The sequence below is a fragment of the Lepisma saccharinum genome, chromosome 4 (assembly GCF_977018435.1).
Source record: "Lepisma saccharinum chromosome 4, izLepSacc3.1, whole genome shotgun sequence".
Classification (NCBI taxonomy): domain Eukaryota; kingdom Metazoa; phylum Arthropoda; class Insecta; order Zygentoma; family Lepismatidae; genus Lepisma; species Lepisma saccharinum.
This window is the reverse complement of record NC_139232.1, coordinates 54,005,322-54,149,500: the sequence shown is the minus strand read 5'-3', so window position 1 is coordinate 54,149,500 and position 144,179 is coordinate 54,005,322.

Sequence of the window (144,179 nt, the reverse complement as noted above, 5' to 3'; positions counted from 1 at the left end):
ATATAAAGTAAACCATAAGAAACGAGAAAGATGTGCGTCTGAGAAACTGTTTCTTTCGAGGCTGGCGCAGTAGATAATGGGACGCAACGAATCTGGACTCGTCTGTTGGAAATTTATTGCATCCAGATAAGGAATTCAGACTAGGCTTCTTTTGCAGGATGCATGGGAAAGGCAAAGAAGTGGATTTGATGCGTTGCTGTGCGTTCACGCGCACGCACAAAAGTTCGATGTACTTTTGTCAGTTGCAGTGGCTTTTTGTTTCGCGGGCAGCTTTCCATAAGAAAGATATATCTGTAATTTTCAGAATAGAGTGTTGTAGGGTTAATTGGTTTCAAATTGCATTCAGGGTCTCACCTAATCTGTGCCCAGACAGACATAGTTCATCGAGAGATTCTTGAAAAGATCGAGACCTTAATGTCTACATCTTGGAAACTCTCATATGTTGAACTACAATTTCATCGCTTCACATATTGTTCTTCAAATTATTCATTTATGTTAACTGCATCTTTAAAATCAAGATAATCGTTGTGTTACGTATTTCTTAGGTATCTTAGATTAAAAAAAATCAAAATAATATGAAAGCTAAAGTTAACAAACTTACCTTGAAGGTGTTATCTGTGACATTCCACCATTCAGAACCAGGTTGTAGGTAACAGCCAAACCTATAAAAAGTGGAAATATAATTTACCTTCTATAACGCGAACAGAGTGATTATAACTAAGGCATTTTGAATGATATAGACATTGGTTTCAGATTATGCACAGATATGCTAAATCGGGACTGGACCTATAGTTTTGAGTGGGTTCCGAAACACTATGTGCCTCCAGCGATTATCTAACGATGATTGAAGATTGTGAATATAATGTGAATTTTCTCCAAAGAAGAACAAATTATTATTAGAAATAATTGAAAAGCTCTTTTTTAATTATTTTTAGTGAATTACATTCAAACGCTTTTAAAGCCTTCTTATCAATCTATGTCAAATTAAAAATCCACATGAGAAGAATGTATGTTTAAAGATGCAATAACAAAAAACATAAAATTTTGTGGACATCTCGTAAACCCATTATGGCGCCCTATGTCACGGATAAACACCTTAAAATAAATGTAAGCTTCAACTGTGATCTGTTCTACGTGGTTGCCAACATCCAGATTTAAAAAATGCCTCCCAAAAACTCGCAAAGACGAAATTGAACACCAAAGAGAGAGATTTATTATCAAGAAATATAGACGGAGTGGACAAGCGGTGAAACGTCATTGAATGGAATATATGAAATGAAGTGCAAGCTAGCTCACAGAGGCAAAAAGCGCGGAGAACGAGTGAGCGAACTTGCACTTGATTGTATGTATTTTTCTCAAAGACGTTTCGCCGTGTCTGCACCCCAGTATTAGTCTAGCTCCACTTTCGTGTGCACTGAAATGAACCCTCAGTTTGACTTCACAGGCTTTTAATAGGTGGTCCTAGTATGTATAAAAAATTGGTCATATTACTTGAGCAATTGATCGGGGTCATATTACATCGTATTTCCACTAAACTTAATGCATCGAAATAAAATAAGGGCCATATAAGAGGTAACGGCAAACCCGATATGAACCGCGAGCTGTAGTTTGGGCGGTCCTGGTATACAGTACATAACCTAATCCCAAATTCATTTTCATTTGTGCCTACTGGTACGAACTGAAAGCGTCCGATTCCGTCATAGTTACCACCGAAACGGCCGATGTCCGGAATCGCGTTACTTTCGAGGCACCCTGCACCATAAATGGGCTTCCTCCGGCGTAAAGTTTGACAAAAAGTATTTCCCACATCTAAGAAGCTAGATAACCTCGCTCAATATGTGACTTTCTGTCATAAACCATAATTAGGCTATATTATTGTAAATTTTGTACGTAATTTACATTTTTCAAATTTCTAGTATTATTGTTGATTTTAACGAAAACATGATAAGAACAAAAAATTAAGGTCTTATTTAGAGGATTTAAACGAAAAAAGAAAAATTGAAATCGGTTGGGAGATAGCCGAGAAACAAGCGATTTAACAATTCGAATTCCGCCATCTTGAATCCAATATGGCGGCTAAGCTGTCAAAAATCAAGTCATGTGATCAATTTTTTTCTCCATACTAGGAAAACCTATTAAAAGCCTGTGAAGTCAAACTGAGGGTACATTTCAGTGCACACGAAAGTGGAGCTAGCTCCTAGATGTGCCCAGTTTTAGATGCTCGAAATTTTTTCTGGGTATGGGAAGGCAATAAGTGAAAATTTGAGGCGAAGAGTGAGAGTTTCGCGCAAGGTGTGCATTAATTCCAATGTCACCGGAACGGGCAATGACACTGTAAAAAAAAGGGGAAGAAAATATTGTACAAAAGAGTATAAATTTCTTCCTACGTTGCAAGTGGAAGCGGTTTTTGAAGTTGATCATTAAGCTAGATACTATCTGTAAAAAAATATGATGAATAAGTATTTGCAGAATGCCATATATTTCTTCTGGAGAAGCAACTTCAAGTTACGGCTAATGAAATGAAAGTTTCTACTTCTCCCCTCCCCCTCCAAAAAATCTTCAACTGGTCCTCTTCCCTTTCATGTGTTTTTCTACATCGGAAGAGAAAAATAGGATTCCAAAATATTAAAAAATTATTTTCCAATTAGACCTTAATATATTATATTCCCAAGAGAACAAGTAAATTAATACTCCCATAAGCGTTTCTCCCCATTCTAAAACCATCCAACACCCAGACCTCTCTTTGTCCAGCTCGCCGTGAGGAAAGATCGGTGGGGGATGGGTGGTTTAAGGTCTTTCCAGAACCTCGCGCCCGGCTAGATACTGAAACTATTCCTTGTCGAAATGCTTCGCGAGAAAATGTCTTTGTCAGCGTTCATGAAAAATTATTTCATTGCAGAAGTTCTCTACGTAATCTTGTTTTTGCCCATATGTGTTTACATAGACCTCCTTTCATACAAGATAAACAGTGTTTCTAACCGAGAGACTTGTGTTGTATTTGCGCTGAACCTTTTGGTTCAATATGGTACAAAGGTAATGAAATAGACTTTTCTAACATCCTTCACCCAGTTGAACAGTCGCACTCGGTACCTCTAGAAAAATCTTTAAAAAATCTTGTAACATTTCTCTGGAACATTTTAAGAAGAAAAAGAGGTTGGAATTCTTCTTTGAAGCGGCGTCGTGAAATGCTTATGTTTTAGTCTGTGTTTATGTAATGTGTTCAGAGCATACGCGACATTCCCCTGTCACTTACAAAGACAAATGAGAGTCGTGGAAGAAAGTGTTGCTTTAACTGATGACTGCTCGGCGACACTGTGTGGGAGTGCTTCTTTCTTTGTGCGTGTGTCAATGTCTTAACCCTCAAACCACTAAGAGTTCAAGCAGGAAGCGCGTCCATCAATCTCCTCTACGGATTCTCCATAAGGAGTCACCACAAACATAAAGTGAATACGAACGTCGCATACCACATTCTTCAGTTTTTCTCTTTTTCTCATTGTCAGGTCGGTTGGAGACGAGTTTCTTGCTCCGAGGCATGGCATTTGGCGTCCTGAGTACATTATTCTTTAACCTCCTCACCCCTCACGTGATGTGGTCCATCCTCGTCCTCATAAGCCCTCTCATTATGACACAAACTCCAACATCACATCACGAAATCCACCCTCAAGTAACGAAGTCCATCCTTGTGTCACCAACTTTATACTCTAGTCACGAACTCACCTTCACGTTAGAAATTCTACCCTCGTGTCACGAACTCACCTTTAAGTTACGAATTCCACCCTCATGTTACGATATCACCTTTACGTTACGAATTCCACCCTCGTTTCACAATCTCACCTTCACGTTACGAATTCCACCCTCATGTCACGAACTCACCTTCACGTTACGAATTCCACATTCGTGTCACGAACTCACTTTAAAGTTACGAATTCCACCCTCGTGTCACGAACTCACCTTCAAATTTCACCCTCATGTCACGAAGTCCAGCCTCACGTCACGAATATGTTTCACAGTGAAGCTCAGAGCAAACAAACACAGTTGATCTTTGTAAAAACTTAACGGAGCGTACCTGCAAAGAAGCAACCACACTTTGCAATATTATATCAGATTTAATATTTGGCTGCTTATTTGATCAGTGACTTTGTAGAAGGGATATTTCGACAAACGTGAAATATATCAGACGGGTTTTTAAAATCTTCGATTTAGTACATTGATCACTTGTAAGTTTGTTTGAAGGGTATTTGTTTTAATAGGCTCTGTTTCCCTGTGAAATAAAAATTGAAAACCATTGAAAATTTTCAAAACCGCTTTGTAAATAGGATTTCTAAGAAAAATTTCGAGTACAACACACTTCCGCACAGAACCTCCCCCACCCTAACTTCCCCCGTTATTGAATATTACATCAGATTAGCACATTTTAACTTTCACTTTTCTGATTGATTGTTCTGTTATGCAATTTATGTAAACAAAGATTTATTCCTTCCATGTGGTCACGTGTGGGTGCAGAAGAATAGCAAACAAGGAATGGCGTTGAATATTTTCATAAGTAGTACAATGATCAATTTTACTACAAGTATTCACAACGTAATTCTGGTGTTGAAAAAAAATACTGGCCGAATCAAAGACGAACGTAGTCTCAATTGTGAAGACACCTATTAACTATCAACGCACAAGAGATTCTACATGTTATTTCCTAAAAGTAATGGGATGCGAAAAATAAGGCATAAATGTAATGTGTAAATCTAGTAATTGTAGCTTAAATTACTTGTACGTAGTGCATCTGATAGTGATTATCCAACCTAATAATTGTAGAATAATTTAATATTTAAAATATTTATCTAAAATAAATTATAATAAATTATAAATAAAAATACAAATATAAATAAATATTATTGTATTATAATTAAATTATAATAAAATAAAATAAATTTATTTGAGTTTTGCACAGATTTATTCTCTCCTTCAGTTGAAATAAGTACATCTCTGAAGAATCATATGCGCGTGTGTACTACAATAGATGTGTCAACGCCGAAAGATAATTTTAGCGAAGTGTCACATTTTCCTTTACATTTTAACATACTTCTAAAGGACTGTGCGACACTCCCATATAATAAAACTACCGAAGGAATAACGATTAATTGCATTTTGTTTTGATGCGGGATTAATAAAATAAGTGAACTTTTGAGTAACCCTCAAATCCGAAACGTTCCTATGCCACTGACTATAATTACAATATATATTTAGCCTTAAACTTTCTTTAATTAATACATTTAGTTTAACATTTTCAAACGCATAAACACCGTCAGTTTATTCCTTCTTTCTTGCAAATGATTGCGTGGTTATTTTTAATTATAAACTCACTTATTTCTGTTTTACGTCAACCAATACCCGTTCAGTACACTTAATGGATTAACCTTAATTTAGTTCCCAAGTAACTCCACGATAGTTAGCATCTGCTTGGAAAGCTTGTGATGAGGATGAAGGTGGATTTTCATGGTGGTATCGTTTGGATTCTGTGTGAATAGCGTGTTGAATTGTTTGTTTTTCTAGTTTGAGATCTAATTAATTGAAGTTTGATTTGAGAATAATAGTTCTAGAGTTACAAGATTAAATCTCTCTATACATTTTACATTTGATATGTGAAAGAGAAAAGCGAAATAAAAACGCTTGTGATTTCCCAACATGGCTCAGGATGTGAAGATTAATGAGGAAAATTTAATGCAAGCAATCCAGAGTGATATGAATGTGATTGTACCTGAACAATTAGCGGAAATGGAAGTTAGTGATAAGACTTCTTTCAAAAGAGGCCGATCTAGGGAAGAATGCACGGAACCTGAAGTGGAGAAAAACCCAAAAAATCCGAAAGTAAGTGCAAGTACAAAGGTTGGTGTTGCTAAATATAGAAATGAGGCATATGATATGTCTTTATATTATGAGGGACATCAAGGCCCATACATCGTGTTGGTGGACAGTACATTACCTGGATCACAGAGCTTGAATACGGTAAAATTAGGTTATAATTTGTGTAAGGAGAAGGTTGATGTTGAATTCGTTAAACACAGTGGTTTGAAGCAGGCAAAATTGACATTTCGCACAGCATATGATGCAAATAAATTTGCTAAAAATGAATTCATCAAGGAAAAATACCATTTAGAAGCCAGAATTCCTAAAGGTCTTTTAGTGAGAGAAGGATTAATATATGGTGTACCTACCGACATCCCAGTAGACGAGATAATCGAAGACATTAGAGCTGAAGTTCCAATAATAGATGTAATAAGGATGAAGAAAACTTTTTTCAATGAAGAGGGGGAAGTAAGGCAAGAACCTACTAAACTGATTAGTGTAACATTTCAATCTCAACAGTTACCAAAAGAAGTGAAGTTGTGGAGACAAATATTTGAAGTGAAGCCAAAAGTAAAATCTGTGATTTTATGCAAGAAATGTTTCCGTTTCTCACATACACAAACACAGTGTAAATCCTCTCCCGTGTGTTATAGATGCGGTCAAGCGGAACATGGAATCTGCAATGCCAGTCCTAAATGTATTAATTGCAAAGGAAACCACTTATCTACCGATAAGTCATGTGTAAGATGGGAGCAAGAGAGAGAAATACAAAGTCTGATTGCTTATAACAACATCTCCTATCAAGATGCAAGGAAACAAGTACTTTTTGGAATTGATCCACAAAATGAACAGCGAACATATGCGACCTCTGCTAAAGACTTTCCTAAATTGCTAGAGATAAGAAAGAAATCAATAAACAAGGAAAGTCCTTGCACATCAGAAAGTCCTACTACGATCAGATTAAATTCTGTTACAGATTGGGAAAATAGAAGAAATGACACATATCTGAGTAACCTCTGTTGGAAGAAAGTGCCACCAGAATCTGACCGGTCTTATGAAAGTTTTAAAAAACAACACGGGGAAAATTTTAGACTGCATTCTGCTTCACAATTGAGGAAAACAATTAAACCTGTTTTGATAAAGGACAAAAATAAACACAAGGATCCACAAATTGCGTCAACATCATCAGCAGTGGCTAATTCAAGTGAGCCTGTGAGCACGACGTGTTCCTCTAAGGAACAGGATAGAAAATCAGATTCGATTGGACGCCGGACAACAGCGGAGAGTCCTTCTCAGAAAGAATCGCTAGTAAATCTGCTACATCTAATAGCTGAACTTACCACAACAATTTCAGTGAGTGATGATTTATTATATATTAGGAAAATAATCTTAAAATGTAACGAAATTTCTGTACAAATTTTAAAACTAATTCAAGACTTACAAGATTTCGGGAACACCCCTTAATTTAAAACAACAATGTGTTACCAGCAAAGAAAATACTTGCCATTAATAATACAATGGAATTTAAGATCCTTCTCTGCAAGCAAACTTCAATTAATTAAATTAATAGATGAGTGTCACCCGTTAATTATTTGCGTTAGTGAGGTACGGGGTTTAAAATCAGAAAATATTCATATTGCTCACTATCATAGTATATTAAATGATTATAATGTGCGAAATAAGGGTGTGGGAATTTTTGTTCATGAAAGTGTACCATTTCAACAAATTCAGTTTAATTCAACACATGATTTATTTTCCAAATATAATGTAGAAGTGGTCGGTATAAAAATTCAGTTAAACAACTTACTTTATAATATTATTAGCTTGTATATTCCATCTCATTATACTTTGCAACAAATACAGAGCTCTCATCTAAATTCTCTTATATCTGGCTTTCAACATCCCTTTATCATAACAGGAGATTTTAATTGTCATAATACATTGTGGGGTGATCATAGAATTGATACTTTGGGAAAGACAGTTGAAGATTGGATGGATTATAATAACTTGACAGTTATAAATGATGGATCTCCAACACATGTTCCACCAAATGGAAATAATATGTCCTCTATTGATCTAACTTTAATATCTGATAATCAGTGTTTTGATTTTGTGTGGGAAATAGACTTTGATTTACGAACTAGTGATCATTTTCCATGTTTCATCACGCTAACATTATCTCAAAAATTTCCAAAATTAATAAAACAAAAAACAATTCGTAAGTGGAGCGTAAAGAGGGCAGATTGGATGAAATATAATTCAGTTTTAGACTTAAAATTTTCAGCTAAAGAATATCAAAGCCAATATACTGTACAATATGATAAATTTGTGGATATAATAACTCAAGTTATGGATTATGCATGTCCCCGACTAAAACCGCAATATGATCGAAATTTTCCTAAAATAGATTGGTGGAATGAAGAATGTTTTCAAGCAAAAAGGAAGCGAATACAAGCATTGAAACAATTTGTAAGTGCTCCTTCACCTGCAACTTTGATAAATTTGAAACGAACTACTGCAAAATCTAGAAAAGTATATATAAAGGCTAAGAGATTTTCATGGCAAAAATATTGCGAAGAAATAAACCCTAACACAAAATTAGACGTCATATGGCGCAAGTTCAGATCACTTAGAAAAGCACATGTAAGTCGGACTTTACCTTTGTCCACTGAATGGAAAACCGATTTTATTAATAAAGTCATTCCTACACCCTTTACATCAGCCTGTGAACCTCCTAATATATTCTACACGTTCTCATCTACATCAAAATACTCAAAGGGGTTCACATCCTCTATCACTGTAAATGAAATTCATGAAATTCTTCAAGGGTCTAAAGATTCTGCTCCTGGCATTGATGGAATTACGTATTCTATGGTACGAAATCTTCCACAGAATGCACTAAGCATGTTATGTAAAATTTTCAATCAAATATTCCTATCGGGTAAAATTCCCGTTGCATGGACCTCTCAAATTATTATACCAATTCTAAAACCAGGGAAAAACCCTTCGTTGGGTCAGTCATATCGCCCAATAGCTCTAAGTTCCGTACTGGCAAAAATTTTCAAGAAGCTTTTATTAAAAAGATTAGAGTGGTTTATGGAAGGTCAAAAGGTATTTTCTCACAGACAAATGGGATTTCGTAAATGTTATGGAACCCAGGATGCATTAGTAACATTATCTTCTCATATTTATAGCGTTATTAAAAGAAACCAATCAGTACTTTCAGCCTTTATTGATATTCAAAGTGCATATGACAACGTAGATATTACTGTTCTATTGAGACAACTACAATTACTAAAAGTGCCACATTGTATACTCATAATGACATGGAAATTGTTATCTAAAAGACAACTTTATTTTCATTTTGGTTCAGAAATGGTAGGTCCAATATATATTGGACAAGGACTACCACAGGGAAGTCCTCTTAGCCCATTATTATTTAATGTTTATTTATCAGATATTAAAACAATAATAGATTCCCCATTTCAGTTTCTACAATATGCTGATGATGTATGTATATATTTAGACTCAAACAATCACTTAAAAGACTTTTCAATGTTTGAATATAAATTAATAGAATTTAACGAATGGTTAAAGCAGAAAAAATTATCAATATCTTTAGAAAAGTCCAAAATAGTAGTATTTAAACATAAGGGTCTTCAAAATATTTTCAACATTATTCCTAGGAGATTTCAAATTCCAATTGTTTCACAAGTAAAATATCTAGGTGTATACTTTGATGCTTCATTATCATGGCAGTATCAAATGAATATGATTAAAAATAGATCCGATAAAATATTTCATTTATTTAAAGCTATGGCGAATACCAAATGGGGAGCACATCCTACCAGCATGCTTATGTTTTATAAGAATTATTATCGAGCAGTATTAGATTATGGATTAATGGTCTTGTGTAATCTTCCAGTAACAAAACTTTCTCCACTATAAGTCCAGCAACGAAAAATTCTAAAAAGATGTTTGGGATTAATGAACAGTACTCCTAATGTAGTGGTATATATGGAGTCAGTAGAATGTTCGGTTTCTGTGAGGATAAAGTTAATTGCTATAAAAATGTTATTTAAAATTCAACATTCACCATGGCATCCTTTCAATGATGTTTTATTAAATCTTTTAGAGCTGCATGATTCAGGAATAACCAATGATAAATCAGCTACGCTTTGGGTACAACTATTTAGTAAATATCATCATGAATTTAGTCAAGTACTCATAGCAAGAACATTGCCAGTATACTCGTTAGAATTTCCCACACAACCAATTCAAAATATATATTTCCCGAAATATAATCATTCAGCTGAGTTTAGAGAATCTTGGGAAGACTTTTATCATATATATACAGATGGGTCTAAAACTGAAAGTGGAGTAGGAGCAGCTCTTTATGATACTGAAAGAAATATATCAAAAATGTTTAGGTTACCAGTGGAGGCATCCATATTTACAGCAGAAATATATGCGGTATATCAAGCTTTGATTTATATTGGTACAGTTCCTGAACAGAAATTTCTAATACTAGTTGATTCGCAAAGTGTTTTACAAGCAATACAATCTAATTATAAACATTTATTTAAAATATCACCATATGTCATCAATTGTATTCGTGCAACTAATAGCTTAATTAGCAATGGAAAGGTAGTTCATTATGTGTGGGTAAAATCACACATTAATATTTACGGAAATGAACAAGCAGACAGATATGCAAAACAAGCTGCTCAGATGAATGAAACAATCCAGTTACCATTGCATTACACAGATCTTCTGCCGAGGGTTAAGAAGAAAATTTTTGAAGAATGGAACTTATGGTGTAATAATGCATTAGAAAGCGTTGGTGAAAGTTATCGTCCTTATGTTGATTACACTAGGAAAAAACCTTGGTTTTATAATTGTAAAGGTTCAAGAAATGCAATTGTTTTAATAAATAGACTAAGAAGTGGTCACGCGAGAACATATCATCATTTATTTAAAATACACATTTTAAAATCTCCGAATTGTGACTGTGGTGATTTAAGGGGTGATGCTCATCATATTATTTTGGAATGTCCAATTCACTCAGAGAGAAGAAAGACTTTACACAAAACATTGTCAAAAATTAATGTTCCTTTCCCTATTAATATGACTTCAATGTTGTATGCTCCAGATATTAGAATTGGATATGTTATACTTGCTTTTTTGAGAAAAGCTGATATAAAATTATAATATATTTTTGTTACTGAATGAGTTAATGTAGTTATATAAAATTGTATTTAAGAGCGTTTATGAACTTTGTGTGTAAAATTTATATTAAAAATGTATCTTATGTACTTATAATGTATGCTGGGCATAAACAGCCACATGTAAGCTGTAAGTCCAATAAATAGTAGTTGAGTTGAGTTGGAAAGCTTGCTCGCGAATGATATTCAACAACAGTTTGGAACATAGATATTAACGTTAGAACCTGAACTCGGCAACTTTGGCTAGAAACTGCAAACGCGGTGTGAGCCATAAAATAAAGATGAAGAAGAAGCTTGCTCGTTTCCGAAATAAAGTTTGAGTATTAGACGCAATAGTAACTAACTTCCTCTCATTTGCTGGTATTTTTCTTGATTTGGTCTCTCATTGTTTTACGAGAATTCCTCACATCCTTCCCGCTGTCACGTACATCCTCGTAAACGCAAATATGGTCAATTGAGGCGAAGCTGAATTCCTTATATGCTACCAAGGTCAAGAACGTTGCCTTGTGGATCCACATTTTACTGCCTTTTTCTATTTAAGCACAAAAAGAGTGACTGGCGGCATCTGTTTGAGGCAATATTTGTGAAATAGTAAGAACAGTTTTTACAGGCTATTATGCAATTTATTTATAATTGTTATTGCCTCACACGTGCTGTTATGGGAGGAAAAATGTCACTTTTGCTCCTTGAAAATCATACCTTCATCATATGTTTTAGTGTTGCTTACAAAAGAGGGTACATCATGTACACAAATAAGCAAAAGTACATGTATTGTAAGTAGCAATAAGGAAATGATTTTCTGTGCTCTCTTATTTCGAACGAGGATATCTTAATAAGTAGGCAAAGTTATGAATATTAATGTAAACTTTGACTTAGGACAAACATGTTAAGTACAATAATTCGGAAAGAGTTAACAGAATCTTGAATGGACAATCCGACATCGCTTTAAACCATTCCACGTGTAATCACCTCAGTAGCGAATAGCCTACCTGAGCATAAAATAGACTTGAAAACCATTTTTATTATTATTATTATTATTATTGCTATGCATTTGAACTTATACGTGGACGTAAATTCTACCAATCATATTCGTTTACAATCAAAGCGTTTGTATCTGATGGTTTCGGAGTGTAAAGGTAACCTTTATCAAGATAACCTCACTTCCACGTAGTACACCTTGGACTGCATTGATGCAGACTAACGAGGCTCTGGGATGGCGGCTGGCCTCACGGACAATATAATCTTCCGTACAGCCTGTGTTGTGTGCTGTCCATCGCAGTCACAAACTGAGATTTTCTGTTGGTCTAAGTTAGACTGAATCAATTAATGAAAAGTGGAATTTTATGTTGGGCATGTGTAAAGATCCTAAACAGCGATCATCAAACATATATATCATGTCTGTAATGTTTGCTCTTAAAATCATGATTTTTATTTAAAACATAATTTTGTTGAGTTTTTTTATTTAAAAAACATGCTTAAAATTGCTTGAACGGTTTTTAGCAACATACATATAGATATATGTTTTTTTTTATATAGAAAGGCTTTTTCTACTAAACGATCCTGTAAAATATTTGAACAGTTTGATTAAAGCAAATAAAAAATATACCTAAATATACATTATTCTGTTTCTGATACTGTACCTACTATGGAAATATTGTTGAATGTGTTATTGAAACTAATAATAATTTCAGTAACTTTCCTTCCAGTGAAAATAAAACATTCTGGATGCACTCTATAATTGTAACTTAAAATATTAACTTTAATATTTTTATAGTCTTTGTAGCTGAATTTTGGAGATTTTTTAATAATAGCTTGAAGAATATCAGATACCATGTTTATCTACAGTTTAATGGGAATGACACTATTTATGGTTGAACATGATTAGTATTTTGTATATTTATCTACACGAATTGTTTGCTACTTTTGCCTATAAAAATTATTGAATTTTAATTATAAAAATGTGTTTACATTTCCTTTCATATGAGTACAACATCAGTACATATATTTTGTTTCCTTTATTTTCCTTTCTTAGAGCCTAATAAACACCATTAAATGATTACGAGATGAATGTACTTTTACCAAAAGTGATTCTCATATCTTCAAAATCCTTATGTAAAGTTATTTAAAGGGCGATTTAAATCAACCTGATTTATATCAATTCACCTTGTATGCAGTAATTGTTTCACACACGTTGTGCGAGTCATGACTTACACAAGACAACTTTTTGTCCTGACTTTTGTCTTGGTAACCAAGTAGTCGCAAATTCTTATGAGTGCTTTGAGACTGTAAAACTCTGCAACAGTACGCTTGGTTAACTATCTCGAAAAAAAAAATGGAAAAAAGAAAAATTGTGGCCGATCTGGAGGGAAATACCTAGAAAGTCGACAAGGAATGCGAGGAGTTTACCTTTTGTTCCCTCGACCGCACGGTCCAGGATGAAGGAACGACCTTCACATCAAAAAAACATCGTTTTTTTTTTATCTCCGCTTCCCCTCTTGAGTTTTTCTGACGTGTTCTCCCTCTTCCCGTGACAGGGCTGCTTCTCCCCCCGGGGGGAAACCAATACACGGAACCTCAAGGTAACACAAGGTCGTCTGGACACGTGGAAATTCCAACCGCCAGACGGAGCCACCGTAATGGCTCCCACAAGGCAGCTGTGCCTTTTGGAAATATTTAATTCTCACCTGTCAGGCTGCCGATTCGTTCTCAGAAGTCAGACGGTCGGCCGGTGAAAGCAGGATTTGTAAACTCGCTTCCCCCGCCATCACGACAAGGGTTTGACTGGTAGCGAACCTATCTTTAGACACATGATCTTTCGGCATTGAAATTTTGGAAGTGGTAGTATTAGAAACGTGCGCTCTAGAATAACATGAAAACAGAAAGTTTTAAGTTGTTAATAAAACTATATTTGTAATTTTATGGCAGGATTGCTAATAGGTCCAGGAATTCGAAATAAAATCAATTCCGGTCCGGGAGAGAAAATCAGCTAGCGTAATGGGTTCTGGACCGTAAAGAACCTTTTTATCTGTGAAGTATTTCAATTCGGTACAGGAACAATTTTTTTTAGGATCAATTTAAATACGGTTTTGAAATTAAACATTAAGCAACTTGCACCGAATTTAAATTGTGCGAGAAAAGAGGTTCCGATCCTGTAACGGAATCCATTACAATGTATGGGTTCGTGGACCTCTTTAACAATCCTGTTAATGGTTACTCTTTCTGTCAACCTCACTTCCACGTAGTACACCCTTGACTGCTTATTTTGCTTCTTGCAGACTAACGAGTTTCTGGCGTCTGAATCTGCAGCCGGGATAATCTTCTTTGGGACTTCTGTTATGGCGTCCATCTGGGTTTGTGACTGTCCCTTCGCCCATCTTATCATATCACAATTCATCCTCATCGTCGCGATTAGCAAAGCATTTCAGAAAAGCGATGTAAAATAAACTAAATCATATATATTTTGAATTTTGATTGTGAATCAAAACTTGTTTTTTTTTTTCAGCTAAAACATAACCTCATAAGTATCCTGTTCTTACCCAGACATTGTATCACCCAACTTGGATGACGGGGAGCTGATAAAGAGGAAATATTGTCTGATGACAACAAATTAAACAATAACGAGTCCCAGGTTCGATACCCGGTGGACCACACAGGGGTTCAGATCTCACTTTATACTGTATAGGTCCAGTCTCGATTAGCCTATCTGTGCATAAAGTAGACTAAAAAAACTCAAACTCAACAACATTATGCCGCACAGTAACAATCATGTTACATGTCGAACATATTGGAAATATTTTACTTTGACGTAATTTATTGTATTTGTCTAATATGTGCAAATATAATTTAATTCCCCGTAACGTATTTATTTAGACTTTTATTTGAATCACAGCTATTTTTAAAGTTCAGTGGCAAATGGTCCATCCCCTGTTAGACGTACAAGTCCTATTTTTTAATATTATTATTCTTATTTTGTGATGCTTTTACGCTATTCTTACCACTAATCGCGACGATGAGGATGAATGAGGGTTATATGAAATTAATGCAGGGAAGCAAGCATCTTTGTACATATTTTTTTTGCATTTAAAAATGTGAAGATTTCATGTAAAATTACAAATTTTCTATCCTTTATCACATTTTACAAGACATTTAGTGTTTTGTAGTATTTTAGAAATACACTTTTCAAATGTACGGTACGTGTGGTGTAGATTCCCTCATCAGAGTTCCTCTCAACAGAGAAGTTTTTATTAACTCTCTCATGATATCTCTTTAACGCTGTTTATATTATATGGCCAATTGCATTAGAACAAATCTTACCTGTTACTACACACACATCTATTCCAATTTTTCTATATACACTCTTTGAACTTGCCGTAAATTTCGGAATAATGTACCGGTAAAATGTAACATTCTTACTGTTGGTTAACAAATTAATATTCATTATTAAATAAAATCCTTATTCTTCTTAAAATGAAGAAACAATCTTTTGTATACAGTGGACTAATCTCAGCAAAAGTAAAAATGTTAATACATAATATACAGCGCCATCTCTACTAGAAATACGAAATTGTGGGTCCATACTTATTTTCTGTAGTTATTTAACAACGGTTGTGCCACAGTATAATTTATTTTGATTATGCCTTTTTGAAAGTAGATTTTAAAAATTTTTCCTTTTGAATTCAACATGCCTATGACAACAATTTCGTATCAGTTTCACTGCAATTTCTTTATTTTAAAAAAAAAAAATTCCTATGGATATCTTTACATTGGAAAAAGGCATATTATTTTTATATTCTTGGACAAGTCGTGTACATTTAATGCTAAGAAAAAATAAAAAGAGGACCAAATGAATGCATTCATAGCTGGCATTTCCCACACTCAAAATTAACTCACCCCAATGAAAAAATAATGATGATAATTTCCAACGATTCGTAAACTCTGTTACATCAGGTCTTAGAATTTGGAACAACATGCAGTAAAACCTCGTTAATCCGGACTAATGGGGGGGGGGTAAGTTGACGGGTTTAACGAAAGTCCGGATTAACTGAAATGACCTAAAAGAACAGTAGAAAGTGCATTAAAACTCCGTTTATAGGAACAAAACATGTTTATTATGGTGTATTTAAAGTGCATAGTTCTAAATACAGTACAGTACAAAGTCTGCGGGAAACAGAAGTTCATCAGTGGTTGACTGCCTTTTCTTTGGGAAGTTTTCTTGTTGACTTCTAACCACATTTAAAACCTTGCATTCTGCTTTTTTTTTTGCCTGTCTGGATTAAGCGCAGTCCGGGTTATCGGGGTACGGATTAACGAGGTTTTACTGTACTTGAATTTTTTTTACTTACAACCACGGGAAATTTCTGTATTAGAAAGTAGAATACGTGCACTATTCTTTTTTGTATGACATTAATGATGATTTTGTTTTGTTAATTTTTACATTATTTCAGCATTATAATGGCCAAGAGACTCTTTTCGTTAGTGCGTTTCTCATTTTCTCTGTCTGTCTGTCTGCTTCTATTCTTTTCTCTATTTTTGCCTTGCTTTCTCCTCCCTCTCTCTGTCTGACATTTCTTATAGCCAATCAACAATTCTGTAACCTAACCACTTACAAGAAATGAAATCTTGTAATGAAATCAGACTTCGTACCTAAAAATATCCTAAGTAAAAAAAAAGTAAAGTGCTCCCCTGTGCTTTTTTGCACGACGCCATTAAGGCGTATAGGGGGTGTGGAGTTAGGACCCCACACTTTCTTGATCACGGCCGAAGGTGGAGGTGATGTGATCAGCACCACGCCCCTGGCCGACTTTAGCCACGGAGTTTCCTCCAGGTACCCACTTTATACGACACAGGGTGGGCGCCGGAGCCGCTTGAACAGGTGGAAAAAATCCCGGTTCTCCCCCGCCGGGATCGAACCCGGGTTCCTCGCATGGTAGTCAGACGCCCTAACGACTTTTTTTTTTATTAAAGCGGAATGGGGGATCACACTTCATTCACTGATATCGTTTTCACTCAAATTTCTATTTCAGGACTTTTCAGGACAGACAATCACAAACATCCATATCCGAGCCAGGAGCTCCGTCACAGGAGCCCACTTACGACTGAGCTAACGCGTAAGAATACATAACCACCTAATTAAGAATACATCAATTTCAAATTGGCAGTAATGATTATTATTTTTAACCCATGTACTGATATGTTACTAAGAATCTCTGTAATTCTAATATATTTTACTAATTTTCTATTTTTATTACTAAATAATATATTTGTTTTTACACTAAAACGTGTAATACACGTCGTATATACAAATATATTAATCTCCAGTACAACACATTGTAAGTCTATACTCTTGAAAATTAGGGTTTCGCTCTGAACCCCAGAATAAACTTGGTAGCATCAATATATAATTTACATTTATTTATTTCTTTATAAATCAAGTACAAAGTTGTAAAATGTAATTAATTAATAAATTGCTCAACACTCAAAAACGGGGAAACCGAAATTCTCCCTTTCTCTCTTTCTTTTATTAGTTATTTATTAATTTCCGTGTTGTTACATGGCGAAGTTAAGGCTGTGGAGTCAATATAAACATTTATTTTCTCTTCCTCTCTCTCTCTCATTCTCTCTCTCTCGCTCACCATGTCTCTGTCTCTCTCACTCCATATTTCTCTCCTTCTTTGCAATGAACTCTCTCTCTCTCTCTCTCTCTTTCCCCCCTTTTCTCTCTCCATCTATATCTGTCTCACTCTCTTCCTTGCGCTCTTTCCTTCAGCTACCTCCCTTTCTTTCCCTCTCTACACCTGTCGCTCGTTCTCTCTCTCTCTCTCTCCCTCTTTTCCTCTCCAGTTATTTATTAATTTCCGTCTTGTTACATGGCGAAGTTAAGGCTGTGCCAATATAAACATTTATTTTCTCTTCCTCTCTCTCTCTCTCATTCTCTCCCTCTCGCTCACCATGTCTCTGTCTCTCTCACTCCATATTTCTCTCCTTCTTTGCAATGAACTCTCTCTCTCTCTCTCTCTCTCTTTCCCCCCTTTTCTCTCTCCATCTATATCTGTCTCACTCTCTTCCTTGCCCTCTTTCCTTCAGCTACCTGTTTCCCTCTCTACATCTGTCGCTCACTCTCTCTATCTCTTTTCCTCTCCACTACATCTCAAGAGATGCTTGCCACATCCTCGTCAGCATCCATCAGCAAGAACAACAAATCAACGAACCCTTGCAACTCTCTGTTACCGAAGGACTACAGAGATACAGTTTCACCTTCTCCCTCATGCATTCCGAGGGCAAGTGCAGCTCTTTCTCCAAGAGACGAGGCAAAAACCTCACATGTTTGCAAAGCGTTTGTCGACAGCTCATAAGCCATACTCTCACTTCCTACTCCTTCAAACTTTTCTCCAATGGCAGTTACCGTTGAAGTACCATATTTAATAAGAGCCATAAAAAAAATGGCAGTAGGTGGGGATTATGGTGTGAAAACACTTAACTTATTGACATGGAGAAATTCGAGACAATTACGACTAAACGTAACTGTACGCTGACACGACGGGAAAAGATGGTTTTATTTTACCGAAGAAATACTCCCCCCCATTTTTATTATTACTGTTAACAAGGTGCGGGCGTGTCTGGATCAACTCGTGCGGAAAAACAAGCTGGAAGTAATGAATTACAGGAAATCGCTTACGTGTGTTATGATACATTTCGCAATATCCTTCAACACGCGTGGGGAGAGTCTTTTGTTTTGTTTCGCGGCAATAAGGAAGCGTAAGTGTATGCGTGTGTGTTAAGTATTTGAACTACATTTTGATTGGTGTGGTAATTTCGAAGATAGTGTAATATTTTGAAGAGCTTACAGGATTCTTGTCGGAAAACCCAGTGTGCGAAATACCCGGGTGGAGGATTTCCTCTCGCAAAAGAATATATCCCCGGCAAAATAAAATTTGTTTTATCCCTGCCAGGGAGGTTTTTATCCCCTTCAAAGAAAATTGGATTGAAAACATACAGGGTGATTCAGAATTCCTATTATACACTTCTATAGGGGTTGTAGAGGGGACATAGTAGATCAAGTTTTGATAAGCAGCCCATGTCCGGAAACGTACCGTTTTGGTACTACACAGATGACAAGATCACATAATTTCATATCTCCATCCTCATCTAGACAAGGATGGTATGTGATGGAGTGACACGATGCGGAAAACGCTCTGCATACAGACGTTGCGCAGCTCTCCAGTACGTCTAGCTTCGTCGTAAATTAACAACATGTCGGTGTTCTCGGCAAATGTGTATTCAACCATACTGTACTGTCTTCCGCAACAACTGAATAGCAACTGACGTGAAGGTCGAAGCACACCGGATTGATTTTGATCTATTTTTTTGTGCGAGCCATAGGCTGTACGCACTACATAGTTTTGATTTTTCTACGATATTTTCTTACATTTAGTTTTATTTTAAGCTGTCTCTTACTTTGTCCCCTATATACACATTCTTCCCCTCCCTCAACAGTTCTTCTTCCAGTCTTTCTTCCTTCTTCCTCGCCCCACTTCTCTTTTCCTGCACTCTCACCAAAAAACGCATACATTTTACTTTACACACACTTACTTCTCTACTTGCTGTCCCGCTTCCTTTATCTTTATTCTGTTGTCTACCACTTCTATTACCTCCCTCCCTGTTAAGTTTTTCATCCATTTGTCCCTTAGGTCACGTGTAGAAGGGCAGTTCAGTGGGATATGCTTGTCCGTCTCCTCCCCATCGCACAAAGGACATATCGTTTCCCCTGCTTCGTCTCTCTTTCTTAGTTGCTTCCATCCCCCTAATCTGAACCATGCCAGTGTCACGGTATCTAGTGACATGTGAAACGCAGTTCGATATAAATTATTTTTTGTTTATTGATTCATTTTATGCACAAACATGAAAGTGTGAGGTTTGATTTATTTTGTGAATAAACTTGTATCCGAGCCAGACGTCGGGAGTGGGGGACGAGTTTTTCTTGAGTGACAGCGGAACTGCCTTTTTCGGCTTAGAACATGACATATTTGCACCAACGCGGAGATAAGGGAAGATTATTTTCGCCGCTACCGGTCTCGAGTCGCAGCAGGCGTTCGAACCCATGTTCACGGATGACCAGGAACACCAGCTGGAGCCCAACTCTGCAAGGATCCAGGACGCGTCGCCGACCGCGCCTTTCAAGACAATGGACAGAGGTCATTTCCATCCCCTGAGAAAGCGAAGCCAAGCCACTAGAGCGTCCTGTTCAACGGAAGAATTCGAATCTCTTATATATAGGCAGTACTATGATTCCAGACACAGTTTTTACCCGGATTTCATAGAGAGAGCATCTCCGCGCTACACTCTCGCGTGATCATTGCTTTGTGTCCGTGAACTTTGTTTCCTTACGTACTGTGAGCAACTTGCAGATAGAGAGTTACCAGTGTGCGCCTTATTTTGGTGAAGATTACGCGGTGATTTGTTTTTGCCAAGCGTGGACTACATAAGGATGGAGGGCTAAAGAAGATAGAGAAGGGAGGCCGTCGCTTCCCTGACACCCGCAACGATGCATCGCCATCTTCCGACGAAGCCAGTCAGCCAACGCCAAAGACGACACCAAAGCCAACACTGCCCAAAGCCCGAAGGACGTTTTCAGAACGACGCCGATCGAAGCCAGAGGGAGAGATTGAAGGACGACTCCAGAACGACGCCGATCGAAGCCAGAGGGAGAGATTGAAGGACGACTCCAGAACGACGCTTCCAGAACGACGCCGAATCGAAGCCCGCCACCAGAGAGATTCCTGACCGGCGCGTGACCACGTACACCCGACGCTAGTGACGAGATGAACGCCCGAAGTTCTGAGGAGGTGCAAGTGCAACAGATCTTCGCAATTATTCTTCGTCGCGATCGACCTTGGAGGACAATTTCGCCACAAAGGAACCGTGTGCAAGTCCCGCGTCCAGGAGAGATGAATAACCACGCCATGTAGCAGAGTCTGGTACAGTATACTTCAGAGGGTCTCATGTACATGTAAACGTGCGTCGTTAGTATCAACACCGTACAGTTAACGCCGAAGTCTCACTTATTTGCAAAGTTACTCAGGAAAACCCAAACCTAACTTCCGCGTCTAAAAATTGCTTTGGTATTGTTATAAAAAAGGGTAATTTCATGTTCAGATGTTCTAATTTAATTGTCTGCATTCAGCGTTAGAAGCTCCATTTCATTTCTTTAATATTTAGTGTAAATTGTCAAAGTGTGCTCCATTTTTGTGTAACCGACCGCCCCGTCGCGCCATTTAATTTGTCAATACTTGACTGATGAGTCCTTTTTAATTGTGGAAAGCGTAGTTGTTTTTATTGCAAGGTCGTGCGCATGAAGTAGTATTATTTGTTGCATAGTGGTTTTTGATGTAAATTTTGCTCGCGCCGACGATTGATTAGTGTATTTCCGGCAGCTGGAGCCAATTAAGTTTTTGCATCACTATGTAATTGAGTAGTTGTTCTCGTTGGACGAGGGAGGCTTGTGTGTAATACCCCCGTCCGAGAAACTTGTAATGTCGTGCTTACGACTCGATGCACACGTTCATTCGAACGAAAGATTTAACCACGCCGACCCAATTGTCTTAGTTAACCGCTTTCCGAGGGCTGGCACTTAAGTTAATTTAAAAGAGCACGGGAGCTGGCAGACAAATGCCCTAAATTCGCATAAAGGCTTAGAAATTAAAAGGAATGATATGTTAATGAGATCCATGATTTGTATCCATACTTCACATGTAAAAATACCTCATGTGTGTGAAAGAGAGATAGAGTGAATGTTGTGAGAGTGAGGAGGCTTTGTAAACAGTTGTTGATTGCAATATTATTTTGTTGTTACAATATATATTCACTTTTTACCGTTCGTCAGTGTTGTTATTTGACGTTTTTTCAGGTACCAGATATTATGCTATTAGTGTTTTATGATTGTTCGAATCTACATATCAAAGGTAAACAAAACAGTGTAACTTTCCAAGGTATTAATCTCCGCCTCGCAATAGTATGACAATAAACGACCGTCTCAGTACCGAACTTGATAACTGGACCGTGAGTCACGACCGGTTTCCCGTACACATAACGACGTTTGGCCCCGTGCCGGGGTATGATTGACACGTCATTTCGGGGACCGTGAGTGCACTCGTTACATTTGGCGCCGCGAACATGGGACGGCAACTTTTGTCATGTCTTTCCAGGAAAGCCAGGTTGCGAGAGCGGTAGAAATTTCATTGTTGTATACGTCACGCATAAAATTCTTGTGTTAGGTTCCTGGTTATTTGTGTGTTTTTCATATTGTATTTCGAGGGTTATTTTGATGTATTTGTCGTAGGTTCACGTGTAAGGACACGTTATTGGGCGTAATTGGTAACAATAGGGCAGATATTTTTTCGGCGAAAGCAGCAAGGGCAGCTGCATAGGGCATTTTTTATGTACTTTTTGTGTACTTTTTTTGGTTGTTGGCATAATTTATGGCATCAGGCTGAGTTGCGGGATAAGGGATTCCCGACGGACCTCCTTTTTCTTTTTATGTATCGATTCGATTTGTAATTCACATTTTGTGTGAGCTCGCGTAAGTTTGCGTAACTGTTCCAAAGTGCGACAGAAACTCGAGCAGATATTTAGCGAAAGGCATTCATGAGATTAAGAAATCGTCGTATAGACTGTTTGAACAAGAGTGACGTCATGATGGTTTGCGAGGCTTGTGGAAAGGAATTTGCTGATTTCGAAATCGACAGCGAGGGGGCCAGACCTTTTTGTCTTCAGTGCAAGGGCCCGTTGGAAATGGAAAGGGAGATACCAAGTGCCCAAGGGGGTACATCGTCACGTGCGGACAGCGACCACAGCAAGGAAGAAGATGACGTAGGAAGTGGCAGTGGTGCCAACCAATTCCAGCTGGTTCTCCAGATGCTCCAGGGAATGCAGACCAACATGCAAGGAATGGAAACCAGGATGCAAGCCAACATCCAGGGATTGGAAACCAGATTGCAGACCGAGGTCCAGACGAACATCCAGGGGTTGCAGGCTGAAATGCAAGGGGTCCAGACCAACATCCAGGGATTGGAAACCAGAGTCCAAACCAACATCCAGGGAATGCAGGCTGAGGTGCAAGGGATGCAGACCGACGTACGAGGGATGGAAGAACGCCTCCAAGGGACGGTTCGCGCCTCCGGAGAAGAAGTGACGCAACAACTCCTTCAGACGATCCAAGAATCCGAGGCTCGAATCGAATCCAGGATCGCCAGGACCGATGCTCGCATCAATGAACAGGAAGCCAAGGTGGCAACACTGGCGCAGAGCGTGCGTGAACAGGAAGGAGCTTTGCAACACATCGGCCAGCAGTGTGCACAGCTGGAGACGGCCTGCAATCGGAGCAACGATGCCCTCGAGCGACAAGTGCGGCGAGCAGCGAGCATAGCGGAAGGGAATTCCGACAAGATAAAGGAAATCGAGGATAAACTGCAACAATTGAACGTAGCTGACGTCCCGGGATCATCGCGAGAGCCGGCAGCTATGACGTCACCACAGCCAGCTGCGGTCCCCTCGTCTTCAAGGCGCGCGAGTGACGCAAGACCGACTACGCTTGTCAATGGGGGAAGCGAAGCGGAACCTGGACTACATCTTCCATCGCCGCGACCGTTCGAAGCCCAAACTTCAAACAGGGAAGATATACGGTCTGAACCAGCACCGACGAGAAGGGCTCTGTTCCCGCCTGAATATAAGAAACATTTCAAGAAGTTCTCCGGGGCCGACAGGATATTGCCGTCTGCCTTCATCGAGGAATTTGAAGCAACAGCCCGGGAGTTAGGACTTGCGGATGGGGAGCGATTACTCGTGCTGAAAGGCCTAATGCAAGATCGGGCAAAGAACTGGCTGGATCGGAATGAAAGACACTTTCATTCATACTCGGAGTTTAGGGAAGCGTTCCTGACACACTTTCAGCGCCCTATGCAAGTGGAAAGAATGCTCATCCAGCTGAGGAACGAGAGGTACGACAGGAACGGGGGGCTTACTTTTTCACAATATTTCTGGCGTAAGTTCAATGAGTTCCAGGCTCTCCAGCCACAGATGACCACGTCGGAGATAATTGCGGCCTTAATTTACCATTACCCGCAAAAGATAAGACGGCATCTCAACGGGGCGTGCGTTTTCGATGCAGAAGCCATGTCGCTCACGCTCGAGAACCTAAACCAGTGCGAAGAAGAACGCGAGAGGACGCGGAGTGACAGATGGAACAAAAGGAGACGACCGGAGGATGAAGGAAGCCGAGGAAACAAGCACCCACGCGTCCATTTCGTCCAGAGGAGGTACGATGGGCAGCAACGCGCTCCAGGAGCCGAAGTTCGCCAGTTTCGAGATGATCCGCCTTCGCCACGACAGAGACGCCAGTATCGGGGACAGAGACGTCGAGGTGGTCAAACTCCTAGGTCACCGGGTCACCATGGCAACAGCAACGACAGCAACTTTTCCAACGGCCGAGTGAACAATGGTTATTATCAGCGTCACCCCGACAGTAGACCGGAGAGCCCGCGTTCTGACAACGGGCACACAAGGCGCAGCCCGCCGAGGGTTCAAAGGAGCCCGACGCGAAACGCGAACGGGCCGAATCCCAGCAACACATCTCCACAGCCGGGGCCGTCAGGTCGTCAACGCCGAAGGGAGGAATGGAATGGCGAAACCTGGTTAAGCGACATCGCGCCATTTTAGAAGTATAAAATAACATTGCGCCATACCCAGAGTGTATAAACTGTATATTTATCATGCAAATTGGAGGTATCATTTATATCATGTGTTTTGTGTTATCGAACTGGTTTACTTTTCTTGTACAGGGTGTTAAAAAATTTGTAGTCAAAATTTCATGCCCCTGAGTAGTGAAAAATTTTATTCGCCTACAGAATTTTTTGATCGGAAGGAGGGCGAGATGTCACGGTATCTAGTGACATGTGAAACGCAGTTCGATATAAATTATTTTTTGTTTATTGATTCATTTTATGCACAAACATGAAAGTGTGAGGTTTGATTTATTTTGTGAATAAACTTGTATCCGAGCCAGACGTCGGGAGTGGGGGACGAGTTTTTCTTGAGTGACAGCGGAACTGCCTTTTTCGGCTTAGAACATGACATATTTGCACCAACGCGGGGATAAGGGAAGATTATTTTCGCCGCTACCGGGCTCGAGTCGCAGCAGGCGTTCGAACCCATGTTCACGGATGACCAGGAACACCAGCTGGAGCCCAACTCTGCAAGGATCCAGGACGCGTCGCCGACCGCGCCTTTCAAGACAATGGACAGAGGTCATTTCCATCCCCTGAGAAAGCGAAGCCAAGCCACTAGAGCGTCCTGTTCAACGGAAGAATTCGAATCTCTTATATATAGGCAGTACTATGATTCCAGACACAGTTTTTACCCGGATTTCATAGAGAGAGCATCTCCGCGCTACACTCTCGCGTGATCATTGCTTTGTGTCCGTGAACTTTGTTTCCTTACGTACTGTGAGCAACTTGCAGATAGAGAGTTACCAGTGTGCGCCTTATTTTGGTGAAGATTACGCGGTGATTTGTTTTTGCCAAGCGTGGACTACATAAGGATGGAGGGCTAAAGAAGATAGAGAAGGGAGGCCGTCGCTTCCCTGACACCCGCAACGATGCATCGCCATCTTCCGACGAAGCCAGTCAGCCAACGCCAAAGACGACACCAAAGCCAACACTGCCCAAAGCCCGAAGGACGTTTTCAGAACGACGCCGATCGAAGCCAGAGGGAGAGATTGAAGGACGACTCCAGAACGACGCCGATCGAAGCCAGAGGGAGAGATTGAAGGACGACTCCAGAACCACGCTTCCAGAACGACGCCGAATCGAAGCCCGCCACCAGAGAGATTCCTGACCGGCGCGTGACCACGTACACCCGACGCTAGTGACGAGATGAACGCCCGAAGTTCTGAGGAGGTGCAAGTGCAACAGATCTTCGCAATTATTCTTCGTCGCGATCGACCTTGGAGGACAATTTCGCCACAAAGGAACCGTGTGCAAGTCCCGCGTCCAGGAGAGATGAATAACCACGCCATGTAGCAGAGTCTGGTACAGTATACTTCAGAGGGTCTCATGTACATGTAAACGTGCGTCGTTAGTATCAACACCGTACAGTTAACGCCGAAGTCTCACTTATTTGCAAAGTTACTCAGGAAAACCCAAACCTAACTTCCGCGTCTAAAAATTGCTTTGGTATTGTTATAAAAAAGGGTAATTTCATGTTCAGATGTTCTAATTTAATTGTCTGCATTCAGCGTTAGAAGCTCCATTTCATTTCTTTAATATTTAGTGTAAATTGTCAAAGTGTGCTCCATTTTTTGTGTAACCGACCGCCCCGTCGCGCCATTTAATTTGTCAATACTTGACTGATGAGTCCTTTTTAATTGTGGAAAGCGTAGTTGTTTTTATTGCAAGGTCGTGCGCATGAAGTAGTATTATTTGTTGCATAGTGGTTTTTGATGTAAATTTTGCTCGCGCCGACGATTGATTAGTGTATTTCCGGCAGCTGGAGCCAATTAAGTTTTTGCATCACTATGTAATTGAGTAGTTGTTCTCGTTGGACGAGGGAGGCTTGTGTGTAATACCCCCGTCCGAGAAACTTGTAATGTCGTGCTTACGACTCGATGCACACGTTCATTCGAACGAAAGATTTAACCACGCCGACCCAATTGTCTTAGTTAACCGCTTTCCGAGGGCTGGCACTTAAGTTAATTTAAAAGAGCACGGGAGCTGGCAGACAAATGCCCTAAATTCGCATAAAGGCTTAGAAATTAAAAGGAATGATATGTTAATGAGATCCATGATTTGTATCCATACTTCACATGTAAAAATACCTCATGTGTGTGAAAGAGAGATAGAGTGAATGTTGTGAGAGTGAGGAGGCTTTGTAAACAGTTGTTGATTGCAATATTATTTTGTTGTTACAATATATATTCACTTTTTACCGTTCGTCAGTGTTGTTATTTGACGTTTTTTCAGGTACCAGATATTATGCTATTAGTGTTTTATGATTGTTCGAATCTACATATCAAAGGTAAACAAAACAGTGTAACTTTCCAAGGTATTAATCTCCGCCTCGCAATAGTATGACAATAAACGACCGTCTCAGTACCGAACTTGATAACTGGACCGTGAGTCACGACCGGTTTCCCGTACACATAACGACGTTTGGCCCCGTGCCGGGGTATGATTGACACGTCATTTCGGGGACCGTGAGTGCACTCGTTACACCAGCGTGCCTCTTTCATTTTTTCTCACAACCTGGATATATTTCGCTTTCCCCCATTCTCTTACTCTTAGCTGTTCCCTGATTGAGGTCTTTGTTTGGCAGTCTGCTATTATTTCTTGTCTGTCTATGTCGAGTAACCTGTCTCTGATTTGATATTCTGTTGAGATGCCCCCCCTTCCTCCCTCTTCCCATACTCAACCCATTCCACTATTATATAAGATATTTTTCACTTCCAGACCCCAGCTGTAAACGTTTTCCTCCTTTTTCTGTATTTCCAAACATTGTCCCCTCAGCGTAGTTTTGCCCTTTTGTGATAATCGCATCCAATATTTAACAACCCTCATCCGTTCTTGTACCGCGTCTCTGTTCAGGTCCAATTCCTTGAGAATCCCACAGTTGGCCGTGCCTCTGCTTACGCCCATTACTCTCTTATAAAATTCTGTTTGTATGCCAATTATTGTGTTGTCCCCCCTTAACCCCCACAGTTCTACTCCATAGTTTAATGTACCTAATTCTATTCCGGATTGCAAGCAGAGGACGTTGGAAGCAGCACACATGACATCAGGTGAAGAAGTCGCCTTCCGTCAATGTGGATTCCCTACCGTTAAGTGGGAGATGTGAAATTATGTGACCTTGTCATCTGTGTAGTACCAAAACGGTACGTTTCCGGACATGGGTACCTTATTAAAATTTGATCTACTATGTCTCCTCTACAACCCCTAGAAGTGTGTTATAGGAATTCGGAATCACCCTGTATAGTAGTGTGTCTATACCAGCCTTGTGAATTGAACAGGGACACCATTCTGCAACTGACCAACCTCACCAAGACAACAGCAGGCTGTTTTACACTTAAGTTTTCATGGCATAGTACTGATATTTTACACGTATTGAAGTGTTCACATGAAACTTTATAGGTAGGTTAATTGGACGTTAAGTTTGAGGGGCAATAGAAATTTGGTGAAATTTTCGATGCTATTAATTCCATAGCTCTTTTAGTGTATGAGTTTTGGTCGTCTTAGAATGTAAATATAGTATGTGAATAGAATATACATAGTAGCCTTTGCGGTTGTACTGTAATTGTTATCAGAAAATTTAATGACCTAGACATTGGGAGCGATTAGGGGAGCCAGTTCTCCTCCCCCAACACACACACACACTTTTTGTCACTCTTGCCCCCACACTATGCTAAACCTTATCTACAAAGGGAAAGTAACATGTCCTCCCCCTTCCCCCTCAGTTTTGGAACCCAATCGCCGCCACTGGACCTAGGTTAGAACCAATGTTTGTAAGGTACTTGGATCCGCAAGGGAATTGTTTCGATTACTGATTGGTAACTACAAATTTGCATACCCACAAAACACTACCTCCAAAAATGAACTTTCAAATACGCCACTGAATGGGCATATCCCTCCCAGCAAAAACGTAATTCGTACAGTGGGGAAACCTGATGGTAAGTGACCTGCAGGAAGGCCATGATGAAAGTAGATTGATTGATTGATTTGCTTTATTTTTACTTCGCTTTTTGTGCCACTTTTGGCTACTTTTCGAAGATGGGGATGAGTGATGATATGATGAAATTGATGAATGGACACAGACACAAACATTCACGCCCAGGCCGGGATTCGAACCCGGGACCCCTGGTGTCGTAGCGCGATGTGCCAACCACTCCGTCACGGGGGCCGGCATGATGAAAGTAGAATTTGATGGGTTTTATCCAGGTTCCGTAAAGATTGAAAACTAACGTTACTGCGGCAGTAAACATTTGAAATAGCACAGTCAGTGTATTTTGAACCACTAACGTTTTCTGGAAGAAATGTGTTACGTACACACATGAAAGTACATAAATGCATCAGTTGAAACATAAAATTGCATAAAATCTGCAGCTCAAACCAAATCCTTACTTAAGAGCCCATATCAGCGTCACTCGAAAAAAGCACCGGACAGATGTCAAATTTTCTTCCTAGTCTTACCAATATTGATTCTATTTCCCCCTTCGAACGCAAATCCATTGCATGGTAGACCGTTTGAGACTTTACTGGTGGGAGGCTTGCTTTGTCGAAAGAAACAGAAGACAAGGTTCCCTGTCCGCTACTCACCACCCCCCCCCCCGCCTGGAAGGTCAGGCTCTGACCATAAAAGACCTTTCTTTTGAGCCCGCACGTTTATAACTCCGAGCCGAGAGGGTTTCTGTGACAGGACAACGCTTTTTCCGAGTGTCTGAAAGAAGAAAAACACACATTGACGAACTTCGCAATACAACTTACATGTAATAGAGCCAAGGAATATTTAGGGGAGGCGGGGTGTCCAGGGAGTCCGAATCTTCCGCGAGAGACTTACGAAGTACTAAAATTAAATTATGTAAATATGCTTGTTTTGTTTAGCATCTGTCGTATTATGGAGAGAGCTGTAATTCCGTCAAACTTATTGTAAGGGAAGGATTACATTGGGGTCATACAACTTTGGATGACTGTATGAAAGAAGATTTATACACACCACTACCTAAGTAATATGCTTAAATATTAAATTAAGAGCTTTACTTTTCGTCAAATGGATCTAACATCCTTTTTCGTTATTCAATAAATATTCAATTCCTTATCTGTTTCACAATCACCTTGCCAGGGCAGTTGTTTTTATACAAATTGAAGCGATCTTAACTATTCATGAGCTAGATAATGAATACGTGCTGTTATATTCCTATTCTTATACCATCTTTTCCCATTCATGTGATAACAATATTAATTAATATTTTAATATTATTAATTTAATATTACTGTTATTTTAACTTGTTTTTATTATTAGAAGAAGGTACCAACATCATAGGCGTGCGCAGACCCTCTGATAAGAGGGGGGGCAAAAACCTTGAAAATTAAGTCAGATCGGCAAAGAAAAACCTCATTTTATCTCCCTGTTTTAGTTTTTTCCATTGATGTGATATATATATGTGTGTGTGTTCGCGCGCGCGAGTGTGTATATTATATATATATATATATATTTACCTAGGTATTAACATATTATTTAAATACATTACGTAATCTATTCATCCGCCCCTTAACAAACCTACAGCAAAAATTATATAGATTGTCTCTGAAATGTGAGCGCTCGTTTTCCTCCAAATCAAACTGTTATAGCAGCAACTGTCTGAATTACTTATTCGTTCTTACTTTCTTTCTGGTAATTTACAATGTATTGGAGAAAAGAAACTGCGAGCGAAGCGAGCAAGAAAATTTTTCGATCCAAATTTTTGAAAGTTGAAAACAGTATTGATTTAATAGGGCGCAAAAAAAATCATGGGACGGCATGGCATTCTCTTTTACAATTTTTCTCAATCAGATTGTTCGGCGCCCAGGGCCAACTCCCGCTACTTCCTAGCTACGGCTCGGAAGTTGACAAGACTGCAAGAAAAGCAGGTACCCCGAGCGAAGCGAGAAAGAAAATTTTACGAAATGTATTTTTATTTGTATAAAATTTAAAGTCGAGGGGACAATTGTCCCTCTGTAACCCCCTGCAAGTGATCCTGACCGTCTGGAAGAAATAATTGAAGATGGACGTGAAAACTAATTCCGTCTTGAGTATCCTTTTGTCCTGCTACTAGTAGATTCTGCTAGTCTTGCTTTCTTTTACTTCAATGATTTCCGTCCAAGGTTGGAAAAAGGCATAAGGCAATGGCCCCCTGTCCCATTGTGGTTGCGCCATTTCCTTTTAGAGTATAATAGTGTTTAATAACAGCGACAATATTGCTCTCCACTAAATTTCTAGGTGAAAGTATAATAATATAGGGGCATGGAACGTCTGGAAGGGGGGCAAGGATGACCATACCTTGAAAACGAAGGTCAACCTAAAAGTATATATTTCACAAGTATAATTAGATTTCAGTCATAGTAATTTACATTAATTATTATGTAATGGGGACGCAGGAATGCGATAATTTCAAATTCAAGTGGTGTTTTTTGAGGGGACAGCACTAGTATCGGGGTAATATGACCCATGAAAAAAATACCTTTCTTGTCCCTTTGTGGAAAAATCTGCGAACGTCCGTGATTAGGTGGCAATCCCCCCCCCCCCCGCCCGTGCGCACGCCTCTGACCAACATATATGGAATAGTGTATAACATCGAGTAGCAGGATATCTCTCCTGTATGGTGCAGTAAACTAGGGAAATAATGACGATGTTTTGTAGTAGTGCATAGCTATTCAGCCTGTTGCGACACATGTGCAGAACAGGAGGAAGTCATTCTTGTGTATTTTCTGCAGTTGGTGGATTATCCTAAGTGAGATGATTTTGATGTTCTTTCTTTTCTTAACGTAATAAAAACGTGTCTTGCAACCTAAGGCGTCGTGCTTTGTGCTCCGCCTGAGGATGAATTGTATGATGAAACTGATGAACGGACACTCACAAAGAGCATCCATGCCTGGATTCGAACTCCCGGATGTGCTAACCACTTCATCACGGAGGCCAGTGCTAATGCACATGAATATCAATCCAAGTTAGCCATTTGGAATCATTGGGAAAGTCGTGTAGTTAGTAAAATGTGTACTTTTAGCATTTTTGATACAATTAAAACTATCTACAGCCAATGCATATTACTCGTATAGAACCGGAACGACGAATTTGTGAATTTACTACAGGACTTTTCAAACATCCGCAGATAAGGCTAATACAGTTTCTTGTTCATATCTATCATAGTTATCCTGAAATACACGTATGTCAGTTTTCACGCAGCTTACTATATTCCTTTCCCGGATTCTCTGGAGTAAGAGAACGCGAACGCGTTCTGTGCGCATGTTGAAGGGTGTGCGCCTCGTCCAATGAACGCGCGGAGGGGAGGGGCATCCACGGGAGGGGGCGACTCGACTGCTCATTCGCGGTCCAGTAGTTCTGTAGTAAACATGTCAGCTCGGAAGTCTAGGGGAACTCTGCATTTAGGAGAGTGCCTCATAGTGTTGAATGTGTTCGAGAACAACTTGTTTGAAAAGTTTAAAACACATGGCTTTGTTTTTTTTTCAAATGTTTAAAACAAAGTGTTTTAAACATGTTTTTCAGACTTGTTTAAAACACATTTTGATACATGATGTTTCATAGTTTGTGGTTATTTGCATGTTTTTTTGAAAATGTATGTTTAAATTTGTTTTAAATTTTTTTCTGTTCTTCGTAGTATCAAAAGACAAATAAACGTGCAATATTATTTGTTATTTGTGTAAAACAATACACTGGCCATTGTTAAGAATAAAAGAAGAAATTGGCAGCAGAAAGTGTTTTGCTTTACGGCCGTTACACCGCGCAGCACTTCGTTGCTTTCATCAGGCACCCTTCCCCACCTAGTCTGGCCCCGCCCACAAGCTTTCCCCTCTGCGCGTCGCTACTCCAGAGAATCCGGAAAAGCAGTATAGTTTCCAGATATGCTTGATTCTGTTAACTGTACACTCCTCTTATTCATAGTTGCGAACTATCTCTCCGGATCCGAGCATGCATGTGAAAAAGAACTGAATCACTCCGCCACGGGGGGCAGCTTTTCTGATTGTAGTTTGTCATTCGAGTATTTGCAATGAACATAATTGTCAGCGATGTTTTCTCAATCCTTTCATCGTTACATCGTTCTTGAAAACATCCGAGAGGCAAAAATACGACATTAAGGAATTAAAAGACTAAAGAAACTAACTAACTCTTAAATGTTAATAATTAGAAAGATTATAAGTGAACCTTCCCGCCTCGGTTAGCGGTAATAATGATGCTTTGTAATCGACGGGTCACGAGTTCGATCCACGGTTAGGGACATTTAATTAAGTGGCTCGGATTCCACTATAGGCTGTAGGTTTTGTCCCGATTAGCCTTTGTGCAACTAAACATTGCAATTTAGTGCAAAAATCAGCAAGCTTGGGCAGTTTTATTCCTTGTAAGCCTAGGTCTTCACGTTAATAAATTATTATTTATGACGTTGGAAAATAATTTATGCCGAGTGGCCAATTTCTATTCCATGGAGAAGAATCAGATGTGAAACATATATAAAACTATTGGTAGTTATTTTCACTACTAATCAAATCTGCCCAGTGCGAGAGCTGCAACTGTATCCATTGATTTATGTCAATGATATTGATAGTCAATGCTTTTGTCTCCTAGTGTAGGTGAATTTGCAGTGAAAATATGTTTGTTCTCTCAGTGTTACCTTCAGAATACAATTGGTAACATCCTCCAACTTATGAAAATTAATTTTTAACACTCGTTCCAAAAATAGTGACATGATTTACATAGGATAATAATTGTTATCATTTAACTTCGTAGGCATCGTATTATCATCGTTTGACCCTCCAACAACCAAACAGCAATCCCACAGCCTCTGAACACATCCACCTACCAGATAGGCAGCAGAGTATCTGTAAATTTTTTTGGCAAGTTTGGAGACTTGTGATTTAACAATTACTTAGTACGTATTAAATAATCAATGTCCGTTGTTGATCCATGCAGATCTGCAGCTGCCACCTCCAACCACGATTTTACTTACAACACGTTGCAATAATCTTGCGATCTTATAAAAGCAGGAAATGTACTTGAACATAGCAATGGTCTTGCCCTAAGGGAAGTTTTATAATGGAAAATATTACGTAAGATAGCTTCTACTTCTTTAATTTTCGATCGAAAGGCGTCTACCGTACTATAAAAATCTGGGGTCTACAGGGAGCTTAGATATGTTGTTGGGGTTTCATCCCTCCTGACCTCCTTGTAGCGCCGTCCCTGGCTGTATGTATTTCGCCCAATGAGTACAAGCTAGCAAAACTGTGAATTTCAACAAGTTTGTAGGTAATTCTGCAGCTGTTCATAAAAACAGACGTATATTATTAGCTTCATGCTGTGGTTCATTTTCCCATTTCAGCAAAAAAGTATTCACACTCTTTGCATACGGTGAGTAAATGGGGGGGAAGGGAGAAGTTGCCCCTTAATAGCCTCACTTAGAAATTTAGTGCAGAAGAATCTAATAACGGTTCTTAAACAACATTATGCTTTTATAGAAATAAAAGTAAATACAATTTTCAAACCTACGAAAGTTCCAAGTAACTACGTAAGGAAAGGGTAGTGTATTACTTCCTATGTAATTGAACTCTCCCACTAGCAAATTTCTTATTAACACCTCCACATATTTTATTCTTTAGTTGTATTATCTGTATGTGTCTGCAGAATAAATTGCCCATATATTGCACATGAATAAATTATGTGTAGTTCTTTTGAATTTGCGGTACTAAACCACGTTTATACGTACAATAGTCTTTGAACGGCAGAGATGGAAAATAAAGCGCCAGCAGAGAACAATGGTGCCACTGAAGTTGAAATTCATCTAATAAAGTGATTTTAGATGCGTCGGGACACACACGACCCTGTTTTGTTCCCATCAATGTAATAAAAACTGTGAGATGGAATGAAGGCTTTATTTCGTCAGCTGAACTCTTATCAAGGCCCTTGCTCCCCATAATCGGAGGATCTGAGCACGCCTAAAATTCCTTATACAGAAATAGTGTTATTTGTCGTATATCCAGAAAGTTGATTGATTTGCTTTATTTTACTTCGCTTTTTGTGCCACTTTTGGCCAATTTGCGAAGAAGGGAATAAGTGATGATATGATGAAATTGATGAATGGACACTCACAAACATCCGCGGCCAAGCCGGAATTCGAACCCGGGACCCCTGGCGTCGTAGCGCGATGTGCTAACCACTCCCCCACGGTGGCCGGCCCCAGAAAGTTGAAAGTGAATGAAATTTCTATGGTGTGTTTTGTATGGTCATTATCAATAGTAAGTCTGTCATATTATTCAACTAAATAATGTCTTTGGAAAAGAAAAAACAACATATAATTAATGTATTTTATTTTACATAAGACCTATGCCTAAAAGTATTTTTGTATATGATGACACAGAACTATCTTATGTTGTGACTTCTTTGGGTCTGACTGTAATATATATATATATATATATATATGTAAATATGTAATTGGTGATAAAATAACGCAGTAAAGTATTAAGTAAATATATTTTATCCCCCTACTTACAAATCATGGAAGGAGCCAAATTCGAAATTAAGTTGAACGGACGTTCAAAATGTTTAAAAATAGCACTATTTCCATCAAGTATTTTTTACCATTGACCCTCAGAAATATCTCAAACTGACAATGAACGTTCATTGAACTTATTTATGATCGACAGCTAAAAAGTCATTCATTTGCGTGGCTGGTTGATAATCCACCACCAGATAGAATTTACACAATATTTACCTAAAAACTTTGAGTAAAGTCACCTTCCCCCTAAAAAAATCCCTTGGTAATGGACTTTCGTGTTCTCACAAAAAAAAAAGTTATAATTTGGCACAATTTTTCTTTTGCAGGCAAACCTTTTGTAAAGGTGTACTTGAGTCTGTGCAACCAGCCCTTCTCATTTGTGAACAATATACTGGAGAAATCCCCCGTTCTTCACTGTTGTCATTGCACTACAACCCCATCGTGATTTAGTATTAGGATATAGCGTAGTGAAGAACTGTTTACAAGCATCGCCCAAACCATTGATTCTCCCCCAAAACCTTTCCCTGCATTCTTTTTTCTTTTCCTAGCTCTCAGCATGCGGTTTTCTTGGAAGACCGGTCGATTGTGAAAGAAAAAAGGCCCTGGAGGGAGGGGGGGGGGGGTCGGGGTTGAGCGCGAGCGGTACAGAGGGGGAAACGGCTAGCGCGACCAGCTTAGAAACGTCAAAGTTAAAATTTACATACTTTGCTCTGTACGTCGACAAACTACAGACATTCTAAAGAAAATTATGTAAGATCAGTTTCATTTCCTTGCTGTAGAAGAACAGTTGAAGCTTTCTTGCGCTTTAAAATGTTGATTTAAGTTATTACATACAATTGGCGAGCAAGTGAATTTTACGAAATTGAGATAAGGAAAACTACGTAATAAATAATATATTTAAAAAAAGGCTGCGCGACATAACTAACTTCATATTTGATCTTTAACTCAGTAAAATTTAAATGCCACACACTTGACTGTTCGAGCACAGAACGTCGACGCAAGAACCTATTTTTTAGGTATCGTCACCAGCGGTGATACGGGCTCTTAAGTGCATCATCGAGAAAGATGCATCAAAAAACGCATCAATTGCTGCATTAAAGTAAAAAATACTCACTTGCATCATATCATATACTTTGGCGTTACTTTTATAAACAGTGTAAAATAGGCATCCAGCTGGAAATCTGATTCTTGGCAAAGGCCAAAAATACACACTTTAGTTCATCAATCGATGCATTTATGGTGCTACAAAGAGATTTCATCCATTTACTTTAGGATTCTATGAGACTGAAGTGATAATTTAGTAGGCAGATTATACGTATATTTCTGTAACACCCTATCTGGTAATGGCTTAAAAACATCCTCCATGATGCAAGTAGCAAAGAAGTTTCACAATGCCTTGATTCCTGGTGCCGAAGAAGGCGATGTGACATTAAAAAATCACAAGCCGTAAAATGAAGGGTTGCTGCCCTTTCTGATGAGTGTAGGGGTTGGAGTTGGGGTCCCGAGTTGAAACATTTCCCAGTTGGGGCGAACTAAATGCCATTCCATCATCTAACAATGTAACAATATAATTCTTTTCGACATTCACAAGATTGCCAACTCACGTGTTTTCCGAACTGAGGGACTGAGTGTAACGTAATAGAGAGATTTTTCTTTTGTGATATGTATCCTTATTTCACGTCCAACGTTGTTAATTTGTATGAGGAGGGTTACAGGCCGGGATTCGAACCCGGGACCCAAGGCATCGCAGCGCGCTGTGATAACCATTCCGCCAGGAGGGCCGGTTCATAGTAGATCAAAAATTACTCAGAGACAGAGAGAGAGAGAGAGAGAAAGAGAGAGAGTGGGACAAAGAACAAATTGCAAAATACAGGGAAAAACGACAGAGAAAGAGGGATATAAAACATACGAATAAAGAATGAGACAGAAAAATGAAGAGAGGGAGATACCAAAACACAAAAGGAAAGAACAGGAGTGAGAAATAGAGCTACAGAAACGGTCTAAAAGAGACGGAAAGAGAGGAGGGAAATAAAGAAGAAGTAAAGCATACGAGAAAGAGACAAAAATGGAGATTGAAAAAAGGATTTAGAAAAAGCGAACTAGAGGTAGCCACGACCACCAAAGGAGACAACACCTGAAAACATTTCGTCAAACCCACCCTAACGAAATTGTTCCGCCACTGGCGTATCGGTGTCGAGAATCATCCCATACTTCAATTCAAACGATGCAAGTCTGCGGCGCCAGTCTAGCGACGATCGTAGTACCAGAAGGGCAAAAATGAAGCGTTAATGCTAATCAACCTGAGAAGATGATTGCAAAGCTCTCACACAGCATCCATCTTGATTTCGCTACCAGCGATAATGTTCCATTGGTGAATTCTCGGTAGCGACGGTCGACGTCGGACATTCCGGCAGGTTCCTTCTAGGAACCATCAGGATGTTGTCCCCTCTGGACGTGTCGCATCCACCTCTCGATGAGATCGGGAGCATGGGAAAACGCACGCTGCCGCACACACAAAAAAAAATTGTTCCATCTAAATATAGACTCGCCCAGACAGTTTCCATGTATGAGAATGGAATTCTCTCCCTCCCATCCCTTCCCGTAAGGGTTTATCCACCTTGCACACGCGCTCGTGTGTTACGTGATGAGGGAGTTTTATGTTGTAATTATTCTTTTTTATGCTGTATTCTTTTTTGGTTCCTTTTCCTCTTCCGTTATCTCATTCTTTCAGGTTTGGGAAAAATGGTTGTCCGTCCTCCGGTGGATGAAATGCGATAAAGCACTTACGGTCAATCTTTTGTGTTGTCTTGTGGTATAGCTACCACGTGGAGGATATTGTCTTGAAAGGAAGTTGCCAAAACTAGTCTAGTTGTATTTCTTATTATCGATCTCCATAATGTTCTCTAATGTTTCTATAAAAACATAGTTACGGTGCACGCATATTACGCATACAATTTCTTTATTCACATGTATCTCTGTCGTTCTCTCCCTTTTGCCCCCTCTCTCGCTTTCCTACTTTCTTTGTCTACTGTTTCTGCACTCTCTTTCTCTCATTTCTTTGCGCCTTTCATTTTCCTGTTTCTCTGTTTCCTTATCTTTCACTGTTTCTGTATTTTCCTTCTTCTGTTTCCATTCTTCCTTCCCTTCCTTTTTCTGTATTTATCTGCCTACCTCTTTTTGTTTTTCTTTTCTCTGTTTCTTCCCTTCTTTCATCCCGTGTTTTATTATATTTCTTTATTCGCATGCGCCTCCGTGTCTTTGTCTCTCTTTCTCCTTAATTCTTTCTCCACAGCTTTCCGCATTCAATCTCTTTCTTTTTCTAATCAAGGGAACCTGGGTGGTCACATAATGGTTCGAAAAAAAATATTTTTCCTTCCATCTTTCCCTATTTCCTCTTTATGCATGATATTTTTTTTAAAAAAAAAACCTGTTGCATCCCGTTTTTGTAAATTAACAGGCACACTGTATAGGTAGGCTGTATAAAGAGGCAGGATCAATTTCAGAGTCGCCACATATCAATAAATATTATTCCTTTCGTGTGAGAAACACAAGAAAGAAATAACAAAAATTATTGCGTGTTTAAACTTACAAATAATTCAGTATTATTTCGCAAATGGCAAAAAGAAACTTTATGAAAGAAAGAGAGTGCTTGTGCTCCAATTTAAAGAAAATCGATTTCCTACCATTTCATCGTTGGTGAGGCTACACAATAGGAAAGAAGAGAGGAGTTGAAAGTGGAATAAAGGAGACGAGAGGAGAAAGAGTAGGGAAAGGAAGAAAAGAGAGGGTAGAATAGAAGAGGAAAGAAAGGAGATGCGTGGCGGAGAAGAATAAAATGAAGAGAAAACGAGAAGAGAGGAGTGGAGAAAAGAGTAAAAGAGGAGACGAGAAAAGAGGAGTGGAGAAAGGAGAGGAAAATATAAAAGCGAAGAGGAGAGGAGAGAGCGCAGTGGAGTCAGGAGTAGAAAACAGAACAGGACAGAGAGATGATAAGAGAAATGGTGGAAGGCCAGGGCGGAGACAAGATATGAGAAAAGAGAGAAGATATGAGTGGATAGATCAGGAGGGGATATGATATGGAAGCAGAGAAGAAGAAGAGAGAAAGAACAGCGTGGAGAGGTCAAGAGAGGAGAACTGAAAAGTGGAGAGTAGACTAAACGAAGATCCAGAAACTATTGTTTGAGTGTCAAGAAATGAGGCATTAATCAAACAACATCAAACAATCAGTAATCCTTTCTGATGACGATCTAATGTAATCTCGAGGCAAAGTGACTTTTGGTTGAGTTCAGAACAAGATACGATTTTCTATTTTTACCTGTGATTGATCCACTAAAAACATAAATTTAATTTTCATATTTATAAGAAGTATCAAAACTTTTCCCAATTCTCAGTTCGTTGAAATGGAGGCATTTCATTCCTTAATATTTCATCGTTAATGACAAACAGAATCATTCCATTTCGCACAGTGTGGACGATGAATACAATGGGATGATATCACTAATCGATTTCCATATTGAAACAATATCGAACTTCGGTATCGACAAGTCGATATCGCACGGTCCTAACTGAGTTGAACTGGAAAGGACGTGCAAGACATATTGTGTACATGTTCAAAGCTTTCTTATCCATTTTTACGACTTTCCAACTGTGAACCCATCAAGGCCATGGAAGTTAATTTTCATCTTATGCAGAAACTTATCATTATAACGGTGACAAAAGATGAAATTTCCTCATGAAAAATCACCAGAACATCGTGGTTCAACCATAACCACTGGCTTCAAAACCCACAGAGTTCATCTCCACAGAAGATCTGTAGTGCACTGTTACTGCTAACACACAGACATTCGTGACGACAAAATAAGAATAATAATTTAATCCCCACTGCGAGAATGATGATGCCACAACTCGCAGCCTACAAAATATTTCCGCCTTCATCGCGGACCCCTGGCCCTCATCGCGCGGGTGATAAATGCCTGGGCGCTTGTAATGGCATCTGCGTGTAGCAGCCGAAAACAAAGCATCAATCTCTCGGTTACAATGAATAATGCGGCGTGTCCTGAAGGCTGGGTAAAGAGGTGAATTTTTTTTTTTTTTTTTTTTTTGTGGCGTTACTTAGTGCCACAGCACGTGGATGGTCCAGCTTCAGCCTGAGTGGGGTAAGTATGGTCAGATTTAGGGGCGCACGGATTAAGGGTGGCAAATGTGCCCCACCACAATGAAAGATAATCCAAATAAATTAAGACTTGAAAAATAAAAATTGGCCAAATTAAATAAATACAAAAAAGAGGTCGTGTGTGACGTTTCTCCGAGATCTACACTCTGTTTCCGGAAACTGTGGATAAAGAAGCTTTTTTTTAAAATATAAAAAAGGGTAAGCCTAGAAAGATGCCCAACCTTCACCCGCATACATTCAGGGGTGTCTTTAAATCACAACGAGGGCGTCCGTATACTCGGAACTGTGGTTCCCCGTTCTCATTGTGTTCTTTATATGTTGTATTTCATGTTGATTTACAGTAATTGATTATTTTACAATCTTTGGTGGTATGGATAATTTGTTTGTGTCTGAAGTTGCCCCGGTGTCCGGAACAGATTCAGATATTTGGTTTTACAATAGGCTATTATAGGTTTTACCACAGATAAAGGGGCCGCGGTGGCGCAGTCGGTAACGCGTCTGACTACCATGCTCAAGGTCCCGGGTTCGATCCCCGGCCGGTTCAAATCCGGGAACTGTTCTAACGATGGAAGCGGCCCCGGCGCCCACCCAGCGTCGAATAACGTGGGTACCTGGGGGAAACCCTGGGGGGTAAAGGCGGTCAGGGGCGTGATGCTGATCACCCCCACTCACGACCTGATCAAGAAAGTGTGGGGCGTTACCCCCACACCCCCTATACGCCTTCTTGGCGTGGTGCTATGCACAGGGGAGCACTTTACCTTTTTTTACCTTTACCTCGGCCTACGTATAGGGCCGGTGGCAACCCACCATCGTGAGGAAATTGGGGAGCTCCGAATGAGTGAGCGTAATCCGGTCGAGACGACTTACTATAACGGCTGGGGATACGTCGGGCTGACCCCCCGACTATTCCAATACTGGTTGAAGATCTCCACGCTTAGAGGTGACGAAGGAAAGTGTGGGAGGGAGACCGGCAGTCGGTAGGTATGCCTAGGCCCTTCATGGGCTGTTGCGCAAAGGATTATTATTTATTATTATTACATACAATTCATTTACAATATAAATGTACTTAGCATATGCATACAAATAATATATAATATTTAAAAGCATGCCATAACTGTGGATAAAGGTAGCTCATAACGATAAAGAAGGTGAGAGAGCGAGTGGGCGGAACAAAGCAGTGTGGACTACTGCTGGTAGCTGCAGCCACTTCCCTTCTCTTGCGTTCATTGGTCAAGACGGCTTCTACACACTGTCTCCTGAATCTGTGGATCAAGACCGCTCATAACGGTATATAAGGGGAGAAAGCAATGGGCGGAGTAAAGCAGTGCTAACTGCTGCAAACAGCTGGTAGCTGTAGCCACTTCCACTCAAGCCCTCTCGAGTCACTATTTAAGCAGAGACTTGTATTCGTTTGCTTGCTCCAGATAATCCCGAGACCCTTAGTGAAAGTTCCTGCCTTTAACCCAACTTCTTTAAAATTAAAGAAAAAGGAGAAAACATAGCAAAATATAGAAATGCTAAAAAACATAACTTTTTACTAAATATCTGGATACTCTATACTGAATGAAGAAATATTTCTTGACTTCGAGTTTCATCAGTTGAAGTACTATTGTGAAATTGTCAGTACACAGTCAGATCATTACTGCTGTTGATTGAAAATAATTATCAACCTCATAAAAGGGGAGCGGCGGTCGTTTCGTCACGCAAATATTAAATTCATGCTCACGAAGACGGCGATGTTGACAAACAGGTTTCGAAGGTTCTTATACAGTAATAATACTTATTATTATAACATTATGCATTTACCTCCCCATCTCATCTAAAAAAAAAGAGGTTTTTCTTGCAAAATAAGTAGATTGCGTTATGCTTTAGAACATTCTCTGGAATTCTGTAACGAAAGTAGACCCTTGTAATCATAGATATCGCACATACATCCAACACTAGAATAGATAAAAGATCAAGAAGGAAATATAACAAGGAGAATACTGTGGAGATGACTTGGTTTATTTTACTACGCTTTTCTGCCACTTTTGGCTAATCGCGAAGTTGAGGATGAGTGAAATTGAGAAGGGACACTCACAGAGAACACCCATGCCAAGGTCTGGATTCGAACCTGATACCTCTGGCGTCGTACCGCGCTCACGGATGTTTGCCCGAAAAAGTCTAATGTAAAAGGAAATTGCGACGGTAGAGTGTATTTTTTATGTAGCTTTGCAATAGCGTAGCCAGAGAATTCTGTTTCAGTGGTTCTGACGGGTGAGCTCTGCTTCAGGGGTTATGAATGCTAAGAGCATATTTCTTTCTCTATCCCCCCCCATCTTCTCTACCTCTCTATACTCTCTTTCTTTATTTTCCTGTGTATATCTGTTCTCTCTCTTTACGCGTATTTCCCAGTTTCTAAAATGTCATTCTCTCCCATTTCTCTCTCTCATCGTCTCTATCACCTACTCCCTAGCTTTCATTTTCATTCTTCCTACCTATTTATGTTTCTTTCAAAATTTCTTTATTCACATGTATCTCTGTCATTCTCTCTCTCTCTCTCTACCCCTTCTCTCACTATCCTACTAAATTTGTGAATTGTTTCTGCACACTCTCTCTCATTTCTTTGCGCCTTTCTTTTCTCAGTTTCTCTGTTTCCTCTTTCTTTCACTGTTCCTGTATTTTTCTTCTTCGTCTATTTACATCCTTCCTTTTCTTTCTTGTTCTGTATTTATCTACCTATCTCTTTTTGTTTTTCTTTTCTCTTTCTGTCTCCACTTCCTCCCTTCTTTCATCCCGTATTTTCTACATTTCTTTATTCACATGCGTCTCTGTGTCCTTCTCTGTCTCTCTTGTACCTTTCTTTCTCCACAGATTTCTGCACTCAATATCTTTCTCTTTCTAATCCTTTATTTTTCTTTCCATCTTTCTCCTTTCTTTCTTTCTTTCTTTCTTTGTTTCCCTACTTCCTCATTTGTTTTCTGTTTTCCCCTTCTTAACGCTCAGCAACTAGGGTTGGTATCGAGTCGATAAGACTCGGTCGTGTTCAAGGTCTGTCTCGGTCTCCGTCTCGAATATCGAAATATATAATATAAATAATATATACAGTGTGTCGCAGATGAAACGTTCACAGTGCATAGAGGTCATGAAGGTAAATATCTTTCTTGGTAATGTTGTTGTTTTGTTGGCTTTTTTTTTGTTATGTTTGACGCCTCGCTTAGACACAACGAATCCTCGAGAATCGGAATTTCATCCTGAATGTATGCAATCACGTTGCACAGGTTCACAGCTAACTTTAATGGATTAAGTTTTCATAAAAATCAAGCATGTTCTGGTAAATCCTGTTTGGTTTCCAAAAATCTGGAACGAGGACCGTCCCGTCTCGTTTTATAAGTCCCGAAAGATCTGGTCTCAATTTCGTCTTGACCCCATCCGTATCACTAACCATTAAAGAAACAAAGATTTTGACTTGCAAAACACTTGCATGTCCTTGTCTGTGTTTACATCGCCTTCAGAAGAGGTGGGGGAGGGAATATTATCACTTCGTTCCCTGACATTATATAATCTTAAATTTCCCGAAGGACGGACTTGATATTAATCCCAATTTAAAAGTCCAATAATAACGAAACTTGCAGATCTGCATCTTCCGGGATTGTTCCACACAACACATGCAGCGAAATTCTTGCATCGCCAATGAGCGACGTGAGCAAGCACGTGTGAGTGTGTGCAGCCAAGGTTGCTATTAATGAGGAGTCAAGGTTCTCTCGCAATCCAGAGATGCGATGCGGTTAGATTCCGTCCTCTGGTTGTTTTTTTACGCCATGTTCTCTACAAGGAGGCTTAGATACCACTTTCTGTTAGCAAAGCACTTAATGGCGCCACGATAAGTCAGCGTGATTTTTTTTTAATTCTTCGCTCGACTTCCTCATGCCTGACCGAACACACTGTTCTATTCATGTGGAGGTTAGGATGGAAACTACATGATGCGTAGAGATGACGGGATCACTTCTGGAACAAAATCCCTCAGAGAGGACAAAATTTCCCTCTTGTAATTAAACAAGTCAATTTACACAACATGACACGAACCTTGCATATGTTTATAACTAAAACCCAGTGACGAAGCAAATATCCACTTCCGTTCTGGTTTGCTGAACACAATTCTGAATATAAATCACCGCATGCCGTGATTTTCATGTGCAACGGCTTCACTCCTCCAAAATAGAATTTTCACCCACCCAAAACCTAACCGGAGATAATGGGAACCTTGAGCTGCAAATTGCAGAATTTTTATCAATTTTATCAAAGAAGAGCTGCTTAAATTAAATAGCGTCATTAATATTCATAGCCGACCTCCGTGACGAAGTGGTTAGCACAGCGCGTTACGACGCCAGGGGTATCGGGTTCTAATCACGACCCGGGTATGGGTGTTCTGTGTGAGTGTCCCTTCATCAACATCATCATACAGTCCGGCCAAGGGAAACAAAACTAGCTGGAAAGTACGATTGCAAACGCGAGAGGGGAAGCAGGTAGAACACTCATCAAGCCACCCTGTGGCATTTTGCTTATATGGGTTCGCTTGTTGTGTTTATTACTGGTTGCTGTGTTGTATCTGTGATGTCTCCTACCATTCGTAACAAACCGTTTCGAAGTGGAACAAAGAAAAAGTGTGGCGTTTTGGTCGCTGTTGCACATTCTACTGTATAAAACGCCCCCGATATAATACACAATGCCACAAACCATTCCATTACTATATTTGGGGGGGGGGGGGCTCCCCGATTGCGCAGTTGTAGCGTCGTCGCCTTGTAATCAAAGGGACCCGGTGGAGGCACATATAGTGGTTCGGATCCCACTTTAAACTGTAGGTCCAGTCCCTATTAGCCTTACTGTGCATAAAGTGGATTTAAAACACCAAATCAATCAATCAAGTTTCTACATTTTCTTTATTATATTTATAATACTATGTATAATAATACTATTATTAGTCAATACTATCAGGATTACTGCTGTGTACATTTGTGCTAATTATAATCTTTACTAAGGAGATCAATTTACATGTAATTGAATGACCCAAAATAAAGTTACTGGTTTACAAACAAGTTTATCTATTAATGTGACGTAATGAAAATACATTCCTGATATATTCTGTTTGCTGATATAGTATATGCATGGCTATTTTTTTTTCATTCTGTACCCTTACATAATTCGTACCCATCTCTGCGTATTTTTGGCGGCGATGTTACTACGTTTCAAACTTCATTGTTGTTTCCACAGCAGACGATTTTCACGGAACCCGCTTCCTGACCAACAACTGAACACGTCAAGTGGGCGCATGCGCACTTCCGTCCATGGTCTCAGCTAAGGCAGCCAGACAGTATCCTCATCTTCGTGATCAGCTAAAAGTGGCAGAAAAGCGAAGTAAACCAAATCAATCAATTAATCATTAAACGGTTTATAACAATAACTAACAGTTTTAACAGTTTATTTTCAATATAATCATTTCCCGCCAAGATTTTACTGATCCTAACAGCCATCCATCACTCGTTCATTGAGAAGGCCGCATTTCATTGGCTGTTCCGCTAGCGCTTGCAGTAGAGGAGTGGTTGTTTGGCGGGAAAAGGAACAATGGACGACAAATTAGATTTTTGAGCAAAAAAATGTGAATATCTGTAACTTCTGTGAGCTCTAAGACACAGAGGACGAGGCACACACTAAATAATACATCAACTGGAACACAAAAAACTATGGTATTGGAAAATGCAGTACATTGACACATTTGCCTGACGGTAAGAAAAGATTAAAACATGGAGAGGCCGGAAGCATAATCTTCGACAACAGAGGGAAATAGTTCATATATTCACGCAAAAAGGTCAAAATTATCATAACAGATGGGCTAAAAGCTACGAATTGCTTTCCGAAACAGTAGTTTAATACAGGAATTAAAAAATAGAAAATACATTTTCATTACATGTAGGATTTCATGGTGTTTTGTGTATTATTTTGCAAGGTATTGAGGGAAAATCCCAAAATGTCCCCTTCATTTCCTAATTTTCCCTACACCAAGAGGAATTTCCCTCAACGAAAGGTCACTGGCGGGACGAACCAAAGGGAAAGCGGCGACGGCGCCAGGGCAATCCAGAAGTGGGCGGGAGGGATGAATAAATCCATGCAGCAACTGTTCCATGGCATCGACGGGAGGAATGGGAACGTTTAGGAGAAGATTTATCTCCGCCGGGAATCTTAATATCCAGCCATATTTTCCAACCCCGATCACCAAACCAAGGGCAAGTAGGCCATTTGTTTGAGGGCAGCGGAGCAAGGGGTGTGATTACACTCACCCTTGTCAATGAGCCAAGGAGTCCAGGAGCAGCTGTGTTTATTAGAAATAGCTATGGTCGGACAACACATGCGGGGATAGCGACTGGCTGAATATTACTTTACATGCACACACACTTACACACACACACACACACACCTACATACATACATACAAGATGTTTTGATTGAAACGTGATGTAAGTAAAAAAAAAAAGTAGCTATTTTATTATTGTGATGGCTGCAGCCTTCTAATCAAGGTGTTTGATAACTGGTGGAGTCACATAATGGTTCGGATTTCCACTTTAAACTGTAGGCTCAGTCCCGATTTTTCATAATGTGCATAAAGTAAACTTTAGAAAATAAAGTCACTAATGATTTGCCAAATATTTGTTCGTTTATGAAATAGTATGTCTCATGAAGTTGTGCAATGTTCACGTATATTTGGAAATCGCAAGAAATCACTGTATTGTAACTCACTTGATGGAGATTTAATGGCTAAAATACATTTAAAAAAATATTGATTTTCAAAATTTGATTGTGTTACGTTCCCTGCAGCTCTCACTCTCTACTCCTGTAGTCGAGAACATGAAGACTCCAATGGCCTACATTAAAACCTTTCTTCAGGGTAGGTGCGATAGGATAGTGTAACGACTGGATAAATTTTACTGCATCGTTTATTATTTCCAAAGGGTTTAATACATCCAGGTGACAAGATCACAAGAACTGGAGCTTGAGTATTTTAATGTGGTTAAATTTGGATGTAAATTAATACTTTGAAGGTAAAATAATTCTTGGATGCAGAATAATACTTTGGGGTATGAAGTTAGGACTTAAGATAGTGTCGGGCACTCAAAACACATCGACCTAACCAGAAAAGTTCCCGGTATCGAACATCCCAACAATTCTGTCTGACACCCAGACAATAAGCTTTTCAGGGAGGGAGTCGAGAAGCTGGACTTGAGAACCCTGGCAATGTGAATAAAATTAAACTGAAAACCCTTCAATTTACCGGGGTGTTTGTACACATGCTATCAGCCTCGAATTCTTTAGTAACTTTATGACATAATATTATTTTGTGTTCTTACATGTAATAAATATAATCTGAATATACGTAGTTGTGTTTTGTGAAATATACAAACCTTTTAAGTTAACAAATCTTTCCATATTGAGAAATTGCAATTTTAAATACACTGCCATTGCCTCAAAACCTAAACTTCAATACTTCTTATTATCTTGTTGGCTCACACCGTGTATTCTTGCGATTTCTAGCCAAAGTTGCTACGTTCAGGTACACCCAGCGACAAAAGAAACAGTAGGCGAATTGTTCATCATCATCTTCATTCGGTCTGTATTGCACAATATGATGATAATGAATTGAAATAAATACGTCAATAAACATAGGGCAATGCCTGTTTCGCACCAACATAATATCATTCTCTAAAACAACACCGGATGTAGTGAATGTAATGAAAATATAACGATGGACAATTTGCCTACCATTATCTTTGCCGTTGACTGTACTATTATGTAACGAGTGCACTCACGGTCCCCGAAATGACGTGTCAATCATACCCCGACACGGGGCCAAACGTCGTTATGCGTACGGGAAACCGGTCGTGACTCACGGTCCAGTTATCAAGTTCGGTACTGAGACGGTCGTTTATTGTCATACTATTGCGAGGCGGAGATTAATACCTTGAAAAGTTACACTGTTTTGTTTACCTTTGATATGTAGATTCGAACAATCATAAAACACTAATAGCATAATATCTGGTACCTGAAAAACGTCAAATAACAACACTGACGAACGGTAAAAAGTGAATATATATTGTAACAACAAAAAAATATTGCAATCAACAACTGTTTACAAAGCCTCCTCAAACGCTCTCTCATTCATTCTATCTCTCTTTCACACACATGAGGTATTTTTACATGTGAAGTATGGATACAAATCATGGATCTCATTAACATATCATTCCTTTTAATTTTAAACCTTAATGTGAATTTAGGGCATTTGTCTGTCAGCTCCTGTGCTCTTTTAAATTAACTTAAGTGCCAGCCCTCGGAAAGCGGTTAACTAAGACAATTGGGTCGGCGTGGTTAAATCTTTCGTTCGAATGAACGTATGCATCGAGTCGTAAGCACGACATTATACAAGTTTCTCGGACGGGGGTATTACACACAAGCTTCTCTCGTCCAATGAGAACAACTACTCAATTACATAGTGATGCAAAAACTTAATTGGCTCCAGCTGCCGGAATACACTAATCAATCGTCGGCGCGAGCAAAAATTACCTTAAAAACCACTATGCAACAAATAATACTATTTCACGCACACGACCTTGCAATAAAAACAACTACGCTTTCCACAATTAAAAAGGACTCATCAGTCAACTATTGACAAATTAAATGGCGCGACGGGGCGGTCGGTTACACAAGACATGGAGCACACTTTGACAATTTATACTAAATATTAAAGAAATGAAATGGAGCTTCTAACGCTGAATGCAGGCAATTAAATTAGAACGTCTGAACATGAAATAACCCTTTTTTACAACAATACCAAAAATTATCAGACGCGGAAATTAGTTTCGGGGTTTCCTGAGTGACTTTGCTAATAAGTGAGACTTCGGCGTTAACTGTACGGTGTTGATACTGACGACGCACGTTTACATGGACATGAGACCCTCTGAAGTATACTGTACCAGACTCTGCTACATGGCGTGGTCATTCATCTCTCCTGGACGCGGGACTTGCACACGGTTCCTTTGTGGCGAAATTGTCCTCCAAGGTCGATCGCGACGAAGAATAATTGCGACGATCTGTTGCACTTGCACCTCCTCAGAACTTCGGGCGTTCATCTCGTCACTAGCGTCGGGTGTACGTGGTCACGCGCCGGTCAGGAATCTCTCTGGTGACGGGCTTCGATTCGGCGTCGTTCTGGAAGCGTCGTTCTGGAGTCGTCCTTCAATCTCTCCCTCTGGCTTCGATCGGCGTCGTTCTGGAGTCGTCCTTCAATCTCTCTCTCCGGTGACGGGCTTCGATCGGCGTCGTTCTGAAAACGTCCTTCGGGCTTTGGGCAGTGTTTGGCTTTGGTGTCGTCTTTGGCGTTGGCTGACTGGCTTCGTCGGAAGATGGCGACGCATCGTTGCGGGGTCAGGGAAGTCGACAGACTCCCTTCTCAATCTCCTTTAGCCCTCCATCCTTATGTAGTCCACGCTTGGCAAAAACAAATCACCGCGTAATCTTCACCAAAATAAGGCGCACACTGGTAACTCCCTATCTGCAAGTTGCTCACAGTACGTAAGGAAACAAAGTTCACGGACACAAAGCAATGATCACGCGAGAGTGTAGCGCGGAGATGCTCTCTCTATGAAATCCGGGTAAAAACTGTGTCTGGGATGGTAGCACCGCATATATATATAAGAGATTCAAATTCGTCCGTTGAAACCCACGCTAAGGTGGCTTCGCTTCGCTTTCTCAGGGGATGGAAATGACCTCTGTCCATTGTCTTGAAAGGCGCGGTCGGCGACGCGTCCTGGATCCTTGCAGAGTTGGGCTCCAGCTGGTTTTCCTGGTCATCCGTGAACATGGGTTCGAACGCCTGCTGCGACTCGAGCCCGGTAGCGGCGAAAATAATCTTTCCTTATCTTTGCGTTGGTGCAAATATGTCATGTTCTAAGCGGCGGCTGTCACTCAAGAAAAACTCGTCCCCCACTCCCGACGTCTGGCTCGGATACAAGTTTATTCACAAAATAAATCAAACCTCACACTTTCATGTTTGTGCATAAAATGAATCAATAAACAAAAAATAATTTATATCGAACTGCGTTTCACATGTCACTAGATACCGTGACAATTACATATGTTCCAAACTGTTGATTTATATCTTTCTTCGAAACACTGTTGACTTGTTGAGTGCTGTTGTCTATTCTGTTCTTATGATATAACAACTTTGCGAGTCTTCTAGATTTAAATTGTCGTGAGGGTCATGGCTGTTTAACATCAATAATTTAATGATTGGCGAATACACGTCTACATCAGAAGTTATGTACATATGTCAAACAAGCTTTATCCAGATCGCCACAAAAAGGTTAGTACATTAGAAACAATAATTTCATGATTAGAGTTCACGTTTACGTCATAAAGTTATGTTTATCTGACACATTAGTTTATAAATAAATTTTATGATATCTCCTTAATATGAACATTTTAAATTTACGTCTCGTACATTTCTTAACCTATTTGAATTTAATGAAAATGTGCAAAGGCGAAAGAATTGCATCTGAAAGCTAGAACACTACCATATAACATGATTTTAACTATGAATTGATCAGGAACAATATTATATTTTATGTAATAGATAGAAAACGTGGGAAAATAAACTACCTATTTATTCAATTTTAACAGAAAGATTAAGCTGATATAACCTGTAGAGATATAGCCTTGTATTGTTTTACACTTGATAGTCGTTTATTCCGTAAAAATATTAAACGTCAATTGTTTACTTTCATTATTTCAGAAATATAAATATCGTCACTATGATAGGAAAGCCTATGCTAAAGTGTTCACGAGTACTCAGAGACTACAATATTGAAATTTCGTATTCATATACCTAATAGTTACTGTGAAAAAGGAATATGAAGTTACAGCAATTAGGCCAACATCGTCCAGATAGGTAATTAAAACTCCACTTAAGGCACCCCCCAAATAAATTCATGTGTGCACGCCTATGTCTATTTTCCTCAACAATAATATGGATAAAGTTGAAAAATGCATTTTCACACTTTTTTAAGTAAAACAATGTAACAAAATTCAAAATTACATTAAATAATCTTCTATCATCAACTATAAGAACGGAGGAATCAAAGTGTGCAATATATTTGTTGATTATAACACCATTAAGCTTGTTTCCATGATTCTGAAAAACTAAATATGCTGACCAAGGCAGTAATTTATTTTATTAAAAACATAAACTAAACGTAACGTTTCAACCTTGTAGCAAGGTCTTCTTCAGACTCTGTATGAAGTATGAACTACAGATACTTGATACAGAGTCTGAAGAAGACCTTGCTAGAAGGTTGAAACGTTACGTTTAGTTTATGTTTTTAATAAAATAAATTACTGCCTTGGTCAGCATATTTAGTTTTTCATATTTGTTGATTGTTTATAACGAAAATGTAGATAATATGAACAAAGGAACTTCTCCCGTTTAGGTACTAAAAATGAGATTCTTTGAAGGCAGAATCTTGCTTCTGTCAAATTGGTTAATTTGGAGCGGGGTAGAAAGGGTAGACAATGAAATTGCACAAGATTGATTTATTGAATGAATAGTTTTATTTTACTTCGCTTTTTGTGCCACTTTTGGCTAATTTTCGAAGATGGGGATGAGTGATGATATGATGAAATTGATGAACGGACATTCACAAACATCCATTCGCAGGCCGAGATTCGAAGCCGGGACCCCTGGAGTTGTAGCGCGATGTGCTAACCAGTCCGCCACAGGGGGCGCGAAATTGCACAAGACCCTGACTCAGCTACTAGATGTGCCATAGATCATTTGAGACTTGGGTAAACACATACGGGTTCTGCTGAGCGATATAAAAGAAATTTAATGAATGAATTAATTAAAATTGTTAGGTGCGTCGGCCATTTTGCGCCCTTCGATGTATGCGGGGAAATGGACCCTTAACTAAAATTATTGCCTAAGATTAACAAAAGGGTTGTAAATGGCTCCTTGGAAAGAGTTAAAAGTGCAAGGTTGTAAAGGACCAGCACAAGACAAAAACAACACTTTAAAAAAGAAAGAATAAACTACGAGTAAAACCTTCCTCACAGACAGTGGAAGAGAACAGTTCTTCTCAGAAAGCTAAAAATATTTCTTAAAACACTGTCGTAATCTCCCAACAGGGATGACAAACAGCTGGGAAGATTAAAATATTTTTTTGATCTTGGATTTCCCCGCTATAAATTGTCGTAACTTACTAAAAAATTCAGCAGCTCTATTTTACTCCCTCTGTACACTGGCTGTTTCCCCCTCTTTTGTGGTAACAGTTTTCAGCGATTTAGTTGGAACGGAACAATTTACAAATATATGCGTTCTTTTCTACTTCTTAGACTTTTCTAGTAGAAGAAAAGCTTAAAAATTTGAAAAATTCATAAACATTTAGCTATAATGTTAACAGTAGACTACAAACATGAGAGCACATGTAACTCTTTTCGTGAACCGCTTTGTATCGTAAGTATGCTGCAAAAACAAATTTTGATAAACATATAACGCGCACTACAAAATTAATTTTGAGCGTTACACAGAACAATATATAGAATTGTGATTCAAGAGAAGTAAATGAAGGGCCTATACTATAATTTCACCAAATTCAGAAGACGAAATACTTAGTTTAATCAGTTATATCACAGAAACACGAAATTTCAACATTGAAGACACTGTATGTACTTATCAATATTCTCACAACAGATGGAGCAAATTAACTATACTGCTGGACAAAAAAAAACCGGACACTTGCATTTTTTGTGATAACGCAATGGGTCGATAAAAACTCTGGTACAAGGGCTAACTAAATGTTGCAGAAACTGAATTAAGTACGAATGCATAAACAAAGTCCGAGCCTATGAATGGTGCATATGGTACTACATGATCTGCCGAACATTCTGTAATATACCTGCGAGCTGTTATTGCAATTCAGATGTCAAATAATAAAGTGTCCGGTTTTCATTGTCCAGCAGTATATTACCAATTTTAAAACAAATATAGATTATGAAACTCATAACAACTAAATATTCCACAATAATTAAGTTCACGAACATGAGTCATAAATTTCCAGGATGAAAGATCGCAAAAAAAAACTACAGAGTCAAAACAAGAAATAAAAGAGTAAAATACCCTGCAGGAAATATGATAAAGAACAATTATATGAATACTAATATAAATCGTACGCTAATATCTTGTTCTAAACAAATACCAATCTGTCGTTACAATTGAGTCTTTGGAATGTAAAAACACGATTACAATAATCCTGTTAATTATTAATTATAGGAAGTAGTTGCAAAATAGCATTTACATAATTTTCAAGTCAGATAACATTTTATTTCTATATTACACATCACAAATGCATTATTATTATGCATTACAAATTTTAAAATATTATATTGTTTCCATGCGCAATACTAAATATTTTAAAAACAATTAGGATGAAAAATAACACATTAAATAAAAATCAAATTATTTATTTTTGTAATTTCTATACATTTAAATCAATACTACAACACATAATCAAAAACTAAATCGGACTGTATCGTTTTTAGACAATAAAGCAAACACCAATCTATCGTTGTGGAAAGGCGTTCTTTTCATTGTCGCCAAGCAAATACTAATTTATCGTTGAGGAGGGGCGTTCTCTTCATTGTCCCTAAGAAAATACCAATCTATTGTTGTAGAGGTGCGTTCATTTCATGGTCGCCAAGTAAATACCAATCAATCTTTGTGTAGGGGCGTTCTTTCCATGGTCGCACAGGAAAACTAATCTATCGTTGTGGAGCGGCGTTATCCTCATTGTGCCAAACAAATACCAATCTATCGTTGTGTAGGGGCGTTCTTTGCATGGTCGCCAAGCAAATACCAATCTTTCGTTGTGTAGGGGCGTTCTTTTCATGGTCGCCAAACAAATACCAATCTATCGTTATGTAGGGGCGTTCTTTTCATGGTCGCCAAACAAATACCAATCTATCGTTGTGTAGGGGCGTTCTATTCATGGTCGCCAAGCAAATACCAATCTATCGTTGTGTAGGGGCGTTCTTTTCATGGTTGCCAAACAAATACCAATCTATCGTTGTGTAGGGGCGTTCTTTTCATGGTTGTAAAACAAATACCAATCTATCGTTGTGTAGGGGCGTTCTATTCATGGTCGCCAAGCAAATACCAATCTATCGTTGTGTAGTGGCGTTCTTTTCATGGTTGCCAAACAAATACCAATCTGTCGTTGTGTAGGGGCGTTCTATTCATGGTCGCCAAGCAAATACCAATCTATCGTTGTGTAGGGGCGTTCTTTTCATGGTCGCCAAACAAATACCAATCTATCGTTGTGTAGGGGCGTTCTTTTCATGGTCGCCAAACAAATACCAATCTATCGTTGTGTAGGGGCGTTCTTTTCATGGTCGCCAAACAAATACCAATCTATCGTTGTGTAGGGGCGTTCTTTTCATGGTTGCCAAACAAATACCAATCTATCGTTGTGAAGGGGCGTTCTTTTCACGTTGGCCAAACAAATACCAATCTATCGTTGTGTAGGGGCGTTCCTTTCATGGTCGCCAAACAAATACCAATCTATCGTTGTGAAGGGGCGTTCTTTTCACGTTGGCCAAACAAATACCAATCTATCGTTGTGTAGGGGCGTTCTTTTCATGGTTTCCAAACAAATACCAATCTATCGTTGTGAAGGGGCGTTCTTTTCACGTTGGCCAAACAAATACCAATTTATCGTTGTGTAGAGGCGTTATCTTCATGGTCGCCAAACAAATACCAATCTATCGTTGTGTAGGGGCGTTCTATTCATGGTTGCCAAACAAATACCAATCTATCGTTGTGAAGGGGCGTTCTTTTCAAGTTGGCCAAACAAATAACAATCTATCGTTGTGTAGGGGCGTTATTTTCATGGTCGCCAAAGAAATACCAATCTATCGTTGTGTAGGGGCGTTCTATTCATGGTCGCCAAACAAATACCAATCTATCGTTGTGGAGGGGCGTCTTTCCATGGTCGCCAAACAAACACCAATCTATCGTTGTGTAGGGGCGTTCTATTCATGGTCGCCAAGCAAATACCAATCTATCGTTGTGTAGGGGCGTTTTTTTCATGGTCGCCAAACAAATACCAATCTATCGTTGTGTAGGGGCGTTATCTTCATGGTCGCCAAACAAATACCAATCTATTGTTGTGTAGGGGCGTTCTTTTCATGGTCGCCAAACAAATACCAATCTATCGTTGTGTAGGGGCGTTCTTTTCATGGTCGCCAAACAAATACCAATCTATCGTTGTGTAGGGGCGTTCTTTTCATGGTTGCCAAACAAATACCAATCTATCGTTGTGAACGGGCGTTCTTTTCACGTTGGCCAAACAAATACCAATCTATCGTTGTGTAGGGGCGTTCTTTGCATGGTTGCCAAACAAATACCAATCTATCGTTGTGAAGGGGCGTTCTTTTCACGTTGGCCAAACAAATACCAATCTATCGTTGTGTAGGGGCGTTCTTTTCATGGTCGCCAAACAAACACCAATCTATCGTTGTGTAGGGGCGTTCTATTCATGGTCGCCAAGCAAATACCAATCTATCGTTGTGTAGGGGCGTTTTTTTCATGGTCGCCAAACAAATACCAATCTATCGTTGTGTAGGGGCGTTATCTTCATGGTCGCCAAACAAATACCAATCTATCGTTGTGTAGGGGCGTTCTATTCATGGTCGCCAAGCAAATACCAATCTATCGTTGTGTAGGGGCGTTCTTTTCATGGTCGCCAAACAAATACCAATCTATTGTTGTGTAGGGGCGTTCTTTTCATGGTTGCCAAACAAATACCAATCTATCGTTGTGTAGGGGCGTTATCTTCATGGTCGCCAAACAAATACCAATCTATCGTTGTGTAGGGGCGTTCTTTTCATGGTCGCCAAACAAATACCAATCTATCGTTGTGTAGGGGCGTTCTTTTCATGGTCGCCAAGCAAATACCAATCTATCGTTGTGTAGGGGCGTTCTTTTCAAGGTTGCCAAACAAATACCAATCTATCGTTGTGTAGGGGCGTTCTTTTCATGGATGCCAAACAAATACCAATCTATCGTTGTGTAGGGGCGTTCTATTCATGGTTGCCAAACAAATACCAATCTATCGTTGTGTAGGGGCGTTCTATTCATGGTCGCCAAGCAAATACCAATCTATCGTTGTGTAGGGGCGTTCTTTTCATGGTCGCCAAACAAATACCAATCTATCGTTGTGTAGGGGCGTTCTATTCATGGTCGCCAAACAAATACCAATCTATCGTTGTGTAGGGGCGTTCTTTTCATGGTCGCCAAACAAATACCAATCTATCGTTGTGTAGGGGCGTTCTTTTCATGGTCGCCAAACAAATACCAATCCATCGTTGTGGAGGAGCGTTCTTTTCATGGTCGCCAAGCAAATATCAATCTATCGCTGTGGAAGGGCGTTCCTTTTTTGGTCCCAAAGCAAGTATCAATCTAATGTTGTGTAGGAGCGTTCTTTTCATTGTCGCCAAGCAAATACGAATCTATCGTTGAGGAAAGGCGTTCTTTTCATGGTCGCCAAGCAAATATGAATCTATCGTTGTGTAAAGGCGTACCTATATCTCATTGTGAAGAACAGGTTTGTTCATCTATAATCTTTGCGCCGATTTATGGTGAACTTCGTTCTGCATATTAAAAAAAGGAAATTTTTGGTGGTAATAATGTTAGCACAATACAGGGTAATTATAATGTCTATACACGTTTTAATGATATTGTGACAAAATATATTTCTTTTGCTGGTTATATGAAACTTTGCTAACAATAGAAGAAAGAACAGCCGTTGTTTGTGCTCGTGTTTGTGGAATAACGATTGAGGATATGCGGATGGACTTCAACCGGAAATTCAGGAAATCAGGCCCCGCCAGACTGGCTATCAAGAACCTGGTCAAAACACCGAACCTAACTGTTAGTGTTGTGGAAGAAGAACGTCCTGGTAGGCCAGCCATAACAGCACAAATTGGTCAGAGTGTGCAGGACGCGATCACATGTAGCCGCACCGCATCGACCACGAGATTCAGTATTCATAATCCCATCAGCTACCAACTGTAATTCATAGCACGGTGTATTGGGGAACATCATGCTCCTTACTGTGCACCAACAGGATGGGGCACCTTCCCTTTTGCCATCATCGTTCGTGATCACCTAAACGAAGTTTTCCCCGATAGATGGATTTGTCGGGCCTCGCAACGGCTTTGAGCCCCCCGCTCACCTGACCTGACCCCCCCTTAGATTTTCCCACCAGTTGAAACAACGCATTACGGTCACAGTTGCTGAGATTACATCAGCTATGTTGGAAAGGTGTTTCTGGCTGTGGTTGATCGCTGCCATCTGTGCTTAGATGGACCCCCTTTTTAAGAATCGTTATAATTTGTTATTTATGGCAATACTGGTGAAAAAATTTAACCATGGTATTTTGGTGAAGAAACAGAAACATATGTTTTTAAAAAATAAAGAAAAATATGCCAGTGGTCCATCTATCCTCTATCACCCTGGGTTAGAAAGGCCAATCTATACGGAAGAGATGGACCTCTGAGAAATGATAGCATGAAAGGAGCAATCTAGTGCTAGGTGCTACTTTCATTTAAAATAAACCTTTGAGACTAAATAAAATATCGGATCCCAATTTTCTGTGAATTATAATTATTTTAGTTTTTAAGTTTTATATTCCTTTTTTGCACACAAGTCATATTTATATAAAGTTATATGAGCCAAAGGTGGTCATAGCTAAGCTTCTTGGGAAATGTACAAATCTCCAATGAGAGATAAATTTATGAAATTTTATGAAACAACTCTTATTACTAATTAACAATATGTACCTTATAAATATTTTGTAAAATTGCTTGTAACTTAAAAAAAATATTACAAAACCGTTACATCTGTTCCCAAGGTGGCCCATGGGTACCAATGGTGGCCCACAGCTTATAGTTTCGTAGAAAATGTTGCTTGTGCTCAAGAAAATATATTTATTCATTTTTATAATAATTTATTAGAGAAATTGTTAGAGTCAAACTTTTGATTGGTGACATGCATTACGTACAGTAACGACGCATAACCGACCTCTGTGGCGGAGTGGTTACTTTTTGACCAACCCTCGTATGTACAATGATTTCCCCAAGCTTCCATCCCTTGATATTTTGGATTTGAGTTGTCCTAACATTCGGGAAAATACCTGGAAAAAATATTTACTGTAGTATTTAATTCCGGGTTGGAGCAAGATTTTAGCCAATTCCACCCTACTAATTGACTTCGAAATAAATTTTAAAAAAAAACACATCCGCAAAAATAATTATCACTGAAGTATTTAACATACAAGCCCAACATATTAATAACATTTAGTGATTCATGAAAGTCTGTGCAAATTTAACATTATAGTAATAATAAAACATATTTTAATGTGAATAAAGTGTAAATTCCAGAGGCGAGTGTAACCTGTTCCCAAGGGGCCCGCCACTGGCCACTTTAGGAATTCGCCTCTGGACTACGTTTTTCAACAAAAGATTGTATTGCTCCTTTGACACAAAATACATTTGTACAACGTAACAATGTGATCAAAAATATTATTAAATATGTATGAAATATTAACATTCCTTAATTTCTAGGACGTGCACACACACATTTCTTACTTACCTTAAAATAACAGCAAGAACTAATCTGCTCGATCCCTGATACAATAAAATGGCTGCTGGCATCCCGAGACAGTTGGTTTTGTGCATAGTGCAACAGATGGGGGCTGGGTACATTTATGTAGTGCCATTTGTGGGCCACCTTCGGAAATATGGCCACCTTCGGCTCACTTACTTTATGATATTTTTTGTAGTTCTCATGTAGCCAATAAGAATATTTATTTTTCTCAGTTTAAAGTTTAAGAGCCGGCCTCCTTGGCGGAGTGCTTAGAACATCACGCTACGTCCCGTGTTCGAATCCCGGCCTGGACATGGATGTTTGCGAGTGCCCATTCATCGATTTCATCATGTCATCACTCATCCCCATCTTCGCAAATTCGCAAAAGTGACACAGAAAGCGAAATAAAATAAAGCAAATCAATCAATAAAGTCTTGGATTTTTATTCCCACACAACTCGCATCATCTTCTTACCACGCATGCACGCGTGTCTGCGCATGTGTCCCATATAGCTAGACCGGTCAGTATACTCTTACAAAGAAAACACCTTAAATGGATTAGATTTCCGAAGTAGTATTCTTAAAAATATTAAATTGTCAATAATTTCCTAAAACTGACTTCTTACCATGTACTACCAAATGGTCCATCTCTCTCGTGGCGACGTGACCAAACTCTTCCGTATGTCCACTACAACTTCGACACAACAAAGATTGATTGACATATTTTTCACTTTGTATGAGAAGCTGGTCCAAAAATATTATCAGATAACTGTCGTATGTGTGACGCTTATTGCGTAAATAGTATGTATTGTTTATAAGACCTTTGAAGTTGTCAAGATGATGTTAAAAACAGAGGGCGTTTTGTCTTGTATAAATGGAGTTCATTATAGTTTGTTGAATGGTAATTTGTGGTCAATTAAATAATGTTGAATTATGCGTGCATATCATTTATAATGTATTCGACACCTTGTGTGAGATCTGCATGTGTTCCAAATACACAACAGATGTATTAAATGGCGACGAGGATGGGTTATTTAACGGCGTAGTACAGATTTAGGTGAGTTTTGTCTATGATTAATTGGATTTAATCGTTGCTCTTGGCATCATGTCGTACGTGCCAGGATTTGACAAATATGATCCAGATGAAGGAACCATTAACTCTTATTGGGAAAGATATGATAATTATTGCCGAGTGTTCAACATAACTGAGGAAAGCAAAGTTCCTCGATTCATATCTGTAATTGGCTCCAAACCTTATGAAGTGTTACGCGAGTTATTCTCTCCAATACTAATAGAGAATATATCGTTCAAGGAAATTTCTGATAGGCTCATTTCTTATTACAATACAAGTAGTAATTTTATAGTGCAACGCCTAAAGTTAAGAAAATGTACGCAATTGGAGGTAGAGAAGGTTGAAGATTTTACAAGAAGGCTCCGAAAGATAGGTGAAGCATGTGGATATGGTGAGTTTTTACCTATTGCATTGTTTGACACGTTCGTGAGCGGTTTAAGGTCTGACGTTATTAGGAAGAAAATAATAGCAGAAAATATCATGGAATTCCAGAAAGCTTTTGAGTTAGCTAGACAAATGGAAAAACTCGAGTGTGATATGAAGGATTATTACCGTGAAGTGAATTTAAAAGGCACAATAAATAATATTAAGTGCAAGGGCAATGACAGAAGATTTCATGAAGCGAATAAGGTTTCACGTAAAAATGAGAATGATTCCAAATTTAGCAATCAGCAAAGTAATCTTCATGGTCAAGGTAATAATTCAAAACCATATGAATCAAAGTCCAAAGTGCAAGGGCATTATGAAGGAAGTTACTGCTCTTTCTGTGGGAAGCAAGGCCATAATTATTTGGAATGTTATAAAAGGATTAACATTGAACGTAGAAAATCCATAAATTATGGACTCAATAACAAATTTGTTGCTCATACAACTGAGTTAGAATCCGCACCTAAATCTGAAGCTAACCCAACAAACACAGCTGCCAGTAAAGATTTATTTATTGCCACTATTTTCACGCATTCTAATGATGCACAAATCAACGTTAATAGGGTCAATACATATGAAGTCATACAACCTGGTTGCTTGACCATTTTTAAAAAAGTTTATTTTTTGAGTGGTGTGAGCATCATATATTGACAGTTCAGAACCACTCTTATTTTATTTTTACTATCACCGATTTGAAGATGGCGGGCATTTTTTTATCATGGCGCGAGTCATTCTGTCCATTCGTAAGCATCGGCGGCAACTTTCTTTTCTCAGCTCTGGTAAGTCCTACGACAATGAGACAAAATCTGTGATGTTAAGCATATTATAGGCTACAATTATATTTCTGTGTAATTTTCTAAATATTATTCCTTCATAATAAATTTTAAGGTTAAAATTGTGTATTTTAATCGCTCAAAATGACATTTTCGGACATTTTTTTGGCGGGGAAGGCAGTTTGCTTGACACTTGATTTTTTTTTGTGCAAGTACCCGTGTACCAATAGAGTATGTCAAAATTATTCGAAGCTTGAGACTTTAATATTTGTTTTTCTACAGGGTCATAAACATGTACTTTTTGTTAAAAAAATTCCAAGTTCAGGGTTAAATATCTCTGGTGGGCAGTTGTTTAAAAATCTGAAATTTGTACACAATACAGTACTTCAGGATAAGTAACTTCAGTAAAAATTTTGAGATTTAATTGGTTTAAGAGATACAAAACTCGTGAAAAATTCAATATTTTGCATTAAATATGGTATGCCTAATTTCATTCCTCATTAACATTTTGTGTTGAAATTCTGCAAACTATAACAAAGAAAATAAAAACATAGGAAGCGTTACTTTTCAGCACACCCTCGTATATATACTTTATTGCAGAGCCATTTCAGGATTGTAATGTTGTTCATTGACATTCCAAATTACAGTTTGCAGAATTTCAACACAAAATGTTAATGAGGAATGAAATTAGGCATACCATATTTAATGCAAAATATTGAATTTTTCACGAGTTTTGTATGTCTTAAACCAATTAAATCTCAAAATTTTTACTGAAGTTGCTTATCCTGAAGTACTGTATTGTGTACAAATTTCAGATTTTTAAACAACTGCCCACCAGAGATATTTAACCCTGAACTTGGAATTTTTTTAACAAAAAGTACATGTTTATGACCCTGTAGAAAAACAAATATTAAAGTCTCAAGCTTCAAATAATTTTGACATACTCTACTGGTACACGGGTACTTGCACAAAAAAAATCAAGTATGAAGCAAACTGCCTTCCCCCCAAAAAAAAAAATGTCCGAAAATGTCATTTTGAGCGATTAAAATACACAATTTTAACCTTAAAATTTATTATGAAGGAATAATATTTAGAAAATTACACAGAAATATAATTGTAGCCTATAATGTGCTTAACATCACAGATTTTGTCTCATTGTCGTAGGACTTACCAGAGCTGAGAAAAAAAAGTTGCCGCTGATGCTTACGAATGGAGAAAATGACTCGCGCCATGATAAAAAAATGCCCGCCATCTTCAAATCGGTGATAGTAAAAATAAAATAAGAGTGGTTCTGAACTGTCAATATATGAGGCTCACACCAATCAAAAAATAAACTTTTTTAAAAATGGTCAAGCAACCAGCTGGTATGACTTCATATGGATTGACCTAATAGTAAAGTTGATAAAGAAGAAATCGTGGATCAGGCATCCAAACTTCAATCATCACAACATGTGATCAACGATTCGAAAAATGATATAAAAGCGTGTACAAGGGAACTAGATTGCAACATTAACCAGCTATCATATTTAATAGAAATTAATGTACATGATCATGAAGCAAAGTTTCAGATTGACACTGGATCCTATGCATCTGTAGCTAGTAAAGATTTTTATCAAAAGTTTCTGCAAAATGTACAAATGTCTGAACCTAACTGTACATTGAAAGGTGCTGATAATAATGTAATACCTTTACTGGGAAAAGTTAATGTGAATGTTGCGTGGAGAAATCAGTTCTATCGTCTAGATTTGTACATAATTAACTGTCATTTAGAATATCCACTTTTAGGAAGAAGTTGGATTTAAATTATGATCCCCAAGTTACATTGTGAGTTGACTGAAATTTGTGCAGGGGAAACTTGTTCTCCGCAGTCTGATATTATTGAACACAATGTCACAGGAAATAATGCAATGAACTATGATGTTCGTAATGTCAAGCATATATTAAATAAATGTGACAATTGTATAAAAACTAATAATGTACAAGGGATCATCGATATTCTAAAGGAAGAATTTCATTCTACATTTGATGGCGATTTAAGCTTACCTATAAAGGATTTTAGAGCTGATATTCCATTAAAACCTGACGCAACTCCAATTTTTAAGAGATTTAACAATGTGCCTTATGGAATTAAAGATAAAGTAAAATCAGATTTGGATGAATTGATAGATAACGGTATTTATGAAAGAGTTGACACTAGTGAATGGGCCAGTCCGATGGTTGTCATTAAAAAGAAAAATGGAGATTTACGCATTTCTTGCGATCTAAAAAATACATTGAACAAATATGTAGAAAATGCTTCTTATCCCCTACCACTGTTAGAGGATATTTTCCAGAAAGTTAGAGGAAATGCCGTATTTGTTAGTTTGGATTTACAAAAAGTTTATTGGCAAATAGCTTTGAGTGAAAAAGCAAAAAGGTTGCTTGTAATGAATACGCCATGGGGATTATTACAACACACAAGATTACCGTTAGGAGTTAAAATTTCGTCTCAAATATTTCAGAGAGTAATTGAATTTATATTGCAAGGTCTGCATTATGTAATTCCATATCAAGACGATATTATAATTTGTGGATCTGGACTGAATGAAACGGTTAGCAGATGTATTGAGGTCATTCACAGGTTAACACAATACTATAACGTGAAGGTTAATTTGGAAAAATGCAAGTTCTTTAAATCATCCATTCAATATTTAGGATATGAACTCTCTGCGGAAGGAATTAAACCTTGCCAGTGCAAGATTGAAGCATTGCTTAATTGTCCACGTCCGCATGACGTGAAGGAATTGAAGTCGTTTTTGGGAGGCATTAATTTTTTTCGAAGGTGCATTCCAAATATGGCTATACTGATTCCAGCCTTATACAATTTATTAAAGAAGAATGTGCATTGGAATTGGGGTGATGACTGTGAAAGTCAGTACAAAAAGGTTAAAGAAGCACTGCAGTCATCCGAAACTTTAACTCCGTTTGATCCTAGCAAGGATACAGTAATCATATGTGACGCTTCGAGCTATGGACTAGGAGCTCAGATGTGCCATAGAATTAATGGGAATTGAAAACAATAGAATGTGCATCTACTACTCTTTCGCAACATGAAATGGCTTATCCTCATCATGAAAAGGAAGCTCTTTCAATTATATTTGCCGTGAAGAGATTTAGAAAATATATTTATGGAAAGCAATTTCAAATATGGACTGATTCACTACCCGCCAAACAACTACTTCAATATGGAAAGGCTATACCCATGAACTTCAATGCTTCATCAAGGATTCAACGTTGGTGTTTGTTCTTGGCTAATTATGAATATGAAATTGTGTACAAGAAGAATGTTGAAGTAGCGGATCTGTTGTCGAGGTTGCCATTGCAAGGGGAAACAGTTGATATCGACAGAATTCAGTTTGTAAATGCAATCAAGCTCACGGATCATCTGAAAGATGTCTTCCGAACTTTGCAAGAACAAGATGTGATGTTGAAACAGGTCAAAAGGTACGTTATGGAAGGCTGGCCAGAATCTAAGATTAAGGATCCAAATATAGATGCAAGTGAATTCGAAGCGCTGAGAAGAAGAAGAAATGAACTACAATGTGAAGAAGATACATTGCTGTGGAGTTCTAGAGTTATTGTACCTAATTCAATGAGGCAGCAAGTTTTGGAGAAAGCTCATGAGAATCACAATGGCATAGTAAAAATGAAGTTACTATTGCGTGAAAGATATTGGTGGCCTGACATAGACAAATGTATTGAGGATCACGTAAAATCGTGTAACGTTTGTAATGCTGTAAAACCCGACACCAAAAAGAAAGAATACTATAATTGGAAGGAAGTAACTAAGCCGTGGGAGAGAGCACACATGGATTTCTTCTATTTTCAAAGAAAAGTGTTGCTTCTCGTTGTTGATGCATTTACAAAATGGCCAGAATGTGAAGTTGTATCTTCTACATCATTCGGGGATGTAAAAGGATTTATGTCGAGACTAAGTTCAAGGTATAATCAGCCATACACCTTAGTTACGGATAATGGTCCTCCCTTCCAATCTGCAGAATTCAAGAAATATTGTGAAGATCAAGGGATTGCTTTGATGCATTCACCAGCTTATCATCCGGCTAGTAATGGACAAGCTGAGAGACAAGTACAAATTATAAAAAGTGCTCTGAGATGTAAATTGTACGAAACTAGAAGAGATGACAAGCATTTTGATTTGCTTTGCTAGATGTGCTACATAGTATCCGAATGGCTCCAAACACCGTTAATTTGAAATCTCGTGCTGAAATGATGTATGCATTTGCGCCGAGACCGAAAGATGATGTAGATCGATTGCAGGATATTCCTGAAAAAAAAAAAAAAAAAAAAAACGTGAGGATACCAGAGGAGGTGTCAAAGTTTGGGTGAAACTTGCCAACCGAGATTCCAGTGGTGCATCCTATGTTCAAGGTGAAGTTGTCCGGAGAGCAGGGACATATACTTGGTATATTAAAGTTGGTAAAGATGTTAAGTTAGTGCATGGAAACCAGATAAAATGGAGAAATGTGAAAGAAAATGATAGAGGATATCATCATGATAGTGATGAAACAGGCAATAAGAATAATGACGCATCTTCAGAAGTCCACGAAGGAAGATATTTAGATGCGAATGATACGTTTAAGGATTACGAGAGAGGAGACAATCATGAAGTGGTGGAAGAAGCTGCAAGAGGGAACATAGATTTAGATAGACATGAAGCAGCAGAGTCAAGAGTGCTAAGGAGAAGTCAGAGGCAAAGAAAACTACCTGACAGATTGAATTTAAGTGATTATGGTTAAAAGAAGTAAAAAAAAAAATAAAACCAAAATTTTGCTAATGCAAAATTTCATCGACGCGGGGGAATGTCGTATGTGTGACGCTTAGTGCGTAAATAGTATGTATTGTTTATAAGACCTTTGAAGTTGTCAAGATGATGTTAAAAACAGAGGGTGTTTTGTCTTGTATAAATGGAGTTCATTATAGTTTGTTGAATGGTAATTTGTGGTCAATTAAATAATGTTGAATTATGCGTGCATATCATTTATAATGTATTCGACACCTTGTGTGAGATCTGCATGTGTTCCAAATACACAACAGATGTATTAATAACGTAATACCATTCTATGGAAAAAGTGAAAGAAGTTTCACCCACTTGATTTCAATTTAGACGGTTTCTTTGCTCACTGCTTATAATCTAGTTATAACAATGTAACATCCTGCTTACCCACATAACTCGATTATAATGAGAATATTGGTGATGATTTATTCATAATTTACGGTGCAGGAAAAACACGTTGCATGCAATTCTTCATTTTTCAATTCGAAGACTTCTACAAGGTTATTTGCTCACGTTAATATAATGAGAAACCAAATATGTTACAACTGTAATGAAAGTGCCATATGGTGCGTATGATATGATAAGTAGAAATGGAAAACAATACTCGCCAGAAACTGAATTACATTGTATATTTACAAATGAAAAACGCTTTGGAATAAACTTGAAGGAAACGACTCACCTCTTTCATTACATTCTCCCCATTTTTCAAATTAATATCTTCTATTGACCTTACGAAACACTAAATCAATGTTACAAAGAGATGAGTTTAGTTCACACGGAAAAGAAACAATCCATTGTCATCTTATTTGCTCTATTGATTGTTTCCTGGCAATTACACTATTGTTAGCATAATGTGCATTGTTACGGCAGTTTAAATTGAGAAAAAATTGAAGATGGAACATGTTCTCTTCAGAAATTATTTTATGTTACACTACATGACTAAGATTACATGATATTATCTAACACTGTCGGTGGCAAAATGGAAAGTCGACCACTACAGAGAACGACAGACACAGAGAGAGAAATTTTTTAATGAAAACCAGTAACTCGAAAACATTCAATTTTTCGAAAAAATTAAGGAGACCAAAGTGAAAGAGGTAAATAATTTAAACCAGATATAATATTTCCTGCACAAGTTGATCAACAGAAAGACGTTCTATCCACAATAATAAAGGCATGAGTGAGCGTTGTACATATTCTGGGGGATTCGAAATTTTAAAATTGTGCCTGTTATCAATTGAGTTAGTGTTTTAATTCCACTTTATGCACAGTAAGGCTAATTGGGACTGAACCTACAGTTTAAAGTGGGATCCGAACCACTATGTGTCTCCACCCGTTATCGAACCCGGGATCTCTTGATTACAAAGCGACGACGCGACCATTGCGCCATCGGAGAGGCTTTGCGCCCGTTAGTAGCACATATTGATGACATATTCGTGTAATCATAATGTAAAAACGCTTTAAGAGAAAGGGAAACTAAAAGGTGTGAAGGAAGAGATGGTATTAACATGTAGTATTTAACTTGAGGAACATAGTCTAAAAAAATAATCAATGACATGGTGTTGCAGTGTCCATTTCCTCGCACGTTTGGGACAAACGGACACTAGATGCTTTAGGATGTTTCATCACAAGAACACACGAAATATGGGTCTTTGCTATTTGCAACAACGCTTACATGGAACGAGAGTAGCCACTGTAAGCTGTACACCCACTTTTTACCCTGTTTGTTTGTACACGTCTTCGCACACATCGTTTGTGATGCGTTTATCCTGCTTTGATTTTTTTCTTCGATTTGTAGCTTTCAGTTTTTTGTCTTTGAGGCGAACGACGAAGGAAGGAAGGGTCCACTAATATGTGTGAATCTTCAGTTTTTCGGACCAAGTCTGAGAACTTGATGGCAAGGTGCTTAGCTCACGAGCAGGTAGGGACAGCATTAGCACCTTGGGAAATACATGCTACCTGCACCAAACCTTGCCTGCCTAACCTATCCACGTATGCATATAATAGCATAAATAAGCATGTAAATAGGTTTGGCAAGTTATATTTTGTTTATTTAAGCTATTATATGCATACGTGGATAGGTTAAGCAGGCCAGGTTTTGTGCAGTTAGCATGTATTTTCCAAGGTGCTAATGCTGTCCCTACTTGCTCGTGCTTAGCTCCTCAAACCTTCCTGGGGATGACACAGCATGTTATGGCGCTGTAGGCTCTGATGATAACTGCAGGAACAAATACATGTTCAGGCAGGCGTTGTGAATTAAATAGATATATACAGTAAAACTCACTCACATTAACACCATTTGATTCAGGTTGCCCAGGGTAGGAACAGATGGAAAGCTGGAGTTGCTGCAGCCATAAAATTGATGATATGATGAAGTTGATGAATGAACACATTCAAACATTCATGCCCAGGCCAGGATTCGAACCCGGGACCCCATGCGTCGCAGCGCGATGTGCTAACCACTCCGCCACGGAGATCGACTCCACTCCTCCACGAGGGCCGCCCCCCCTCCACCCACACACGTAGATATATACATGCATGTTTCAATTTCAAGGTGACGACTCGGCATACACTGAGTCACTTGGAATACCTAAGAATCCGATATTAAAAAGAGCTGTTTTTGTAAATGAAGTATTACAGATGGGGTCTAATATAGAGCAAGTATGATGAAATATACAAAGAAGTAGGCTAATCATGTATGCATCCTTATACAGATTCTAGAATGTAATTGTAGACAGATTTGGTGTTATCTGTGATATGGAGGGGAAGAGGTAGAACGATTTTGAAATCGTAGACAGATCTCAGGATCCGCACAACTCACAATGTCTGAACTAAAGTTAATATCTAGTTATAGTACTAACCCACAAACCTTGACTCTTATTTTTGTATAATCATTCCTTAAATTTGAATGCCACAATGGGTCAACTGACAGACGGACCAAATACCATGACAGGTGGAGCCTACACAAAGTTAATTATTGTAGCCACTAACATTCATATTGAAGTAAAACTGTAAATTCGCTTTTCTTTTAGTTTAATACTAGGGGAAGTCAGTAAATAGGTCACGAATGATGTGGGATGGTTGAAAATGTAGTGAGTACTTTCTAAAGGTGTCGTTAGGTGGCAGTGCAATTCGGCTTGATGATATTCAGTTAGCAACCGCTAGATAGCAGACACATGCAAGGGTAGCTCAGTTGAAAAGTGGCCACTATACATGGTGATAATTCGAGCTAACAGGTGAATGACGATAGACAGTGTAGCAACTGCAATAGCGTGTTCTCATGATTTAGTCTACAGGATAATACATGATCGTTTGAATTTACGAAAAGTGTGCGCACGGTGGCGGTAAATTTTCGCGGACGATGAAGATGTTGAACTCGAAGTGGGACAGCAGCCCAAAAACGTTCATGCCTCAGGTTTTGGGAGACTGATAGAGCTATGCGATAAGTGTATCAATGTTGGTGTAGAGATTATGTTAAAATATAAAAAAGGTTTTCAAGTTATAGTATCTCACTTAGTACTTTTTTAATTAAACGTTTGTGATCTATTTACTGCCTTGTCTACGTAGTTGTTAAAATGGTTTATTCACGCGCTACCAATTTGCGAGTCTAGCATTTGGCATAGTAGAGAGGCCTCAGCCCACAAAAAGCTACGTGCCTTTCTGCGCATGCGCGGGAATCTGCTGCTTTCCTTCTTGCGCATCAAGCTATCGTTTGCGTGCGTTGAGGATTCGCTGACAAGGCAAGAGACGTTGCGGACGTGAGCAACTTCAAGCACTCCCGCCAGGTGAGTGTTTACAAGCAACAAACTGGCCTTCACCTGTCGTAGAAGCCGCAATCTGCACGTGCGATGGGAAATAGCCCAGCAGGTGTTAGAATTGCACATTACTGTCTTCCTATCAAGCTACCAACCATCAGAAATTACGAAAAAGATTGTGGTTTCCCTCGACTTGTGCGGGAAGAAAACCTTGATATGTCACACGAGCAGCGCTTAAATATTCTCAACACACAGCTATACGCAAAAGCCTAAAAGTTTTCTGATCAAAAGATATGCTCTTAGTTATGTGGTTATAGACAGCGGATACACGATTGATTGATTGATTGACTGATTGATTTGATTTGATTTATTGTACTTTGCGTTTTGGCTAATTGCGAAGATGATGATGAATGGTGATATGTTGAACAAGATGAACGGACAATCATATACACATATGGACAGCACACATCAGAAGTCCCAAAGAGGATTATGCTGACCACAGGCACGTATCCAACGGGGGGCCTTAGGGGGCTCGAGCCCCCATCCGAAAGTTTTCGGTTTACGCTAGATAAAATGAGGTTTTTGGTTACTTGCGGTGTGAAATGAACAAATGTGACTATAATTTAAGGAGAAAAATAATTATCGAGGCAAGACGGAGAATGTTCTATAACCCTGTTATTGTTAATAGCACATATCCAAGGTGGATATTTTTCAGTTTACGGTAGATAAAATTAGGTTTTTGGCTTCTTGAATAATGTGATGATAATTTGAGAGAAATAATTATTGAGAAAAGACTGAAAATGTTCTATAACGCTCTTATTGTTAATAGGGCGTATCCTAGGTGGGGATGAGGTGGTTCGAGCCTTCGCAGGAAATTTTTCAGTTTACACTAGATAAAATTAATTTTTTTGTTTCTTTTGGCATGAAATAAAATAATGTGACGATAATTTAAGGAGAGAAATAATTATCGAGGCAAGATGCAGAATGTTCTGTAACCCTCTTATTGATAATAGCATGTATCCAAGGTGGGGTACAAGGGGCTCGACATACCGCCTCCAGGAAATTTTTCAGTTTACACTACATAAAATTAGGTTTTTGACTTCTTGAATAATGCGACAATAATTTTAGGACAGAAATAATTATCGAGGCAAGACGGAGAATGTTTTATAACCCTGTTGTTGTTAATATATTGCACATAAACCTTTCTTGCGCTTTCGGTGTTGTCGCAGCGAACATGAGCACTATGTAGAGACTTGTCAGCATTTGGAAGCGCCACACGTGGGGCGATTTGTTGTAATTTTTAATCTCTGGAAAGCGGGAGAGGGAACCGTCTTGAATAAGAGAAGAAGTCAAACTACTAGAAATAATAACGAATAGTTTTTATATGCTGACGTTCTAGAATATAATGAGGATATAAATACGCGGCTTCAATTTCGCGGTTGATCTGTACAACAGAATCGGTTAATGAGACTTTAGAGGTAAGTGTGTCAATTCATATAGTCGATTAGTGATCAGCCATTGGTTGCTTTATAAGATCTAGTGATTCGAAAATGAAATGGACTAAATACCGTATAGTAACGAAGTCTACTACTAGATCCAGCTGAAGACATTGACGACAGCGGTACTTCCGGAGGCACAGTGTAGTGCTAGTTCGGGTCGAGGACCGAAGAGATCGAAGGTCTCTCTCTCTCTCTCTCTCTCTCTCTCTCTCTCTCTCTCTCTCTCTAAAGTGAATATTTCAGCAGTACCGGGTATTGGAGTAGTTTATTAAAAAAGTAATAAGCTGCACAGACCAACTGGAAATCAAAATTTTGAGTTATGCCAGGGCTAAATTTCGTGTATGCAGTCCGAGAATTTCACGTCATAAAAAAATACTTTTGTATAAGCCTACTGGGTTCGACACACACTCAAGCACTTAGCTACCATAAAGGGACAACCGAAAATTTTATGAATGTCGAGAACAGAAAGAAAGATGATCTTACATATGTAGTCATTTTAGCGGAAATTGCAGGCTCTACCAGGACCCGAATCAGGGCTCTACCAACTGAGCCACCGAGCCACCCTTGACTTCAACTGATTTTTCGTTAAAATGTTTACATAGTAGCCTACATGTCCTGAGTATGTCAAATCGTAAGATGTTGCCTGTTTAACGAACAAGCACAGAAAATAAAGAAGAAAGAAGAAAACTGAGGGGCATTCCCACCGGTTGAGACATTTTTCTTCTGTGGTCAACCAGTGCTGCCGCTTCGAGACGACGATGGCAGTGGCCTACTAAGGGAGATTTCACACCGTGTCGCCTGAGGATTTCAGAAGTCGAAAGTAAGTTTATGCGGCCTTTTGTGTCGCTACGATGTGAAACGTTGCTGTTGATTGGCTCATTCCAAACTACATGTATCGCGTGTCCCTTCGGTCTGAAATCTTCCTAAGTCTTGAAGATACAAGTCACAAGAATGGAAAATTAGGGTTTTGTTAAGGTTAGGTGTGAAGGCAGGCGACAGAACCCTAAAGGGTAATATCCAAACCCAATCCGTGGAATCAGTCTTCACGGACCTTGATCCAAACCTGCAGGAAGAACGCATCTTACTTCAGTCTCCAACACGAAATGATAAAATCTTCTGGAGAGTTGATTTTAAAAAATGTGTCCGAGATAAAGAGTGGCGTTCCCAGGATACAGGATACTATTTTTGATGGTCAGTCCTCATTTTGTCGTCTTTCCTGACTTTGACGTTATTTTTTGTAGGAATACTGGGTCCAATGGGGTTATGACCCCACCAACCAATTAGATGTGTTGGGAATAGAAGGGTTTTCACTGTGCATTAACTGTTTCGCGATTCAGCTGTATTCGAGAAGACTTCCTTTGTTTCGTGCCGATATATGACAAGATTGCGGAAGCTGTGACAGACAATTTTGAACACTTGCGAGTGCTTAGGACTGAATATGAACAATTTGGTAGGTTTCGGCTTTTATAAGAGATGCAAACATGGAAGGACAAGATATATTATTGGTGTTCAGGCTCGAATCAGAGAGAAATATTCGAGAACTGTCTGCGTCCAGTTCGCAGCTTACACTCAAAGACAACATAGATGTTTTGATGCCTGGATAATAAATCTTTCCGAGCAAGGCATCATCTCCAGGAAAATATCAACTCGGGGCAAGCTCCGGCACCTATTAACCTGTTGGATGATATGAGTCAAGGCAAATGGATAATAAACCTTTTCCTGCTCCCACAAAAATAGGCAATAGTTAGGCTGGAGAGTTCAATGACCAAACCGATCTCTAACTACGCATTTAACTCTAATCGGAAAAAAGAAATGTTTTGATGCCTGATGAGAAGAAATGGACAAACACACATACTGAGATGGATCCGGCACACGATGTTAATACATGGAAACAGAGGAGTCGAGTGATAACAAATGATCCGATTTCACATTCTGATTAAAATGACAGTCTTAAACAGTGGCGACGATAGCATCTCCCCATTTCTTGCTTCCACACTATGTCCTCTTAATGTTAAGCCTTGTCTACCAAGAGAACGTAAACTTTCCTTGCAACCCCCCATTTAGGAACCTGATTGCCACCACTGGCCTTAAACATACAATTGTGAGGTTCTATCTATACCCCTTTAAAAAATGGTGTTCAGCCCCCTCCCTCCCGAAAGGAATTCCTGGATACGTGCCTGACTGGCCATGAGTCCAGACGGCAGAGCGTCGTTAGTCTGCAAAATGTAGTCCCAAGTATACTGCATGGAAGTAAGGTTGATTGATTGGTTTTGTGTTTTAAGTCCGCTTTATGCGCAGTAAGGTTAATCGGGACTGGACCTACAATTTAAAATGGGTTCCGAACCAATATATGCCTCCACCAGGTATCGAACCCGGGACCCCTTCATTAAAAGCAACGACGTTACTACAACTACGCCATCGAGGAGGTTTCAGGAAGTTAGGTTGGCATTTGGGCGTCTTGATAAAGAGCTACTCCTTATAACCCAGTGGTCACACGGAAGAAAATGGTTATTATAATGGGGAAGGGATTATCAGAGGGACAAGAACAAGCGTAATAAGGAATCTGAGAACATTCTAAGAGTATAGAAGAAAGCAGGCAGTTGTAAGTAGGTAGTATTTTCAGAAGCCATTGACTGACTGAGGAATTGCTTTTAAAATTATTAGCAAGTATAGTTCTGTGTATCTCAGCGCATTGGCTATTTGCTACACAGTTAAAATTTGACTAGAGAAATGACTTGACTAATTAATGTAATTTAAATATGTTAAATATATATTTATAGTTCACACAACTTCAGTTTATCTTGCAGGATGAAATATTCAAATATAAAATGTGTTACGTATAAGCTAACTATGTCAGTGAAGTCTCATCCGAGGGTCTTGTCACCGGTGAAGCTAAGTTTATTGACGTCAGCAAAGTTGGTCAGAGGTCTGTTAACCCTAGCAGGACCAAGGTGTGGCATAAAGTACCACTTTTGAAGTTTTTGTGTTGGTAATCGAAACTGCCTTGAGCAATTGAATTAAAAATCCTGTTTATTGTCAATTCAGATGTGTATTTTCATATTTGCTAAAATTCAAGAGAAAATTTTATCCATTTTAATTTTTAAACTGAAGTTGATTGAGCCACATGTAGCAGATAGAGCAAAGAACATTGAGGGATTGAATGCAAATACAGTTACGGCAATGGAAAACGTGGTTCAAAGGAAAATTAGGTCAACGGTTGACAATCCCATAGATATATCTACTTATGCAACTGCTTCGAGAAAAGGAAATAGGTGTTAGATTTGCATTTCCAATGGAGAAAGAAGAAACAAACTCTCACGAACTACAATTTCATGCAATGACTGTGGTAAATGTGTCTGTGGAAGACACTGCATGAAAGTTCAGATCTGTGACAACTGTGTAATTTCTAATAATAGTGAGTAATGCTGAGGAACTGTAATTTACTGACAATGTAGAACTGAAATGTGTTATAATGTTATAATGTTTTATTCTATTATTGTTAATAATAAATATGCAGATGTACATTTCCAAATAAAAAATACTTAACATGCATTAAAAATATACAAAATATGCCTTACTTATCTTTCAAAATAAAAAAAATACTTAACAAACATTAAAAATATACAAACTATGACTTATATTAAACAAAACATACTAGTAGTGCAAAATAACTAACAAATGTAACGGAATAGTAAAGTGGCACGAAATGCCACCCTTAGTCCAGCATGTAACAGATCAAACCTTGGTCCTGCTTAACAGTGACGGCAGGACAGCAGCGAAGAGACAGTGAGCGGAGACTTAGGTCGGTCAGTCCAAAACCATTGTAATTTTCTCTGTTGGTGTTGTGGACCGACGGAGGTCCTGAAATAAGAGGAGAAGAGTCATGAGTGCCCCTTGATACTTGATTCTCTTCCCCACCCCCTCCTGTAAGTAAAATATTGTTGGGGGCCCCCTTAGTGACAAAAAATTATGATGCCAGAGTGGGACGGACGTACAATAGTTAGCTAGTCCCCGTCCCTGACCCAGTTGTACAAGAGATTAACTTCTACCGCAAATACTCTGCCTTCCTATTTTTTTTGTTATCGACTTACATATTATTGTAGTACTTTCTTGAAACTAAATCAGGATGGTCTGACTCTCTGGTAAATAACTGAAAGAAGAATGTGGAAATATTTTCTCATTTCAACGCAGCGTCATAGCCAGGCACTCGGGAGGAGCTGAAATTTTAAAGGTGAATAGTACACATAGCTGTTTTGTAGCAGGGTTGAATACTCAAAAAAGAGGTGGACGATAATAATCCAACCAGTTACGCGGTGACGTGTGGTCAGCACAACGAACCCCCAGTCGTTGTTGTAGGTTTCCATGACCGGGTTACGCTTCTCATTCGTAGCTCCCCAATTTCCTCGCGATGGTGGGTTGCCACCGGTCCCATACACAGGCCGAAATCTCAGGAGGAAAGTTGTTACGCTTCTCCTTGGAGACTCGAACCAGGGCGTATCCCATAGCCCAAGCCAAAAGCCTGACGATACTTTCAACCAACACCTAGAGTTGGAGAACCGAGATGACGTTGTAGATGGCAGGACTAGATTCTGCCCTTTTAAGGGCCACCATGCTGACGACTCCATGGGGGTACGATAAAGCTCCTTCACGTCTTCTCATGGTCTCCAATGAACAGAAATAAAACATTATATTATATTAATTCTATTTTAGTAATGATGCAAAGGAAAAGTCAAGAATTAGCTTCAGACCCTGCTTTATTTGATTGTTCACAATATATAAAAATTACTTACAATATAAATACAAAATTACACAAATAAGGGACTAAGGAATATGTAAGAGGGTAACAGTTGAGAAATTAAAATGGCCTTTACAACTGAAAAAGAAATAGAGCGACATCTTGCGTCAATAAAACCGATCTATTGCCTCCTTGCGAAATGAGAGATAATATTGACCTTGCACTTTTCTCGCCTTGCACCGTGCCACTTGCAAACACATTGAGGACAGTCGGGACAAAGGTCGAAGAATCAACCGGTGCCCCGCAGTCTCCGAAAGAAACCGCTGAATCTGGGAGAAAAAACAGAAAAACCCTTCGCCCTTTGGAGTGCGAAACGACCGCCCTGCCAGCGACCCTTGCATATTTTTACGATGAAGGGTCACGGATGACATCCCCAGTAATTAATTCTCTTTATCGGAACAAGCCGAAGCCAAAAGGCCAGGAGAAACTCGGGTCTTTTCGGAATGCCTTCCGACTGAAGCGAGGTCAAGGGTCGTTCGGATATTATGGCAAAGGGTGTTCGCCTCATCAAAGCTACATGTCGTCATGTCAGCCCTAGTTTACTTTGAGTTGCATTTCATGCGATAAATGAAGCGAACTTGTGGAAGACAGCAAACAACTTACATAAGAAATATATGCTCATATTGCATCTTTTATTGATTTCAGACGTATTTGCAGAGGCGGCGCCAGCGAATGGGAGAGATAGAGGCTTCAGAAATTTGCATAATCAGAGTAAGAATCGCACAAGCACAGTGGCGCGTGTGGGGACGGTTGCCCCCTCCCCCACTTTCTGCAAATTTTGCCCCTGCAATATGGATAAACCCTATCTACCCAAATCGCCACCACTGACAGAGGGATAAGGAAAACAATGACAGATTGAGGAAAAGATGAAGGAAGAAAGTGTTTCGTTTCGACATAAGAAAGAGAGAGACAGATTGTAGAAAAAGAGAGAAAGAGAGATATGGAAACAGTAAGAAATAAAGAAAAACTGAAGAAAAACTAAATGGAAATAGAGTGTGTGGAAAAAAAAAGAAAGAGCGAGAAAAGGAAGAAGGAAAAGAGAGAGAGAAACATAAATTGAAAAGGGAGGGAAAGAATAACCAGTGACGGGTGGAACTAAATTCTCTTGGAGGATGTGGATGCCTTCAATATTTCTCCAGTCCTCAGCTCGTTTAAAGTTCTTTTCAGTAACCCCCCTCCTCCATCTTCCCATATCTTTAAGCATCCACACCATCAGCCTTATGCTGATGTTTCAATCCAACTGTGAAAATTATCAGTAACTGAGAAATTAAAAATAAAGCCCTTGGTAATGAGAGAGACCCGCCCCCCGCACACACACACACACACACATGCTCCAGGTGAAATTGCTCGCCCCCACACCACTTGAATTTGCTTGCACTTGTATACTAAATTAGAAGAACTAAATATAACGGTGAAGCTATCTTCCTTCTTTCATCTTGCCAAAGAAGGCACAAAAGGGATTGTGGCACCAAGATTCTATCTCAGATCTGCGACTGGACAGCCGAGGCTCCTCAAGAATTAGGCTCCATAAAATTTCACGTAAACTGCGTCACAAGTTTCTACACAGCTTCCTTTGCATAACTAAAGCAAGCATCTACGTGTAATGATAAGGTCTTCGCTGATGCAGGAAATGCCAGATTGTCAACACCAAATGCCAAAGCTTTTGATACGGAGCTAAAAAAAAATTGTTGTCCGCTTGTATTGTGTCAACAGTGCGTGTCGATAACGTTTCGCTGATTTTAGCTGTAACTATCTCACTCTTCGATATGCACGTCGTTTCTGATTTACGGCTGCTGTAAACGATGTAGCCTTCATGGTTTGAGAAGAAGGAATGCGCATTGTACACTCCGGAGAATGTGAAGAGGGGCGGACTTCCGGATAATGTTGTCGCCGATTAAATTTCTCGTCAACGCTCTGAAAATACTAGATGTATTACAGGGTGTCCACGAAGTACTCCCCTGATTGCAAACCTATTTATGTCTGATAAATCACTGAAAAGTGAAAGAACATACTGTAGATCAAAATCCTTTCGGAGAGTTGTTGGTATCAAATTGAGCAAGTGGGGCCAAGAGAGGTGCATATTATTATATAAGATAAATTATATTAAATTAAATTATAATTAGAAACAATATCACGAAAATTTCTCCCTCAACAATCTTTCTCTCTCTCCCATATTATATAGAACACAATTTTTTTGCCCCGTGAACCGTCATGGTGAAGTATGACATTTGTAGACAAGAACAACCAAAACAGAAGTCCTACAGCTTGTAATGTTCCGGCAATTTCTATACATATGAAAGAATTTGGTTTACCGGTGGTAAAGGTGGAAGCTTATCGAACCAAGTACGGTGTGACGTACGGTCAGCACGACGAACCCCCAGTTTACATGACCGGGCTACGCTACTCGTTCGTAGATGCCCAGTTTCTGTACACCTATATTTTCATGAAAAGGGGCGACAATAAGACCAGCCGCGATGCGTGGGGACCCAACGCACTTGGTCACAGGTCAAACCTCCCAGATCCGGTCTCCCAGAGGACCATGCTGCATGCATGCTTTCTTAATCTATCTTTCTCTTGATTCCTTTATTTATCTCTGTTTGTCTGTATTCCTCTCTTATTAGATCACTTCTCTTCCTCCTATGTATAGTTTTTTCTCTATGTCGCTCTCTCTTTTAAACTTGGTTTGTTCTTAAACTTGTTCTTCTTCCTTTTCGCGCAGTTATTTCATTCTTTCTTTCTTTGTCAGTCTGTATGCCTGTCTCACATAGATTAATTCCCTCCGTATCTCATTACCTCTCCCTCTTATATGCAGTTTCTTCTCCTTCTCTTCCTTTCAAAATCTGTCATGCTTTCTTAATCTCTTTTTCCTCTTTCACGCTTCGTTAATTTCTCTCAGATCAATCTCTCTTTCTCTCTCTCTCTCTCTCTCTCTCTCTATAATCTTGCGAGCTTATTTTATTTCTCTCGGTTCTCTCCTTCCTTCTTTTTTTTATTTCTGTCACTCTCATTCCCATTCTGTCTGTGTGTTTGTCTCATATCTCAGATTACTTCTTACCGTTTCTCCTTCCCTCTTACATAGTGGTTCGGATCCCAATTTAAACTGTAAGACAAGTCCCGATTAGCCTTACTGTGCATAAAGTGGACTTAAAACACCAAATCAATCAATCAATCTCTCTCTCTCTCTCTCTCTCTCTCTCTCTCTCTCTCTCTCTCTCTCTCTCTCTCTTTTAAAGTTATTTTCCCTTTAAATGATCCGTAAACATGGTCATATGTTTACACCACTTCAAGAGATTATTTATTTTACCTCAGAAAAAAGAAACTACAGGTGCCCATGCTTGATACCATCTCTATTTGCAAGGAGGGACGGGATTATGACTTTTCCTGAACGGAAATCTCTCTCTGGCAGGAGTGACGTCGACAACTTAGCCCTTGAAACGTCGTGGGAAAGAAAAGATCTCTGGTAAACCAAGAGAGTCGGAAGTAAAAGCAGAACGTGCAGAATACCGTTGTTCCTACACGCCTCGTACATGTTCCTCCGACGCATGTGGCCTTACGTTTCGATCCCGACGAACACGGAGCGTACAACTTCCTCGGTTGCTTCTTCCTTGATGATGGTCATCGGTTTCACGTTCGCTGTCGTTTGCGAATTCTCCAGTTCGCGTTGCATTAACTTTTCCCTCCCGATCCATTCTGGCACGCAGCGACGCCGTGATAAGCAAAGCTATCACGATGTTTGAGTTTTGGGTTATTAAACCAACTGTGCTTCTGCTTGCGAGTGGCTATTATATGCCTGTTGGTGGACCTTCTGGGTTGTAGTTGTGGCACCAACCACCAAACTGTCCGCTTTCATACTTGTTACTGTTACTTTCAACGGGGATACAGTTATGTTTCTTACACGATCCTGCATTTCCGCACTCGTTGCATGTGTTCTATTGTGCTATTGTACCTCTCAAGTTGTCATGGTCATTATCTCCTTATCTATCTTCAAGTTCCTTCCTCTCTTTTCCATTTTCTCTCTTTCTCCTACTTCCTCTCTTCCCATCTCTTTCTCTTCCTTTCTTGATCTGTTTACCCCATCTCCAGGGACGTCGTTAAGGGTGGTCACGGGGGCCACTGACCTGAATTTTCCCCATGCCCCCATATTTTACATTAATTTTTTTTTAAAAAAATCTAGAAAAAATTGCATGTGGATCGCAATTGTTTAATTTTTTAAGTTATTGTACACTCACGGACACTTCAATCCCACTGAAAGTCAATGGAGTTGTTACTGTACTTGTCGAGATAGACCACGTTTAATATAAATTTATAGCAATTTAATATTAGGATGATAAACAATTAATATTAACATGCTCATCGTTACGAAAGGAAATTTTGGGTATGAATACGTTTAAAGGATGGCAGCTGTAGTCTGATTTATTATTATTATTATTATTTTGCCTCGGACATTACGAAACTCAAATTCAATTCCTTGAGTAGTAATGTAAACATGCATGAGCATATGTAAATGTGTTTTAAGTCTTGTTAAGGTCATCGTGATGAATCAAAGTAATTGTAGAACTCCTTGAAAGAGTTTCGCACCCTTCTTTTGTGCATAAAAATAAGGGGAATAAGTGTTGTGGTAGTGTACTAATCTAGCAGTTGGACATACTGAAACAGTTCCTTTCACATTGGAAGCTATAAGCACAGCTTGGATATACAAGCTACGTCTGTAAAGGATAGAGGGAAGAGAAAAAGGCTAAGGATGAAAAGAGAAAAGGAAGAGAGAGATAGAATGAAATGGAGTGAAAGAGGTAGAAGAATCAAAAAGAAAGGAGGGAGTGAGAAAGTGGTAAATAATAGTGAGCAAGAGAGAAAAATAAAAGGACAGAAAGCGGCTGAGGATAAAAAGAGAGAAGAGGAAGAGAGAGATAATGAAAAGAAGAGAAGGAGGTAGAGGAATAAAAAGAGAGGAGGAATGAGAGAAAAAGAGAAAACAATAGTAAAAGATAGAGGGGGAAGAGAAAATTGTGGTAAAAGAGAAAGAGAAAGTGTATAGTGTGTTTTGTGAAAAAGAGAGAGCGCGAGACAGAGAGAAAGAGGGAACGAGAGAGAAATAGAGAAAGAGAAAGAAAACATGACTTGTGCCTGGATGTGCGTACGTGCCTGGGCGTCAGTGCGCCTCCTGAGAATTGCCTGCAGTAAACATCTCAATCCACGCTGTTGCTACATCGTGTTTATCACACTGTTCCTTTTACGCCCGAAACCCGGTGTCAAAAGTTTTTAATCAAGACACACGTCAATCGTTAATACAACTTAACTCCTCCGCCACCACAAGCGCTCGAAACCGGGCACAACTTTCGGTGAAGCAAACACCCTGTGTACAAGATGGCTTCGAAGTCATCAAAGGGTCACCAGCATCATGCGGTTTTATGCTTTGCGACCTCTGGAGCTCACAAAACATTCGCGACATCTGAACCGCGGCAACCACAGAGGAATATAAAAGGGTCCCTAGCGAGGAAAGGTCACGTCTCCTCATGTTTATGATCGGGAGGAAAATTGCGCCATGGTGTAATGGTTGAGGGTCGTCCGTTTTGCGCATGTCGTAACTCAATGAGGAGGAGCAAGATTGCCAAGTCCATTTCTTCGCAATTGACAATTTTTTTATTCACTTACGCTTTCCTAGATTTATGTTCGCGTAAACACTTTAGAAAATGTGTAAGCACAGTTGTAGATCGTGATGTGAATGTATCTTCTCCACGGGTTTGTATCTACCTGCGTTGTCCAATGTCTTCATCACCTCCATCCGTTGAGCGGACGCATCACCAGCTTAGGATTGCATTAGTGTTTTATCTTTTTACGTCGCTTTTTTCCTCTCTTCAGGCTAATCGCGGCGATGAGGAATGTCTAGGTGAGATTTATGAAGGGGTACTCATGCCCATGCCAGGATTCGAACCAAGCGAGATCTTAAGTCGATCGCTCGACTCTCTCAGAAACTGAGGTGGCATCCACACCAACCAAAGAACATGGTTTCCAACAAGGAGTCACTTGAACTATCTGTACTAGGGATGGCCAGATCCGGATCCTCGCGTAACTTGTATAATTTTTGTATAACATTTCTATCTTATTAAATGTGTTAAAGGTTTCATCCTGGAATGGAATGTCTCACATTTATGTGTGTTTCCATTTCCAATACATTCGTTTCAATGGCATTTACAAAATCACCTCTGAGATTTTATGTTAAACAAGTAAGATTATTTTTGTGCACGAGTGTGTTAACCGATGCGTAGCAAAGTATTTTAGGAACAACACTTGAAAAAAATCTTGTAGGACTAACAAATGAAAAATGTCTTTGTAATCGAAGATCATAATACCGTTTAAGGTGTGGTAATAGCGTATAATGGGATTGAGATACGAAACTCTCGGATCCGGATTTTCTGGATCCAGATCGGAAACTTTTGGATCCGGATCCCGATTCAACCGGATTCGGATTTTTCGGATCCGGATCCGTTTGGCCATCCCTAATCTGTACTATGGGAAAATTTCTTACTTATTATTGATTTCTCTCTATCCCTTGTCTTTCTTTCTCTAATTTTTAGATTTGGGATTCATTTATTTTTGCTTATTCTCTCTCTTCCTGATTGTTTCTTTAATTGCCTTTTTAATTCCTGTCTTGCCTGTTTTCCTCTTTTATTGCCTTCCATCTTCCTCGAGCTTCTTCCCCTTCTCTCTGCGTTTATATGTGAATATGTGTATGCGTCTCCCTCTTAGGAAGATTTCAGATCGAATCAACAATTGTTACTTGGAAGCGAAGCTATCAGCAGCAACGTTTCACACGGTATTGGCATGACGTGCATCCCAAAATCTGTTCTCCTCGTGAAATAATTGAGGGATAAGCGACACGAATATTTGACACCGAAGAGTCAAATGACAAGCGACACGTACAGCTTGTTGTGTCTCTACGGTTGGAAAGGTTGCAGCGTTCGTTTCTTGTCACCTGCCGCTCAGTGAAACCTCTCTAATTCACTCCCGAACATTTCTGGTCCTGTCAAATTAGGTACACATCTCCAGCGTGTGCCTAATTTAATGAAATTAGATCTCTACGCTGGTAGGAACCAGGCAACGTCGAAGTCTACTGTGTTTCAAAGGCAATAGATCCTGTTGTGGTAGCACTTGCAGAGACGATTTCACACAGGTAAAACAGCGCCAGCGAAAAATCAGGCGAGGCCAGGCCGGCTCGGTAGCTCAGTGGTAGAGCAATGGCACGGATTGCCAGAGACTCAGGTTCGAGTCCTGGTCGAGCCTGCATTTTTCGCTGAATATATACATAGCACCTCTCTTAATTTAATGGATTTCTGTTCTTGTTTCCCACTGTATCTCGCTTCCTCTCTTATATATATATATATATATATATATATATATATATATATATATAATCTTCTCTTGTTTCTTTCAAGTTTATTATTATTATTTATTAGTTGAGCACAGGATACATTTCCCAATATACAATACATAGAAAAGGGAAGATAAAATATGAACACCTATATACACAATATTTACAATTATTTATGCACTTGTTGATGTATTTTTTCTTACGTGACGTCACACTATTTTGAACATAGATATACATAACACAACTTTTGGATTTTGACACCCCAAAATCCCCGTTTACGAAAACTTTCTGCTAAAGCACATGTAATGCAACCTATATTCTTCCAAAACTCTCTTCCCATGCAATGTAACATATATTTTTAAACAATCAGGGGTACATAATCTATATGTTCCTTCTTATCTCTTCATCTTGTGCATAAAATGGGAAATGGGCTGCATTTCGACAAGCTCAGTATTTTTTTTTTCAAGATAGCAGGCAAGCGTGTTTGTGACTTCTTTCTGTAGCAGTCAGTTTTACATTCCATCATCTTTTCATGTATCACGTGTAGAAGAACTGAAATTGAAATAAGCAATACAAATAAATGAAGAAGTTTCTGTACTTAGTTTTCACATGGTAGGTCAATGGCGCTCTCCCAGTGGACGACCACATGTGCTGGATGTTTGTGACATACAAACTGGCGCATCCACTTTAATTTTAGTTCAATAATAATCTAGTATATACATATATAGAGCGCGTTTATAATTAAAAGTATTATTAATTGTATTGTACTTCGTCAAAGCCGTTCTTTACGTTGTAATCCGAAGGTAATCTATGTTTCCAATAAGTGCGTGTCATAATTTAAGAATTTAAATGCGTATATCCATTTTGATGATCTTGCGTAGGTGCTCCAGTAAATATATAAGATGTGGCAATACGTGGAATTGCCCAACTCATCTCAACAGTCTTAATTGAGATGGTTATCACTGGGATTAATAGATGACCGAAATTAATGAGAATAAGATAAAACAAAAGTAACGAGAACGCAGATGAAGAATGCAAACCATAATGAAAAGATAAATTAATTTAAACGCAAGTTGAATATAAATTGAGCAAATGTTGATGGTAGATAGAAAAATTAAAGTAACAATAAATTAAGAACGAAGTGGAACTCAATGACAACATGAAGGGTAATGATTATGAAATGAAAACAGTAAATTTAAATAGAATATGAAGAGAAACATATCTATAAGAGATTAATGAAAAAGAACTAAGGGCTACCGTTAAAATGCTCTTCCGTATCGACGTTCGTGTGTAAGGACTTCTGAATAAAGCGAGTGACCACTCATGTGGTTTCTGTATACACCGAGACATTTACTTCATCTTCTTCATAAATCTGCCATATACTCTGATCATGCACTACGTCTTCTGGATGAAGCTTCCATATACTCTGATCATCTACTACGCCTTCTGCTGGTATATACTCTGATCATCTACTATGTCTTTTTCATGAAGTTTCCATATACTCTGATCATCTACTACGCCTTTTACATGAAGCTGCCATATACTCTGATCATACTACGTCTTCTGCCTGAAGCTGGTTTATACTCTGATCAACTACTACGTCTTCTGCTTGAATCTGCCATATACTCTAATCATTCTACGCCTTCTGCATGAAGCTGCCATATACTCTGATCATACTACGTCTTCTGCATGAAGCTTGTATAAAAACTTATCATTTACTACATCTTCTTCATGAAGCTTCCATATACTCTGATCATATACTACGCCTTCTGCAAGAAGCTTCCATATACTCTGATCATCTACTACGCCTTTTACATGAAGCTGCCATATACTCTGATCGTGCACTACGTCTTCTGGATGAAGCTTCCATATATTCTGATCATCTACTACGCCTTTTACATGAAGCTGCCATATACTCTGATGACATACTACGTCTTCTGCCTGAAGCTTGTATAAAAACTTATCATTTACTACATCTTCTTCATGAAGCTTCCATATACTGTGATCATCTACTACGCCTTCTGCAAGAAGCTTCCATATACTCTGATCATCTACTACGTCTTCATCATGAAGCTTCCATATACTCTGAACATCTACTACCTCTTCTTCTTCATGAAGCTTCCATATACCCTGATCAACTACTACGTCTTCTGCATGAAGCTTCATATATTCTGATAACCTACTACGCCTTCTGCATGAAGCTTCCATATACTCTGATTATCTACTACGCCTTCTGCATGAAGCTGTCATATACTCTGATGAAATAGTATGTCTTCTGCCTGAAACTGGTTTATACACTGATCATACTAGGTCTTCTGCCTAAAACTAGTTTATACTCTGATCATCTACTACGTCTTCTTCCTGAAGCTTCCATATACTCTGATCATCTACTTCGTCTTCTACATGAAGCTCCCATGTACTCTGATCATCTACTACGTCTTCTTCATGAAGCTGGTTTATACTCTGAGTATCTACTACGTCTTCTGCATGAAGCTGCCATATACTCTGATCATCTACTACGGCTTCTGCATGAAGCTACCATATACTCTGATCATACTACGCCTTCTGCATGAAGCTGCCATATACTCTGATCATCTACCTACTACGTCTTCTTCATGAAGCTGGTATATACTCTGATCATCTAATATGTCTTCTCCATGAAGCTGCCAGATATTCTTATCATACTACGTCTTCTGCATGTAGTTGCCATATACTCAGATCATACTACCTCTTCTGCCTGAAGCTGATATATACTCTCATCATCTACTACGTCTTCTGCATGAAGCTGACATATAATCTTATCATACTACGCCTTCTGCATGAAGCTGCGGCCGGCCCCTGTGGCGGAGTGGTTAGCACATCGCGCTACGACGCCAGTTGTCCCGGGTTCGAATCCTGGCCTAGGCATGGATATTTGTGAGTGTCCATTCATCAATTTCATCATTTCATCACTCATCCCCATCTTCGCCAATTAGCCAAAAGTGTATAAAAAAGAGCGAAGTAAAATGAAGCAAATCAAAAGCATGAAGCTGCCATATACTCTGATCATTCTACGTCTTCTGCCTGAAGTTGGTATATGCTCTGATGATCTTCTGCATGAAGTTAGTGCATTTTCATATCATCAATTATATTCCTATTCTTATACAGTTCTGAGTAAATGTGTGATTTATGTGGCTATTTTTTTTTATCAAATAAGCAAAGAATTGTGCTCAATTTATAAATGTTGAGTTTTATATAATCTTTCATTTTGTTGGTCTAATGTTTGATGACCTCTCCGATGGCGCAGTGGTAGCGTCGTCGCCTTGTAATCAAGGGGTCCCGATACCCGGTGGAGGCACGTAGTGGTTCGGATTCCAGTTTAAACTGTAGGTCCAGTCCAGTAGGTTGTGCACAGTGGACTTAACACGCCAACTCAAACCAAAAAACTCAACTGTAATGTTTTATAATTGTTTATTCCCAGTTTAAAATGGCTACAAAACGTTTTTGTGTAAATCGGGCACAAGCACAGAAACTGAGTCACTGACTTGAGAGAGCAACACTCTAATATCACCCTCTGTACACCCTGTAGAATCCATGAAGGAATCCAGACTAGGCGTCATAAACATGCAATGTCGCTGATTGTCCATGCCAGAGGGGACGACATTCCTCGCACCTCGTCGAACAAGAACAGCAAAATCACGAGGAGATGTTAATAAATGTTCGAGATTCGACGAATCAATTTCGCTATAGGTAACTAACTACCCGTCGCAGTACTTGGAAAATTGTCAACGAGTGTGTGTTTTCGATTGATTAATCTCTCTGCTTTCGTTGGAAGCGTTCCAATATGGCATGGAGTCGCTCCCTTACGTACCACCACGCCACAAATCTTCTCGGAGGACAGGAAATTTATTCTGGTTCGCCGGGAGATAATGCAGTTTCGTCTCCCACTTCCGTCACACGGTATTTTTAAGGATCGACTCTATTTAAAACGTGAGAATGGAACGCCTTGCAATTTTAACATATGAAAGTTCACCAAGGAACAGTTTGTCGACCCTCACAATGAATAGCAAAGTCAGGTCAATGACTAATTGATAACTTCTGGTTAGGACTTTCTTGTTTGTTTGTTATGGCACAAAAATATAAGAAATGTCATCCATGAAGTTATCATAGTCATCAGCTTTTTGCATGAGGATGACAGGTGATAAATTGGTGAAGGAATTAACAGAACAAATAATCAAATTCAGGATATCTTATTCTTTGATTTAGCTTAGTATCTTAATTATTTCTTTAATAATGGTTGCTAGAAAAGGTATATTATATCTAATTATTTTGAAACTTGTGGATTTATATTTTTATTAATTATTATTATTATTATTATTAACATTTACTTACGAATAAACATTTCCTATTTTCACTTTTTTATTTTTTCAAGGGTCATTAATTCATTGTTTTTAATTTTAGGCTGGGTTACCAGCCTGAGCGACTGTAGGCGGGGGTATATTTACTTTCACTTACTGGTCAGAAGTAGAATTCTTCTTAAATCGACGGTGCTGCAATAATAAGGTATATTTGTGAAACGCCCTCGCTTGCCCGGGAAAACAAATGCTACCACTACCTAGATAGAGGCGGCAAAATCTCCCTCGGACAAGGGAAATAGCGTTACGGTCCAGGTTGAGTTCGTGTAGAGCGACCGGTGACCAACAGTGCATAGCGATTAGCCATATCGAACAAACAAAAAGAAAACATATACTTTCTATTACCACCTCTTTACCTGTAGCCGGGAAGCGGATAGCTGCACACCTGAAAATCACGGGTAGCGACATGTGTACGAAATGATATAGCCCAAAAATTAACATGAAAAAATAAAAAGTATATTCTATTATAACAAAACAAAACTCAATTTGTTACATCTCCCCCTCTCTCGCTCACACATTCACTCACAGATTCTCTCTTTACGGAGTCATCAACACAAAAAATGATACATGAAATGTACAGGTTTTTATGACGACGAGCCCTAATTCTTGCCTTCACATATAATTTTACCTTGACTTTTGTCTAATCAGGTCATTTGTGATTTTTGCTCCAGTGCTACTCAAATCACTAGCCAGCCCTTACTTAAGTTCACCTTAAAAAAAACTAGGTCGGTGCGGTGACAATACATTATTTGTCCAGCATAAACAAAGGCGTCTCAACAGCAATTACGCTCACGTGGGCGGACGTTTTTCCTTTTACATGACCTCACGTGGTTCCAAACATAACAATAACCTCCGTTGAGTGACGCAACATATACTCTCTAGCAGGCGGGACTTCAACACTTCGCCGCGACGAGCAATTCATATTACCAGGCAAATACTTTAACAAATAATCACATACGCGACCTGACGTAGCTAGTAGCGACACAGCGCTGACACATAAAAATGAACAAACCTCAAATGGATTAAACAATTAAGCGGGCGGCCCTTTACTCTAGTAGTACGCACTTTAAACAAATACAAAGGAGCACAAACAACAGCGACTTTAAGATCATTTAAAAAGAAAAATCACAAGAAATAAGTAAAATTGACCTGAGACAAATAAATTACAAATGATAAGCGCGACGGGAGTTTGGTATGAAGTTTCGAGTTGTGTGGGCGTTTTCAAAATGTTGACGAATTTCAAGGGCATACTCTAAATATCAATCGAGCCGTCACGTGTTGACATTATTACAGATGAATACATTACCACCTCTCAAGTTCCAAGGTGCATCCTGGCACCTTTATGGGCGATTGAAATCACATAGTATTCACACGAAAGGTTTTCCCATTCTTCCTTGGTCGCGACGACGAAGATGCGAAGAGCGTTCATACATCTGGTTCCTCGGCTTCTCTCCCTCTCGGGATCGGTGAACATCTCCGTGGTCTGGCGCGATTCGGATGTCGCATCTGGGCGGCGGGCGGTCTTTCTTGGCTCGTCGGCGTCTTCTCCATCACCGTCGGACGATCTCAAGCGTCGGGACGTCAACAGGGCAGCGTTCGGCATCTCTCTCTCTCTCTCTCTCTCTCTCTCGTGGCGGCTGGTAGGCATCAGGCGTCGTAGCTCGTCGTTTCTTGGCGTGTTGTGGGCAATGGTCGGTGTCTCGTCTGGCATCGGCCGAATCGAGGGTAACGCCCTCTTCTCTCTTCCTCTCTTAGCCCGCCATGATTTTCGATGTTCCTCGTTTCACAAAAACTATATACGGCGTAAGATTATCACGGAAACACAGTCTCGCTTCGACTTCCTCCAGCGATTGAGGTAAGCGCACTCGTATCGACTTACTGCCTATCACACACTGATGTTCGCGAAACAAAACAAAGCCCACTGTATACGGAGAGATAGCGCGGAGGTGCTCTCGCTACAAGAATCGCGGTAAAACTGTGTGTCGAAAAAACATGTCCTTCGTTTTATCCCGATTTCGAAAAAGGACGCTCGGCGGTCGTTGAAGGGACGCTTCCGGAGAGGTCATTCCACTTCGCTCCATTGTCTCCCAGGCTGGACAGGATCGTGTTTGAGGTTTGGTTCCTACGGATTAAATTTCCGTCTCTCTGGCGCCCAGAGCTCAACTGCAATCTGTGCCCACAAACTGATCGATTACAACCAATTCGATCTGGCATCCGTAATTCTTGCTTGATCGCGACGAAACTCCACACATCCGTCCTTGCACACATGTTGCTGCGCTGGTAAAAATTCCACACAAATCTGGCCGCCGGAACCCGAGAAATTTAAATGGTTGTCGTTAAGGTCGAATTTCCTAAGCTTTAGACGCATAACGTGACCTTTCAGGTGCGTCGCCCGTCAGGCTCGCGACTTCCTTCCTTTCTCCCGTCGGCTTGGCAAATCAAATATATATTCATACAAATAAAGACATTCTGCACCTTCATTAAACACATTTTTTACGGCTAATAGTAATAATAATAATAATAATAATAATAATGACGACGGTAAATCTGACTGTCACATATTGTTATATTAGAATAAAATAATTTGTGTCCAAATAATAAGGAATAAAAAGTCAAATTGTCGTAGCTATAGCAACAGAATACAAAAAGTACGAAGAAGGTTATGAAAGCCGTAAGAATTCGTGTGACTGTACTGTATTCACTGCATAACATTGAACCTTAAAATACAGCCCAGCGGCGATTATCACAGTCTAACACTTGATGCTGCAGCTTCTCTACAAGATTTCTATGCCATTTAGAGGGAAATCACTACTGTTACTTTTATTATTAATGACATTTTTGCACTTAAACCATGGAATTGTACCTGACAATATTGTTATTGTTATTAGGGGCCCTGCATTTACGTGAGACGTCGCACCTACATTACTACCAAAAACTACATTAACCTGCTTATCTTAATAATTACACCTGTACTTACACATCATATAATGCATACCTAACACTCCAACCCCCCACACACACTACTAATGACTTATTACTTGCCTTTACTCCACAGTATATATAGTAATCTATTCACTGTATTATTTTATCATTGTATAATCTTTATATTTTCTTTATTGTATTATCATGATCATTATGTGTTGTTTCTTTTCTCTTTGTTTTTATTCATTTAGTGTATCTCTGACAAGGGTTGGTTGTAAGAACGGCCTACGAGGCCGAAACACGGCTGCTTAAAGACCATTCTATTCTATTCTACCTAAATACGTTTTCAATAAATGCAAAAGTAAAGAGTCTCATTTTACCTCCAAAAGTGTGATACGTTCTTTCCCGTTGGACAAATAAGTGTTTTTGTTATTTTCCAACCTTTATAACTCGGCATATGATGGCATCTGACACTGATGAATTCCATAACTATCTTTAGGTTTGTCCAGTAACGAAGTTCTCTTTATTTATTGTTGTAGCTGAAAGTATAAAGTATGGAGTGTGATTAAATGTTGTGAAAACTTCAGAAATTGAATCGTGAAAAGTATTGTTTTGGTGCCAAAATTTCGTATTATGCCAATAAATATAATGTATGTTTGTTCAATTCATTAAAACTTGATTTTATTTAGCAATGAACGAAGAAGGATATTTTCCATTTTCCATACCCCGAGTGAAATCTTGCGTATTCTATGTAGTCTCATATTAATGTTTTATAAACATAGCAGTGGCGGCGAACAGGGGGGGCGAGGGTGGGCAGTTGACCCAAATTTTATGCCACTTTTGTCCCCGCACTATGCTAAACCTTATCTACGAGGGAGAGATAACTGTATTTGCCCCCCCCCCCCAGTTTTGGCAGCTTGCTCCCCTAGTTTTGGAACCAAATTGCCGCCACTGAAAAATAGTGTTCCTTTTCATTGACGTATCCAGCGGGTGGCAAGGGGCACTTTCTCCCTGGAAACCGGTGAAAATTTTTACGTTCACTGTGCTTTTTTTTACGGGGAAAGTACAATAAATGTTATTCTTTTCTTAAATAATTCAAAATAAATCATTGCGCTTCCTGGGAAAGTGTCGTTTGCCTCCCATGGAAAAAGTATTGAAAAGCCCATGTTTCCTTTTGTTTAAGAAGAGAAGGTGTGAAGCAAACGAACGGTACAGTCTCGTCAATTTTTCTCAGTCCCAGATAGGCTACCTAATCGGAAATGGGGATGCAGTGTAAAGTGGGATCCGACCGAACCGGGGATCGAGTTTGGTACCACGAAGCGGAAGTTCGCACTATGTCATCGGAGAGCTTCTTTTATTCCAAGCATTGGCGTACGACGCAGGAGGGGGGGGGGTAGGTCATGGGGCTCCGAAATTTTGAGAAAATCAACATTTTCAAATAAAATCCGTGAAGAACTCGGGAAAAGCTGAGTGTAAATGCAAACACCCCTTAAAATGACCCCGACTGCAATTTTTGAGAGTGGAAAGTTCTAAATATCTTATTGTGTAATGCCGTCCCTCTAGAAAGCAGCTATTCAACCCTTCAGAAAAAGAAATTGTGCGTACGCCAGTAATTCTAAACATATGTAATCAAGGACTTTTTCCTCGGGGGCAAAGTAAGATTTCATATCTTTCTTCTCAGTCATACAACTTGTCTTTTTACCTTTTATTATTATTATTATTTTACAAATCACACAAAATTGAAATTGAGTGAAAATACCTTGGCGATGTTCACAAATTCCGACTTGAGTCCTCTATTTAAATATAAACTGGATTCGCCTTGCTTCTTTTTCATAAACATTTATCAAATTGGTGATGAATAATTCTCTACCTTTTTTGTACTTTTCCACGATGAATGGATATCAAACAGAGACCCTTTGATCCATGTATTTACGCGTCAAAGGCAGTGTTGTCCACGGGACGAGACGGGACAGGCTTTTAAAAATTCGAGACGAGACGAGATTGAGCATGTGTCTTGAGACAAACGAATATTTTCGAGACGAGACAGCATTTCCACGAGACTTCCCGAGACGAGACAGGCCAAAGTCTCGTCTCGTGCGCAACACTAGTCAAAGGGTACAGTGTGTATATATAAAGCAATTCAGAACTCAGATGGCGACCTCGGGAAATGATTTCCTACTCTTCGGGATCACGAACAGACGAGAATTTCCAAAGGATCGTACTTGGAAGTGGTTAATTATTGTTAATCATTGCGCTAAAATGTTTTGAAATTAATAGTTTCTTTTTTCAGAAGTGAAAAAAACAACCATTTAAAGGAGGGAGGGAATAGTGTGTAAAATTCGAGATTTTCACCGCGTCCGTCAATTTCGAAAGTTTTCCGTCCCGAAACTGAGACGGAAATGGCGATTTTTTTCAGTCCAGAACGACGGGATTACAAAAATCTCCTTTCTCAATTCCGTCCCGACCAAAACATTTCCTCCTTCACCCCTCTAGAAAACATCACTCAAATTACTGTCTTTTCTGATATCTCAGGTGGGCATCATGTATGTAATGTTGCATATTTAATTGATAGGAGATTTTCAAATTATGGAATTCAAAAGTTTACAAAACTCTGGATGTGTGGAGTCGGTGGATTCACTTCATCTTTGCCACATTAGTACAAAATTAAAAATATCACTCTATTGTGATCCTGTTAGCCCAAGCGACCTCAGTTCGCTCTTGGATTGCACGATTGGCTGACTCCACCTAGCGGGGAGGTTAAGAATCCGGAAAAAGCCAAACCCCTTCTCTCTGCCTCGTAGGACAACGCTCGTACGTACTTCGTGGCAAGCGGTCTGCTTATCAAGGATTTTTTCCAGCGTTCTGGACTTTCTCCAGCGGTGCCCATCGCTGGAACGAGATATGCCTCCTTTGTAGTGTGCTCCAATGAACCAGGAGAAACACTACTTTTTTTTTTATTTTGGTCCCATCTTAAGCATAAACCGTTGCGTAACGCCCCATTCCACTTTCACACGCTTTTGTTCACATCTTGCATACAGAGAGCACGTTTTTACCCCTGCTGTTCGCTCGGCCGCGTGAGAGCTTTCTGATTGGACATGTTGCGACATGCAGAAAAAAAATCACATACCGAAGAGGAATGCATAATTTGTCCGGTGGACATTCTGTGCGTGTGTAATAGTTTCGTCGCCAGCATGGTCACGTGTGTGGGGAAACCACTTCCGGTTCCACTTCCGGTGCTCAAATTCTCTATTATACACAGTGGCGGATTGGTGGTCTTACCTCGAGTGGTGGATGTTTCATTTATCTGTCGCCCTCTAGGTTCACTATAGTGGAACCACAGGCAAAAAAAGAGCTGCGCAGAACCGCAATTCCTGTGCATCGTACTCCGCATGAAGGGGAGGGGCAGAGTGGAGCAGGCTTCCTCACGGACCGAGTTGAACCGATGGAGGGGAAGGTGCGCGGAGACTTTTGGCCTAAGGTTCTTTTCCTTGTGGGCGCTCTATAAAGGTTTCTGTTCATTTTAGACGTTTCCTCCTGTAGTAGTGGGTGAATAGGGGAGGGTAACAGGAGGTTAGCCTCTTCCGACCTCTCCCTTAACCTTTAGACTGCCGACCGGGTTTTCGAAACTAACCTCTCTCTGGCCGCCGCCTTTGCGCGTGATTTTTAAGTTTTACACTTATTTCATAGAAACGTTATATCTCGTTATATATCTAAAGTTTGCCTCCCCTTCCAAAAATAGCGGGGAAAGAGGGGCAAACTTTCCATTTTTATGATTTTTTAATTGAAAGTTGATCGCCGCGGCCCACCCAACCCCTCTTATTGGCTTTGGCGTTTTGATTTCTGCACGGTTGCATGCCCTTATGTTTTAGCTGCAAAACAAAAGTTACCCGAAGTAGATTGGTCAAATAGTCTACAAGTTATAACATTTTTTCTATTTCACAGAGGCTTTTTGGCGCGAATTTTAAATTCGTACACTTATTTGACAAAAAAATGTTATAATTCGTAGACTATTTGACCAATCTACTTCCGGTAACTTTTGTTTTTCAGCTAGAACATCAGGGCATGCAACCGTGCAGAAATCAAAACGCCAAAGCCAATAAGATGGGTTGGGTGGACCGCGGCCCCCAACTTTCAATGAAAAAATCATAAAAATGGGGAGTTTTTTCACATATTCTATAATGTAATGCACCCAGAAACATGAAATGACTTTCATTCCGTTGAGAAAGGACCATTCTTTGAAAATAAGGCTAAAGTTTGCCTCCCCTTCCAAAAATAGCGTGAGAAGAGGGGGCAAATTCCCCTTTTTTATGATTGAAAGTTGGGGTCGCGGCCCACCCAACTCCTCTTATTGGCTTTGGCGTTTTAATTCCTGCACGGTTGCATGCCCTGATGTTTTAGCGGAAAAACAAAAGTTACCCGAAGAAGATTGCTCAAATAGTCTACGAGTTATAATATTTTATGTCAAATAAGTGTACAAATTTAAAATTCGTGCCAGCTTCCATACGTAACTTTGGAGTCGGGGGAGGGGGGGTTCCTGGGTGGATGTGTTTTCTTCCACGTGACATTTCAAAGTTTTATCTCAACATTTGTAAGCGCTTACAACCTCACATACAAGTATGACGGCTCTAAAAGGACATGAATTGTTTAATTAGCACGATGGTCCATGAGTGAGCCATCAGGCGACTCGGGCTATATTGTGGATGGAACACTCATAGACCATTGGGAAAGTAAAGGTTAAGACTCCGCTGATCCATTGATGTAAGCCACCCAAGCAGTTTTCAAAATTCTTCTCATTTAAAAAAAGCAAACTAGGATACTCCAAATTCTGTAAAATTGCTTAGATTCTTCTCATTTAAAAAAAAGCAAACTAGGATACTCCAAATTCTGTAAAATTGCTTAGAATTCCTTTCAGATCACTCACCTGAATTTTCGTCTGGCTTGCTTTCGACATTGTCAAGATATCTGTGATGAAAAATAAGATTACGTAGCCTTGAATATCTGGCAACGATAAGTAAAATTACAGGTATGTAGTCGGTTTGATACCCACCTTTGGCAAAAATAATTTTTTCACCTGTAGACGAGAATAAGAGATAGTGTTCTCTCAAAACAACATATTGCAATAGGCAGACAGTGGATAATGTTCAATTGAAGAAGTGTCCACTTGACGAATAGAGAAGAGGTACCATCTCGAAACATGGTGTTAGAAATGTATCAGGAGCAGAAGCGGTACAAAACGGATACAATCCAATTAACAATGCATACCAGTCTTGATATGACATGCATGCTATATTTTAAACTTTCGAACAAGACGAGACCAGTGAGTTTCGGTCTCGTCTGGATTTATAGAGAAATCGTTCTCTTTCTTTCCTCCTATTTTCGGTTGCTTTATGTCACCTTTCTACCTCTTGGCTTTATGGCAACGGCATGGATGAAAGATGAACTGCGAACTCCGAGGTGAAGTGGTTAGTACAGCGCGCTACGACGCCACCATGAGTCCCGTGTTTGAATCTCGGCCTAAGCATGGGTGGTTCATTGTGACTGTCCATCCTCATCAATGTCATCTTAATACAACTCATCTTCATGGTCGGGATTAGCCAAAGTGGAAGAGAAGCGACGCTAAATAACAAAAAATAAATCAAATCAAAGATGGACTGATGAAGTGGACAATGGAACAAACACAATTCACCTGGTTCGTATCAGAACCAGAGGAACTGAACTCCGAAAATGTGGTTTTTAGTTTTGTTTAAACAAACTCCTCTGATTTGGATTCAGATCGACATGTCTTCACTTTTAATCCTTAGCAGTAATATGATTCATGTATATCCAATTTACTTACTCTTTTTAAGAGTTGGGCATATTCCAAAGAATACCTTATTTTCTCGCTTCTGTAAATGTGATAAATTGGAGCTAAGTTCTTCTGCTTGTCATGAATGCCATGACTTTCATATACATCCTTGCCTCTGCTTTTGTAGAACGTTACGCTGGTCAGCTCACCATGGAAACTGTCCCGTTCTGATCTCCATTTTTCTCTTTATGCAGCGAGGGCTTTATGCTCAATCGTCTAATAGTTTGCACGGATGACGCTAGATAGCGTACGGAAATGAGAGCTTTCTCGCTCGAGCGAATAACGCTCGAACAGACAAAACGAGCGGTATACACTCGAAGCCCAGTAGTACATGTATAACCGTATTTGAATGTGTTAGTGAGCCTCAAATGTGGATCGTGAAGTAAAAGACGCAGTGAAATTAAAACTTAAGTGAACATAATCAACATCTCCTTGTTAATATGTCTAGTTGTCTATCTTACCAATACATAGCGACATATGAAAATGAAATAGATGATTATGGGCTGAAACTACCAGAGTGTATTTTACATATACAGTAAAACCTCGTTAATCCGGACCCCGATAAGCTGGATTTCGCTTAGTCCGGACAGGCAAAAGGCAAAAAAGAAAAGAAAAAGCAGAATGAAAGGTTTTACATGTGGCTAGAAGTCAACAAGAGAACTTCCCAAAGAAGAGGGAGTCAGCCATTGATGAAATTCTGTTTAACTCAGACTTTGTACTGTAGCTACTGTATAGTGTATTCAGGCCTATGCCCTTCAAATATACCATAATAAACGTGTTTTGTTGCTATAAACGGAGTTTAAATGCACCTTCTACTGTTCTTTAGGTTGTTTCAGTTAATCCGGACTTTCGTTAAACCGATCAACTTATCCCCCCCATTAGTCCGGATTAACGAGGTTTTACTGTATTTCTACGATTATTGTCACATTACAATTATATTTAATTCTATACACTCGAGCGTGGGAGACTCGAACGAGTATGGGCTGGTCTCATGCAGTACTCTAATCCATACTGAGTCCAGAATCTTTGATAAATGAGGCAACGAATAATTCTTGGACAACCTTGTGCTGTAATACCACGTAAGAGACAGAGCAGACACGTGTCCGCAAGAAAAAGTGCAGTATGTCCTCATGCCATTGGTCACTGAGTACTCCGTTCTGTATTGCAACCTTGTCGGAGGCAGCTGCGTGCGTTTCAATGCCGTCAATCGTCCGATGCAAGACTTTTCCATCGGACTATATTGCCCGTGATTTATAACGTCGCTTAAATTGATCCACGCTCGTTGGAAAGTTTCTAGGCCATTGATCAAAGGAGCTCAGCAGCGTGTAAGGACAAAATGACTATAATGAAAAGTGCGTATAAGAAATGCACTAGTCGGATCGGTGACGCGAGATTAAATGTATTGTGTTCCCAAAGGCCAAGAATGCCAATGGTTGTAAGCGAGAGGTTGCTTCGTTTTGTAAATGTTCCTTATTTACATGCTTGTATTGATTGATTGATTGATTTTATTTTACTTCGCGTTTTGTACCTCTTGGCTAATTTGCGAAGATGGGGATGAGTGATGAAATTGATGAATGGACATTGACAATCAACCATGCCCGAGCTGGATTCGAACCCGGGACCCCTGGCGTTCCAGCGCGATGTGCTAACCACTCAGCCACAGGGTCCGGCTACATGCTTGTATTAATTGAGAGGGGTCATTTGCAGGGATCGCCCTTAAGGGAAGGTTTTAATGATTGAGTTTGTGTTTTAAGTCCATTTTATGCACAATAAGGCTAATCGAAACTGGACCTACAGTTTAAAGTGGGATCCGAACCACTATGTGCCTCCACCGGAAATCGAACCCGGGGCCCCTTGATTACAAGGCGACGACGCTACCACTGCACCATCGGGGAGGCTCCTTAAGGGGATAGACTACGGCCGCCATCTTGAAAATTCGTCCCATTCATTTGCATGGTAAATTGCTACCGCGATTGTGTAGCTCTGAAATGGAATTTCGATATTCTGCTTTAGGGCATTGGCCCCTCCGAGACTTCCACGTACCCCTAATTTTTTCCCCGTGTGGTACAAAATGAATGGAAACTTTGAACATTGCATAACTTCCAGGATAATTATACTCCGCGAAGCGATATATCGGTATCGGCTCAGTGCTAGTTGCTGCAGACAAAAATGCAAACATCTTTGCTTGAATTGACATATATCTTGTTCTGTGCGCAAGATCAGAGGGACTGGAGGAAGATTTCGAGAACTTCACCCTGTGAAGTCAGTCTTACCCTCATACATCTCCACACCCACGGCTCAAATTCGCCCTCTCTCCCGCGTCACTGGATCGCATTCACATATTAATACAAGGGCAAGAGGAATGTCTCGTTCCCGGGGTGGAGGGTGACACTTCCGGTTAGAATGACAGCCATAATGCGACTTTTGTCACACAACAAAATCAGTGCAGTCACGTCTGTTGTCTCCGGTCAGTCAAGCGTGCACTTTGTATCCCTCCGAGACGCTTAACACCCAGACATGGGAAGATACCTACCCCCACTGGCTGTCGCAATAGCAGAAGATGCGCACAGCCGCCATGCTTGCTACCAATCTTATTTGTGTTTTTTAAGGAAATATCCAACACGTAGCGTTCGTTACATCTTCACCAACTGCGCGTTTGTTTTAAATAACGAATATCTGTGTTCGTATCTCCCGCCCGCCCGCTTGCATTCCGCATGCTTACAAGAACTAGCCTGAATCATGGCTGCTCGAAGCCACAATGCAGCAATTTGTGACGTAGGTGAAACACACCTATAGTATCAAGAGGACCATGCTCGATTTCATGAACATATTATTGCGTATTTCGTTCACACTGGAGGTCGAGTCCAATTATAGGCATAATGTTTGTTTTCACCCTAAAATGGATAATGAAAAAAATGTCCACACATTCGCAGATTTTGTATGATGGAGTTTTCAATGTAAGTAGTGTTGCCCACGAGACGAGACTTTGGTCTGTCTCGTCCCGTCTCGTGAAAAGGCCGTCTCGTCTCGAAAATATACGTTTGTCTCGTCCCGTGTCTCGTCTCGGAGGGTTCTGTCCCGTCTCGTCTCGTTTTGTCTCGTCTCGTCTCGTAAAAGTAATGCAGGATATTATGCCAACAAAAGTTAAACATCACAAAATATTATTCCCGAAAGTGGGTAAAACCTTAAAATATTTAGTTCACTGTATAGTGAGAATAAATAAGGTTTGTTAACCATAAGGACATTAATAAATAAATGAATGGATGTATGTCTGTGTGTGTGTGTGTGTGTGTGTGTGTGTGTGTGTGTATGTTTGTTCCAGCATAACTCTCGAACGCCTGGTGCGATTTCAACCAAACTTGGTACGCGTATCACTTGCAATCTGGAAATAAATACTGTGCGGGTAAGACAGCCTAGAGGTGGGGGTGGGGGTGGGAGGGGGTGACATGTAAAAATAATCGAAAACGACCGATATTAGTGTGGAATCCATAGTTTTCGGGGTCTCTAAGATGAATAGCGATACTCCTAATGCCGTTCAACTCCAAATTCATCACCTATCGGGATGGGAGTTGAGAGGGGGTGAAAATTAAAATGTAAAAAATTACCAAGATTTGTGTCGAATCCATAGTTTTTGGAGTCGCTAAGCTAATTGGTGACATTAACAATGACCAAACTTAGTACACATATGAACTACACTCTGGAAAGAAATACTGTGGGGGTGAGACACTCCTGGCACCCCTAGGGTCGGGGGGTGGGAAGGAGGTGACATTTAAAAATAATCGAAAACGACCGATATTAGTGTGGAATCCATAGTTTCCGGGGTCGATAAGATGAATAGGGACACTCCCAATGCCGTTCATCTCCAAGACACATCTGGCACCCCTAGGGGTGGGGATGGGAAGGGGGTGAAATGTAAAACGACCGATATTAGTGTGGATTCAATAGTTTTCGGGGTCGCTAAGATGTATAGTGACACTCCCAATGCCGTTCAACTCCAAGACACATCTGGCACCCCTAGGGGTGGGGATGGGAAGGGGGTGACATGTAAAATGACCGATATTAGTGTGGAATCTATAGTTTTCGGGGTCGCTAAGATGATTAGTGACACTCCCACTGCCGCTCAACTCCAAGTTCGTTTTACACTATAGTTAGAATTCAATGTTTCCTGTTTAATAGAAGATTGGGATAAATAAATACCCAGGCAACGACGGGCAATTTTTATATTTATATTATATATTATATTTATTTATATATTTAATATAATGTTTGTTAATTATCAATAGGTAGAGAATTAAATCTACTTTGTTGTTTTTCTGCCTTCAATCAACTCTTTTATCCATCGTACACTAAGGGAGCTTTCAGACCGAAGCAACAAGCGACAGGCGACAAGCCGCATGGGGAGTTTGCACCGAAGTTACGATCAACACGAGCCCCTTCCGTATGTAGGCAAATATTCACCCCATAGTATGCACTACCAACTAACAGACCGAGGCTACACTATACACGATATTAAGTTTCAGCGATAAAGAACACGAACGCCTTGTCGTGTTACTTAGGTTCGGAAATTGACATAGGTTGTTACTTTGGTCTGGTCACTTCTTACTTCGGTCTGACCTATGCGATAAACAACACAGGACAGGCGAAAAGCGAGAAGTGTCGCTTGCGAACGAACCAATAGTAATAAATGCAATTCTTCGTGCCGAAGCTCCGCGACAATCAGGAGAGGATAACGATCACCCAGGGAAGTTATGCCACAAATTGATTACATTTCATCACAGAATTCAGGTGTTTTCTTGCTCCAATTTTAGTTTCCATGTCTTCCCTTTTTGCCGAATCCCGTTTCGCCCAATTACCCAGTGGCGCATTATATCATATTTCCCATCCAAGTAAAAATTTCGGCGAAAGCGGAATTCCCGTTTCGCCAATTATTGTGAAGGGAGGGAATTCTCCCTCCGCTGGGAAATGTCATGTTTAAACAGACAGAATGCTTAATAAAAAGTTAAAAGGTGAGACATACCTAGAGAAAATGATTACTGACCGCGAGGGGGTTTGGATGGGGAAATATTACAATTACAATTACTCCGAGTAAATAAATATTCGCAACTGATTAATTATTTCTTTGTATTTTTTTTCGAGACTTTCGAGACGAGACGAGACTTTTCACGAACCGTCTCGTCCCGTCCCGTGTCTCGTCTCGAAAACGAGACGAGACAAGTGATCAGTCTCGTCTCGTCTCGAATTTTGAAACGCTTGTCCCGTCTCGTGTCTCGTCTCATTTTTTGAGACGGGACACGAGACGAGACAAGACATGTCTCGTCTCGTGGGCAACACTATGTAAGCTATGGGAAAATGTTGTGTTCTTGGAAGAAAGCGGGGAACAAGTGAAAGAAAGAAAAAGATAAATGAAAGAATGAAAATAGAAAAACGAGAGAATGAGAGAGAGAGAGAGAGAGAAATAGAAACAGAAACAAGGAGGAAAGAGAGAAAAGGGGAGAATTTGAGAAAGAAAAAGAGATAGAAACAAGAGAAAGAAAGATAGGAAGAAAACGAGAGAAACAGGGAGAAAACAGAGAAACAATACTGATTGATTTAGTAGATTTTTACTTCGTTTTTCTGCAAGCTTTGACTAATCGCGAGATGAGAATGAGTGATAAAATTGTTGAAGGGAAACTCACAAAGACCATCCATGGCCGGACCAGGATTCGACCTAGGATCTCTTATGTCGTAGCGCTCTGTGCTAGAGAAACAAAAGGTAGGAAGAGAGCATGAAAGGAGAGATTTAATTCTTGGAGACCAGGGACTTACAATAAAAGTAGCTTTTCGTTCAGCTATGCAAGTCCCTGCTATCTCCTGAAGTTCTCACCAGTGATGGATCGCACCAAGGGAAGAGCGATAACCATTCAGCTACACAGTTGCCCAACTGACCACCATATATCATTTGGTCTTCCGGACTCTTACCATTCGTCCTTCAAAAGATCTTCGCTCAGCATTTCATAAGAATAGTATCAGTGTGATACATCTGTTCTCCCTCCCTCTTCCTTATCTGTATCTTTCGGAACTTCTGTGCCTGTTCCCATGTGCATTCAATAATTCGTATCTGGGTCAATGACGTGAGGAAATTCTTATCTCGTGTAAAACACAGACTTGTTCAATATATAGCACATGACGTTGTTTCCCTACTTAAGATGAAACTTTCCGTTTCGTGCGACGCGTTACTTGATAGCCTTAAGCAATGCTTAGACGTGTGAAGAACAAGACTTGTTACAGTGTTAGTAACAGACAAATTTACAATATGCTGCCGTTATAATTTTGCAGTCTGACTGTTAATTTAGAAAAACGGGACATGACCTTGTCAAAATTTGAATTCCAATAGTTTATCATGATAAAGAGTCATTGGCGTAACAAAAACCCTCAAGGGCCCGCCCGCAAGAAACAAATTTGTGCCCCGTCATATACAATCATCAGAATTTAACTAATTACTTTGAATGACTGGTTAGACCTACACTTACATTAATAATTATTTATACAAGTCGAACCTGTACCTGTGAATTACCATGGATCAAATTTGCATCCCCTCTGAAACTTGTGTACACAAAAAAATTAAAAACTACCTACCTACGCACGTCTTCTTTGTCTCCCCTTTAAGTTTCCTGGTCTACGAATGGCGCTATTACTTCACTAACGTAAATAGATCTGTAAGATTCAACACTGAGAATGCTGAGTCATGCTAAATCTGTCCTGATTCATACTACTCCAAAGTATATCGTCGAAACTAAGTTTTTATTATCAATTTTGAAGCAAATTGTTTTGCTGTAAAGCGACAGTTATGAGAAGAGCTAGCAATAAGCAGAAGGCCGTATATAAGAAGATTGTGAACGCTGCCACCTGGTGTAGAGTTAATAAGCAGAAGAAACTTTGCAATGGTGTGCACTAAACAGAATCACGACACAATAGCATAACCACTGCACTCGAATTTTCTGATCTGTCATTGCAAAATATTTGTAATGTGTAGAAGAAAACGACCTTTTCTTGCCTAATATCGTTTGGAAATGGACCATCTGGTTGAAAACATTTAACAAATATCATTTTAATTTCGTCGTCTAAATCCGTAGGAGCCAGTCCCCGTGGCGGAGTGGTTAGAATATCGCGCAACGACGCCAGGGGTACCAGGTTCGAATCCCGGCCTGGGCATGGATGTTTGCGAGTGCCCATTCATCAATTTCAACATATCATCGCTCATCCCCATCTTCGCAAATTAGCCAAAAGCGGCACAAAAAGCGAAGTAAAATAAAGCAAATCAAAAATAAATCCGTAACGAAGTAGACACCATGTTTCGGCGCCATTGACTATTTCAGAACTATTACCTTTTCCATGCGAACTAAAGTCACATCCCTCAGCACTATCACAGGGAGAAGTAACGTCACGACTGAACCTTTATTATTATTTGCACTTGTTCCAAATTCAAAACTAGCACTTCCAGTGGAATTATAAGGGCTCAAATCTTGAGAACTACAAGATAAGCTGGAAAATGTGTCAATTTTCAGTAATTTGTTTATTACTCGTTATACTCTGGCCTGTATGTTACGTCCCTGTAATGAATACAAATTACAATTGAGTGAATCATAAATATATTTTTAAATACTGAATGTACGCGTTCGCCGTCTCCTTTAGTCAGTGTTGTGTGTGTGTGTATCATGATCAAGAGGAAAATTGTACACAGCGAATGAAGTTGTTGTTGAAGTTTTTGAGAGTGAAGAAAGGGAGGGAAGCTGCACATAGCAACATGTGGGCACAAATGAAGGGGAAGTGAGATGAGAAAACAAATGACGATGCACTTTAGTTCGAGAGTTTGTCGCTGTAATTCTCATCTTGGTTGAACTACATGACTATATATAGTAATTCATATCCTCTCCTACGGTTACCTGTTAAGAATGCTTTCCAAATTTGTATTAAAAGAAAGAAAGGTAATTTTCTTCATACTAGAGGATTAACATTACTTTAAGACAATAGCATTAGATTTTAACAAAATTAAATTATAGGTCAGAACATTCAAAAATACTTCAAAAGATAATTTGGTGCCAAAAGTTAAGCTGAAATCTGTTTGAGTATACTGATGCATGTGCATTCTGCAAACACTTCCCTGTGGCTCCATCTATGAATCCTTAGCCATATGAATTCCATTTGTGTGTACGTTTGTGGAACTTGTGGGTGGTAACTTTTCGATTCCCAGCTATTCGATATGCCCTCATTGTCGCAATTATGAATTATAGGCACGTTCGCTTAACCAGCCGATGCAGTTCATATTGTAACAGCCGATGGGAAATCGAAAGTAATGGGGCTGTGAAATTGATCTTTAACAACTGAGAAAAAAAAAAATATATACGAGGCAGGGGCTGGACCAAGGGAAAAAGGTGGATAAGATTAGTTCCAAACTTTCTCACGAATCGAAATTACATTTCTCTTTGTATGAGAGGTTGTATGTAATGACAGCTTTGCACGAGGCATCAGACCCGCCCTGGAGAGCCAATCCAGGTCAAGGACGAAGGTGCTTGGTCCGTTCAAGCATAAAACGTGATTACCAGATTCATTAAATATAAACTGAAAAGGCCCAAGAACAGTAATTTGCTCTGCTTGTAACCAGTAGCCGTGAAGCAGCATGTAATCGCTTAAAAAAATTGACTTGCGTTTGATTATCGTTATGCAATATTAGATTGTCAGCGAGTGGGAACAAAAAGGTAACGGTTTGCTGATATTAGGAAGTACAGATGGAGCCACTGAAGCGTGGAAATAAATGCTGGCGGAAGAAATTCTAGCAATTATCTTCTGGAAATGAAAGTGAAGTGAAGAGTAAGTAAAAAAACTTATTGTCGATACGTGATGGAAGGTAGTGGTTCACAGTTTATAAGTTATTAATTTTCTACCCTTCTTAACTGCAGACCACAAAATAAATGAATAGCGCATTACGGTAATATATTTTGCGGACGGTGAAAGTGTATTGAACTTCAGGAAGGAAGAGGATATTTTTACGGGGCAAAAACTGCGAGCTGAAAGTAAAGGGTCTAATTTTTAGCATGTTCGACGAAATATCCCTTGCCAAGTACTTTCTCATAATTGTTCACTGTGATTAAGTTGGATCCATGTTAAGTAAGGCTATATATAACTTGATAGTAATGATTAATTCACTGCCTACAATTTTGATAGAAGTTACAATTTGTTCTCTTAATCGGATCCAACTTTAAACTGTAGGTCCAGTCCCCATTAGCCTTACTGTGCATAAAGTGGACTTAAAACACCAACTCCACCATCCATCTTACATATGTAGTTTGTTACCAAGATATGGCGTAAAGGAACAAAAATATATTTTTGCAACTACCTCAAAACGAAGCTGAAGTGAAAAATAATTACACTCAGTAAGTGACTTGATTGTAGAAGTACACGTATATTAACAGCACAAAGGAGAATTTGCAATATATATGGTGATTAGGGATGTGCCGAAGCAGATTACAGATGTATGAAAATCGGCAGAAATTGACATATCGGCATCGGTATCGGTATCGGTATCGGAATCGGCAAAAACCGATATTTAAACCGGTACAGATTATACTAGAGTGTTACCTTCTAATAAGTTGTATATTCTAGTTTTGTAAGATTTAATGAAAATTTGGTTATGAATCGTCATTATTGTAAAGTTTTTGTAATAAAATTATTGCAAATTCTCATTCAGAGGATCAACCTAACTATAAATCGGAAATAAAACAGTACATTGCTGAACCAGGATCCGCTGTTGTATTGGAAATTCAAAAGTGAATATTCAAACCTGAAGCAAGTGCTGAGAAAATACTTGAGCATACCTGCTGCATCAGTATTCAGTGATTGAGTGTTCAGTGTTGCTGAACAGATTTGCGATAAGAGAAGAAGTACGTTACTTCCTGAAGTGCTTCCAAATCTCGTGTTTCTGAAGTTGAATCTGGCAGAACAGGAATTCATTTTGCATTTCAAAGAACTGCTTGTGTACTAATGTTTAATCTCTTGAGAATCCATGTTCTTCTTAAAGGTTCACATAACATTTTGTAGATGCAAATGTACATTCACATCTCTTGAGAATATATATGTATATACATATGATATGCAATAGAAATGTACATAGCAAATTTATTTTTGTCATGCACAAAATAACATCCCATTTCTGTTTAATAATCTTATGTATCGGAATCGGTTAAATATCGGCATCGGTATCGGTTCCAAAAATTATCGGTGAGTACATCGGCATAGGTAAGTAAATTTTCAGCTTTGTCACGTCCCTTGGTGATGATAAATAAAGAATAACGTAAGCTTTCGCATTTGATTAAGGCAACGCAAAAAGAAGAGCTAACAATTTTCTTTGGGTGTTTATTTTTTTCTTAAATTTGGAATTGGATATTTCACGCTTTTAATATCAGTCAATAACAATATTTATGAACATGGAGAAAATATACCGTGCATCTTGCTCATACCCTGGGCTGTAATATTCTGGATACTCGTTCATAGCTCTGGAATCCACTCAGCATTACACGAATTGAATACAGAGAGAGACGTGTAACGGATCGGAGCATGGTGGTGATCGCACCTCCATCACCCTTCTGTCACGGTCCTCAGAAAAGGCCTCAACCTTGGCATTACAAGTACACATGCTGTTTTGTCGCTCACTGAAAGAATTAATAGAAAAAAAAGCAAGAGACCAAGGAATGTAACGAGGCCTGCTTAGCCTATTGAAGCAAACAATAAAATTCCTGTGATTGTTTGTCAGGAATTCCATGAAACACAGGTGCGGCCTCTGAGCCATCTCGCAGGCCGCGGCTCTGAGAAAAACCTAGAGGAAGGAAGGACCAGTGACTAACGCCATAAGAATGCAGCAGATCATTCACAGCACAGAGGCTTGCGATGAAAAACACACTCAAATCTCCAGAAGATACGTCCGTATTGAATGCCAATGAGCGTAAGTGCATTGTACTGCCGCCACCGTAATCCAAGCAATGCTGTTATTATTTGTAGTTCAAAGTTTTATGCAACACAATAATCTCGGACAACATCAAATTTTCGGCCAACTAGTCTCGGTCTCGTACAAGTCTGGAAAGATCTAGCCTCGTTCTCGTCTCTATTTTTAAAAAGTGGTCTCGAATATCAATGTTGAATACTCCTAAACGCAAATATTGTCCGTTCCTTATTGACTGTGTTTTGGTTTACATTACTTTGCTTCTCTGTCACTTCAAATCGCGAAGATGATTATGAGTGACGATATGACACTTCGCCTTCAACTTCACTAGAATATTAAAAGGTCAGTTACCTTTTCTCTTTGCCTTAAATAACGTATTTTTCATAATTTGAAAATTCACGGAAATTAAAATAGATTTACGTATTATTAAGTAAAGAGGCAATCTATGGACCCGTAAAGACAAATGATGAATGGAGAATCAGAAATAACGAAGAAAATAGGGGAATATTCGATGGACAAGATATAGTTAGAGTCATAAAATCACAAATAATCAGATGGATGGGGCACGTCGAAAGAATGGGAGAGGAAAGATTGCCAAAGAAAATAATGAAAGAAAGGATGTATTCAAAGAGGAAAAGAGGGAGACCAAAATCAAGATGGAGGGATGAAGTCATTCTGAACCTGAAGAAGATGTAAGTAAGAGAATGGGAGAGAAGAATACAAAATAGAGAAGACTGGAGGCACGTCGTGGAAGAGGCCAAGGCCAGCTGTAGAGCCGGATGGTAAGGTAAGGTTTTATCTATCCCACCCGTGACACTTTTTCACTTATAGCTATAAATCTGGGAATTGAATCAACAGTGTTTAGTTTAGTTTTACAATTCATTGCAACTGTGAGGAAGATGTTGCTCAACTGTCAGTAGAACAGTTACTTTAATTTCAAAAATGTAGTCTGGGCGTCCCACCAGTGAAAATGGAATGCCCCAGGCGCACTCATAAAGAACACTCATGCCCTGTCTGGGAATCGAACCCGGGACCCTCTGCCGTCGCAGCGCGCTTTGCTTAGCCACTTGTTAGTACATATTAATCCTAGTCCTGGTATAATGCATGACGTTTAAAACTCAACGTTAGATAGACCTGAATTCTCTAATTTTCTTGTATGTAACAGCTGTGCATCGGCGCACTCCAGCGATTTTTCTATCTGTTCCATTAGCAACACTGCTTCTTGAGTTGTGTCGCGCATCGCACGGCAGAAATATTTGCGTTGGGCTATACCACTCCGCTCGGAGGTTAGCCTATTGTCCGTTCTGAAACACTTCCTACATCAAAGTGCCAATCAACAATGTTCTTTCTGATCAAATAATTTATCTTCCTTCTTCAGTCACGGCTATCTTATGTAACCCAATGATTGCCAGTTTCCCATAAAATTTCACGCTCGTCTTCTTTCATTTTCTCGCTCCAGTTTGATGAATAGCCCTTAATGTGGCGAAACTAATATCTAATTGATGTCTTGCACATTTTCCTGTTTCTGAGACCTCACAAATGCTGTTTTCATTTACACTCAAAATCTCCCTCCGTTCTACTTTTTAGCTAGCAAGAAAAGAAATAAACACACGCCGTTTTTTTTTCACACTTCAAATCGACCTTGAAACTATTAGTCTACCTGTCCAATATTTGAGCACTTGATGCTGCCCGGAGACAATGGTACTTCTATGTTCCTTACATAGCCTAACATAACCTCAACGTCATTGTAAGGCCTGGGACTTTATGTTATAACATTTTTTTCAATTGACTTCGGATCTATTATTGGGGTGAGATCCTTAAATATCTGATGAAAATCAGCCGAAATAGACAAACTTGACAAAGCATATTTTGACATATTTCACCAATTTTGCGTTTTTACAACATATTTCTTCAATTTTGTTGTAATAAGACATATTTCTGTATAATTTCGTAATTCTCTGGCACATAATCGGTTATTTCATATTCTTTTCTTCGTAGCTTTAGCACAACGGATAGTTCATATTGTCCATAGCAGGATATGGAAATTACGGAGGAAGAAAGGTACCGTCTTTTCTTAGTACAGAACAAAAATACCTCCACTTTTTTTTATCCCCCCGACAATTGATAGCCATGCAAACATTATTGAGGAAAAATGTTCTCTCATTGTTGCACGGGAAGTAAAGAAGTTTCGTTCTCATTTGTTTGCCTTTTTCGCTTTTCACAAATATCAGTCAAAAGTAAAAATAACATTCGGTACATTACAGCCCCTACTCTACTCTATCGGGTATGGGAGAAATTCGAGAGTACTGTTGTGCATATTTTTGGCTTTACTGGGAATATTTCCGCATTTTTCTGACATATTTGTAATTCTTCATGACATATTTTCCAATTTATATGACATAATTACATACATATTTTACAGTTTTATAGGATATAAAGTCCCGGGCCCTAGTCATTCGTAATGAGTGGGAACAAAATGGCCAGTTCCACACTGCATGTTTTGAAGGTTCCCAATGTATGTTCCGTATAGGCCAACCTTTTGAACCATGAATATATTGCATGAAATTGAACACATCTTCCTTACATTTAACTTTAATAGAAGTGGACCAGAATTTCTTTGGATGAAAAAATAAGTGATTAGAAGAAACATCAAATCATCGTATTAACCAAGAATAGGAAGAGAAATTGGGGTTTTGTGAACTGATTCGATTGATTTTATGTTGTCTCTCGAATACAAAAAGCCATTTGATTTCCAGATACACATTATACATACTATGGAACACACACCCACACACGCATGAAACATGTGGAGGATATTTAGGAGGTCAACATTTCTTAATTACGTTTTGCTCGTTGAACCCGTGTTACGAATCCTAGGAAAAGTTGCTCTCTAATAGTCACTGTCAGTTAATCAGGGTGGGAAGCAGAGGGAAGCATGTTTACAGGTGTTTTTCCCTTCCATAACAATATTACAGTCCCAATTTGTAACACAGATTCACCTAATATGAGCTTGTAAATGATGCAAGAAAATTTCATGCTTTCAAACGTCATAAGTACAATCACTGACATTACATCGAAGCATAGGCGTGCGCACGGGTGTGCAAGCCTTCCCCCCCCCCCCAATCATGGACGTCCGAAGATTTTTTCCACGGAGGGACGAGAAAAGTACTTTTCCAAGGGGCATGGGCATATTACCCCGATAATAGTGTTGCCCTCTCAAAAACCACCACTTGAATTTGAAATTATCGCATTAATACAAATTACTATGACTGATATCATATTATACGTGTGAAATAGTAATACTTTTAGGTTGACATTAGATTTCTAAGGGCGGGTGGCCATTCTACCCCCCCCCCCTTTCCAGACGTCTATGTCCCTACATTATTATACTTTCACCTAGAAATTTAGTGTAGAGGAATATTTTCGCCGTTATTAAACGATATTATACTCTTATTGGCCCTCCCCAACCTTGGACGGAAATCAATTCTAGGGGGGGCAAACATTGAGATAAAAGAAAGCAAGGTTAGTAGAATCTAAGAGTAGCAGGACAAAAATATATTTAAGATGAAATTTGTTTTCACGTCTTTCTTGCATTATTTCTTCCAGACGGCGAAGAGTACCTGCAGGGGGCACATAGGGGCAATAGCCCCCTTTGATATAAAATTCTGTACAAATATACAAATAAAAATACATTTCGTAAAATTTTCTTGCTCGCTTCGCTAGCAATATCTACTTTTCTTTCAGTCTTGTCAAGTCTAGAGCTGTAGCTAGGGGCGGCGGGAGTTGGTCCTGGGCGCCGAAATGAAAAAAAATGTAAAAGAACGTCATGGCGGTCCATGAATGCCATTATAATCAATGTTGTTTTCAGTTTGCAATCATTTGGATCTAAAAATGTTCTTGCTCGCTTCGCTTGAAATGTTTATTGTTTTCTGTAATGCATTGTAAATTGCCAGAGAGAGAGAGATAAGTTATAACTACCAAGTAGGCTACTACAGGTTCTTGATAATAAACAGTTTTGTCTTTAATACATGAACACAATTGTTTGGAGGAAAATGAGCGCAGCACATTTCAGAGACAATTTATTTATTCATTATGGTGCCTCTATGTTGCTACAAAATATATCGCACATATATATATATATATATATATATATATATATATATATATAATGATGTATATCATGTATATACAGTGAGAAAAAATGAGTTTTTTCTTTCCCGACTGAAATTTCATCAAGGATTTGCCCCCCCCCCCTAATCAGAGGGTCTGCGCACGCCTATGCATCGAAGTATTGTGAAACTGATACTACACACACAAACACACAGCACATTATAAAGATACTTAGAGTTGACGAGCTGTATCTTTGCGGGTGAACCCTGCCCAAGCACGGCTGCGCAGTAGCAAGGGGGAGGAGCTGCCGGCTGCGCGTCATTATCCTTGCGTTCTGTCCTTGCTGCCGACCACCCAAAGGGCGATTAGGTGGCAGCTACATAAACGTATCTCTCTCACACTCTGCGCGGAGTAGCCAAGGCACCCGCAAAGATATAGCTCGTCAATTCTAACTATATTTAATGTTTATTATTATTGACTCGGAAGTTAATGTATAGGAATTGTAATCGTAGAATTTAAATATGAGTTTAAAGGCATGTTTTGTATAAATAGCCATCTACATGGTTAGTTCCTCAAATAAAATATCAGTAGAGCAGTGAATACCTAAAAAAAAAAATAAAAAAAAAAAATTGTCAGAAAATGAACGCTTTCCACATCCCCAGGTAGGTTTAGGGGATCAATCACAATGGAAAACAGAGTAGTCTGACAGTGAGAGTGTTAGTAATCAAGAGGTCTTATTTTTAAATCAATATGTATCTTACCACTTACTTTCACAATATTGGCACTACAAAGGAAGACGACGTGAAATAATACAACTACAAAGTACAAAATTTTATTCTGTAAGTAAATTAATAGTCCTCCTCCGTAGCCGAGCGGGTTAAGGCGTTCACTCGTCTTGAGATCGTTCGCTGCGGGACGGCGTAGGTTCGAATCCGGCTCTGGTCGGAATTTATTCGGCCTACGTATAGGGCCGGTGGCAACCCACCATCGTGAGGAAATTGGGAAGCTCCGAGTGAGTGAGCGTAACCCGGTCAAGAAGACTTACAACAACGGCTGGGGGTTCGTCGGGCTGATCACCCGTCACCCCAATACTGGTCTAAGACCTCCACAGGTGACGGAGGAACAGTGTGGGAGGGAGACCAGCAGTCGGTAGGTAAGCCAAGGCCCGCCATGGGCTGTAGCGCTGTGGGGTTATGTTAAGTAAATTAATATTTTTGAATCATTATCAATATTTTCATGATATAAATTCTCTATTCTCATTAACACACACACACACACACACACACACACACACACACACACACACACACACACACACACACACACACACACACACACACACACACACACACACACACACACACACACACACACACACACACAAGTATGCCGTCCACCGTGGCGAAGTGGTTAGCACAGCTAGCCAGGAGTCCCGGGTTCGAATCTCGTCCTGGCAATGGATGTTCTTTGTATGTGTCCCTTCATCAATTTCATCGTATCATCATCACTCATCCTCATTTTTGCGATTAGCCAAAAGTGTCAGAACAGCGAAGTAAAATAAGTCAAATCAATCAATCGGACACACACAAACATCCAGATAGAGAGGGAGAGAGAGAGAGAGAGTCAATTTATATCAATCTTGCACCCTAAATTATTAGAAGCTGACGTACCTTGGATATATATTTGTTACTTTCTTGAACCGTGACCACTCATGACAGTGTCGTTAAGTCCACAAAAAAAAACACACGAAGCGCGAGAATCCAAGACAAATCACTGTCGCTATTCTAACAACCCCTCCTTTCCACGTCTCCCTCACGTTGCCTCTAATTAGCGGTGGTTGACCCTGATGCAGCAATTACTATGATACGAAAAGGGCCGGCGTGCGTTCCGGCCGGTGGGAACGCTCTGTGGGAAAATCCCACGGGGCTCCGGCGATCCACCCATATGCGTAAGAATGGCATGATTCACCGTGGATGATAATGGCCGAAGCTACGAGCCTTCCCAGCACGTGAAGGAGTCACTCCAAGGTATTGTTCCAAGGAGGGGGATGAACAGTAACGGAAACAGAGGTACGCGCTTGTGTGACTCGCATCTCAGCTTTGTTTACGTGCCTGGTTTTTCAAAATGCACTGTTGCACCGGAAACGATTTTTTAAAAAGTCCTTCTGCGTGCTACACATGATGAACCTCTGGTGCTGACGTCATCTCTACAAGATTGTACATGTTACGCTGACGATAGATCGTACACGACTGTTTAATTGAATTAGAAACGTTTGGACACCGTCAAAGGGACCGAAGACTATTATTCATTGCTGCAGATCTCTTCCAAGGAGGTTTACTCGCGATTAGAAGCTGTGATTGGATGAGCAAAAGGACACGAATAGTACAAATGGTAATAGTGACTTTTGAACACCAAGATTACTAGCTAATGACGTCAAAAAATCAAAACATCTCATCATCCAAACACATAAACACTTATGTGGTACTTCGTTTGTAATCAACAAGGGTCCTGGTTTCGAATACCGACCTGGGCATCGGCGTACTTTGTGTGTGTTCCTTCATCAATTTCATCATATCAACGCTCATCCTCATTTTCGCGATTAGCTAAAAGTGGTAGAAAACTGAAGTAAAATAAACCAAATAAATTATTTTTTGTAACCAAATGATCTGGTATGGACACTGGAAGATGCAAGTCAAACCCACATATCTACTAAATTTCGTTGTCTCAATTACCAACTTAGACAATTTTAAAGGATTTACAATAGCATGAAACAAATAATCTTCGTATGGAAGATTTGTGGCTAATCCTGTATGTATTTGAAATAATAATCCGCGAGACGTTTTCATATAAAATTACCAATTATGTTTGAACACTTATCTTATCGTAGCATGAGTTTTTTATATGCCTTCTCTGGAAAATTCCCATCTAACATTCGAGAGCCATCTCGCGGCGCATTTTGGACTTTCCATGCTTCTTCTTGAACAATGTGCCCCATTTTGTGGTCGTCTGCTGTGATAATTCTTTGTTAATGTACAGTTACCAGCAATACAAATGAGACACCTTGATCCTTGTGTGTTGCCTAACTCTGAGGAAATTCCCATTGAAAATTTTCTATTAAATTCCACTTCACGCCACTTGGTTGCTCCCCACCCCAAATAGACAGTTACAAACAAATGGTGAAAAATTTCATTTGGTTCATTGTGCATTACGTTGGAAAGTAAAATAAATGTTATTCCGTTTTCAAATAATAAAAATAAGGCTTTACTACGTTGCAATTTAGAAGTTCATATTCACTGTCCTCTCTGGGAATGTACTGTTTGCTCCCTTGCAATAAAGTGTTGGTTTTCCACTTCTGGAAAGTTTTTAGGACAACCATGAATAAACACCCATTATGTCGTTATGAAAACATTTGGGTATAAATTGCTAACTCAAGATTCATACACGAAAGAACAATTGGCACTATACGAAGATCGACAAGTTATCAGATATTTTACCTTTTCTTAAGGTACTGGTATTACTGACATGATAAGGTATTTCATCTCTTGTTCTGTCGCTTAGGCTCACCTTCAACGTACCAGGTTGGAATTCTCGTCTGGACTTGGGTGTTTCTTGAGGGGAGGAGGGACGGGACAGTGAAATCTGAAGAGAAAACCGCCTTAAAAAATACACTGGCTTTCAGAGAGGTGAAGAAACCTTCCAAAAATGTATGTGGCCACTCACGGCAATGACTGTACGCAAATGTTTAACAATATGTCATCAGAAAGTGGGCTAGGAATTAACAATGATTCCCATTTCATTCACAACAATGCACAATCTTGGACGAGAGGCCTTGAGCGCGTATTGCACAAGCGGAAGTTACCCCACACCTCTGGATTGCTCATTGTCCTAGGGCAGCGCGTAAGTTGATGTTGAGTCCAGTGTGGATAGCTTTTGTTTATCAACACAGACGTGCCATCCATCATTCCTGCCCATTTTCTTCTTTCGCTCAACAACAACGACGGCCTACATTTTCATTATGAATCAACTTGTCCCGTACTACATTGTTTTCATTCAGGCACGGGTAAATATAAATCTGTTCCGTTTCTTTTGGCGTTAAGACGCACGTTCCTGTGCGCAAACTGCGACAGTACGCATGCGCACATCTCACGTGCTTCAACCGTACAATATCTGCTATTACTTGTCGCAGCTAATAAATGGAAACCATTGTTTAAATATGATCGGCCTACTCTGTGAATGGTGAAACAGAAATAAGATGTGCATGGTAGTGAGATGTTTCAACTTTATATGTATTAAATTCGTCATTATTTAGCTGTCCATGCTTCATATCATGCATGTAGATGTATGTAGACTGTAGAGTGCCGGCAATGGGACACCTACATCCTGAAATCAACGCGTTATGCGTGTTGCCTAACTCTTTGGCGGTAGTAGTATTTGCAATTGAAAATTTCCTATTAAAAGCCACTTATCATAGGCAACACACATAACGCCGTGCAGGGAAGCGAGTATTTTAGGATCTAGGTGTTCCATTTCTATTGCCGATGACTGTACGTATAATGATCAAGTTTCAGTTTAGTACTAACCATATTTAAAACCAGCCCACTTAATGTTAGTCAGTCACACTATTCCTTCGCAACCTTCGTAGCTCCGTTGTTAGTTTCATAGGTTATTAATTAGTAATATTCATAATAATTCTTTGCGCATTTTGTACTCTTGAATATCACTATATCGAATGGCAAATACTACAGTTAGAATTACCTAAGGTTCAGGAAAAAATAGATCTAAAATGAATGGTTGTGTGCATAAGGTATTTGAAAATGGAACAAAGTTTTAACACCCATCCCCGTAGCTATGGCACCCTAGGCAGGATTGTAGTTCTGCACCCTCTCCGTCCCACGCACTACCAAGTACCAACATTTTATGTACGTCCTTCGATAGTTTCTTCTTATGCCATGGTTTGTGATATTTAGCATATTTTAGAATACAGTAAAACCTCGTTAATCCGGACCCTGATAAGCCGGACTTCGTTTAATCCGGACAGGCAAAAGGCCCCCCCCCAAAAAAAAAGCAGAATGCAAGGTTTTAAATGTGGCTAGAAGTCAACAAGAGAACTTCCCAAAGAAAAGGCAGTCAACCACTGATGAAATTCTGTTTCCCGCAGACTTTGTACTGTACTGTATAGTGTATTTAGGCCTATGCCCTTTAAATACACCATAATAAACGTGTTTTGTTGCTATAAACGGAGTTTTAATGCACTTTCTACTGTTCTTTTAGGTTATTTCAGTTAATCCGGACTTTCGTTAAACCCGTCAACTTATCCGCCCATTAGCCCGGATTAACGAGGTTTTACTGTATTTTAGCCATGTCTTCGTTTCTGAAGAACATCTTTAGAAACATAATACGAAACAGAAAATTCTAGCAGCCTATTGCCAGAACATACCTCTGGCAATTTCTCCGTCGCATAATATTTTTATTTATTTATTTTAGGCTTTGAATGGCGCCCCCTGTGCATGGTGCCCTATGCTTGAAACCCCTAGCCTCCCTTGCTACGGGCCTCCTAACTAGTGTCACAGATCTTGTGGGAAACTATAATTTGTGATGTACGAAATAAATACGGCATAATCTTAGCACTCTTTTTTCTCAATCCAAAAATTGGTTCACAAACATTCGTCGCGTTAACATCCGATCGGCGCGTCATATAACAAAATCATTGATAGTGGTGCAAAATCTTCGAACACAAGATTAAATTTTGTAAATTCGTAATTCGAGACACTGTAGAAAATGTTCTCAAGTGTCGCATTTCGACTGTAATGCACAAATTGATAACAGTTTTATGGTATTTTATGCTGTACTCAACACTTACAGTAAACTTTAATAAATATTTTTTTACATGAAAGACTTTATCCCTACTCACAAAATTCTCCAGCGATTCTCTTGCAATAATTAGTTACATCTTACATGAGTGCTCTAGAAGTAGACACAAAAAAATCAACTGGAGACGTAAATGAGCTTCTGGAAAAGTAAATTCTCATTCGCTCGATACAACGTACATCGAAAACCACTCTTTCGGCCGTCGTCTAAAGAAAGCAACAAGAAAGGTAAGAAGAGCAAGAACAAGAACCGCTTCCGGGAGGAAAAAAAGACACTGAGAAGTTAGAAGAAAACAGAAAACGGACAAAGGAATAAAATATGGCAACACACGAAAAGCTCTTTTGAGAACTCGAAATTACAAAAAACGTAAAGGCAGGTGGATTAATAATCGGTGCCGAAGCAGCTGTCTAAATGCACGAATCGTTTCCATGAGCCATTGTTGGTTCAGTGTCCGCGTCCTTCAGACAGTGTTGCCATACACGAAACATAACATTACCCTTCGGCACCCGCTTTTTATTCACGCTAAGGAATTTAAAAACTCTGCAACCTCATATCTGTAGGAATCTACGTGTGGGTCAGTCCGACCTCGGTGGCGTAGTGGTTAGCATAGCTACGACGACAGGGGTTCATATTAAATTTATAATACAGTAAAGGCAAACGAAACAACAACAAATGATGCCACTGATATATAAATATCGTGTTCTGTGTTGTTGGACACTCAGAATTGTCATTTCTTTGGTACTTGCTTCCCTTCAGTTATTTTCAGGATATTATTTTAATTTATGAACTTTTCTTTAGAGCAGTGTATAACCGGATAAAATTATCAAAATATATGACAGTGTTGACGTACCACACCAACAAACATTCAAAGAGTGAAGTGAATATCTATACGAATAAAATTTCTCAATAACGTTTTGTAGGTTGGAGACTCCCAGTTTCAAATTACGAACATTTATCCTGTATGTATGCAACGAAGCATCACGCACCCACTCACTATTACCACCTACGTATCTTTTTTTTCTCTAGAGAAAGATATGAAAATCAATGGTACACTACGAACAGTATGATACCAACACTGACGCAATCCGGGTGAAGCAAAGAGGATTCAGCCCCCCTAATTCACTCATGTATCACTATCCACATGCATACTTCTATTAGTTGATGCTCTGCTAAGAAATAATTCTTGCCTTCGTGCAGATGTTGTTAGAACTCCACAGAGCAGCCATATCTAGACTGTACACAATCTGGATGTATAGTTGATGCGTTTACTTGGTTAACGTGTAAGATCTGAAGCGAGTTGCCGCCACGAACGTGGGTGGGGATAAACAGCGGGCGAGTTGTTTTCGTCTAATCACACTCAACCTTCAGCCAATGGGCGCAGCTGTCATTCTGCTCGTCTACTCCACGTGGAGTCCTTGAGTCAATGGGCGCAGCTGTCATTGTGCTCGTCTACTCCACGTGGAGTCTCAGTCACATTGTTGGAGCTGGTGGGCGCGCTCCGTCGACTTCAAAGCCAGCCGGTCGTTAACGTAGCTAGCGCGTCGACTATAAACGTGATTATGTACGCCTGGATCGTATCATCGAAAAGAGAAAAGTTGTGCTGTGTTGATGTTCACATCAGGCTGTGGAAGTTTGTCGATCGCAACACCCTGTATGTGTGTAGGCATCCTACATGCACATACTGAACTGTTACAGTGTAACATAATAATCTGTAATGTCCTGTGTACAAATGTTATTTGTTACTTTTTCTTTTTGCCTTGCACTGGATCTCTCATCTCATATCATGCGTATGAAAATTTTCGATACTTGAGCAGGAATAGATAAGTTTAAAAGACCTAAGTTATTTTATTTGGTATGGACTGTCCTAAGTTTTCTTGTTCCATATTACATAACAAGGGAAACTAACTGTCAGAGGTCAATTTGTAATACAAAATCATAAAACGTAGCTTTTCTGTACTTTATTCGTAAAGAAGATGCACCGCATTTCACCATGAACGTACATAAGGATTGTCAAAGTGCCGAGATTCACATCTCATTCTCGGTCATATTGGAGGCGACGCGAAATATCCACGCACGGGACATCACCGGAATCTCAGATGGCATCATCGCAGCTCCAGAAATTGCTAGGACGAGTGAAAGTTGTGAGCTGATGGCAACACTGCTTGGAGGTACGACGTCGTCTGCTTCACCCTCCTGGGGCCACCTGGAGAGGATGCTGAGGTAACAGCCACGTATTGGGGAACGACGACCTACCACAATCAGCTTCTACGATCTTTTTTGTGTGTGGACGAAAAACTTAAAAGTGTATCTGCAAGTTGCACACGAGCAGATTTTATTGCAGCAAGAAAAGTAACCTTTTAAGTCACAGCATTAGGAAAATGGTCCTCCGGTTGTGTACGAGATTACAACTTAAAATTCTAATACAGAGTCCGGCAACTGAACCTGACGGTTTTTAATTAGAAGTAGAAACAAATCTCTTTCATGCAACGAAGTCAATTTAATATATGTTGTACTGCATCTCAAAGCATTATAAGGAAAAAAACACGAGAGTCAATTTCATGTTGGTTCTTGACAAGGACACTTCATTTTTGGAATGACTCCTCAAAACAGAGACCCAGAAGTCTGCAGTCTACTATATTTAGTAATTTTAGTTTTATAAACATTTATGCGAAGCTACTAAATGTTCCAATTTGGTCGCGACAGTTCACCATATTAACTCCCTGTTTTGACCTTTTTCGAACTGCAGTCTTGTGAGAAAATGTCCTCTTTTTGTGGTTAATTCACATTCAGACATGTTCTTCATGATAAGAATAATTCCATAGCGTTGGTGCTCCCACCTTCCCACCAACGATCTTGTTCTATCACAAATTTTCCCCCATTAAAATTTTCCGAGTATAAGAGTTTGTGTTATAAGAACAAAGATAAGCAATTAGTTTCGACTTCAAACATACTTTACTAAGAATAATACCACAAACACATACAAAGAAGAAATAACAAAGAATGGTGTCTGCCTGTGTGTGAATGTTGCATACATCTCTTGTTCTCTCTCTCTCTCTCTCTCTCTTTAGGGTCGCCGATGGCGCAGGGGTAGCGTCGTCGCCTTGTAATCAAGGGGTCCCGGGTTCGATACACGGAGGAGGCTCATAGTGGGTCGGATTAGGGATGGCCAGATACGGATCCTGACGGATCCAAAATCAGGATCCGGTTGGTTCCGGATCCGCAGATCCGGAATTTTCAGATCCGGGTCCGGATCCAGAACTTTCGGATCCGGATCCGTTTTGCCATTCCACATGCGCTTCTTTGGAAAGTAAGAATGTGTTTATAACATATTGTTACCTGCTAATATACATACACACACACATATATATATAGTGTGTGTACGCGCGTGCGCGATTTGTAATTAATTAATACACTTACAAGGGAGGTCTAAGTCTCCCCCTCCGATTTCCATGAAACTTGGCAGGTGTATAGAGCCCCCCCCCCCAAATGTCAAGATGAGGAGAAATTGAAGTGGGGATCTGACCCCGAAACCACGTAAATATGGCATAGGAAGAAACAGGGGGCATAGGCCCTCTCTATACACCTGCCAAATTTCATGGAAATCGGAGGGGGACACAGGGGTCAGATGATCCCCACCTCAATTTGTCCTCATCTTGACATTTGAGGCGGGTTTTGCCCCCTAAAACAGTTTTTTAGCCGAAACAAAAAAAAACACGTATTTCTTCCTTTGGGCCCCTCTATACACCGGCGAAGTTTCATGAAAAACGGAGGGAGACACAGGGCTCAGATCCTTACTTCAATTTGTCCTCATCTTGACGTTTGAGGGGATTTTGCCCCCTAAAACAGTTTTTACCTGAAACAAAAAAACACGTATTTCTTCCTTTGGGCCCCTCTATACACCTGCCACGTTTCATGGAAATCGAAGGGGAACGCAGGGGTCAGATCCCCAGTTCAATTTGTACTCATCTTGACATTTGAGGGGAGGTTGCACCCTAGAACAGATTTTTAGCCGAAACAAAAAAGAACACGTTTTTCTTCCTTTAGGCCCCTCTATAAATCTGCCAAGTTTCATGGAAATCGGAGGGGGACACAGGGGTCAAATACCCACTTAAATTTGTCCTCATCTTGACATTTGAGGGGGGTTGCCCCCTAAAACAGTTTTTTAGCCGAAACAAAAAAATACGTATTTCTTCATTTGGGCCCATTTATACACACACCTGCCAAGTTTCATGGAAATCGGAGGGGGACACAGGGGTCAGATCCCCACTTAAATTTGCCTCATCTTGACATTTGAGTGGGTTTTGCCCCGTAAAACCGTTTTTTTAGCTGAAACAAAAAAAAACACGTATTTCTTCCTTTGGGCCCCACTATACACCTGCCAAGTTTCATGGAAATCGGAGGGGAACACATTGGTCAAATGCCCACTTAAATGTGTCATCATATTGACATTTGAGGGGGGTTGCCCCCTCTAAACAGTTTTTAGCCGAAACAAAAAAAAACACGTATTTCTTCCTTTGGGACCGTTTATACACACACCTGCCAAGTATCATGGAAATCGGATGGGGACACAGGGGTCAGATCCTCACTTCAATTTGTCCTCATCTTGACATTTGAGGGGGTATTGCCCCCTAAAACCGTGTTTTAGCTGAAACAAAAAAAAATACGTATTTCTTCCATTAGGCCCCACTATACACCTGCCAAGTTTCATGGTAATCGGAGGGGGACACTTAGATAACGTCCCTTGTTAGTCTTACACTTTGTAATTATATAACACTGCATATATTATAATGTTTTATTTTAATTTGTAAAACTGTAACTGTAGAACAATTGTATATTTGTATAACATTTCTATCTTGTTAAATGTGTTAAAGGTTTCATCCTGGAATGGAATGTCTCACATTTATGTGTGTTTTCATTTCCAATACATCCGAATGAATACATATTCGTTCAATGGCATTTACAAAATCACCTCTGACATTTTATGTTAAACAAGTAAGATTATTTTTGTGCACGAGTGTGTTAGCCGATGCGTAGCAAAGTATTTTAGGAACAACACTTTGAAAAAAATTCTTGTAGGACTAACTAATGAAAAATTTCTTTGTAATCGAAGATCATAATACCGTTTAAGGTGTGGTAATATTATAATGGGATTGAGATACGAAACTCTCGGATCCGGATTTTCGGATCCGGAACTTTCGGACCCGGATCCGGATCCGTTTGGCCATCCCTAGTTCGGATCCCACTTTAAACTGTAGGTCCAGTCCCGATTAACCTTACTGTTCATAAAGAGGACTTAAAACACAAACTCAAAGAAACTCAAACTCTCTCTTTTGGGCTGGTAACACCATGTGGTAAAAACGTACTTCTGCAGTCATAGATAAGATTTTAAAATTATATCAAATTGGACTAGTAAGAAATGGAGCCGTAGCTGCGAAGTTTGTTGTCATTGTCACCCTAGGCCCCTGGAACAAAGAAATTATACCGACCTCTTATTTCGCCTCCATTTCTAACCTCCTTTCGTCGGGAATAAAACATAGCACTTATATGTTAATTTAATAGGAAACTAATGTCTTCTTAAAGTATCTAATTTGTTGTCCCTCCACCTAGTTATCTTTAATTTGCAATCGATTTTGCATATAGGAACAATAACACACACTGATTCAATGTGTGGGAAGCACAACCGACTGTTTTCTTTTCATCAGATTCCACGGAAAAGAGTAAGTACATAACATTTCTACAATGTCTAAGTATGCCAGCTACAGCTAGGTAGGGGAGTGCAAATTCGGTGCAGGGGGTGCGAAAATCATTCTCGTCCTGGGCGCTGAAATACATAGCTACAACTCAGATAAGGAAATATTTCCTTTGGAAAGACCATTAATAGATTTACACCATTATAAAAACACACACAATAAAAGTATAAAAATTTAATTATCATTTTTAATAAAAAGCAATAATTAAATAATATCTAACACTTATTATAAACATTTCACCTATCTTCTAATTTCTTGACATTTTGAACCAGTTGTTAAAGGAATTAATTTGCTAGTTTATAAATGTAGCAAATTAATTTGTTTATATATGTCTATAAATATATATTAATTAATTAATTAATCAATAATTGACATATATTTCATGACAATAATATATATTATATACAGTGCGTACATTTTGAAACCGGCCCTGAGCACAAATATGAGAAATGTTGCAATATAGTGATCTGCGCATGTAGCACCTTACAACAAATGTTGGAAATGACGTCCTTCTTGCAGGATACACATGGCCAGACGCCTTGCAATATTCCCAGCAACCTTATGGAATATTTCTGCGGTGATATTCTGAATGGCAACAGTGATGTGATGCTTCAGCTCTTCTAAAGTGTGTGGTACCAAGACATTATTATGCAGTTTGTTGCAATGTTAGAACCTTGAGTGCAGTGAAAGTTTTAGTTTGAGAAGAGCTGTGGATTTTGTTTATACTAGGCTTTCCTTTTCTTGTAGTAAATATGAGTTCCATTTTCGTATAAGAGGTATGGGATCTTTATAATTATTCCTAAAAGTATACGAAATGTACACAGGAATAGTGTTTTAGGAGTCCTGACTTACCCCAGATACGGCCCTGTTTTGTACGCATCAATAAATAGTTTGTAAAACAGTGGCATAGAACGTAATTTTTTTTCTTCGACTGAAGTTTCATAAAGGCTTTTATTTCCCTCTCTAATGAGAGGGTGTGCACACGCCAATGGTAATATGCATAATTACATTACATTTCTACCCTGAAGATAAGAGTGACATTAGCTCTCGAAAGGTTGGAATGCTTTCAATCAGGTTTGTTAAAGTCTGATGGGTTCTACCATTTTCCTCGTACAATTTAAATTCAGTCCAAGTTGCGTATTATTTCTTTGAAATAGGTTCCTGGGTCGCATGTAAATTGATCCGGAAAAATTTTTCCTTGACCGTATTTAAATTGAGCCGGAAAAAATGTTCCTGGACCGAATTGAAATACTTTACAGATAAAAAGGTTATTTACGGTCCAGAACCCATTTACTCTTACTGATTTTCTCTCCTGGACCGGAATTCAATGTATTTATGATTCGTGGATCTTTAACAATCCTGCTTTCAACACACCTGGTGGATGGCCCGAGACAATCTTTTCTCACATTTCATTTAACTAACACATATTAATGTGAGGTGCAAGACACGTAGTATACCCTGGACTGCAATTTGCAGACTAACAAAGCTCTTGCGTCTGGACCTATGGCCAGTAATAATCCTCTATGGGACTTTGTTGTGTGATGTCCACGTGTATTTGTGTTTGTCCCTTCTACTCTCATCTTATCTCCATTCATCCTCATCTTCGCGATTAGTCAAGATTGGCAGAAATGCGAAGTAAAATAAACTAAATCAATGAATGACATATTAATGTACATTTTCTTGAAAATAATGCGGGGACCCTTCTGGTGGAATCTAATAATCTTGTCATGTAACAAGCATTGATTTCTGTGCCTAGCACACACTACAATTTAGGATTGAATTATTGTATTAAGTCATCTTTATGCACATATAAATACAATTTATAAAATTCCTTAGCTAGCTTATATTTTTCTTAGTAAAACGTTTAAAATGAAATATTGACATAAAACATTTTGCCTTCTGCACTGCATGCTCGAAATTCTTTACAGCGAAATATATTGACCTGATATTTTCATAGCAGTAGATACGATATTTGCATTGAACTGAATTTATATATTTTTTTATTATTTTATGTGGCTTTCCTGCCACTTTTAGTTAACCGGGACGACGAAGATGAGTGATGATTATGTGAAATGAATGAAGGTACACTCACAAGGATAAGCCCAGACCGAGATTTGAACCCGGAAAGTTCGATGCCAGCTGAATTTGATTCAAACAACCGATGAATGTAGTGGCGCGCGCTACCTCTGTCTAGAGGTGGGTGGTCAACTGGTATTGAACATTTTGTCAACATAGTAAGCTACATGCATACACACTTGAAATATAAAAAAAGGCTGGGTGGGTGTTTCGTAACTCCCGCCACCCCTCTTTCGAAGGAAATGTTGGCCACTGCATGTGTCGCAGAAACTGTATGAATAAGGAGTAACATACCGAACAACATCGAGCTCAATAAATGCTTATGTATAGGGCTTGGAAGTTGAAGACCTATAAAAAGACCTAAAAACGGAAAAAGGACGTATAAATGTGATCCAAATTAATTAATAACTTCAGTTCTAATTACATATTTAATGAATATGCACGGCACCTCCTTGTCTGACTCTGAGATCTTTTCAGGCGCGTGCTGTCTGGTCGTATACACCGTGCTGAAAGCTTCAAAACAAGATAAGTTGCCACTAACAGCGCGACCTTCCAGACAAGTTACGGTTAAAGGACCTTGTACCGTACCTGCTTCAGTCGTCCAGAAATGTTTCTCTCTCGTTTCAGGGATGGTTCAAATATATTTATTTATTTATTTATTTTATTTATTTACTACAGAAAGGATGTTTAAGAGGTGATGAACTGATGATGATTCGAATTGATTTGATTTGATTTGATTTTAAAATTGTGGGAGCGTCAGCACTTAGGCTATTTTGCTCCCGTCACATCATACGGGGGCCAGCCCTTATCATTACAAAGAACAACTCTAACGTTGCATAATTAAATATCTTAAAATGTTCTGACTTCTGTTAAAAGCTGAGGCTGTAAACGGGCACTCAGTACACATAAGGACAACAGGACAATACAAACAAAATTATACTGGCCATGGGGCCAGTCGCCAGAGCCTCGTTAGTCTTCAGTCCAGGGTGCACTAACGTGGAAGTGAGGTTGACATTTGGGTGTACTACGTGGAAGGTTACCCCTTACACCCCTGATTCGAATTGAGAATGGTCAGTAAAAACCTAGTCGAAAGAAGGTGAAGTTGCAAAAAAAAGTCGTTAAGACCTAAAAATAGGTTAAAAAAGGACCAATAAGCCAAAAAACGTCGAAAAAGGCAAAAAAGGACAAATAAAACCCACCTTTTTCTGGCCTACAATGACCCAAAATGAACATATAATATGTTGGGCCTCGTCTTTGGACACTAGGAAAAAAAAGGATTTTTCCTCAACTTCCGAGTCCTACTTATGTATGTTGATAAGAATTTCAAATCATGGGTAAATCGAATCAGGGGTGCTCCCCCCCAAGACCTCTGACGCACTCCCCCCAAAAGGTAGAACATTCCCCCCGTCCCCTTTATGCCGGACTATTTACTCAAATTATTTTGTTCAGGCAAGATTTGCGGAACAATATAATATAGACATCTTATAAATATATATTTAGGCTACTTTAAGTATTCTTTACAAAATAGACAATTACTGTACATGTATTGTATATTACTTCCACTCTGATTGAAATAACATTTTACATAAATGATAATAACTTCTGACGTAGCAAAGTTGTTGCAGCAAACTTATTGATAATTATCTCATTTTGCAACACTTTTAAAATATCGGACTTACAGGATGGAATTAAGGTAGATGTTAACCAGTCATCAGCCATACACGAACGTAGTCTGTTTTTAATGGTTCTTGTGACACTCATTGTGCGTTTCTGCAGAGCAACTTTCGTTGAAATAGCTTTCGTACGGTACAGCTTATCGGTTTTTTTTGTTCGTTTTTTTGCCGGAACTGGATGAACTCACGTACTAAATACCCACAGTGCAATGGGCAGATGACGTCGAATTAAATGCCATCCATTTCTTGCATTCTTCTCAATCCCATCTTACCCGTCGCGATTAACCACAAGGTGGAAAAGCGACGTTAAATAACTCAAGATGATTAATGTTTCCCATTACAAAGCTACAGAAACACTTTACAATCAAATCATCCGAACAGGAAAATCTGAAATCATTTAATATTGAAACTGAATTCCGCATGTCGGAAGTCCCGAGTCGACTCGGACTAGGTTACACGCCCCCCCCCCCTCCCTTCTAAAGGCATAAGAGATGGTCCATTAAATTAGGCACACACAGGAGATGTACTATGTAAATTTTCAGCGTAAAATGCAGGCTCGACCAGGACTCGAACCCGGGTCTCTGGCAATCCGTGCCATTGCTCTACCACTCAGCTACCGAGCCGGCCTGGCTTCTCCTGGTGTTTCATTTCAACCCCATCGCCGCGATCACCCACAGGTAGGCAGTAAAACTGTACACAATAACCATAAATAAAAATCTAAGTCAATCAAACGAAACGATCCCTCCCATTTCAGGGCACCCCTGAAACGAATGTTGAAGCTTGTGCACAACAATACTGAAGTATTAAGTACGCATTGTTGTCTTGCACAGCTGTTTCTACGTAACTACAATCAAATATCTTCCATGAATGCATAGAACGGTGAGTATCTAAAATAGCTTACACATTATAATCTTAGATATGTTCTAGGCCGTGATCTATGGATAAATATTACCAGTTTATTATTGTGTAATATTTCTTAGGATATTCTTCAACTACGAAGGAATTAAGACATATATATGAAGTCTATTACGTACTAAATAGTGACTATCGTACTTCAATGTCCTATGACGTAGGCTTGTAGGTGTGCTGTTATCGCAGATACAATGGAAGTTAAAAGTCTCAAATCGTTCATTTTACAGTTTTGAATCTCTCGTACGCGGTGGTTGAATTGAACTTTTTGCATGGAAGGCTATCGGCTTTCTTTGGAGCAATAAATAGGGCTAAATATTATTGTTGTTATTATTAGTTGTAATACTACAAGCAAGGAGGAAAACTTCAAGATCATTGATAATAACTGTATAATATATTTTTTCATTTTCTCGTTCCTTTACAAATCAATAATCATCATCTTCCAAGCCCCACAGACGATTATGCTGGCTGCAGGAACAGGCGCCAGAACCTCGTTAGTCTGCAAAAATGCAATTCAGGGTGTAATACGTGGAAGGGAGGTTGACATTTGGCTGTCTGTAGAAAGGGCCACTCCTTACTTTTTCGAAAATATATCACTACTGAACAAGCCCAATTGCTTAGCAAGCAGCTGAGGATGTTACCTAAACCTGAGGTGTGAATTAACTCACCCGTTACAAGTTCAAAAGACATGTTGCTTTCTGTTCATGCTCTAAACGTATTGTACGCTTGGGCGAAAGCAACCACTATGTTTCAATCTGCTCATCGGGGCAGCAGGTTGCGCTGTCAAGAAAAGTGAAAAGATACGTTATTTCAAGAGTAAAATTAATTAATTCAGGGACGCTAATGCAGAAAATACGAAAAAGTGGTTCTCAAAAAGCATCCTTTCTCAGTGCTCTGATAAACTTTCAAAATTTTCTGTCTATTGGTTTTCGAGATAATCTTGACCAAAGCTTAAATAGGTTTGACGAGGAAAACGCCCAAAATTTCGCCAGGGTATAAACTTAAGTAACCAAAGTCCACACAATTTTAATGCAATATGTCACGTGAAGATGGAAGGTGGATTAAATGTTTATAATTTCATATTCACTTATAGTTCAAAATTGGAGGACTTATTTTGTAGAAAATTTATAATTTACCACCATCTAAACAGAGCACTCTATTGGGGAAATAGAGGAAATACACATTTTATTGTAAAATTAAGGCAATTAATATATTTATGATTTCTGAAAAATCAAATGTGATGGATAAAATGAATGGATTTCATTTTTGGAATCAGCATGCTGAAATTATTGATAGACAACAGTCATTCATGAATGGATGGTGCTCGTAGCTCGATAAAAATATCATTTTTCGAGGGTTTATAGCGCTGGAACGAGACGTGAACGAATAATACCTCACTGAAAAGTTGTTCGTCTTGATGCCTCTACACGCCAGTATTAAATGGTAATTCTAGGTAGATCCTAGGTATTGGCGTTCTAAGATATAACACTTTCCATGTCACACATTCAAGAACGTAGCCATGGGGAGGACTAAGGGGCTGAAGCCCCCCAGAAATCCTACAAATATCTAATTTAAATAGATTAATTTTACTCCCTTAGCAGGATTAAACATCTTGTACATACAATATGTTGTAATATACTGAGATATTCATCTTCAGGGCTTCTATTCCCCTACAATTTCGTATTTAGATGGTGGCTCATGATAGGGTGAGTTCCTCCCCCCGAAAAAAAATTCTGGCTAATGGCCTGCACACATTCACTCTAGTATACCCTCACAGATAGATATTGCTGACGTCAAAAAAGTACCAGTCTGCTCTTAGACTGTAACAACTTTACGTACTTTGCCACTTGGTGATTCCTGTAGATCGGAGTCCCAAAGAAACAAGATTAGGCACTACTACTCGTATTGTATAAATTAAGTATTAATCTAATGTGTGTATGTAGTACTGTTATAGTTTTAAAACTATAGGTGGTAACACCATCAGTTATCTGGAGAAAATTTGACCGATACGTTATTCTATGAGAATTTGATATTGCCTTCAGCTAACAATTTGACAACATTATGCTATGCATTTTTCGACACCATCATTTTAAGAATTTTGCAAAGGAGCATGTATGGTGTAGGTTTGAAATGGAATTTACGTAGTACGTAATTCAAAATCTTTTGATATAGGATTAAAGTGTAATTTACGCGTATTGGAACTAGACATGCATTCTATCAATGTCCATTAGAGAGTTTCAAATTGCCCATTCCTGATTGGTTTAAGGGCCTTCACGAAAGTTATTTCGCAAATACTGAGTCGGGCACGACAAAACGGACACTGATCGCCGTCGAACGGGACGAAACAGCTAAGCTTCCTCGTCGTTTACGTGCATTCAATTTGCTAATGCCAGTTCAATGCACTTTCGATCATTACACGCCCTCCCCTTCTTTTTTTTTCAAGAAAAAAACAAACGAGTGGGCAGGATAATTGGCTTTTCATTTCGGTTCGGAACCTTCCTCTTCGCGATAGTGCGAGAGCGATCAACCCAACCTTGAGACAATATCAACGGCCGGTCACGCCGTGATGGGCAAGAAAGGCAGCCAAGCTTCCAAAAATCATGACGCGTTTTCCTGGAGATGATCGTCCTGGAGAACCAAAAAGAAAAAAGAAAAGTTTGGGGGGGATGGGTGGAGAGTGACAACGAAGCTCCCTCCGGAAGGGGAAAAGACACTACTCCAGCCTTGAAGGTCGTTGAACATGTTCCAGAAGGCTTCGGAAGTCAAGGCACGGGGTATAGCCGAAACGAAACAAGATTGGAATCAGGAACAAATTTTCCGTGGATTCCTTTGCACCTCTCCCCATCCGGAAGAAAAAGGTGAAAAAAAAAAAATCTTTCGGGGTTGTTGCCTGTTTACGGACCGTGGGTACAATGATCTTCGACCTTTTCCAGTAAAGATCGAACACCTCCTGGTTGATAAGCGTGGCTCGTCGCGAGGCATTCCTTACTAGCATCTGGATGCACTTTATCGGTGTTGGGGATCGTGGCTTTTGTCTCGTCTTTCGCTTCGTTATGTATGGACGACAAGGCCCGTGTGAGAAATCAACCAAGTGTTTTCATCTGCGGAGGTATGTGGACTCTCGGAAGCTGAGTGACGTTGGCAACGACCTCGAAGAAACGGAGTTCAATCGTTGCGTTCGAGCACCAAATACAGATATAGGAGACTCGACCGTGAATCACTGAATTTTCAGAGCCTGGTTCCTACTTGGGGGTGGATACAACAGAAGCGTACAGACTTACTTGTTGGTTTCATGAAGAGAGGGTAAGGATTGTGTTTGGCCAGCACCGCTTAATATTGTAAAAAGTGGAATGAGGGAGGGTACATGGGAGAGGAGGATACAACAAACAGGAAAGGCATAATTAGAAGTCTTTGTCCTTAGACCATGTTAGTGTTGCCCACGGGACGAGACGGGACAGGCTTTTAAAAATTCGAGACGAGATTGACCATGTGTCATAAGACAAACGAATATTTTCGAGACGAGACAGCATTTCCACGAGACGAGACAGGCCAAAGTCTCGTCTAGTGGGCAACACTAGACCATGTACACTAAAAGGGTGTTGAAATACATTCCTGGAAGAACCGAAAGAGTAATACAGGGTGCGAAATCACTGCAGATTGGTGGGGGGGGGTGGAGCAGACAGACACACATACATACGATATATAGCTATAATATTTCATTAAAATGTGTCAATTATTAAATAATCAATTTATATTATAAAATATACAATATATTATATCGACTGTCCTTCATTTAAAATTAGATTGCAAATTGAAGATTTTAATGTACTACCAATGCTATGAACAGTGATTTGCGTGACTAGGGGGGAGGGATAAAAGTTAAGACACATTAAGAAGAAAAAAAGCCACATCTAAATGCTATTACGTGTTCTATTAATATTTGTATACTTTGCGGTAGCTGACGAAAGACGATGAGAAATAGAGAAGAAATAACAAGTCGGATAAATTTCTTTGTTCTGGGGATTGCTGGGATCAGTGTCCGTAGAGATGAGGCTCTTTGTTGTCCGTTCTTCGTGTATGTTTTCGATAGTATTCGAAACTCTCCCCCCAACGGACAAGTTTTGGGTGTGGGGGATTTCAGAACAAGGTCGTTGGTGGGGGAAACGCCCCCTCCCCCGGAATTTTGCACCCTGGAATAACTAATACATTTTTATAGGTTACAAGGGAACGCAGGGGCCTTGTCTCTCTACTACCGATGACCGCGATGAGAGAGAAAGACGAAGATACCATATCAATGAAAGTAATATGAAAATAGTAGATGTATCTCATAAATATGTTCATTACTTTTGTTCCTTCCTTCTTTTATTTGCACTATCATATATATGTTTTGACTAATTTTATTCCCTTAATGTTAAAATTATTATAGTTCTGAAATAATTCAAATGTGAGTAGAGAGGCAATACATAAAAATATTAGAAGTGAAGTTCTCCAGTTGACAGGTGATCTTGGCTTATCATACATAAAAAGTCGTTTCAGGTACTTTGAAGTTTAAAAGTGAGACTGCAACCGTTGACATGCACTCCCGCCAGGAATCGAACCAGGTATCCCCATATTGCAAAGCAAAGGGAAAAACCCTAGGTAAACACTTGCAGTGTTTCATCAGTCTAACTTTTCTCTGTTCATAATTTGTTGCAAATTCCACTGTCTCTCTCAAACACACACACTCACACACGAAAACCATTCTGTCTGACTCTCCTGGTTACATATTCATTTCATTTGTCCAGGATGATTTCTGAGGCTCTGCTACGAACAATCCTCGACCAACTTGCTTCTCTCCATGTACCACAAATCAGGGTAGACCAGAGAATTACAATCTCAATTCCTTTCGTGGTCTTTTGATAGAGGAACTTAGGGAATGGGGCAATTTATCGAAGCCTCTTGTGCTCTCCCACTATATTCACTGCCAAATGGGAACATTCATAGCTCAGCCTCGAGTATCAATTCGATCGGACACGATTTCGGAAGTTCGGACGAGAATCCTCTCTTCCCGGACATTCCGCCACGTTCCATTTTTTCCGAGCACGTCTTTGTGCGTAACAGTGCGTGTTATTTGAATTTGGAGCGTGCCGAACCGCGTTTGCTCCTCTTCCGATTGGCTATCAAGCGTGAAGGGAAGAATGTCATTGACCTATTGAGTCGTGTTTGGTCATGAACGTCCTTGCCACCGTGGAAGAAGATTTCGAGCACAAAGGCGCCATTTCGTCACCATCAGGGTTGCTGCTTCCAGTGTTTCCACCTAAGTTAAATTGTATTCTTCAGGAGGGAAAATTTACTAAAACATTTATATCTCAAAAGGTAAAAATTGGGAAAACGAGACTTTGAACGATTCACTACAATCGCAACAACGATCATATAAAATTATATGCTCCCCTCTTTATAAATCTTATGAAAATTGTCTGGAAAGAATTCAAAAAAGGTTTTCAAGATAGCTATTCATATTTTAAAAAATATAATAGACCACCGCAAATGACAACACCCTACCAAGACCTAATCCAGGAATTCAATTTCGAAACTCTCAGTAATAGGCGAATATTGTTAGATCAATTGATCCTGTACAAAACAGTAAACGGCATAATAGATAATAGTTTATTTCTTGGACAACTTCAATTTAATATAAGGAAGAATAATTTACGTTGTAGAAATATTTTCATCCCCAAAATTCCAAAAACCCAAAAAATTAAGATCTGCCCGATTAATAGAATTTGCGATATGTACAATGAAATTACGATTAATAATAATCATTCCATACATTTTTTTTATGCCATTCTTCACTTACAAGAAAACATTAGACTCAATTCTGAAAGTACGAATATGTGATTGTTAATACGTAGTTACTAACTGTATTTATACTCAAGATTACATTATAATTAAAATAAAAAATAATAATCAACTTTTATGTTCTATACTTATATAATGAATACATTTTGTGACTGGATTGCATATGTATCTATTGTAATTCTGTAATTTTGAAATTATTATTCATTATTATTATGTACGCCTTCTGTCATTGGAGGTAATAATAATAATACATAAATAAAATATTAAATAACTTAAATTGTATAACCAAATAAATTGAATTGAGTGGGTGAGTTAAATTTTTTGCGTACTTCGGCACATATGACCATTTTGCACAATTCATAGTATACTATGAAAATTCCCCTTATCTAAACTCCCGACTTGAAAAGTAAAAAAGGAATAAAGAGCCCCTTGAGAAGAAAGTACAATGTTGTAAAGGGACCTGCACAGGAGCCTGTGGGGGCTGGTTGACCCTGTCAAAATTTAATACGTGTTAGAAATAAAATGAAAATGTGTAGGCTATATAGGTAATGATGGATTTAGTAGAAACCTTCTTTGTTTGTATCACATTATTACAATGTAATACCAGTAAAAAAAGGCCTAACTATTTTTTTTTTGTTAAATGAAAGAAATCAGATTTCTCTGTGTGCATGAGCTCTAAAACTTTATCCCCTGCCGTTGTACTTAATTTTGAAACCTTCTGAATGATTTGAGCACAAGCAAAAGGAAAGTTCTAGCCACAACTAAGTTCAACCACAGGTAAATTAGTACAGCTAGTCATTACTATAACCTAACCTCTCATTTTTAGGTTCTAAAAAGTGTGCTTTTAGGTTCCTAATATAGGCTCTAAATATCCTAAAATAGGTTCTAAAAATCATAAAATAGGTCATAAAAATCTTAAGTTAAGCTCGAAAAATCCTGAAGTAAGTTCAAAAAAACTTAAAAGTGTTCAAAATTTCTGAAAAATGCAGAGTAGGTATAGTCACTGGAAATGAAAATGGGACACCTATATCTTGCATAACGTTATGTGTGTTGCCTAACCCTACGGCGATGAGAGAACTTACCATTGGAAATTTGCTATTAAAATCCACACTTCGCCGTATAGTTAGGCAACAATCTTTTTTCATGTTATTCACAGTCAAATTCCGCAATTTTGTCTGTGAGGATCATCCTATATGCTGAAAATAATCTTTTAACAAAAACATAGTCAGTGGTGCAAACTAGAATGCTGAAATGCACCGAAGTGACGCAAAAGTGAGCAAGACCACACAGATCAAACCATTTTGGATTGTACGGGTAACAGTGACACCAGACATTTTGCTTTGTTTAGAGCTTTGAAAAATCACCATGGACTCGGAGGAAGGGAAATCGACAGAGAGTACGTTTCAAATACGTTCGTCATTGAATTTTTTCATGATAAAACAAAGCAAATGCCTCTGTGTGACATAAAAAACCTTTAAAAATAAAACCTAAAAAACCTAAACAAACAAAATATGTTTTTATGCATTATAAAACTTCATCAGTTGTTGCTTTTTTAACGAAACGCTGACATAACTTATTATTTCTTACATAGCCTACCTGTAAAGGAAAAAAATAGGTTAAAAACCTAAGATCCGAGGTATAGTCATTACACAACATGCGCACATCAGTTCTAAGCATGCAACATAATCCGTATCTGGATTTAATAGATGCTTATCTAACATGAAGCATAAAACAAGATGAAAATAACATTGTATTCGAGAAACTTGAACATGCTATAGTGTTCAAGGGAAATTATGAATTCAGAATAAGGCAACACTGTTCCCAAGAGAATGAAACGTCACGGAACGAGACGGGGGAGGGCCGAGTCAAGTGGCTATCCATTTTTACCACGAAAACGCATTACCTCCATTATGGTTGAAGTGTCACATCATTTTTTTAGGCCAATGTCCGATTTCCATTGAGAACAAGTCGTTTTGTGTGAACCTGAGAGCGAGCTATTGAAGACGTTTGCGTGTTGTGGGCTATACCCCCTCCCCCGCCGAGAAATCAGGCATGTCATTCATGTTTGCTGGAGGGGTTGAATGCAACCAACGAAATCACACGACGCGTGAGCAACAGAGGAAATATTCCGAGGAATGAATGTATCTGTCTTCTTTAAATTCTCCTTTCAGGCGAAACACATTTTAAAACATTCCTTAGTTTAGTAAATCTTCTTATCGAGTTTGTTTTTAAGTCCACTTTATGCACAGAAAGGCTAATCGAGACAGGACCTATCTGGACATCGAACCCGGGACCCCTTGACGTTACCAATGCGTTTTTGGGTAGATCCCTTACTTTAGTAAATCATTTGAACATTTTTTGAAGAAAGTTTTCAAAGAAGAAGGTGACATAAGCACGACAGGATTAACCTGGAAGCATGGATATCCTCAGGAATTCTTGCAGGGAGGAGCAACCAAAGATTTTTTTTCAAGGGGGGGGCAAACTAGGCATAGTGATCCCCCCCCGGAAAAGCACTCCTTCAGTTTGAATTTAGCATGTTCCTGCGATGCTCGTGTTATAATCAATACAAATTATTGTGACTAAAATGTAATTTTAATTTGACATTCATTTCCCAGGGAGAAGGCATCTTCCCCACCGCTTCCGGACATCTATGGCTGGCTGGAATTAAGGGACACTTAAGATGACATGGCTGCTTTGAGCATTTAGCTTTTCTGATGACGAAGCTCTTCGGCAGACATTGAAATTAATATTTCGTAGGTCTCTTAATCCACCAAATTTCATCGTTGTATTTCTTAGGTACCGACGGTTGACACTGCAGACGCTTGACGCTTAGGAGTGCATTAGATTGTGTAGATTAGTAGCTACCCTAAAATTGGTTGTAGTTCGTAGGTTACCTAAAAGGAAACACGTACCTAAATCCACCCTTGAAGACTGACAACTAAAATATTATATATTGTGAGTACGTATAAATTGTCTGTTGGGGTGAGCTTTTACATGTTACTAGCCATGTATTGACTAATGGTAAAGGAAGAATTATTTTTCTTTACAAAAAAATCATATCAATTATAACATAATAATACATAGGCCTAATTATAGTAAAATTTACTAATATATGCATTATCTGAATATCACCAATGATAACCTAAAAATTGCGACAAAATAATGGTAAATGGCAATAGAAACTTACCGCAGTAGATTTCCACTTCAAAATAGTTCAAAAACATTTTCTAAGGTACAACGGGTTGTGTGTACAGCAACAATGACGTCATCTTTCCCACATCATCTTCCATACTTAACAACGACGTTGCACTTATTCCAAAAACATGCGTTCTTTTTGCACCACTTTGTATTTAATATGCAATGTAACTGTAATACTCACCTGAAGTATAGTTTCTTCACAATAAATTTAAAATGTCTTACTTGTCCTTCTATCTTCCTTTGTTCAAAAACCTATTTGTACTGCACTACTGCAAAAATGTTGATTTTTCCAGAAACTTAAATTTCCCTGACATATCCATGACTTTTTCAGAAAACTTAAATTCCCTGACTTTTCCAGGATTTCCAGACTAGACACCCTGATACAGCTATCTACCATCTAAGGATGCATATTCAGACAGAATTGAATCGTCACAATTAACGACGTTAAATAAATTAAATCAATCAATCGGACACAATACACCATTAATAACCACAATTGTTCTTGCAGGATGGCTACTCTGCCCGATGTAATAATTTGAACCTCTACTAACACTCTGCAAGGACTGATTAACTTTCGTTAATTACTGCAAAATATATCATCATACTTAGTGCATTAACAACAAGTGTATTTAGAAAATAAACTTTCCATACTTTTAACCAAAACCTCAGCCAAACAATTCTAGAAAGCATTAACTGAACCGATTTAATCAAGACGTATAGCTGCTGCCACGCTGCGAGACCTATAGAAGTTTGAAAGACCTGACGTGACGCACATGTTCTGTATCATTTTACTATCGTTACAAGTGTCACATCCTTATTATTCTGTATCAAGTGTTTTTAGTTCACCCCGCATGGGACAGTTAGTACAAGCCGTTTCTGCCATTCGCAATTTATATTCAAAATAATAAGAACCTTCAACAAATGCTCAATTCAGATGTAAACAGGGAATGGATATAAAGAGTTTTCCAAAAAGAATATGATTTTGAAATGAACTGGCAACTATGCTTCAAATGTTATTTTTAGTTGTAATTTGTGTTTAGTATACTGTGACAATTCATCATGCCTAAATATACGCTTCAAGAACGTTTGGCTATTATCCAAAAAAATTATGAAAATAGACGTTCTTTTGAAACGATCATAATTTTGGGCAAAAAATTATCTTCTCAGATGAAGCTCATTTCTGGTTAAGTGGATATGTTAACAAATAAAATTGTCGTTTTTGGTGTGAAAACAATCCACAAGAGGTTCACGAGAAGTTCTTGCATCCGCAAATGGACACTGTATGGTGTGGTGTATGCCAGGTGGCATCATCGGACCATTTGTTTTTCAAAACGAAGTAGGAGATGCAGTTACAGTGACTGGTGAGCTGTACCGATTGATGTTAACAGATATTTTGTGGCCAAATTTAGATGAAATTGATTTGGAGGACATGTGGTTCCAACAAGACGGTGCCACATGTCACACTGCTAATGCCACTATCGACGTATTGCAAGAGCAGTTTGATGAAAGGATAATTTTAAGAAATGCAACTGTTAGTTAGGTTATTTGAAATCTATAGTCTATGCAAACAGACCACGAACCCTTGATGCATTAAGATTGAACATCGAACGCTACATTTGTGACATTAGATCGAGTTATTGCACAAAGTCATAGAAAATTGGGTTCACACGAATTCACTCACGTGCACGAAGTCGAGGTGGACACTTAAATGTTGGGTTATTCAAAACATAATGTAATAAACTAGGCTTCAAAATAATATAAAAAGTTTGGTTGTATCTGAAATAGCTTTTATTTTATTTCATTGTAAAATCATATCGTTCTTATTGGAAAACCCTCTATTTGTAAGTAAAAATCCGTTACTTTTGGAAGAGAAATGCACATTATTGTTACAATTGAAAAACATTGCAATAACAAAAATCACACAATGTACGTACTCAAAGCATTTACTGTTCCATTTCTGACTCTATATTTATTCTTGATTCTTTAAATCAATATTTTTGCATTTTGGAATGTACATTAGCCATTTTCTCGCTCTAGAATAATCTTGAATGCTTTTAAAGAACCAATATTGATATTAACATTTGTTACGATAACAATTTACCTACTCCTCCTAGAGCAAGGATTGCGCCGATAATATTTGAGTTTCTATTTTAAGTTCACTTTATGAACGCACAGGATATTCGGGACTGGATCTACAGATTTCAATGAGATTGGAACCACTATATGCCACCGGGTATCGAACCCGTAAGCGCTTGATTACAAGACGACGTGGTTACCAGGGGAGGCCTCCGATAACATTTGAAAGCAAGAAACTATTATTGCATCATGAACAAGTACACCTCAGAATCTAAAGGAAACAGTTGTGCTATAAATTTGACTATTACATTGTTATGAGTAGGAAGGTAAGAACATGCATGGCGGTATGAAGTTCTATCTTCTGTTGTCATTGGGTCTTGCATTCCCCCACACCCGTCATTAATTGTTTATTACAAGATATCCTGTCAGAACTGTTTGACGACTGTGAAAAATTGGAAAGCACGCATAAACGTGGCCGTTCTCTTGCCAATAAATCGAGTCCATATACAGAGTCGGTCCCCACCATATTAAAAAGAAGTGGGAAAATTATATCAGCGTAACGCGCATATCCAGGTCGATCCGTATTAACGCTCCTGCACACTAAACGATAAAATAAAAAATATGAATAGCTTCCATTGTATGAAAATCCACAGTCAATTCAAGCGTTGCATGAGTTCTCAAGGAAATAACCTTTCCCTTGTTACTTTCTGTTACGCAGCCCCCCCCCCCCCCGCCTCACTGAATTATCGCACACTCCACCCACTACCTCCATCTGCATTCCTGGCGGTCCGCATAGCGACCTTGGCCTGCGCAATCTCACCACACGCCTCTGGAGCCGTGTTCTTTGTGTTGGAAATTTATGGAAAGGGGATCCCGATAGGACGGAAACTGCTACTGTATCTTTGTAGTCCCTCTGTCCTCCCTCACCTGAAAACATGACGGTTGTTACCTTGTACCGTCCGATTGTATCATGGGGCTTTCATACTCAGCGTCCTCTAAACAATATCTCTTCGAGGTGTTAGGTTGAGGTGAATCGTGGCCTGATTGTTGTCGAGGATTTGTCGTCGCTTAGTTGCACCGTTAGGTTAACGGTTAAGGGTAAATTAGCTTCCCTGTTTGATTCCCGGTGGAGGCACACTGCACAATGGCTCGCATCCGCCATAAACGGTAGGTCCAATCAAGGTTAGAGAAAGTGTCAACACAGATAAACGTATTATACACAGATAATAAACTCCGGAAGTAAATCTTCTTCGCTATGAATTACTGTCCGTAAGAAATTTTGCCAGTGTCCGCTGAGAGGCGCCACTCACACTTTTGCTTTCACCTCTAGGACAAATGTTTACAAAAGATGGTGCTGCTAAATTTCAACCCAAATAATATGTTTATCTGTGGTGACAGGTAGGAAGCCGGTTAGCAGAAATATTCTGGCCAAACACACGAATTGATTTTCTTGTTTTTGCTGTTTAGTGTTGTTTTTCTGACATTTTTGGCTAATCGCGACGATGAAGGTGAGTGATGATATGAAATTAATGAGGTACACTCACAAAGAACACCCATGCCCAGGCCTGGATTCAAACCCGTGACACCTGGAGTCGTAGCGCGATGTGTTAACCACTCCGCTGTAGAGGTTGGCGCCAAACGTACGAAAATCCAACGAGTAGCGGTGGAGCTTTGTTGTCAATCACCCTGTTAATGGCGAAGAGGTGGAGAGAGGAAAGAGACAAACCCCTCAGATCTTGAATCAGTTTGATGTTTGTGTGGTGAATGGAACTAATTCCTTTGAGCCTGGGTGAATCCCGACAATTCCTCGCTCAGGATTCGAACCCGGGGCCCTCTGGCGTCGTCTGTTCTGATCACTCAGACACGGAAGTCGAGCTGTGCTGCTGATATATGAATAGAATAGAATGGTCCTTATTTAATTAAGCAGGCGTGTTTCGGCCTCATGGGCCGTTCTTACAACCAACCCTTGTCAAAGATACAGTAAATGAATAAAAACAAAAAGAAGAAAAAAACACATAATGATCATGATAATACATTAAAGATAATATAAAGATTATACAATGATAAAATTATACATTGAATAGATTAGTATATATACTGTGGAGTAAAGATAAGATAAGTCTTCGGTAGTTCAATGTGTGTGCGGGGGGGGGGGTAGGTTAGGTATGCATTATATGATGTATAAGTGTAGGTGCAATTGTTAACATATGAAGGTTAATGAAATTGTTGGGACAATAGTAAGTTCTTCAGATTTTTCTTAAAACTTTGATGGCAAATAATGTTAGTCAATGGTGCAGGCAGTTTGTTCCATTCCCTGATCCCTGTAACAATGAAGGACTTGTCATATGTGGCGGTTTTATGTTTGGGGATTTTTAGATTGTACTTCTTGCGGATATTATGTTCGGCTGATGTTCTACGAGAACAGATCTTATCGGATAAGTATTTTGGGTAGCCACTCTTAAGTATTTTGTGCATCAAGGTGAGCCAAGAAAGTTTCTTTAAATAGGGGGATACATGCTCCTTTCTGTTTAGGTTAAATATGAAACGTATACAATAATTAGGCCCTGGGATATATTACTGTACACTGGAGCGCAATAGTCTAATGTGGATAGGACGAGTGCTTGCATAAGACTATCTTTAACATTAGCGTCCAGAGTATGTTTTAAATGATACAAAGATTTAAGTTTCCCCATACAGTTTTCACAATAAATTCGACTTGTGCCTCCCAATTTAATTGTCTATCGAACAAAATCCCCAAGTTTTTGCTTGTATCCACTTAGCTTAGCAGTATACTGCCAAGAGTTGGAGGAGAAGGTGCGTTTTTGTGAAGCTTTTTAAGGGTACCATGAGTTCCTATGATCATGAAGCAAGATTTTGATGGATTTAATTGAAGAGAGTTTCTCCGTGACCAATTTGTTATAGTATCTATTTATTTATTTATTTATTTATTGAAATTTCCAGTACAGCAGAAGCCATTTTAAACCAGAAAGAAACAACAATAAAACAATAGACTAAGATTAAAAACAAAAGAACGGATAACACAAAATAAACAAAAATAAAACAAGCCAAAAAAAGTACCAAGGTAAAAAGATCAGTTTCACAAAAGCATTACTTATGTACAATTTTTTCTATGTTGCTGATAAAAAATGAATATGAAGTGAATATATCTATTTGGTTTGAGATTATATTGAACTGATTCGGTAGCCTATGGAATAGTGATCGTTGTATGAGTGAGAGCCTGGGAGTTGTAGTGTGGAAAGTTTCCTTGCTCCGTGTTTTATGTCCAGGCACTCTGAGTGAGAGTTCGTGGAGTGGGATGCTGCATCTTAAGTTTCCATTTATAATCTTATATAACAATTTCATATCTGCAATGTATCTACGAGTTTCTGGAGTATTAATATGCAGATTTACAAGAAGATCTCTCTTAGGCAGGTGTCTTAGGGCAGGCACTCTATATCGAACGATGGAGAGGAAAAAGCTGAGAACACTGTCGATCTTGGAGGTATGAGAATGGGCAGCCATGTTCCAGATTGGTGAACAATATTCTAGAATGGGGGACACAAATATCTTGAAGTAAATGGCAAGTGCTTTCGGGTTATTGATTTCGGTGAATCTGAAATCAATAACCCGAAAGCACTTGCCATTTACTTCAAGATATTTGTGTCCCCCATTCTAGAATATTGTTCACCAATCTGGAACATGGCTGCCCATTCTCATACCTCCAAGATCGACAGTGTTCTCAGCTTTTTCCTCTCCATCGTTCGATATAGAGTGCCTGCCCTAAGACACCTGCCTAAGAGAGATCTTCTTGTAACGAATTGAAGTTTGGTCATCGCATTATCGTAGTTTTCTGTATTACACTGAATATAGATTTGCAAATAGTCAGCATACTGATGGTAGTGGCAATATTGGACAGCGCGGTCGAATGATTTATTTTTACTGGGTTTCCGCCACTTTTGGCTAGTCGCGAAGATGAAGATGGTTGGTGTAAAGATGAAATATATGAAGGGACAATCACAAACAAAACACGAGCCCCTCAGAGTATTATCCTGGCTGCGAGTACGTACGCCAGAGACTCTTTTGTCTGCAAAATGCAGTCCAGGGTGTACTACGTTAGAAGTGAGGTTGACATGTGGGTGTTGATATAATTAATTACATAGACCTTGGGAAACAAAATAAATGGGGGCCGACTAAGATGGACAGCATCAAGAAAGCAGAAAATATTAAACCTGAAGATGAAGTCCAAAGTAAGAATTTGAGACGAAGAGAGAGTATTCATTGAAGTTGTCCTCAAGATAGAGCATTCCCTGACACTCGCTATGAGACTCGGTGGCCAAGCGGCCCGGCGTCAGCGATTGTCTTTCCCGGCGAACGGGGTCCGCGACAGTCGCTAGAGTCGGCTGTTAAAATTACAGTTTTCATATTATGTACTAACCTTGACTACAGAAGGTGTTGAAAATGATGTCCCTCTGCTGCAACACATTCCTGGCATCTCCGAAGGAAATTGGCATTTACACGTGCAAGTTCGTCTACTGTAATTCCCCCGATTTCTCGTACAATACTCTCTTTTAACTCACGGATGGTGTGCGGATTGTCTTTGTATACTTTATTTTTTAGATACCCCCATAACTAAAAATCGCAGGCTGACAAATCGGGGGACCTAGAGGGTCATAACCCTCTCCTCGAAAATTTCCTTTATCAAATTCAATGTTTCGTCTGCTGTATGGGCAGTTGCTGAATCCTGCTGGAAATAAGCACTCTGACACTC